This window comes from Bombina bombina, chromosome 3 (assembly GCF_027579735.1).
Source record: "Bombina bombina isolate aBomBom1 chromosome 3, aBomBom1.pri, whole genome shotgun sequence".
NCBI classification, from domain to species: Eukaryota; Metazoa; Chordata; class Amphibia; order Anura; family Bombinatoridae; genus Bombina; species Bombina bombina.
In genome coordinates, this window is record NC_069501.1 from 447,310,564 (window position 1) to 447,454,742 (window position 144,179).

Consider the following 144,179-nt stretch of genomic DNA (forward strand, 5'->3'; position numbering starts at 1 on the left):
AAATTACTCCTTTTTTTTTTTTGTTGTAAAGTAGCGTCCATAAGGAGTTTTTGAGCACAGGTTGTAAACTCTGGCTTTCTCGATAGCATCCAGCGTATTGTTTCAGGAATGAAGATATATGCAGTTACTCCTTTCTTCCCCTTTTTAAGTAGTTCTAGTAAATAGTCTTAGCAGTATTTAAACACAGGGAAATCCTCATATACTGTGGCAATGTATTACTAGGCCTCCACCCACCACAGAATAATATGCACACAAACAAAGATTCCAGCAATTAGATTGCAGCAGGCGTTTGTCACTCACGTGTATATCGCCCAGATTGTTCACTCAGTCCTCAGGGAGTACTCTGGGGCTCTCCTTATTGTTTCCAATCAGCAATCTGCTCCCCTCTTCAAGCAACACAATTTCTGGGTAGTTTAACAAGCCTGCGTGAGCTCCGAATGGAAATGATGGGTGTCGTCTGCTTCCTGGCACGCCTCCGCTTCCTATTGGGTGGGTGGAAAGGCTCGCACAATGGGCCGCTTACCGATTGGCCGAGAATCTTCAACTGTTATGTCCCTGAACACTGGACACTGATACCTTTGCTCAAGTTACTTTCAATGCTCCCAGAGAAGTTAGCGTTCTGTAGGTGTCTTTGGTGTCCTAGGGGGTATTGCTACCCCACAGCGGGCACGACTGATCCTCAGGGTTTATCCCGTACAGGTAATCTGTTTTCACTGCCAGCTATCATTCTTTCAAGAATACTGGTCTGTGGCTTGAGTAGAATAAAGTGTCTTATTATAGTAGATACATGTTGTACACACAACGATGGACAAAAAGCAGGTACAAATCACTAAGCACAATACTCAGGTTGCCAGTTCTTGACAGAGTAGCGAAGTTGCGGCTTTGACAAAGAAGCCGAAATTGAGTCTTTTGTGGGTTTCCCGTCTGGGCTTGAATAGTACTTGCCCGGCTCCCTAGGGTGCTATCCGCACCAACAACGGGAGATAAGACGCCAGAAGAGAGTAGTATGGAGCTGATCAAACTTCGGCTCTCAGCGCCGACACAGCGTGTTCACACTGCACAGCTCCTCCCACCGGAAACCCCCGATTTATTCATTTATTAGTGCAGCTTGTTGCAAAAATAGTGCAGGAAAGGGGAAAGGAGCAATATTGTTTTACTAATTAGCTACTACGGGCTCGTTTCCATTGAGCTGCAATTGGTTTTTTGTGAGGTTACAAAATGAAAAAAATGCTCTCAGAAGCTATTACGCTTATTGACAGTTTCTGATGGTGCATATTTCAGTCATTACTGGCGGTCTGGCTGCCATAAAAAATTACGCATCCCATAAAAAATAATAAAAGCCAAAAAGCACTAAATTACACCAGGTTTCCACTGAACGCGCAAACAAGTAAAACACTGTCAGAAGCTGTCGATAAAGTGTCTAAGATTTCGGCACGCTCAACTAGGTGTAAAAGAGGAAAAATAAGGTTTTTGAAGCCCCTTTTCCATTGCAATATTAAAGTTTTCAAACAATGCAAGTGTTTTACTTTTTAAATGTGTTGCTATTTGTAATATTTATTGCTGGCCCAGGTATAGGACTAATTGGAGATATGTTCCTATATACATAAAAATATATAAAAATATAATTCAGCACATATCTCCAAAATTTCATCTAGTCCTATGCCTAGGGCAACACTAAATATTACATATATAAACAAATTTAAATATTTAAAGGAACATTAAACCCAATTTTTTTTTTCAATATATAGAAAAATTATTTTAAAAGTTTCCAATTTACTTCTATTAGCAAATTTGCTTTGTTCTCATGTTATTCTTTGTTGAAGGGATACCTAGGTAGGTAGCGTGCACATGCCTGAAGCTCTACATGACAGGAAACTGCTAATGTATAACATTGTTGCAAAACTGCTGTCATATAGTGCTGCTGCAGACACTTGCACTCTTCTGAGCTTACATCCTGCTTTTCAAAAAAGGATAAAAAAACAAAGAAAATGTAATAATCAAAGCAAATCGGAATTTTTTAAAAAAAAAAATGTATTCTCGTCTGACTGATGAAATAAAAAAATGTGGGTTTAATGTCCCAAAATACTAAAGAATTTTAAGCTTTTTTTTCCTATCCCTCTATTTAAACAGTACTATATATATATTGTTTTTATTTAAGTAGACAACCCAAGGTATTGATCTAGGCCAGTTTTTGGTATATTTCATGCCACTATATAACAGCCAAATGCGATCATATTTAAAAAAAAATGTTAACTTTTTCAATAACTTTGAATTTCAAGACACAAATGATTGTGAAAGCTTCTAGGGGATCCCCTTTGTTGAGAAAAAGAAGACATACATGGCTTTGCCATTGGTTTTTGGTTATTAGAAGACTGCTAATTGTAGCTGCGCACCACACTTTAATAATTCCTGGCAGAGAAGGGGTTAATCAGGTAGCTTGTAGGGATAATTTTAGCTGTAGTTTAGAGATTACCCTCCCACCTGACACCTCCCACTCCTTGATCCCTACCTGATCTATCCCAAATAGCTCTCTTCCCTCCCTCACCCATTGGTCACCACCATCTTAGGTCACAGAAGTCAATGGGAGAGTGATGTCACCACCCACATCACTGACATCGCAGCTCATCTGCATTTTACTGCAGGGGGGGGGCTATTTGAAGTGTGACTACACGGCGCAGACACTGCGCTCACTGAAACTAAAAATAGTTTCTGTGTAGGCACACTCCAAATATTGCCGTGTGGACCTAAGTTTAATTACATCCACACTAACTAGCTCAGGCGATGTAGTCTTGGAAGCTGATAGTTGGCAAGACAAAGATGGCCGCTACCCTCCTCGCAACCTGCACTTTATAGTCCCTTCAGGTGAATATGCTAGAGGTGTTGCTTTGTTAACTGGGTCATTTCTTTGTACTGTGACATTTGATATAGATCAGCAAAAAAAGAATCCAGAGACTGCAGCTACTTTTATTGTGCAACTGCAATAGAAATGATATCCTTATTCTTTCTGTGTATGTGTAATTATATAATAGCCATGATGACCTCTCTTGTCTTACCCCATGAGAACACATTTTTAAATTACAAGTTAACTGGTCAACCCCAGTTAAGAGCCTCCCATAGATCCTCTTCTGATAATATTTGCAGAAGATAATAATTAACTGATAATCCAGTTAAATGTATACACAAACTTTATACTTAGGAAAGCTCCTAAGTTATTGGGGATTTGGGTTTAGACTTCACGAGGACTGTAGATTGTTTCTTTTCATGTCATGCTATATTTCAGCAGGTAAGCTGCATGCATTATTGACTGCTGTATTACTCTTACTGTTTTAAAAGTTTATTTTTTATGGTGTAAAAAATTAATTTAACATTTGTACAATTTTTAGCATATTTAAATATCTTTAAAACATATGCTACAATACATATATAACATTATATTTCTCATTTGTAAAGCAACATGAATAATACATTTGAAAATAGATATAATCCAGAACAATAAAAACAAAAACAAATATGTAAGTGTTAGATTAAAATAACTGATTCTTTTAACTTTAACATTTGGAATCAATTGTAATGCAATAATATTGTGATATTATTAGAATGATAAAACAGTAAGGCTTAAATGAACATGAAACCCAAATTGTTTCTTTCCTGATTCAGATAGAGCATGTGATTTTAAACAAGTTTCCAAGTTCTCTTGGTATCCATTGTTAAAAAAAGATACCTAGGTAGGCTCAAGGGCAGCTTATTGGTGGCTGCACATATGCCTCATGTTATTGTTATATGGGCAAGATTACAAATCAGTTGGAAAAACACAGCGCACATTTCGGCTTTTTCGCATTTGGAGTTGCGAAGCTATTACAAGTTGCAAAATAACTTATTTTGCGTGTGCGTTAAGCCGCATAATCTAAACAACCAAATTGCGTGCACGTTCACGTATTCCCCATAGAAGTCAATGCAGAAGACAAATAGAAAAAAAAAAACACAAAAATATGTTGCACAAAGCCCTTGACGTATTCTCCTTGAAAAGTGTACATGAAAATTCGAATATTTCACATTGTGAAAATGTTTTCGCAACGGAATGTGTTCTATTTATTTGTAAATACATTTTTCTCTATATATGTGTCCATTTTTGGACTGATATATCTATTTAAAAGAGATATGTATATGAATATATATATATATATCTATATATCTCTAGATCTATATGCGAATATCTCTTTTTTAATGTGCATAAGATTGTAATGTGAAATATTTTCTTTATCTCCATAGTTAAATATATGTCTACATATAAATCCATGTTTCTCTGTGTATGTAAGTAAAGGTAAAATCCCTGCGTCGGCTTTTTTTGTAACACCCGAGAACTCGGTGCAATATTTTTTTTTAAATAATTGTTATTAGACAGTGTTAATATGAGTGTAACTGTACTTTGTAATGTATTTTTTAAGTGGTTCGTAAAAAAATTTATGTTGCGCAAAATTGTTAACTACAGCTCTTCGAGCACGGAAAGGATTGTTGCGTAAAAGGCGAATAGCTGCGCAATGAAAATTGATTTGCGAAAAGACCACATTGTGCGCTAAAATATCATAATGCGCCACTTGTAATCTTGCCCTATGTGTTCAGCAAGCTTCCAGGAATGCATTGCTGCTTCTTCAATAAAAAAAAAAGAGAATGCAGCAAATTTTCTATATGAATCAAAAACTGTGCTTCTTGTACCAAATATATAATTGTTAAAACAAAACCAGGAAAATATTGCTCATCAGACAGTTTCTCTAGTTTCAGTCCATTAATCTATGCACAGTGAGCTGTTTTTGGAAACTCCAAGGTAAATGGTGTCTTAAATGTTTAATATCTATAATTAATAAGGTGCTTTGTTTTTAAAGATAACCTTCAGTTTCTGCTGCTGACATAATAAAATGCTTTATGAAATGAGGAAGATCCCCAAGTCCAATGCATGGAACCTACATATCTCAGCCATCTTCTGCTTATCTCTGCTTCACAGCTGCATCCCCACAGCACAAAGTAAGTAATACAACTAGCTACCTGCAAACGTAATACAAATATTAAGACCTTCAGTTAGGATGTTGAAACATACATATATATACTGTGTGTATATATATATATATATATATATATATATATATATATATATATATATATATATATATATATATATATATATATATACTGCTCTTTGCTCTCAGGGATCAACTTCAAAGACTACATAGGATTTCATTAAAGGGGCAGTCTACACTAAAATTGTTACTGTTTAAAAATATAGATAACGCCTTTACTACCCATTCTCCAGCTTTGCACAACCAACATTGTTATATTAATATACTTTATAACATTCAAACCTCTAAATTTCTGCCTGTTTCTAAGCCACTATAGACAGCATCTTATTACATGCTTTGTTATTTGCTTTTCACAACAGGAGACTGCTAGTTCATGTGGGCCATATAGATAACATTGTGCACACACCGGAGGAGTTATTTAAGTCAGCACAACACAGTTCTAAATGCAAGTCAACAGATAATAAATAAAAAGTCATGTGATCAGGGGGCTGCCAGAAGAGGCTTAGATACAAGGTGATCGTAGAGGTAAAACGTATATTAATATAACTGTGTTTGTTATGCAAAACTGGGGAATGGATAATACAGGGATTATCTATCTTTTAAAACAAAAACAATTCTATTGTAGACTGTCCCTTTAAACATTCTTAACAGCTAACAGTCACTTACTAAACCAATTAATTATTAGCTCAGAGATATCACTCGCCAATATTTATCTTGTCTCTCAAAAAACAAACAGACAAAAAAACATTATAGGTAGAAACCATTTAGAGGATCAAAATGTATTATTTTTGTTACCTCAGAATTATTCAGCATAGACAGTACATTTTTATTAGGTTTCATCTCTTATTATTATTATGATTCAGTAAAAAGAATCTAAACAAGTTTAATATCAATGTTAAGAGTTTTAAAATCAAATAATATCGGGCTCGACAATCTTCTTAGTGTTTAACATTTATTTTTTACTTAATAATGCACCTGCCCTTTGAATTTTTTTTGTTTTGTTTTTAAATTGCAATTTTATTAGAAATAATGAGGCCTATCTATCAAGCTTCGAAAGGAGCTTGACGGCCTGTGTTTCTGGCGAGTCTTCAGACTCGCCAGAAACAGCAGATATTAAGCAGCAGTCACAAAGGCCGCTGCTCCATAACCCTGTCCGCCTGCTCTGAGCAGGCGGACAGGAATCGGCAGAAATTAACCCGATCGAGTACGATTGGGTTGATTGACACCCCCTGCTGGCGGCCGATTGGCCGCGAGTCTGCAGGGGGCGGAGTTGCACCAGCAGCTCTTGTGAGCTGCTGGTGCAATGTTAAATGCGGAGAGCGTATTGCTCTCCGCATTCAGCGATGTCTTGCGGACCTGATCCGCACTGTCGGATCAGGTCCGCAAGACATTTCATAAATAGAGGCCAATGTGTATATTGTACTTTTGTTTAGATCCATATTTCTAATCTTTCCTAAAAGCTTTTCTCTCATAACAGCGGAAAAAGTAGTTGTTCTACAATTTACTTGATTAAAGGGATATAAAGGTGCACAATTAAAATGCTTAAAGGCATAGAAAAGTAAAAAATAAACGTTCTTGATTTGGATAGATCTTGTACGTTTAAAACACTTTTAAATTCACTAATCTTTTCAAATGTTGTTTTATCTCTTGGTATCCTTTGTTGAAAAGCATATCCACATATCCTCAGGTGATTGGTTGCTACACACATATGTCTCTTGTCATTGACTCACAAGATCTGCCAACAGTGCATAGATGCTTTAGAGCTAACTTCAACAGTGTGTTTAATGGTTAAACCCTCTTGCAGGACTTAAACAGATAGGCAGTGTTTATATTGTTGTCAATAATCAGGAATTCTAAAGTGCAAATAATTTTGGTTCTCAAAATCTTGGATTGTCTACAGTTTTACACCCAGTTTACATACTTTTGCATCATGTTTTACCAGCTGGTGAAAAACTTGGTAGGTGTTAAAGGGGCTTTAAACACTTTGAGATGGTTATATAAAATAATAAATTGTACATATAAAAAAACACTACAATATCTTTTAATTATTTATTTTGTCCCCTTTTTCCTGTAATTCCATTATGAAATTGTGAGCTTTTCAGTTCCTGTTAGAAGTGCAGAACACTGTTATATTCCACAAAGCCATTGGCTGCACACTCTAATGTCCTATTAATAACTGCCCCTAATTGGCCAGCAGAGAACGTAACCTAAATTACAACATGGCAGCTCCCATTGTTTTATAGACACTAAAACTTTACACTTATTTTGTAAATATTTTAACCACTAATGAAACTATAAAAAACACATCTACATGTTATTCTCTAGACTAATCTTTTCTTTGAAAGCATCATTCTATCTAACATTTATTCTTAAACTGCAAAAAAAACAGAAATTGTGTTTAGTAAACCCTATATTACAATCTTTATTTTTTTTTCATAATCGCATTTTCAGAACTGTAAAGAAGAATATTCTCATTTTTAGGAATTGTTTTTCTCTCGGCAATTGCTTTGACGTGATCTAGAGTTTTGTATCTTCTTACAGTTAAAGAAATGAGGCAAATAGAAAACCCTTCCTGCACAGGGAGAGAGAGGTTTGGAAATCACGGTCTGTACAGTGAGAGAGGGTTTTTGAAATTGTGATCCTTACAGAGGATTTTTGAAAAATGCAATCTATACACACGAGTTATACAACTTTGGACGGTTGGATTCGGTTTCACAATTTATAGTGTGATAAATATAAAAACCCCATATAAGATAGATGAGACTAGTTGCAGCCACATTCTTCTACAGGAAAATTATTTCCCAGCCTGTCTATCCTGTTTTTAGATGAAAACCTCACCAATACGGGAAAAGTAATTTTTCCAAATAATGAGGGGGAATTATTTTTTTTAAAATTACACAATATAAAAAGTGAACAATTAGAATCATTAGGCATACTTGCCCAGTATATCCAGCATGCCTATTTACATGGAATTCAGATTATTAACACTTTTCAGGATGGATTCAGATTGCAAACGTTTCTTTTAGACATGCAAATTATGGCCTAGATTTGGAGGCCTAGAATTGGAGTTTGGCGGTAGCCGTGAAAACCAGCGTTAGAGGCTCCTAACGCTGGTTTTAGGCTACCGCCGGTATTTGGAGTCACTCAAAAAAGGGTCTAACGCTCACTTTTCAGCCGCGACTTTTCCATACCGCAGATCCCCTTACGTCATTTGCGTATCCTATCTTTTCAATGGGATCTTTCTAACTCCGGTATTTAGAGTCGTGTCTGAAGTGAGCATTAGAAATCTAACGACAAAACTCCAGCCGCAGAAAAAAGTCAGTAGTTAAGAGCTTTCTGGGCTAACGCCGGTTCATAAGCTCTTAACTACTGTGCTCTAAAGTACACTAACACCCATAAACTACCTATGTACCCCTAAACCGAGGTCCCCCCACATCGCCGCCACTCGATTAAATTTTTTAACCCCTAATCTGCCGACCGCCACCTACGTTATACTTATGTACCCCTAATCTGCTGCCCCTAACACCGCCGACCCCTGTATTATATTTATTAACCCCTAACCTGCCCCCCACAACGTCGCCGCCAGCTACCTACAATAATTAACCCCTAATCTGCCGACCGCACAGCGCCGCCACCTACATTATAGCTATGTACCCCTAATCTGCTGCCCCTAATACCGCCGACCCCTATATTATATTTATTAACCCCTAATCTGCCGCCCTCAATGTTGCCTCCACCTGCCTACACTTATTAACGCCTAATCTGCCGACCGGACCGCACCGCTATTATAATAAAGTTATTAACCCCTAATCCGCCTCACTAACCCTATAATAAATAGTATTAACCCCTAATCTGCCCTCCCTAACATCGCCGACACCTAACTTCAAACATTAACCCCTAATCTGCCGACCGGAGCTCACCACTATTCTAATAAATGTATTAACCCCTAAAGCTAAGTCTAACCCTAACACTAACACCCCCCTATGTTAAATATAATTTAAATCTAACGAAATTAATTAACTCTTATTAAATAAATTATTCCTATTTAAAGCTAAATACTTACCTGTAAAATAAATCCTAATATAGCTACAATATAAATTATAATTATATTATAGCTATTTTAGGATTTATATTTATTTTACAGGTAACTTTGTATTTATTTTAACCAGGTACAATAGCTATTAAATAGTTAAGAACTATTTAATAGCTACCTAGTTAAAATAATTACAAAATTACCTGTAAAATAAATCCTAACCTAAGTTACAATTAAACCTAACACTACACTATCAATAAATATATTAAATAAAATACCTACAATTACCTACAATTAAACCTAACACTACACTATCAATAAATTAATTAAATACAATACCTACAAATAACTACAATGAAATAAACTAACTAAAGTACAAAAAATTAAAAAGAACTAAGTTACAAAAAATAAAAAAATATTTACAAACATAAGAAAAATATTACAACAATTTTAAACTAATTACACCTACTCTAAGCCCCCTAATAAAATAACAAAGCCCCCCAAAATAAAAAAATGCCCTCCCCTATTCTAAATTACTAAAGTTCAAAGCTCTTTTACCTTACCAGCCCTGAACAGGGCCTTTTGCGGGGCATGCCCCAAGAAGTTCAGCTCTTTTGCCTGTAAAAAAAAACATACAATACCCCCCCCAACATTACAACCCACCACCCACATACCCCTAATCTAACCCAAACCCCCTTTAAATAAACCTAACACTAAGCCCCTGAAGATCTTCCTACCTTATCTTCACCATACCAGGTTCACCGATCGATCCAGAAGAGCTCCTCCGATGTCCTGATCCAAGCCCAAGCGGGGGGCTGAAGAGGTCCATGATCCGGCTGAAGTCTTCATCCAAGCGGGAGCTGAAGAGGTCCATGATCCGGATGAAGTCTTCTATCAACGGCATCTTCAATCTTCTTTCTTCGGGAGCCATCATCTTCCATCCGACACGGAACATCCTCTTCTCCCGACGCCTACTAGCCAAATGACGGTTCCTTTAAATGACGTCATCCAAGATGGTGTCCCTCGAATTCCGATTGGCTGATAGGATTCTATCAGCCAATCGGAATTAAGGTAGGAATTAAGGTAGGAAAAACTTGATTCTGATTGAACTTGATTCTGATTGGCTGATTCCATCAGCCAATCAGAATATTCCTACCTTGATTCCGATTGGCTGATAGAATCCTATCAGCCAATCGGAATTCGAGGGACGCCATTTTGGATGACGTCATTTAAAGGAACCGTCATTCGGCTAGTAGGCGTCGGGAGAAGAGGATGTTCCGCGTCGGATGGAAGATGATGGCTCCCGAAGAAAGAAGATTGAAGATGCCGTTGATAGAAGACTTCATCCGGATCATGGACCTCTTCAGCTCCCGCTTGGATGAAGACTTCAGCCGGATCATGGACCTCTTCAGCTCCCGCTTGGATGATGACTTCAGCCGGATCATGGACCTCTTCAGCCCCCCGCTTGGGCTTGAATCAGGACATCGGAGGAGCTCTTCTGGATCGATCGGTGAACCTGGTATGGTGAAGATAAGGTAGGAAGATCTTCAGGGGCTTAGTGTTAGGTTTATTTAAGGGGGGTTTGGGTTAGATTAGGGGTATGTGGGTGGTGGGTTGTAATGTTGGGGGGGGGTATTGTATGTTTTTTTTTTACAGGCAAAAGAGCTGAACTTCTTGGGGCATGCCCCGCAAAGGGCCCTGTTCAGGGCTGGTAAGGTAAAAGAGCTTTGAACTTTAGTAATTTAGAATAGGGTAGGGCATTTTTTTATTTTGGGGGGCTTTGTTATTTTATTAGGGGGCTTAGAGTAGGTGTAATTAGTTTAAAATTGTTGTAATATTTTTCTTATGTTTGTAAATATTTTTTTATTTTTTGTAACTTAGTTCTTTTTTATTTTTTGTACTTTAGTTAGTTTATTTCATTGTAGTTATTTGTAGGAATTGTATTTAATTTCTTTATTGATAGTGTAGTGTTAGGTTTAATTGTAGGTAATTGTAGGTATTTTATGTAATTAATTTATTGATAGTGTAGTGTTAGGTTTAATTGTAACTTAGGTTAGGATTTATTTTACAGGTAAATTTGTAATTATTTTAACTATTTTAGCTATTAAATAGTTCTTAACTATTTAATAGCTATTGTACCTGGTTAAAAAAAATACAAAGTTACCTGTAAAATAAATATTAATCCTAAAATAGCTATAATATAATTATAATTTATATTGTAGCTATATTAGGGTTTATTTTACAGGTAAGTATTTAGCTTTAAATAGGAATAATTTATTTAATAAGAGTTAATTCATTTTGTTAGATTTAAATTATATTTAATTTAGGGGGGTGTTAGTGTTAGGGTTAGACTTAGCTTTAGGGGTTAATACATTTATTAGAATAGCGGTGAGCTCTGGTTGGCAGATTAGGGGTAAATAATTGAAGTTAGGTGTCGGCGATGTTAGGGAGGGCAGATTAGGGGTTAATACTATTTATTATAGGGTTAGTGAGGCGGATTAGGGGTTAATAACTTTATAATAATAGCGGTGCGGTCCGCTCGGCAGATTAGGGGTTAATAAGTGTAGGCAGGTGGAGGCGATGTTGTGGGAGGCAGATTAGGGGTTAATAAATATAATATAGGGGTCGGCGGTGTTAGGGGCAGCAGATTAGGGGTACATAGGGATAATGTAAGTAGCGGCGGTTTACGGAGCGGCAGATTAGGGGTTAAAAATAATATACAGGGGTCAGCGATAGCGGGGGCGGCAGAATAGGGGTTAATAAGTGTAAGGTTAGGGGTGTTTAGACTCGGGGTACATGTTAGGGTGTTAGGTGCAGATGTAGGAAGTGTTTCCCCATAGCAAACAATGGGGCTGCGTTAGGAGCTAAACGCGGCTTTTTTGCAGGTGTTAGTTTTTTTTTCAGCTCAAACAGCCCCATTGTTTTCTATGGGGGAATCATGCACGAGCACGTTTTTGAGGCTGGCCGCGTCCGTAAGCAACTCTGGTATCGAGAGTTGAAGTTGCGTTAAATATGCTCTACGCTCCTTTTTTGGAGCCTAACGCAGCCATTTTGTGGATTCTCAATACCAGAGTTATTTTAAAGGTGCGGCCAGAAAAAAGCCAGCGTTAGATACGTGGGTCCTTACCGACAAAACTCTAAATCTAGCCGGGAGTTTGGCGGTAGCCGTGAAAACCAGCGTTAGAGGCTCCTAACGCTGGTTTTAGGCTACCGCCGGTATTTGGAGTCACTCAAAAAAGGGTCTAACGCTCACTTTTCAGCCGCGACTTTTCCATACCGCAGATCCCCTTACGTCATTTGCGTATCCTATCTTTTCAATGGGATCTTTCTAACTCCGGTATTTAGAGTCGTGTCTGAAGTGAGCGTTAGAAATCTAACGACAAAACTCCAGCCGCAGAAAAATTCAGTAGTTAAGAGCTTTCTGGGCTAACGCCGGTTCATAAAGCTCTTAACTACTGTGCTCTAAAGTACACTAACACCCATAAACTACCTATGTACCCCTAAACCGAGGTCCCCCCACATCGCCGCCACTCGATTAAATTTTTTTAACCCCTAATCTGCCGACCGCCACCTACGTTATACTTATGTACCCCTAATCTGCTGCGCCTAACACCGCTGACCCCTGTATTATATTTATTAACCCCTAACCTGACCCCCACAACGTCGCCGCCAGCTACCTACAATAATTAACCCCTAATCTGCCGACCGCAAAGCGCCGCCACCTACATTATAGCTATGTACCCCTAATCTGCTGCCCCTAACACCGCCGACCCCTATATTATAAGTTTTAACCCCTAATCTGCCGCCCTCAACGTCGCCTCCACCTGCCTACACTTATTAACCCCTAATCTGCCGACCGGACCGGACCGCACCGCTATTATAATAAAGTTATTAACCCCTAATCCGCCTCACTAACCCTATAATAAATAGTATTAACCCCTAATCTGCCCTCCCTGACATCGCCGACACCTAACTTCAAACATTAACCCCTAATCTGCCAACCGGAGCTCACCGCTATTCTAATAAATGTATTAACCCCTAAAGCTAAGTCTAACCCTAACACTAACACCCCCCTAAATTAAATATAATTTAAATCTAACGAAATTAATTAACTCTTATTAAATAAATTATTCCTATTTAAAGCTAAATACTTACCTGTAAAATAAATCCTAATATAGCTACAATATAAATTATAATTATATTATAGCTATTTTAGGATTTATATTTATTTTACAGGTAACTTTGTATTTATTTTAACCAGGTACAATAGCTATTAAATAGTTAAGAACTATTTAATAGCTACCTAGTTAAAATAATTACAAAATTACCTGTAAAATAAATCCTAACCTAAGTTACAATTAAACCTAACACTACACTATCAACAAATAAATTAAATAAAATACCTACAATTACCTACAATTAAACCTAACACTACACTATCAATAAATTAATTAAATACAATACCTACAAATAACTACAATGAAATAAACTAACTAAAGTACAAAAAATTAAAAAGAACTAAGTTACAAAAAATAAAAAAATATTTACAAACATAAGAAAAATATTACAACAATTTTAAACTAATTACACCTACTCTAAGCCCCCTAATAAAATAACAAAGCCCCCCAAAAATGCCCTACCCTATTCTAAATTACTAAAGTTCAAAGCTCTTTTACCTTACCAGCCCTGAACAGGGCCCTTTGCGGGGCATGCCCCAAGGAGTTCAGCTCTTTTGCCTGTAAAAAAAAACATACAATACCCCCCCCAACATTACAACCCACCACCCACATACCCCTAATCTAACCCAAACCCCCCTTAAATAAACCTAACACTAAGCCCCTGAAGATCTTCCTACCTTATCTTCACCATACCAGGTTCACCGATCGATCCAGAAGAGCTCCTCCAATGTCCTGATCCAAGCCCAAGCGGGGGGCTAAAGAGGTCCATGATCCGGCTGAAGTCATCATCCAAGCGGGAGCTGAAGAGGTCCATGATCCGGCTGAAGTCTTCATCCAAGCGGGAGCTGAAGAGGTCCATGATCCGGATGAAGTCTTCTATCAACGGCATCTTCAATCTTCTTTCTTCGGGAGCCATCATCTTCCATCCGACGCGGAACATCCTCTTCTCCCGACGCCTACTAGCCGAATGACGGTTCCTTTAAATGACATCATCCAAGATGGCGTCCCTCGAATTCCGATTGGCTGATAGGATTCTATCAGCCAATCGGAATTAAGGTAGGAATATTCTGATTGGCTGATGGAATCAGCCAATCAGAATCAAGTTCAATCAGAATCAAGTTTTTCCTACCTTAATTCCTACCTTAATTCCGATTGCCTGATAGAATCCTATCAGCCAATCGGAATTCGAGGGACGCCATCTTGAATGACGTCATTTAAAGGAACCGTCATTTGGCTATTAGGCGTCGGGAGAAGAGGATGTTCCGCGTCGGATGGAAGATGATGGCTCCCGAAGAAAGAAGATTGAAGATGCCGTTGATAGAAGACTTCATCCGGATCATGGACCTCTTCAGCTCCCGCTTGGATGAAGACTTCAGCCGGATCATGGACCTCTTCAGCTCCCGCTTGGATGATGACTTCAGCCGGATCATGGACCTCTTCAGCCCCCCGCTTGGGCTTGGATCAGGACATCGGAGGAGCTCTTCTGGATCGATCGGTGAACCTGGTATGGTGAAGATAAGGTAGGAAGATCTTCAGGGGTTTAGTGTTAGGTTTATTTAAGGGGGGTTTGGGTTAGATTAGGGGTATGTGGGTGGTGGGTTGTAATGTTGGGGGGGGTATTGTATGGTTTTTTTTACAGGCAAAAGAGCTGAACTTCTTGGGGCATGCCCCGCAAAGGGCCCCCAAGAAGTAAGGTAAAAGAGCTTTGAACTTTAGTAATTTAGAATAGGGTAGGGCATTTTTTTATTTTGGGGGCTTTGTTATTTTATTAGGGGGCTTAGAGTAGGTGTAATTAGTTTAAAATTGTTGTAATATTTTTCTAATGTTTGTAAATATTTTTTTATTTTTTGTAACTTAGTTCTTTTTTATTTTTTGTACTTTAGTTAGTTTATTTCATTGTATTTATTTGTAGGAATTGTATTTAATTTATTTATTGATAGTGTAGTGTTAGGTTTAATTGTAGATAATTATAGGTATTTTATTTAATTTATTTATTGATAGTGTAGTGTTAGGTTTAATTGTAACTTAGGTTAGGATTTATTTTACAGGTAAATTTGTAATTATTTTAACTATTTTAGCTATTAAATAGTTCTTAACTATTTAATAGCTATTGTACCTGGTTAAAATAAATACAAAGTTACCTGTAAAATAAATATTAATCCTAAAATAGCTATAATATAATTATAATTTATATTGTAGCTATATTAGGATTTATTTTACAGGTAAGTATTTAGCTTTAAATAGGAATAATTTATTTAATAAGAGTTAATTCATTTCGTTAGATTTAAATTATATTTAACTTAGGGGGGTGTTAGTGTTAGGGTTAGACTTAGCTTTAGGGGTTAATACATTTATTAGAATAGCGGTGAGCTCCAGTCGGCAGATTAGGGGTTAATAATTGAAGTTAGGTGTCGGCGATGTTAGGGAGGGCAGATTAGGGGTTAATACTATTTATTATAGGGTTAGTGAGGCGGATTAGGGGTTAATAACTTTATAATAATAGCGGTGCGGTCCGCTTGGCAGATTAGGGGTTAATAAGTGTAGGCATTTGGAGGCGACGTTGTGGGGGGCAGATTAGGGGTTAATAAATATAATATAGGGGTCGGCGGTGTTAGGGGCAGCAGATTAGGGGTACATAGGGATAATGTAAGTAGCGGCGGTTTACGGAGCGGCAGATTAGGGGTTAAAAATAATATGCAGGGGTCAGCGATAGCGGCGGCGGCAGAATAGGGGTTAATAAGGGTAAGGTTAGGGGTGTTTAGACTCGGGTACATGTTAGAGTGTTAGGTGCAGACGTAGGAAGTGTTTCCCCATAGCAAACAATGGGGCTGCGTTAGGAGCTGAACGCGGCTTTTTTGCAGGTGTTAGGTTTTTTTTCAGCTCAAACAGCCCCATTGTTTCCTATGGGGGAATCGTGCACGAGCACGTTTTTGAGGCTGGCCGCGTCCGTAAGCAACTCTGGTATCGAGAGTTGAAGTTGCGTTAAATATGCTCTACGCTCCTTTTTTTGAGCCTAACGCAGCCATTCTGTGGACTCTCAATACAAGAGTTATTTTAAAGGTGCGGCCAGAAAAAAGCCAGCGTTAGATACGCGGGTCCTTACCGACAAAACTCTAAATCTAGCCGTATGTTTTTCTAAGACACTGTACAGTGGGATTTTGTTTTAAGTATGCTTCCACACTATGTTGCATGCTCTTAGTGCCTTAATGTCTCCTTTTGTTTGTCAGGAGTAAAACAATACTTTGTATACAATAAAAATGGTGCTAATTTAAATACCCTGCGCTCCAGCCACCCACTGCACAAGTCATTTTTTGTTTGTGAGCTTTAAGGTGTGAACTGTTCTCCAATCAGTCCTCTAGCCGTACGGCATTTTTGTTGTTAGCACACCAATAAAATTTATTTTTAGGTGGCCGGTCAGTATGCTTGATATTTGAAGTTCAGCACTAAATTAAAAAGTAAGTTAAAAAATTTCTTCATTACAACTGATGAATTAAACTCCATCTGAAATGTTACATTCTGGATCTGTTAAAACAAAGGGGAAAGTTTACCATTACTTTAAACAGGAGAAAAATTAACACTTTATGGTTGATAAAAGTTCATTAACGAAAATTATGTAAACGCAGCCATAGTTATATGTATACTATAGTGCACAAAAAAAATAACTTATTAGGGCGTTTTCTTTTCACACTTTTAAATCCCTTTAAGATTGTTTTTATTATTGTACTTGCATTGCTTGAAGAGAACTAAATGTTTAACCTCTGTAAATACAGTCACCTAGATTACGAGTCTTGCATTAGCCTTAAAAAGCAGCGTTGAGAGTTCCCAACGCTGCTTTTTAACGCCCGCTGGTATTACGAGTCTGACAGATGCAGGTGTACTGCTCACTTTTTTCCGCGACTCGAGCATACCGCAAATCCCCTTACGTCAATTGCGTATCCTATCTTTTCAATGGGATTTGCCTAACGCCGGTATTACGAGTCTTGGAGAAAGTGAGCGGTACAGCCTCTCCTGTCAAGACTCCTACCGCATTTAAAAGTCAGTAGTTAAGAGTTTTATGGGCTAACGCCGTAACATAAAACTCTTAACTAAAGTGCTACAAAGTACACTAACACCCATAAACTACCTATTAACCCCTAAACCGAGGCCCCCCCACATCGCAAACACTTAACTAAAGTTATTAACCCCTAATCTGCCGACCGGACATTGCCGCCACGTCAATAAATATATTAACCCCTAAATCGCCACACTCCCGCCTCGCGAACATTAGTTAAATTTTATTAACCCCTAATCTGCCGACACCTACCTACATTTATTAACCCCTAAACCTAAGTCTAACCCTAACCTAACTTAAATATAATTTAAATAAAATTATATAAAATTACTACAATTAAATAAATTATTCATATTTAAAACTAAATACTTACCTATAAAATAAACCCTAAGATAGCTACAATATAACTAATAGTTACATTGTAGCTATCTTAGGATTTATTTTTATTTTACAGGCAAGTTTGTATTTATTTTAACTAGGTACAATAGTTATTAAATAGTTATTAACTATTTAATAACTACCTAGCTAAAATAAAAACAAAAGTACCTGTAAAATAAAACCTAACCTAAGTTACAATTACACCTAACACTACCACTATAATTAAATTAATTCCCTAAACTAACTACAATTAACTACAATTAAATTAAATAAACTAAAGTACGGAAAAACCCCCCACTAAATTACAAAAAATAATAAAATAATTACAAGAATTTTAAACTAATTACACCTAATCTAATCCCCCTAATAAAATTAAAAGCCACCCACAATAATAAAAATCCCTACCCTATACTAAATTACAAATAGCCCTTAAAAGGGCTTTTTTGCAGGGCATTGCCCCAAAGTAATCAGCTCTTTTACCTGTAAAAAAAAAATACAATACCCCCCCAACATTAAAACCCACCACCCACACACCCAACCTTACTCTAAAACCCACCCAATCCCCCCTTAATAAAACCTAACACTACCCCCTTGAAGATCACCCTACCTTGAGACGTCTTCCCCCAGCCGGGCACAAGTGGTCCTCCAGAGGGGCAGAAGTCTTCATCCAATCTGGGCAGAAGAGGACCTCTAGACGGGCAGAAGTCTTCCTCCAGGCGGCATCTTCTATCTTCATCCATCCGGACCGGAGCGGGTCCATCTTCAAGCCAGTCGACGCGGAGCATCCTCTTCTTCTGATGACTCCCGACGAATGAAGGTTCCTTTAAATGACGTCATCCAAGATGGCGTCCCTTGAATTCCGATTGACTGATAGGATTCTATCAGCCAATCGAAATTAAGGTAGGAAAAATCCTATTGGCTGATGCAATCAGCCAATAGAATTGAGCTTGCATTCTATTGGCTGATTGGAACAGCCAATAGAATGCGAGCTCAATCCTGTTGGCTGATTGGATCAGCCAATAGTATTGAACTTCAATTCTATTGGCTGATTGGATCAGCCAATAGGATTTTTCCTACCTTAATTCCGATTGGCTGATAGAATCCTATCAGCCAATTGGAATTCAAGGGACGCCATCTTGGATGATGTCATTTAAAGGAACCTTCATTCGTCGGGAGTCATCGGAAGTAGAGGATGCTCTGCATTGGCTGGCTTGAAGATGGACCCACTCCGCTCCGGATGGATGAAGATAGAAGATGCCGCCTGGATGAAGACTTCTGCCCGCCTGGAGGTCCTCTTCTACCCGGATCGGATGAAGACTTCTGCCCCTCTGGAGGACCACTTATGCCCGGCTGGGTGAAGACGTCTCAATGTAGGGTGATCTTCAAGGGGGTAGTGTTAGGTTTTATTAAGGGGGGATTGGGTGGGTTTTAGAGTAGGGTTGGGTGTGTGGGTGGTGGTTTTTAATGTTGGGGGTATTTTTTTACAGGTAAAAGAGCTAATTACTTTGGGGCAATGCCCCGCAAAAAGCCCTTTTAAGGGCTATTTGTAATTTAGTATAGGGTAGGGATTTTTATTATTTTGGGGGGCTTTTTTATTTTATTAGGGGGATTAGATTAGGTGTAATTAGTTTAAAATTCTTGTAATTATTTTATTTTTTCTGTAATTTAGTTTATTTTATTTAATTGTAGTTAATTTAGGAAATTATTTTAATTATAGTGTAGTGTTAGGTGTAATTGTAATTTAGGTTATGTTTTATTTTACAGATAAATTTGCATTTATTTCAGCTAGGTAGTTATTAAATAGTTAATAACTATTTAATAACTATATTGTACCTAGTTAAAATAAATACAAAGTTGCCTGTAAAATAAAAATAAACACTAAGCTAGCTACAATGTAACTATTAGTTATATTGTAGCTATTTCAGGGTTTAATTTATAGGTAAGTATTTAGTCTTAAATAGGAATTATTTATTTAATTGTAGTTATTTTATTTAGATTTATTTAAATTATATTTAAGTTAGGGGGGTGTTAGGATTAGGGTTAGACTTAGGTTTAGGGGTTAATAACTTTATTATAGTGGCGGCGACATTGGCGGCGACATATTAGGGGTTAATACATTTAATATAGTTGCGGCGACGTTGGGGGCGGCAGATTAGGGGTTAATAAATATAATGTAGGTGTCGGCGATGTTGGGGGCAGCAGATTAGGGGTTAATTATATAATGCAGGTTGTGGTGATGTCGGGCGGCAGATTAGGGGTTAATAAGTGTAAGATTAGGGGTGTTTAGACTCAAGGTTCATGTTAAGGTGTTAGGTGTAGACATAAAATGTGTTTCCCCATAGGAATCAAAACTGCCCCATTGATTCCTATGGGGAAATCGTGCACAAGCACATTTTAGCAGCTCATCGCTACCGTAAGCAACGCTGGTATTGAGGTGAGATGTGGAGCTAAATTTTGCTCTACGCTCACTTGTTAGAGTCTAACGCCGGGTTTAAAAAAACCTGTAATACCAGCGTTGTCTTAAGTGAGCGGTGAGAAAAAAATGCTCGTTAACACCGCACACCATTACCGACAAAAACTCGTAATCTAGCAGAGTGTATCTATAACAATTGAACATTTATAGGTCTTTCTTCTAATCTATTAGCTGTGTTTTTGTTTTTTTATTTTTTAAATGGCATTCTAATCCATTAGCAGAGTCAATGTTTAAATAAATTAAAGGGACAGTAAAGTCAAAAATAAACATTCATGATTCAGATAGTTCATGCAATTTTAAACAATTTTTCAATGTACTTGTATTATCTAATTTATCTTGTTCTGTTGGTATCCTTTGTTAAAAATCATACCTAGGTAGGCTCAGGAGCAACTATGCATTGCTGTGAGCTATCTGCTTATTGGTGGTTGCACAAATGGATCTTGTAATTGGCTCACTTAATGTGTTTAGATAGCTCCCAGTAGTACATTGCTGCTTTTTCAACAAAGGATAGCAAAAGATTTAAAATGGTATGCACTGGGCGGCTGGACTTCAGGGAAGATAAGGCCACTTTATCTTTTCCTTTCTAGAGAGTTCCCGGATGGATATTTCAATTCTAATAACATTAAAAAGAACGAGGTAAGAATTCTCATACCAAAACATCTCCCTTTCCAGGTATTAAACAAAGTTTCACCAAGTGACCAAGGACAGAATCCTGAAAATTGTGGGCTTATTATGTCATCGTCTAATCACCCTAGTTAATGTATACGCTCCAAACAACATCAGAACCAGATTCTTCAAACAACTCTTTTCCCTAGTTATCGAATCCAAGAAAGGGACTCTGATTTTTAGTGGAGATCTTAATATCACTATAGATCCCATGTTGGACTAATCTTCGAGCAACACACAAAACTTGTCTAAGTCTCTTAACATTGTATGCAAGTGCATTGAACAATCGAGATTCATCCAACATCCATCTCAGCACAAATATACACTTTATTCTCACCCTTGGTCCCTATACACACAACTAAAATATTTAGTAATTAACCAGAATAGTCTGTCTCTCCTTAAGGAGTCAGATATTGGACCCACAATGTGGTCAGATCATTCTGTGATTACATTATTATTAGAATGGTCGGAGAAGCCTCACACGCCATTTATGCGGAGAGTGGATGGTTCTCTATTGCACAATCCCTCCACCCTAGAAGCACTCACTAAATCATTAAAATAATACTTTCAAATTAATGCTAATTCAGAAACTACTTGTACTGTCTAGGTAGCCCATAAAGTGGTCATTACGGCGGAATGTATCAAACACAAAGCCTTCCTCAAAAAATCGTATGACGCTACTGTCTGCACATTAACCAAACGCCTACACTACCTAGAAATTCAACACAAAAATTCCCCAACAGACATGAAAATCTTTGCATGGCTCACCACAGTCAGAAAGAAACTCAGTGCCACTTTGCTTAAATATGCTCAAAGAAAAGCACTTCATCTTTAAAAAAAGACATACTTTTATGAGGTAAACTGGCCCCCTCTTTGCAAGAGCCCTGAAATCGCAATCTTTTAACTCCCATATACAGTACATAAACTGACAGCACATAACGATACTGCTATTTATCATAGTATAGGAATAGCGAATCATTTAAGCGATTATTATTCCCATTGATATGATCTACGTTTAGACACATCCCCAGAGCACCTTAAACATATGAGTCAATACATCAAAGAAGCACATTTAGTCAAACTACAACCAACCAAAGTTAAGGAATTAGAAGACCCAATCTCTCTGACAGAGGTGTTGTCAGCAATTACAGATCTCCCCACTGGGAAGAGTCTTGGCCGTGACAGTCTCTCCCATGCCTATTATAAAACCTTTAAAAGCATAATAGCACCCCATCTCCTAAAATTATTTCAAACAATACATTATAACCAGGATATTTCAATTAAAATGTTTGAGGTTCATATTTCCCTTATCCTAAAATGAAATAAATCTCCCACAAATCCAGGCAGCTAAGGAAACATCTCCCTTTAAAACACTGATATAAAAAAATTGGGTAAAATTTTATCTAAGCGTATCAACACTGTCCTTAACGCGACTATCAATACAGACAAAGTTGGCTTTGTTCTGCATCTGGAAGCAAGAGCTAACACAATTAGAGCACTGACTTCAATGTACTATGAAGATTTACAAATATCCATTTGGTGTTTCTCACTTCCAATGCAGATAAAGATGTTGACCAAATTATTTGGCAATTTCTATGAGACTTTAAAAAAATTTGGACTTGGCCCCAAAATTATTTTACGCATTTTTAATCTTTATACACACCCCAGTGCCAAAGTTAAAGCAAAAGGAATGTTATCTCGCTCTTTTAATATTTTAAATGGTATCCACCAGGGCTGTCCCTTATTGCCCATTTTATTTATATTATCGATGCATGTCTTAGCATCCCACATCCGACCAAGATGTTGAAGGCATCAGCATTGGTCCACATAATTTTTCATATTTATCATCAAAATAGCAATGTATGCTGATGACATACTATTCACAATTTCTTCTCCTTTTCATTCCATTCCTACAGTTCTCAGCGAATTAAATATGTTTGGACAATTCTCCAATTTCTTAGTAAATACACAAAAATCTGAAATCCTAAACATAACATTGTCTCCAGCCATGTTCCAATCTTTAAATTCAATATGTCCTCTCAAATTAGAAACTGAAGCCATTAAATGCCTTTGTATTCACCTCTCCCCTAAGCAATCAATGCTCTTTGACGAAAATAATACTTCCTTTTGCATAACACGCAACAAGACTTACAATCCTGGACAACAAAGCCAATCTCATGGTGGGGGCGATTACAATCTATGAAAATTACCACATTACCCAGAATCTTGTACAGCCTTCAAGCACTCCCAATTCCCATACCTAACTGGTTTGTTAAGCGATTGCAAGTTCATATTAACTCATTTATTTGGGGTAAAAGTAGGCCTAGAATTTGTAGAGACAATTTGCATAGATCAACGGAAAATGGGGGATTGGGTTTCCATGTATCAAAGATTACTACAAGGCAGTTACTGTCCAAAGAGTCCTCAACTGGCATGGTGCAAGTGAATTTAAGGCCTGGGTGTCTTTCGATTCTCACATCCTCAAGGTTCATAACGTAGAGGTATTATGTTGGGTTCCCAAGGACCTAAGATCTCCTCTGTGCTCATATTTACATACTCTTAAACACAGCTTTATGTTTGGGATTCAATTTTACTTTATAATAAGAGTATCTCAACTACACATTCTCCACTATTCCAAGTCCCTTTGAAGGATGAAATGGTGTGTGGATTAGATAAAGGATACAAGAGATTGACTGAATGGGACTTTACAGTTCCTTTATCTAAATTTATAGAAAAAGGAAAACTCTTAGATAGACACAATCTAACCGAAGTAGTGGGAGTCAAATTTGCAGGCTGGCTTAAATATTCCCAATGTCACCTCTTCATTCATAATTCCACTTATAAATCAAACCTGCTTAGAAATATGACTCACTTTGAAAGTCTTTGCTCCAGAAGTGAAGGTGTCAAAAGCCCCCTTTCATTATCATGTAAACTTCTCCAATATCAACATGGTTCACAATTACTATCTTATACCTTTTCGATGGCCTGAGGATTTAGGGTTTCCATTGAAAAGGAAGGAATGGGATAGGATCTTCACACACACACCCAAGGATACTCAACATCCCCAAAAATGCATTTTTTTGCTCCGATAGTACCTTACCCCATTGTGACTAAGTACAATTTACCCAGGTGCTTCTATTGAGTGCTGGATAGAATACGGAGAATGTGGCTGTGGAGGCTCATTTCCAATCAATACTCACAAATGAAGTGCAGTAATACTAAATGATTTACCTAAATTTCCTTATAAACTTAGATTTCACTTCTTACAAATTGGGCCCAATGGAGCCAAATCACTAATAGCTTGCAGCTGGAAAACACCCATCACCCCCCCCCCCACAACAAAATGTGGATAGATAGAGTCACAGAACTATTATCACTAGAGGAATATGGTTATTTTAAGTGTAAAAAATGTGCTTAATTTCTTAAAGTTTAATTTTATCGGGAAGAATCCACACATAGGTTTGTTAGCTCCTAATTCCCATTCTGGAGTTGTCAGGCAAAATATAGTTGCTTTGATAATAAGATTGTATATTTTCTCCTCCCCACGTTTACCTCTCTTTGTTTTCTACTCTAAACTCTGTAACTTTCTTGACGACTTCTTGTCCCTCCTTTAGTGCATCAGACTCATCACCTTCATTTTGAGAACTGGTACCTTCTGAAGCCTGATGATATACCATTAATTTTATATACAGTTAAACACATTGTAGTTTTATAGTATGATATGTTGGACAAATATCCAACTGTACATATCTCGCTTTACCTTATATAACCTCTTCCTTTTATCTTTTTGCAATCCTTATTTCTAGGAAGTCAAAGACCAATATCACATAAATGAGTGAGACTCTTTGGTTTAGTTATTTTTGAGAAATTTAAACTCTCAGGTATCAAGGAGCACTGTGAATGTATGAGCCTTACATCTGTACAAATGCACCTGATAGTATACTTTTTTTCATATCATGTTTGAAGGATATTACCTTTCTTTAATACACTTTGGTGGAGTCATACAACATGAACATTACTAATTATCAGCTAGATTACGAGTTTTGCGGTACAGCTATACCGCTGAAAAATTGGCCATTGCGCGTGGAATGGTCGGAAACGCATATTACGAGTTGCGGCAGTCTAGCTATACCGCAAGCATTTTAGCCTATAACACAACGTCCATTCAGCACTCAAAAAAATGACGTTTGAGTGTGGGATTTCCACAGCGTCGGTATTACAGGTTGTGCGTTCAGGCTAAAATGCTTGCGTTATAGCCTTATGGATTTTGTGTAACAAAAATGTTTCCCAAAACTCATAGCTAAACTGTTACAAAGTACACTAACACCCATAAACTACCTATTAACCCATAAACCACCACCCACCCGCATCTCAAACACTATATTAAATGTATTAACCCCTAATCTGCCGCCCACCCATATCGCGACTATTAAAAAAAGTTATAAACCCCTAATCTGCCGCCCACCCACATCGCCAACACTATTAAAATATATTAACCCATAAACCTCCGACCCCCCACATCACCACCACTAAATAAACCTATTAACCGCTAAACTTCCGACCCCCCACACCGCTGCAACTAATAAACCTATTAACCCCTAAACCTCCGGCCCCCCACATCGCCACCACTAAATAGTCCTATTAGCCGCTAAACCGCCAGCCCCCCCACATCGTAACTACTAAACTAAACCTATTAACCCCTAAACTACTGGGCCCCCACATCGCAAAACACTAAATTAAACTAGTAACCCCTAAACCTAACACACCCCTAACTTTAAAATAAAATTACAATAAATTAACCTAACATTACAATTCTAATAAAATAAAAAAAACTTCCAATTAAAAAATCTAAATTACAAATTTAAAAAACCTAACACTACGAAAAAATTAAAAAAATCTAAAATTACAAAAAATAATAAACACTAAATTACGAAAAATAAAAAACACTAAGATTACAAAAAATAATAAACGAAATTATAAAAAATAAAAACAATTACACCTTATCTAATAGCCCTATTCAAATAAAAAAAGCCCTCCCAAAATAAAAACATCTCTAACCTACAATAAACTACCAATAGCCCTTAATAGGGCCTTTTGTAGGGCATTGCCCTAAGTTAAACAGCTTTTTTTCCTGTAAAAAAATACAAAGTCCCCCCAACAGTAAAACCCACCACCCAACCAACCCCCCAAAATAAAAAACCTAACGCCAAAAAAACTAAGCTACCCAATGCAACTAAAGGGGCATTTGTATGGGAATTGCCCTTAAAAGGGCATTCAGCTCTATTACACTTTGCCCAAAGCCCTAATTTGAAAAAAAAACCACCCCAGAAAATAAAAAAAATACCTAACACTAACCCCAGAATATCTACGGTTCCTGAATTCTGGACATCCATCTCCATCCAGGAGGCAAGAAGTCTTCATCCAGGCAGCGACATCTTCATCCATAGCGGGGGCGTCTTATATCTTCATCCCAGCAGCGCGGAGTTATCCTGGACCGGCGATGACATCCTGTGGGGAACGTCCTCTTCATACGGTCACCGCCGTATACTGAAGTTGAATGCAAGGTACCCGTTTCAAAATGGCATACCTTGCATTCCTATTGGCTGATTTGATTCTTCAAATTCAAATCAGCCAATAGAATGAGAGCTTCTGAAATCCTATTGGCTGTTCAAATCAGCCAATAGGATTTCAGTAGCTCTCATCCTATTAGCTCTTTTGAACAGCCAATAGGATTTCAGAAGCTTTCATCCTTATGGCTGATTTGAATTTGAAGAATCAAATCAGCAAATAGGAATGCACGATACGCCATTTTGAAATGGGTACCTTGCATTCAACTTCAGTGTACGGCGGTGACCGTATGAAGAGGATGCTCCGCGCAGGATGTCTTCGCAGTCCAGGGTGGCTCTGATCCACGCCACCGGGATGAAGACAAAATACGCCCCCATGATGAATGAAGATGTTGCCGCCTAGATGACGACTTCTCGCCGCCTGGATGAAGACTTCTTGCCGCCTGGATGGAGATGGATGTCCGGACTTCAGGAACCGTGAGTAGATATTCTGGGGTTAGTGTTAGGTATTTTTTTGGGGTGTTTTTTTTTCAGATTAGGGCTTTGGGCAAAGTTTAAAAGAGCTGAATGCCCTTTTAAGGGCAATGCCCATATAAATGCCCCTTTAGGGGCAATGGGTAGCTTAGGTTTTTTTTTTTGGTGGTTGGTTGGGTGGTGGGTTTTACTGTTGGGGGGATTTGTATTTTTTTTACAGGTAAAAGAACTGTTTAACTTAGGGCAATGCCCTACAAAAGGCCCTTATTGGAAGTTTATTGTAGGTTAGGGGCAATGTTCCCTCTAATTTTTTTCACAGCTGTGCAGACCTGCTCCTGCTCTGAGCAAATTTTTTTTACACGACTTGACAACTGGGCAGCACTTTTATATTATAAAATATTTGAGGACACAATTTACATATATATTAATAACATATTATGAAACAGCAGCATACTTATACATTCCTGCAACTTTGCATATTGTATACACGTGTGAGATTGTGTGTTTGTGTGTGTCACACACACACGTAAACACAGATATTAGACATGTAAACACTGTTCTCTTCAATAAATAAAATAAAGCAGCATTTTTACATAAATCTTATACTCTGTAGGCAGCTGGTATAACAAATCATTGTAAACACATTAAGGGAAAAAAAGTACACTGTCCTTTTAAACAGCAAGCAACTTTCGTTAAATAACTGATATGCAGCTAGTGAAACAACAACTTTAAATATCAAATAGTGTATAGTTGCATAAAATGAATCTCAGCCTGAAATACATTAGTAGGGATTGGAACATAAAGATAAATCACATCATCAGACAGTCATTAATCCAGTACTCAGATCATGTTAAACCCCTTAAATGGAGCAGTATAATAAACTAGACAGCTTTAAAAAAATATATCTTTCTTTGATTGAAATGAAAATAACCAAACACAAACTTTATTAATACATATAATTTTCAGCCTGCAACTACAAGTATAAAAAAAAAAAAAAAAAAAAGCACATTAACTTTAAAATTACTTCTCAGAAGCAAATATCCCATTTAAGATCAAACTGTTGAAAATAAAATGGGATATTTGCCTCAGAGAAGTTTAAAATCATATCTTTTAACAATCCTTATTCCTCCAGGCTTAAACAGTCTATTTAAATTAATATAAATTTGGTAGGAATTGTCATCTGGATTATTTAAATAGATAGGTAAGGTAACTTACTTTGAAAGAAAATTTTATAATTGATGATAGTCAAATGAGTTGTAGCTGCTATTATTATATATTAGTATATTACTATTAATAATTATTAATAAAATATTACATAAAAAAATTATTTACTTAAAAAAAAATCTGTTGGCAAATTTGGTGCCATAATTGTCAGTAGTCCTGCTGTCACTCACAGTACTAGTATGAATTGAATATGTCTGGGCACTGCTCACTAAACTTAATAAAGTGCAATTCACACAGGGTAGATATGTTCACCTAACAAACACTACAGCCTGTACAGCCTAATGTGTGGGGCTATTCCACAATATCTTATTTTCATTTTAAGTCTTATTATGATTTATAATTATGTATACTAGACTAGCAATGAGTAAATATTACTCGTTGTCAACGTCTTATATCTGCAAGCAAAGCATAATCCAAGAATAGAGAGGGGGGAGTGTTTCTGTATGACTCTGGGGCCGGCTGTTTCAGTAATTTACAAAGGGATGAAAGAGAGCAAGGGCAAGGCAGCTGCAGCATTGAAGTCAGACAGCAATGTATATTCTCCCCCAGTACACGCCTCTGCTTTAGTGGAGCACAGCGATTAAGTTTGTGTGTGGTGTCTAAGTTACAGAGTTAGCAAGATGTTGAAACGTATTTGTCTTGGGCTGCAGTCTCATTTTATTACTTTAAGTTATAATAAAATGAGAGTGTCTGCAGCCCAAGACATATACGTTTAAACATCTTGTTAACTCCCTGTCCGGTCCGGTGCTGTGCTAGCCCGCAGCAGCAGGGCTAAAAGTAGGGGAACTATTTATTTCTTAGATTCAATATAGAAGTTAGACTTACATTACAATGCTTCTTCCACCTCAGTTTCTCCTGGTCAAACCAGACTCCAGATCTCAACTGCGAGTGCGCACTGAAATTTTTGGCGCGGCTAAGGGCTCTAATGCATCTTGGTGCGCGGGGATAATAAAGAAGTGCGTGGTGTCACTCAAATTAATGCGCGGCCGTGCTGCCACGCTCATTAGAGGGAACAGTGGTTAGGGGGTGTTTTTATTTTGGGGGGCTTTTTTTATTTTTTATAGGGCTATTAGATTAGGTGTAATTGTTTTTATTTTTCATCATTTCGTTTATTATTTTTGTAATCTTAGTGTTTTTTATTTTTCGTAATTTAGTGTTTATTATATTTTGTAATTTTAGATTTTTTTAAATTTTTTAGTAGTGTTAGTTTTTTTTATAATTTGTAATTTAGATTTGGGGGGCAGCGGTTTAGGGGTTAATAGGTTTATTTAGGTGTCAGCGATGTCGGGGAGCGGCGGAATATGGGTTAATATCTTTATTTAGTGGCAGCGATGTCGGGGAGCGGCGAAATAGGGGTTAATATTTTTTAGTAGTGTCGGCGATGTCGGGGAGTGGAGGATTAGGGGTTATTAGCTTTTATTAGTGTCGGCGATGTCGAGAAGCGGCGGATTAGGGGTGATTAGACTAGGGGTTTATGTTAGGGTGTTAGGTTTAAATGTAACTTTCTTTTCCCCATAGACATCAATGGGGTTGCGTTACGGCAATCTCCATTCCGCACTTCAGGTGTTAGGTTTTTTTTTCTAACACTTTCTCCCATTGATGTCAATGGGGGAAAGCGTGCACAAGCACGTCAAATCAGCCCTTGGCTTTTGTGTGGTATGGAGCTTAACGCACCATAACGCACAGCACAAGGAGGCTTTTCAGTAACTCGCAATGGCAGCGCTATAGAGAGTGAAATAACGCAATTTTTTTGGTGTTATTTTCACACATTGTTTAGCGCAAAACTCGTTATCTAGGTGTATGTGTTTTGTTTTGTGTGTGTGAATGGTGAGTAATGAGTTAAAGGTTTGTCTGTCTTAATGTACAGCAGGGCCCCCTTAGCTTTTAAGATAATTATCTCAGCAAATTCAGTTAACACTTCTCTTATCCTGTGTAAATGGGAGACACAGACATCCTGAGTTTAGCTAACCACTACATGCTAGTTACAGAAGGTACAAATATGGTATGGTCCGGTCACTCTAAGAATGTTTTTCATGAATACCTTACAGCCTCCTGGTTCTTTCCAAGGTGAACTAAAAGACCCACAGTAATTTGGTGGATTGGCTGGGAATCCAACATCTCTGGAACAGCTGGAGACAGACAAACAGACCCAACTTCTACTCAACCAGGACCGATCCTCATCTGAAAGGTAAGGCACCTTTAAAAATGCCTAATTGCTTGAGTAGTTGTTGGAGAAGGGAGTCTTAATCTCATAGCCCAGAGTGACGGATTCCTTAAGTAAGTCTGAATAATATAATTATCTGATTTTATGCATGTTGTAAAAACTTATGCTATTGTTTGTATAAAACAAAAACTCATATGCCAGAAGGTGATTGGTCAACAGGCAAAGCAAGAGTAGGTATAGGTAACCTGTATCAGCCACATTACAGGTTCTGCTAGCCGAAAGGCAGTGACCTTGTTCCTGGCTGAAAGCAAGGGATACTTGAGAATAAGCCTATACTGAAATAATGACCTGACCAATCACCTAAGGGGATATTGAGTTGATTAATTAGTGTACACGTGGGATGACTGAGGGGTCTGTGTGACACATAGACTTAATTACAAGAGTTTTGGCGCCAGGAGTTTCGGAATAAGTGTTTAGGCAGGTTAAGGAGTTTGACCTGCTAGGTGGTGACTAGTGTTTCAGCAGGTTAAGGAGTTCGGCTTGCTAGGTGATGTGTTTGGGCAAGTCAGGAACTTCTGTTAACCAAGAAGACAGTCTAGGTGACAAAGTCCTTATAATAAGGGTTTCAGCTAGCTAGGAGATAAGTATGGGAACAGCACAGTTGACTGTAATGTAAGGGGCCCCTAAAGTAAATGCAACGTACTATACACCCATGGGTAAATGAATATTGTACTAAATGGAAAAAGATAACTGACGGACCCTATAAATGCCCAAATGAGGGTACTTTTGACGTGACTATAATAGACAATCAATGCTAAAATGGACATAATATATGCTATAATAGACAATCTATGCTATAATGGACATAATATATGCTATAATAGACAATCTTGCTTAGTGTGTGCAACATATAAACCAATACTAACTGACATTGACCAGGTACTGAGGGCTACTGCTAATTCATCACAGATTCACAAGTTAAAACAGACATTTGATGACATAAGGAGAGCAAAACCATCTGCATCTGCTACTTGAGTATTATCTATATACAGATTTTAGGTATGCTATTGTGAGAGCTTTCCCCTCCCATATTGATTAAGGTAAAATTAATGTAATGAAACAGTGTGAGAATGAGGGGCCTGCAGAGTTTCTGGACAGGCTGTTAAAAGCCTTGAAGGCTTTGGTGGGATAACAGACATAGAGCAAAATGCAGTTCCACTAGTAGTGTCTGCCTTTGTAAAAGAATTAAAGCCTAACATATATAGCATGTTGCAGAGTGTGCGCTTAGGTTGGCAGGCAAGAGAGCGGAATGGAATCTTGCTGATAGTGGAGCAGTGTGAAAGATGTGTGACTTAGAAGGCAAATAAGAGAAAGGAGGAAATTGAGCTTGTTCAATTGAATTATTATACTCAGACCAGAGATGGGGAAAGGGGAAGGGGATAGAATCAGTTTAAGGGGAACAGGAAGTTAGGTGATGAGAAAGAACGTATGGAGGGGGGAGAGGAGATTAGAAAATGCTTTGTGTGTGGGAGACCAGGACACCTGGCCAGGAATTGCAGATCTAGGAGAAATGAGGAAGAGGGACAACAGTACATATTTCCTTTTAAGAGTAATACACATACAGACTGACTAGATGACACTACGCTATTAACCCCTGCCATCCCAGTTGATAGTGATGGTCCTTATGTGACAATGCAAATTGATGGACGTAACACTGAGTTTCTGATTGACATTGGCACCACACGGTCCATTATATCTGTTACTGACTCTTACAACATAGCGGCAGCCCCTAACCAAACAGTATTAGTAAAAGGGGTGGGTAATCAGGCCATTAGACATAAGGTGTCACAACCTATGACTGTCGCCCTGGGTCCTATTACTGACAAACATGCCTTTTTGCTAAGCCCCACCTGTCCGGTTAATTTATTAGGGACAGATCTTCTTTGTAAACTGGATGGTGTGTACTTAGATGTCCCAGCTGACCAAGCAGAGCAAGTCCAAACCATGCTCTCACTACCCTTTGAGGACACCGATGAGGAAGTAAACACAGGTTGCTTTAACACTTCAATTGAAAAGGTACTTGACACATTACCACATTCACTCTGGGCCACAGATGACGCCACAGTAGGCCTCATGAACACACCTCCTAGTGCACCTTAAACCACAAGCATATCTATGTCATATACCCCAGTATAAATTACCTGCTGAGGTAAAGGAGGGTATCAAACCTGTAATTGAACAATTGTTACTTGAAGGTGTTCTGGTACCTACTACCAGCCCGTGTTACACTCTCAATAAAAAAGCCTGGGTCTAAACCACCACAGTATAGGCTTTTACAGGATCTGCGTGCAATTAATGCTAATGTAGAACCTAAGTAACCCATCGTCCCCAACCCTGCCACAATTCTGTCATTCTTACCCATTGATGCAACACACTTTACCGTCATTGATCTTAGCTCTGCATTTTTAGCATTCCCCTGCACCCTGGCAGTCAATACCTATTCGCATACGTAGAAAGCAGTGCCATTTTTTCTATGTTTTTACAAAATAATTTAAAAGATATTAACTTTTCCCCAGGCACCACCTTAATTCAATATGTTGATTATTTTCTGCTTGCTGCCCCTAGTGAACAGCAGTGCAAAAATTATAACTTACACCTTCTCCAGGAGTTAGCTGACAAGGGAAATAAGGTGAACAGAAAAAAACTCCAGTTTTGTCCGGAGGAGGTTACCTACCTAGGACATCTCTTGTCCCATGGGCAACATTCCCTCACTACTACACATATGCACCCTATCCTTTTCTATCCTTTACCATGCACAGTCAAGGAGGATAAAACCTTTTTGGGGATGGCAGGATTCTGCCATCAGTGGATACCAAACTTTTCACAAAAGGCTGCAACTCTGCAGGAACTAGTGAACAGTAACAGTAATTCTTTAGTTACACACACTGAGGCCACTGTAGCAGCCTTCAAGGAATTGAAGGCAGCTCTAGGAACAGCCCCTGCCCTAGGCCTCCCTAACTACCAAGTCCCTTTCACACTATACTGTCATGAACACATGGGCCATGCTGCTAGCGCGCTCATGCAAAAACATGTAGACGGGCTGTGTCCTGACTCGAATTATAGTCATATCCCCCATGTATCAGAGCCATTGTTGCTGCTGCACTTGCTGTACAGTCAGCTCAGAACATTGTCTTAGGCTACCCATTAACTGTACTAGTTCCCCATGCTGTACAGACACTGATCACTTAACACCATACTTACATGACTGACTCCTGTACTACCAAGTATGAATACATACTCATGGCCTCAGAGAATATCCGTATACAGAGATGTCCTCCTCTCAATCCTGTGTCACCACTACCAGACTTGCATGATGCTGACATTGAACCACACAACTGTTAAATAGTTGTAGAATAGCCATCTAAAATTAGAATAGATTTGCAGGAGACTCAACTTTAAAACCCCAACCATGTATTCTATGCAGATGGCTCATGCTACTGTCAGCCAGATGGCACTAGAGTTTCAGGCTATGCGATTGTCTCTGACAATCGGGTCATAGAAGCAGGACCATTGTCTCCAGAGTCAGCACAGGTTGCTAAACTGGTGGCACCCAATCAAGCCTGCATTATTGCCAAAGATCGCTCTGCCACAATATACACTGACTCACAATATGCTTTTGGAGTTGACCATGATGTTGGTGCTATTTGGCAGGCTTTAGGTTTCCTGACCTCCAATGGCACCCCAATCAAAAATGCTAGTTATGTACTTATTTTCATGCAGTCCCTACAATTGCCCACTCAACTGGCCATTGTAAAGGTTCCTGCACACATTAGGGGTACAGACACTCTCTCCAAAGGCAATGCCTTTGCTGATTACACCTCCAAACAGGCTGCTTCACAAGCCTTCTCTTACACATGCCCTACTCCCAGACACCTGTAGTGACAATGCCCACATACCTATAGACTTACTTTCCTTCCACAGAAACATTTACCCACAGGAAGCTGACTGATGGACATCACAGGGAGCCGCCCAGAGCTTACAGACAGGCACTTTGACAGGTCCTAATGGCAGACCTTGTTTGCACTCTACCTTACTACCTTATTTTGTTCACGTGGCACATGGGTTGTCCCACATAAATGAAAGGGGGGTATATAATGACATCTCTAAAGACTGGTGGGCCCCAGGACTGCGTTTAGCGGTAGAACATTATAGTACAAGCTGCCATATTTCCATGCAACACAATCAAGGGAATGCTATGAAACCAACAGACACCAGGTCACCACCCTGCCCATCAGGCCCCTTTGTAAATGTACAAATTGATTTTATTGAACTACCTCAGAGCCAAACACTACAAATACGTACTAGTCATATTAGATACATTCTCAGGCTGGGTGGAGGTTTACACTGCAACACATGCAGACACTTTCACAGTAGCAAAGGAAATTACTGTATGAATTAATTCCACTATATGGCTTACCACATCACATATACTCTGACAGAGGTACACATTTCACAGGACAAATAACACAATTAGTTTCAAATACATTGGGAATGCAATACCACTTAGACTGTGCACACCATTTTCAAAGTGCAGGTGCAGTGGAAAGAGTAAATGGTACTATAAGCTACTAAGTACTCCTGCCAGAAAACATAGACTGTCCCATCATGAAATTCTCATGGGAAGGCCCATGACTACGGCAAGAACTAAAGCCTTACTTATTAAAGATCATGCAATTAGTGATGATACCATACAGGATTACTCAACCAATTGTTTAAGTCTCTCCACTCACAGGTAAAAGCTGTACAGCCAAAGCCTAAAGATGAAAGAGCTCACTTCTTGGAACCCATTGATTGGGTACTGGTAAAGAACTACTCTAGAAAGAACTATTTACAGCCAAGGTGGAAAGGACCTTATCAAATCCTGCTGGAAACAAATACCAGTGCAAATTCACAGTGCAAATTAACAGGAGGGATAAAGGATCCATTTAAACACATACACTGAGCCAAACATCACTGACCATTAAAATATTTATGTACAACATCTTGGCTTACAGAGACAGTGTGTGGGAACAGTTAAGAGACATTGGGATTATCCAGCTCACTAATATCCAAATATGTATTCACTTTTTCTTGTATGCTTTGCTTTACTTGTATTAGAAGTACAAACTTAAGCTATACGTGATCAGAGTCACATAGAATAAACCTGGGAAACCAATAAAACTATATTAGATTACACACAATGGCATTTAAGTAAAAACACTTTCCTTTAGGAACTTGCTTTAAAAACTAGGTATAAAGAACACCCTGAGAATTGTTGGATTTGTGGGCACACTGCCCATAGTACCAATGGGTTTCCATGGATGGGGATTGCTCTCACAAATACTACTTTTTTTAATCTTAGCCAAATAGATGGAGATAAATGGGTGCTCAAACTTATTGATCACCAAACTAAACATGGAAGGGAAGGACCTAGATTGGTATTATCATACGTACAAACTGAAGGGGGCATATGTATAAATAGGACACGTTATGTGTCTGAAACAGCAATAATAGTGCATGGGAACCCAGTGCATGTAGGGGGAAATGAGGATTGTAATGATTATTCTGTATGAGTAACTGTGGACTGTAGAGGGGATGAATGGTCCAGCACCTGCCTTATGCACAACACTTTAAATCCCAAGTGGAATGACACAAACACGCTTATATGGTATAAAGGGTTAAACAACACAAGTGAACTTTCTCTAATACAGGAGGGTTTATATGATATCTTCTTTGCCCTAATTTCCAGGCCTGTGAGTTAAAAATATAATAATTGCAAGAGATACACGTTAACTAGAGGGATCTACTGGATATGTGGCCAATATGCACATAGAAGCCTTCCCTGTTAATGGTATGGTACTTGTTATCTAGGAAATGTTATGCCAGCAATCAGACGAACAAATCAATTAGGGGAAGAGAGAATTATAAATCAGAGGGATGCTCCACCTGTAGTCTACAGATATACTTATCACAGATAATGAGAAGGCAGGTGCATTTGTCTTACACTTTTATGGGTTAATGAGACTAGCTCAAAAACATAATGACCTTGCAAAATTGTTAGATTTTGTTCTGAATCATACTACTGATAGTATTGAAAAGCTAAACCAGGAACAAATCCAAATGGTTGCTTTACAAAGTCGTATGGCTTTAAATTTTATTTTAGCTGCAAAGGGGGGTATATGCGCATTAATAGGTAATCAATGCTGTGTACATATTAATGACACCTCAGGTAAAGTTACTGCTAACATTGGTGCTATACGAGAAGTGCAAGAAAAAATCAGGTATCACCCCAGAGATAAATGGGATACAGCTTGGTTTACCACCCTATTTGGTGAGGTGCTCCTGCATTGGTTGTTTGTGATTGTTCTCGTGGTGGTTGCCATCATAATCCTTGTATGTCTGTGTTTCTTTAACCAATTGTCCGGTATCTCCAGCACCCCTCTTCTATTGCAACAGGAAATTGCATACACTTGTTCCAATACAGACCCTGAGCTTGCTGATTTTGTCATCCAGACCTAACATTACAGAAAATAATAAAAACATAAAACTTCACAAAATAAAAAAAATCTAACGTTACAGAAAAAAACAACCTAACATTACATTAAAAAAAAAAATTACATTACAAAAACATTCGGCTAGATTACGAGTTTCACGCTAAGAGCGGCTCGGTGCTAAATTGCAAGATATTTCCAGCGCTCACCTCCCTATAGCGCCGCTATTACAGGTTTTCATAACCCCTAATCTGCTGCCCCCGACATCGCCGACACCTACATTACACTTATTAACCCCTAATCTGCCGCCCCGACACCGCCGCAACCTACCTACACTTATTAACCCCTAATCTGCCGCCCCTAACATCCCCGCCACCTATATTACACTTATTAACCCCTAATCTGCCACCCCCAACGTCGCCGCCACTATACTAAAGTTATTCACCCCTAAACCTAACCCTAAGTCTAACCCTAACACCCACTAACTTTAATATAATTAAAATAAATCTAAATAAAAAATTACTATCATTAACTAAATAATTCCTATTTAAAACTAAATACTTACCTGTAAAATAAACCCTAAGCTAGCTACAATATAACTAATAGTTACATTGTAGCTATTTATTTTTATTTTACAGGTAAGTTTGTATTTATTTTTACTAGGTAGACTAGTTAGTAAATAGTTATTAACTATTTACTAGCTACCTAGTTAAAATAAATACAAATTTACCTGTAAAATAAATCCTAACCTCAGTTACACTAACACTTAACCTTACACTACAATTAAATAAATTACATTAATTAAATACAATTAACTAAATGACAAAACAAAACACTAAATTACACAAAATAAAAAATAAATGATCAAATATTTAAAATAATTACACCTAATCTAATAGCCCTATCAAAATAAAAATGCCCCCCCAAAATAAAGAAAAACATAGCCTACAATAAACTACCAATGGCCCTTAAAAGGGCCTTTTGCGGGACATTGCAAACAACACCCAACAGTAAAAACCACCACCCACACAACCAAACCCCCCCCCCCAAATAAAATTCTATCTAAAAAAAACTAAGCTTCCCATTGCCCTGAAAGGGGCATTTGTATGGGCATTGCCCTTAAAAGGGCATTTAGCTCTTTTTCTGCCCAAACCCTAAGCTAAAAATAAAACCCACCCAATAAACCCTTAAAAAAACCTAACACTAACCCCCGAACATCCACTTAGTTTTTGAAGACCGGACATCCATCCTCAACGAAGCAGGGAGAAGTCTTCATCTAAGCGGCAAGAAGTCCAATCAGCCAATAGGATTGAAGCTCAATCCTTTTAGCTGATTGCATCAGTCAATAGGATTTTTTCACCTTTAATTCCGTTTGGCTGATAGAATTCTATCAGCCAATCGGAATTCAAGGGACACCATCTTGGATGATGTCATTTAAAGGAGAATTCATTCTTGAAGAGCTGTGGAAAGAAGAGGATGCTCCTTGCCGGATGTCTTGAAGATGGAGGGCCGCTCCGCATCTAAAGGATGAAGATAGAAGATGCCGTCTGGATTAAGACTTTTGCCGGTCTGGAGGACCACTTCTTGCCACTTGGATGAAGACTTCTCCCGGCTTCACTGAGGATGGATGTCCGGTCTTCAAAAACTGTAAGTGGATCTTTGGGGCAAAAAGAGCTGATTTCTTTGGGGCAATGCCGCGCAAAAGGCCCATTTCAAGGTGTAAGGTTAGGTGTTAGTGTAACTCAGGTTAGGTTTTATTTTACAGGTAAATTTGTATTTATTTTAACTAGGTAGCTAGTAAATAGTTAATAACTATTTACTAACTAATCTACCTAGTTAAAATAAATACAAACTTGCCTGTGAAATAAAAATAAAACCTAAGTTAGCTATAATGTAACTATTAGTTATGTTGTAGCTAGCTTAGGTTTTATTTTACAGGTAAGTATTTAGTTTTAAATAGGAATTATTTAGTTAATGATAGTAATTTTTATTTAGATTTATTTTAATTATATTAAAGTTTGTGGGTGTTAGGGTTAGACTTAGGGTTAGGTTTAGGGGTGAATAACTTTAGTATAGTGGCAGCGATGTTAGGGACAGCAGATTAGGGGTTAATAACAGTAATGTATGCTGTGACGATGTTAGGGACAGCAGATTAGGGGTTAATAATATTTAACTAGTGTTTACGATGTGGGAGTGCTGTGGTTTAGGGGTTAATATGTTTATTATAGTGGCGGCAATGTCCGGAGCGGCAGATTAGGGGTTAATCATTTTATTTTAGTGTTTGCGATGTGGGAGGGCCTTGGTTTAGGAGTTAATAGTTAGTTTATGGGTGTTAGTGTACTTTTTAGCACTTTAGTTATGAGTTTTATGTTACGGCTTTGTACCATAAAAGCCATAACTACTGACTTTCAGTTTACGGTACGGATCTTGACGGTATAGGCTGTACCGCTTACTTTTTGGCCGGACAGGCAAACTCATAATACCAGCGCTGTGGAAGTCCCATTGGAAAAAAAATGGAAAACAAAAACCTAACATTGCAGAAAATAACAAACGTAATTATCCAAAATAAAAAAATAAAAACTCAGTAGTTAACTAATGAGGTTGTGTAAGTTCTTCTCCTTATTAGCCAGTTAATAGCTTTTGAAGATGTTTTTCTTTTATTATTGGTTTGTTGGTGGGGATTGAAGAAAAATAGTTCTATACAGGTTTTGAAAATTATTCTATATGTTTAAGAACATGTAACATCCTGTCCTGTTTTTCCCTAATGAACAGCATTTATTATTTTGCTTGTGATAATGATAAGCTTTACTATAGATTATAATATCATACTTTTAGGCTTTTTATAGCAGCCTATTAGTGAACATTTGTTGTTTTGACTTTACTGGTTTTTCTGTTTTTTTTTTATACTTATATGATATGGTTTTGCTATTTATCACGCTTTGACCTTGTTTATCAAGTGAATTAAATTTTTGTATTGTTTATGTTGCACCTCTAACTTGTCCCTCCTTGTATCTTGCAATGTGTACACCTAAATAGCAGACAATATCACTCTATTGAATCAGGACTTCTAAATGCTATTAGAGCGATATGTTCAGTGTTTCCATTGGGAGAAAGAGGACTTAAGATTGTGATAGTGCAGTGGTTATCTGCTTGATATGCATAAAGAGGGACTAACGATTTCTTCATTGGTTGACGTAATGACATTTGACTAATAAACAGCTTGGTTCCCTGGAGGTTACACAGCGCTGCCACTTTCAACACTTTCTAGTTCATATTATGCAGTTTTTCTAAAAAATTGGCAGTATCCATCAAATATGAGGTAGTTTGAATGACAGAAGGTTGTAAAATTTTGTCCAAAAAGATGGCTATTTTTGAGAATATTTATCCCATACCTGCCACTATTGGTCTACCTGATGGTCTAGTGACATTTTTGCATGTCTTCAGTAGGGTATATATAACATGTTTTATTAGATGTTTCACCAATAAACTATTTCTGAAGTTTTCTGTAATAACACCTCTTTTTACAACCTTCATAGTTATATATTCAATTCCCTTTTTTATCTCTATGATCTGTATCCAGCTTCTGGTAAACTTGAGTGTTATACAACTGATTGAGTATTTCTTGTGTATAGTCAGATTTATTCATAACAACGATGGCCCCGCCCTTGTCGGCTTCCTTGATGACAATGTTATTGTTATTATTTAAGGAATCTAGTACCTGTTTGCCTGCTTAGATGAGTGTCTGTGTGCAACTATGCCATGATTTTTATTTTTTTATAATGCCCTGTCTACATATTTTTCCACCAAAGCTTTATAAGTGAATATACTGTGTGAAATATTTTGTGGAGTAAATTGGCTTTTTTTCTGTATGCCATATTTGTTAGGATTGCTAAATGTACTATGTCCAGTGTTGGACGTTAGTGTGCTCATTTCATTCATACAAAATATGCTTTAAGTTTAATCTTTCTAAAAATAAATTGTAAATCTTTTTACAAATCAAACAAATCAATATTAGTGAAAATAGAAAAAGTAAAACCTTTGTTTAATAGTGTTAATTCATCAGAACTCAATTGATGACTGGAAATATTGTGTACTAAATTATCATTAATCAAAGAAAGTTCCACATCCCCATGTTTTGCAATGCATTTGGTGCAAGTGTCCACAATCTCATATTCAGTGTCAGTGTTATTAAATGCAGATAGGGTAGGTATAGTTATATCCATAGTTGATGGGGTGTGTGTTATTGTGCTGCATACTTTTTGGACTGTCCGCTCTTGATAGCAGTCACCCAAACGCCAATGTATTGCACTCTCCGGTACCTTTATTAGTTGTAGTGCCCCATCTGGGATCAGAAGGCATTTACACTGAAGACCAAATTAGCTTTCTTCTAGAACTACTTGAGATCATCCTTTATCAAAATTAGTTTCTTTTTTCAGACACTTTTTTCTACAGAAACAAGGAACTGCTATGGGCTCCAATGTCGCCCCTACATACGCCAATATCTTTATGAACAGTTGTGAGCAGCATTTTGTGTATACTCACAAATTGTTCATTCTCTATGGTGCCTCCTGGTGGAGATACATAGATGATATTTTTGGCTTGTGGTGGGGGCGACATTGAGAGCCATTTAGCTTTTGTGGATGATCTTAATACTTCTATTTTGGGATTAAAATTCACCTTGACGGCCAGTAAAACATCAGGTAATTTTTTGGATACATTAGTTTACAAAGAGAATATATTTTTAAAAACTGATTTATACATCAAGCCAAAAGATAGAAAAAGCCTCTTAAGATACGACAGCTATCACTCTCCGAAAGTGTACAAAGCATTACCTAAAAGCTAGTTTACACAAATAAAAAGAATAGTTTGTGATCCCCAACAGTGTAATAAAAGTTTAGAAGAAATGGCAACTCAATTTAAAAAGAGAGGTTATCCCAACCACTTAGTAGAAAAACAAAAAGAATATGCCATCACCACACAGACAGAGGAAAGAAAAAAAGAGAAGAAAACAGATAGCAAAACTAAGAGGTTAATCTTTGTACCTAAACATGAGCAATAAAATTAATAGAATCCTTAAAAAAACACTGGCACATTTTGAAAGATCTCAATCCGTCTGTTAGTGCTTTTGCAACCCAACCATGTCAGTATATAGGAGAAATAAAAACATAAAGGACTATTTAGTTTGAGCTGATATAGGGGGTAAAAAAGGTAGTATACAGAAAACTATTGGTCCAGGCAAAACTGGCTGCTATCCATGTTTGAGTTGCAGTAACTGCAACTCTATGATTAAGGGAGAATTTTTTTATCACCCTACACAAGGTACAAAGTATAAAATAAAACAATACTTAACAAGCAGGTCTAAGTATATCATAAATCTTATCAAATGCCCATGTGGCCTAAATTACATCAGCGAGTCCTGCAGAGAAGCCAGAGAGCGAATTACAGAGCACAAATTCAACATAAGATGTAATAACAAGGATGCCCTTGTCTCCTCACACTTTTTGGAAGCAGGCCACAACATCAACCAATTGTGCTTTCAAATTATTGAAAGAATAGATACTACAAGAAGAGGGGGTGATAGGGAACATTTGCTCAAGGTTAAATAAATGTACTGGATTAATAAATTACAAACATTAAAACCAAGGGGATTAAATAAGGACTTTGACTTCTCATTGTTTAGATAATTGCTTGCCTAGTGTATATGTTGATAGTACTCCTAAAGTAGATGTTAACATTCTATGCATAGTCCATCCTAGGGAATACTCTGCACCACTGAATAATACTAAAGTACTATATATTAAAGTGCACTCATTTTTACCATATTTGTTGTTGGCAGTTTTCTGTATCCAATATTGTGTTTATGTGTGTTCAGTTATGCAACTTCTTATTTTTAATTTTATATATTGTGGCAATATGTATTTTAGTTGATGTGTTTTAAATTCTGACTGTACAACCCATTTAGCACTGTCACTTTAAAACAAGAAACATCTTTATGAAAAGAAATCTGAATAAAACTCACTAGGTGGCGATGTTGCTTAATTAATGGGTGTTGACTTACACCTGTGTACAGGTATAAAGGTAGCCTCTGTATGTACACTTGCAGACTTGACTAAGGACCTTGCATAGGTCTGAAACGTTGTTGCTTTTATGTGGACCATGGTATAATAAAGGTCTTTCTTTTCTTAAACTTGCCAAGGCTTGCATGCAGGGATGCATACAACCTACACTAACCTTTCCTAATACCAGTTCCTCTCCTCCATTGCTATCTGCCATGAACCCACTTAGAATGTCAGCCTAAGAGCCCTGCTGCTTGCAGATCACCTTCACAAGAGCTGACTACAACAGTGCGACTCTAGGCAGGGCCCTCTACCATTTGATCTCAATAATTGCTATCTTGTATTCCACCTATGTTTATAGCACTGCATAATCTGTTGTCGCTCTACAAATAACCAATAATAATAATAATAATAATAATAATAAAAAAAAACTATATTATTCATCTTACAGCCTCCTGGTTCTTTCCAAGGTCAACTGAAAGACACACATGTTCAATACAAATAATACATACATTTTAATAGTTTGCTCAATATGAATCATGAAAGTAAAAAAAGATTGGGTTTCATGACCTTTTAAACTACCTGAAATACTAACACTATAACTTAAAAATCTGCCATTTCAAAGTTTCTTCAAGTTGGTTTTGCAAGGGTTCTCACAAGACACCACAAAATCTATTCATCAGTATTTATGATTTCTGTAGCAGTGTTTATAAAACAGTATTTTCTTTTTATCCTATTGACAGCTGTTAACTGTCCAGAACCAAATGTTTCCAATCTGAGAACATTATCAGGATTTCATGGTCCATACACCCCCAATTATGTTGTAATGCTTGAGTGTGAACAAGGCTACTCACTTGAAGGATCCAGCACATTAGCGTGCAATTCTAATGGTCAGTGGGAACCACCCTTACCTCAATGTTTGCGTAAGTATTAGTTCTATGTCTCTTGAGTTCTGTTGGAAAGTACGTTTTGAATTTTTGTTTTATTTGTTTTTTAATTGTTTTCTTAATCACTGATGTTTTTATAGTCCTCAATACAGCTTCTTTTAGTATGATACCAGTTAAATTAGCATGTCACAGGTGATAGAGTACCTTAAACTGCATTTCACATAAAGGAATCAGTTTCAAGACTATACTCAAAATTTAATTGTGTCTACAATAGTTATAAGAGGGGCACTTCATGGAGGTCCACAATTGTTGTGGGTGGGGCTGTAATTGATAAGGGGAGTGTCAGGGTGGTCAGAGGGCCAGAGTCAGGGTGGACTGTGGATGAGGTCAGAATGTGACATGGGTGCGGCCAGCGTTGGGCTGGAGGAGCCTGGGCAGAGTAGGGGAAAATGAGGTCTAATCAAAGTTGGTGGTGCACATGGGGGGCAGCCATTATGCTGGGGGGCTAGTGCCCCCCTGACAACCCCACTAGAAAGATTAAAAAAGACATGCTGCACAAATTTAACAGCAATATACATTCACACAGTTAAAGATATAAATGTATTTTGTTGCTAATTCAAAATAAAATACAACTATTCAATGTGACCCATAATGAATGCATAAATAAAAGCTACACATTAACCTTGTTCACCTGGCATGATGGAAGACATTCATTTACCTTTAGCATTATTTCAGCATATGAAATAGCTTATTTGGCCTGTGGTATCCCCACCTATAAAAGAAAAGAAGCGAAACCCTATAAGTACAGCATAGCTTTATTTTATCTTGTTGTATCCCCACCTATAATGACCTACGTCCAGGCTATTGTAGAAACACTGCCAGCAGAAGAAATAACTAATAAAATTACAATTTTCCATTTTTCTCTCTAAGGGGTCAATTTCTCAAACCTTCAACTGTGAATACGATGTAATTCGGAGTCAAATAAAGCACAAAATTGATAAGCCGAAGTTAACAATGCATCAAAATAGTAAAATGTAGGCAAGTTCGCTGTAACATTTGCTCCAGGGAGATTATTTTGATGCAAATCATTGCTCGTGTTATTTGAGCGTACTATTGGTAACTCGCCTTTTTATATGACTCTATTTGACCAAATTAAAATTAATGAAACATCAACTGGTACGCTTGCGTCTTGATTGACGCAGTGAACCTATTTTTCAATCCGCTACCTTCGAGCATACGAATGCCATAGGAATCAAAGGGATGTTGCTAGACAATAAAAGGGCATGTCTACTGAACACAGAAAGGATTAGTTCTATGCTGTTTGTCCTCTGATACATTAACAAACGTCATATTTATCAAAAGTACGATTCTCTTCTCATCCAGCTGTCAGGCAGGACGACAGCTTACAAGGTATGAAAGGACACATACTCCTCACAGAGAACTGTAGAAAAAAAGAAAAATCAGACAGCCAGATAACGAGTTTTGCGTTATGGCTGGGTCGCTAAGAATTATTAGGTAATAATAATAGGGTTTATTTAGATTTAGATTTATTTTAATTATATTTAAGTTAGGGGGTGTTAGGGTAAGGTTTAGGGGTTAATAGGTTTATTATAGCGGCGGAGTGGGCGGACGGCAGATTAGGGGTTAGTTATTTTAAATAGTGTGTTTTATGTGGGAGGGCGGCAGCTTAGGGGTTAATCATTTTATTATAGTGTCAACGATGTTGGGGAGCGGCGGAATAGGGGTTAATATTTTTTTTAAGTGGCGCCGATGTCCGGAGCGGCAGATTAGGGGTTAATAAACTTGTTTTAGTGTGTGTGATGTGGGAGGGCCTCAGTTTAGGGGTTAATAGGTAGTTTATGGGTGTTAGTGTACTTTTTAACACTTTAGTTATGAGCTTTATGCTACAGCTTTGTAACATAAAACTCATAACTACTGACTTTAGATGGCGTTACGAATCTTGTCGGTATAGGCTGTACTGCTAACTTTTTGGCCTCCCAGGCAAACTCGTAATACGGGCGCTATGGGAGTCCCATTGAAAAAGGACTTTTTTAAAAGTGCGGTACTGACGTTGCGTGACGGCCAAAAAAGTGTGCGGTACAGCTATACCTGCAAGACTTGTAATAGCAGCGGTAAGGAAAAAGCAGTGTTATGAAGCATAACGCTGCTTTTTCATTCATAACACAAAACTTGTAATCTAGCTGAGAGTAATAAACTCTGGCTTTCCATAATTAGGGCAGCAATATGTTAGGAAACAAACGCCTAGATTTGGAGTTTTGTCGGTAAAGACTTGCTTTGCTAACGAGCCTTTTTTTTCCAGCACACCCTTAAGCCAACGCTGGTATTACGAGTTTTCTGAATGGCTGCGTTAGCCTCAGAAAATTGAGCGTTGAGCCAAATTTAACTCTACTTCAACCCTCAATACCAGCGTTGCTTACGGTAGTGGTAAACTGGAAAAACGTGCTCGTGCACGATTTCGCCATAGGATACAATGGGGCTGAGCTGGCTGAAAAAAAACCTAACACCTGCAAAAAAGCAGCGTTCAGCTCCTAACGCAGCCCCATTGTTTTCATGGGGAAACACTTTCTAAGTCTACACCCTAACATGAACCCCGAGTCTAAATACCCCTAACCTTACACTTATTAACCCCTAATCTGCGGCTCCGGACACCGCCGCAACCTACATTATAACTATGAACCCCTAATCTGCTGCCCTAACATCGCCGACACCTATATTATATTTATTAACCCCTAATCTGTCCCCCCCCCAACGTCGCCGCCACCTATCTAAATTTATTAACCCCTAATCTGCCGACCGGACATCGCCGCCACTATAATAAATGTATTAACCCCTAAACCGCTGCACTCCCGCCTCGCAAACACTATAATAAATTTTATTAACCCCTAATCTGCCCTCCCTAACATCGCCGCCACCTACCTACAATTATTAACCTCTAATCTCCCGCCCCCAACGTCGTCACTACTATAATAAAGTTATTAACCCCTAAACCTAAGTCTAACCCTAACACCCCCCTAAATTAAATATAATTTAAATAAAACGAACTAAAATTACTATAATTAAATAAATTAATCCTATTTAAAACAAAATACTTATCTATAAAATAAACCCTAATATAGCTACAATATAACTAATAGTTACATTGTAGCTATTTTAGGATTTATATTTATTTTACAGGCAACTTTGTATTTATTTTAACTAGGTACAATAGCTATTAAATAGTTATTAACTATTTAATAGCTACCTAGTTTAAATAATTACAAAATTACCTGTAAAATAAATCCTAACCTAAGTTACAAATACACCTAACACTACACTATCAATAAATTAATTAAATAAATTAACTAAAATTATCTAAACTAAAATACAATTAAATAAAACTAAACTATAATACAAAAAACCCCCCCACTAAATTACAAAAAATAAAAAATATTACAAGAATTTTAATCTAATTAAACCTAATCTAAGCCCCCTAATAAAATAAAAAAGCACCCCAAAATAATAAAATTCCCTACCCTAAACTAAATTACAAAGTAATCAGCTCTTTTACCAGCCCTTAAAAGGGCTTTTTGCGGGGCATTGCCCCAAAGTAATCAGCTCTTTTACCTGTAAAAAAAAATACAATCCCCCCCCAACATTACAACCCACCACCCACACACCCCTACTCTAAAACCCACCCGATCCCCCCTTAAAAAAACCTAACACTACCCCCCCGAAGATCACCCTACCTTGAGCCGTCTTCAGCCAGCCGGCCACCGATAGGACAGAAGAGGACATCCGGACCGGCAGAAGTCTTCATCCTATCTGGGCAGAAGAGGACATCCGGACCGGCAGACATCTTCATCCAGGAGGCATTTTCTATCTTCATCCTTCCGGAGCGGAGCCATCTTCTATCCAGCCGACGCGGAGCCATCCTCTTCTTCCGATGTCCTAACGCCGAATGAAGGTTCCTTTAAATGATGTCATCCAAGATGGCATCCCTCATATTCCGATTGGCTGATAGGATTCTATCAGCCAATCGGAATTAAGGTAGGAAAAATCCGATTGGTTGATTTAATCAGCCAATCGGATTGAAGAACCCCCCAAAATAAAAACACCCCCTAAGCTAAACTAATCTACCAATAGCCCTTAAAAGGGCATTTTGTAGGGCATTGCCCTAAGTTAAACAGCATTTTAACATCTAAAAAATACTAAGCCCCCCTAACAGTAAAGGAGGCTCCTCTTCATCCGATCTCTGTCGTACACTAAAAATTGAATGCAAGATACCCCAATTTGAATGCGGTACCTTCCAATTATTTTTTGGAACCGCTCCGCACCTCCGCTCTGCGCCGCCTTTGCTCCGGATGAAGATAGAAGATGATGGAGCCGCCTGGAAGAAGACATTCACTGCCGGACTTTAGGAACAGTGAGTACCAATTTGGGGCTTAGTCTTAGGGCTCCATGTACTAAGCTGTCTGTGAGGTCTTCGTGACTATTTCCGTCTAAATTTCTGCGTGCGGATCAATAACCGTATGTACTATGCCATGAATCCATTGAAAACCTTACATTAACATATGTCGAGCGAACTTGTCTGCAACTCTTGAATTCCAGTCTTTTTTGTAGCTCGAAAATACTCGCTCGACATAAATCTTGCACAAAACAGTAATTACTAAACTATCTATTTATACGCTCGTGAATTTCTCTGCACCTACCTTGTGAAAAATCCCTCGCCAGCTAATAGGTGGCGAGCACCATAATAAACAATAGGGTCTATAAGATAAACGCCTACAACTGATTTAAAAGAGGGATACAATTGAATCGTTACTCACTTTTGATCCTGCTAGCCATGGAGACACTTCTTCAACTTTATATTATTCGTCTGATGCAAATCAGGGGTAGAAGGCAAATTCATCAACCTGATGCCCCAAATCCGGTTAGAAGAAGGAGATTACGAGTACAGCGGGTATTCCTTCCTCGGGTTCCTTTAGATGCCCTTTCCTATCGAGAGGTTATTCAAAGGTTCCGTCTGGATCGACATTCAATATTGACTTTATATGCTCAAATAGCACATTTTCTAGAGCCTGTGACGGCTCGTTCAAGGGTCATTCCCGGAATCCTCAAGTTTCTTGCTGCCTTGCACTTTTTTGCCACCGGATCATTTCATGCAGTGTCCAGCGTCATCATTGGTTTCAGTCAGTCTGCCTTTTCTCGTCATCTATCCAAAGTTATCGATGCACTCATGCATATATTCCCCGAATATGTTTGTCTACCATCTACCACAGAAGAGTGGCAATCGATAAAGTCGCAATTCTACAGTGTGGCTGGAATGCCAAATGTTCTTGGGGCTCATAAGAGTCTAGAACCATATCGACAAGAACCAGGTTCTGCTGATGTGAAAAGTGTGGATTCTTCGTTTTCCACTGTGAATCAGATCGAGAAGTAGCCATACTTAATTTATCAATAACAATAAAAGTCAGTAAAGCTTCAAGTTCGGGAACTATGCAGTCTGACAAAATTGATAAAATCTACTTGATATAGTGCTGCAATATGTTCCCGCGACAAATCTGACGTTTCTGACACCTTACATTCACGTGGGACAAACATGACTGACACGTTGTAAGCGAATAATAGTACATTCGCAAATAGCGAGGCGTCATATGTATGAATTATTCGCCAGTGCTCGATGCGGATTAGACGGGTGATTTTTTGGGATACTTTTTTTAGTACATATGGCAGGCGGGCAACATCTCGCTAGCTGCAAGTTCAAGCGAGTCGAGCAGACACGTTGTCGGCGAGAAAATTGATGCTTTAGTACATGGAGCCCTTAGGCTTTTTTTTTAAATTAGGAATTTTTGGGCTGTAAAAGAGCTGATTGCCCTTTTAAGGGCAGTTAAAGAGCTGAATGTCCTTTTAAGGGCAATGCCCATACAAATGCTCCTTTAGGGGAAATGGGTAGCTTATTTTTTTAGACTTAGTTTTTTTGTGGGGTTACTGTAATTACTGTATGTAAAAGAGCTTATTTCTTTAGGGCAACGTCCTACAAAAGGCCCTATTAAGGGCTATTGGTAGTTTATTGATAGATTAGGGCGTGTTTTTATTTTGGGGGGAATTTTTATTTTTATAGGGGTAATAGTTTAGGTTTAATTTTTTTATTTTGGATAGCTTTGTTTATTTTTTTCTGTAATTTTACATTTTTATTTTTTGTAATATTAGCTTTGGGGTTTGTAGTTTTTAAAAAATAGACTGCCCTCTGGGCAGGCTTATCGCCTATTGTGTATATATATCTGCCTGTCTCCTAAACCCCCATCATGATTTTTACGACACCCCATCCCCCCCTGCATTCAGACCTCTGTAACACTTTGTCTTTTTAGCCTGTGTTTTAAAATATAATCTGTAAATTCCATCAAATTGGTCAGTATTGCTTCATACTTGAAAAAGGAAGACTCTCTTCCGAAAGCTTGTCATCTTATAAATGTATAGTTAGTCCAATAAAAAAGTATCATCGCTCAATGCAATACTCTTGTTATTTTGAGATCTCTCTCTCTCTCACTTTAGAGTCCTTTCCCAGTCAAACAACTAAACCATATACCTTTTAAAACAGATTAAATAGTTATATATATGAGTAATACTTTATTTTAATATGTTTTACATGTGTTTCTCAGGTAATACTAATTCTTATACCGCTATTTTGGCTTTTGTTCGAGTGCAACCGAAAACTTTCAACTTGTAACATGAGCGATGTTTAGCTTTGTCAAACTATCCATTGAAATTATAGGATGTGCTTAAAGTGAAGGTAAACTTTGGTGAATGAAAGCCCGTTTTTTAAAAATACTATTAAAAGCAGGGGCACTTTCATTCATTAAAGTTTACAAAGCAGCCGTTTTGTTAAAAAAAATTACCCTTTTTTCTTTTCCCAGCTAGAGCAGCTTCCCCCACGTAGAGATCCTCTATTCACACGTCAGGAATGACTAATCCGGCTTCCTCCAATCACGGCATGGCCTCAGGCAATGACTACCCTGGGGGGAAAGCTGTGATTGGAGGAAGCAGGATTAGTCATTGCTGACGTGTGAATAGAGGATCTCTAGGTGGGGGAAGCTGCTCTAGCTTTGAAAAGAAAAAATATTTTTTTTTTTAACAAAACGGCTGCTTTGTAAACTTTGATAAATAAAAGTGCCCATGTTTTTATAGTATTTTTAAAAAACAGACTTTCATTCACCAAAGTTTACCTTCACTTTAAAGGGATAGTGTTATCAAAATTAAACTTTCATGATTCGGATAGAGCGTGCAATTTTAAACAACTTTCTAATTTACTCCTATTATTAATTTTTCTTAATTCTCTTGGTATCTTTATTTGAATTTAAGCTTAGGAGCCGGCCCATTTTTGGTTTAACACCTGGGTAGCACTTGCTGATTGGTGTCTAAATGTAGCCACCAATCAGCAAGGTGCTGAACCAAAAATGGGACAGCTTCTATGCTTAAAATCTTGCTTTTTCAGATAAAGCTACCAAGAGAACGAAGAAAAATTGATAATGGGAGTAAATTAGAAAGTTGCTTAAAATGTTATGCTCTATCTGAATCATGAAAGTTTAACTTTGACTAGACTATCCCTTTAAGGGATGCCGGTCACGTTAAACCTTCTCTGGTAATTCAGTTTTACCATGGACTTGTAATACCAATTTTCATGCTAATTTTATAGAGGTCCAACAATACTAGTATCGCACTTTGCTCAATCATTAGCGCTCTACTTGTAATCTGGGACTCTTAATTTGCAGGTTTGTTGTCAAGAAGCTCTTCTTACTTTTCATTTGTTTCACATATTTATGTCTTTTCAGAAATACTTTGCCCAAAGCCAGAGATAACAAATGGGAGCGCTAAACTTGAGCATGGGATATATATTGACACCCCCAAGAAATCTGGCTATCTATCCAATGCAAGCTTAGCCATTGTGTGTAACCCAGGATATGTTGTTAATGGAAGCAAATGGATAACATGCTTATCTAACAGTGAATGGTCTTCTTCGTTACCCACATGTGTGCCACGTAAGTGTTCAAAAATCCATGCTCACTGACTTTTTATTTAATGAAATCAGTAATTATATCATTAATACTCATATTTAAAGGGACACTAAACCCAAAAATTTTCTTTCATGATTTAAGTAGAGAATACAATTTTAAATAACATTCCAATTTACTTCTATTATCTAATTTGCTTCATTCTTTAGATAATCTTTATGAAGAAATAGCAATGCACATGGGTGAGCCAATCACACTAGGCATCTATGTGCAGCAACCAAACAGTGGCTATTGAGCCTATCTAGATATGCTTTTCAACAAAGTATATCTCGAGAGTGATGCAAATTAGATAATAGAAGTAAATTAGAAAGTTGTTTAAAATTGCATACTCTTTCTAAATCATGAAAGAAAAAAAAAATATGTTTCATGTCCCTTTAATTCTCAGCAACTGGAACAAAATTCTATTTCCAAATGAAAAACACAAGGGATTTCTCTCAAGGGATAGAAATGAATCGTTATACCATTGTGATAATTATAAACAGAGTGTGCAGTAAATAAAAAATAAGCAATTGCCCAATTATTTGATTTTTTGTTTATTGTAGCATAGGCACAAAAAGAGAGTCGATCTGATAATGCACTACTTCAGTAATTAATTTATACCTACATTTAAAACAGTGACCATGTAACTGGGTTAAACTTATAGGTAAAGGCCTACTCTGAAGCTGTAAACCAATCAGAAGCCTCATGCAAATATACCCACAATTCATCAGTGCTTGTAGTTCCTGAGCATGACTGTACTTATGTGTTTAACTAATTTGGCTAAAACACACAGTTAAAGTGGCAGTAAAAGTTAGATTTCCACCCCCATAATTGTGTAGTAAGGGAATTAATTAATACAAAAGGACTCTCACCTTGTAAGAATATTGTTTTCTGTACATTTATTTATTCCTTCTTCCTGCTTCCTGACGCTGCTACACAGGAGCACGCTATAGTTATCTGAACAGTGCGGGGGGAATTTCATATTTAGTGCCCCTTTAACTATGGTCAGTGATACAAACAAATTAGTGCATGTCATTTTTTTACATAGCAACGTATCTCTATTTCCCCACCCTATTGAGAATTTGTAACAAGCTTCCACTTTTGTTTAAATCCCTCATGGTTATAGGGTCTTCTGAGCAAATAAACCTGCATCACTGACTTTGAAGTTCAGTATTTATTAACATTAAGTGAAAACTCAGATGCCTGAGTTACCATATACATATATTTCTTTGAGGATGCTGGGAGTTCACCCACAATTCATTAATGTTGTAACAAAAACCTCAAAGGAACCAGCAGCCCTGAACTTGCAGAGAAGTCCCTTGTTTATATTGTAACATTGCTAGAGCTCTATAAATAAATACATAAATAAGGTAGATTCTTATGTCCCTTACCACCCCACCCCCACTTGCATTCTTGATTGTAGTTAACTTGTGCATCTTTAAATGGACATTGTACATTTTTTTCCACAAGGTCCATTTTACCTGCTGGAATGTATTTAATTGTTTGTAAACAACTACTTTATCTGTGTTTGTTATTTGAAATAGCTACTTTGGCCTGTAGTATCCCCACCTACAATGAAAATATAAATAACAAATGTTTTCTCTGTAGAAAAGCTATGTAAGTAAGAGACAATAGAACTGATTAATTTCCCAGTGGGGGTATGTGAAATAACTGTTTGTGTTTATTCAATCCTCCCACACATTTATTTGCAGGCTCAGCCCATTGTAATGGGCATGCCCTAAGTGGTGGTTTTAATGAGAAAAACATATATTTCAAATACAGAAATAAACTATTTGCCATACATTTAATAAACTGCAGTAGGTATAACAAGTCATTGGGGAAACAAATTTTATAGTACAGTGCCCGTTTAAATTTGATAAATAACCATGTTTTTCATCTTTAAGTTTTGCCTGCACAATAATGATCCTTGCGAAAATCAGTATTAAAAACATAAAATAAAAAGTTGATACCTTTTTTTGTTGTTATGTTTTTAGGTGTTAGTTGTCCTGAACCTAATGTGTTTAATGGAGAAATCAAAGAAAGAACACCATTATACTTCCAGGATGGAATAGAAAGAGGGTACAGAGTGATGGAAGCTGTGAAAGTGAAGTGCAGTTTTTTGTACAGTATAAAAGGAGAAAGTACTATAGTTTGTGGCCCTGACTTGAAATGGCATCCCCGAGTTCCCATCTGCCAGAGTCGTAAGTTATTAATCTATTCCACTTGCCTCCCTCTTGTTGAGATGCAGATCTTGTGTTTTTTTTAAAAACTAAACACTGGTTATAGTCATTGTTGTCAGTGATGGGCCAATACTTAGCCTTCTTCATTGATATCTTTCTAATAATAAGGTTAAAGTTATAAATGAAAATATTCTCATATACCCATACCTGTAGGACAGGAATTGATACATTTGTATGTATTATATAAACTGTATATATATATATATATATATATATATATATATATATATATATATATATATATATATATATGTGTGTGTGTGTGTGTGTGTGTGTGTGTGTGTGTGTGTGTGTTTGTGTGTGTGTGTATAGGGGGTATATGTATATGATTATACATTTATATAATAATCCAATAAAAGTTGGATTTGTATTTTACAGCTGCAAGGCCTAGAAAGTTGAATGTTAGGTGTGGCTGGTGCCGGCCAGTGATGCGAAGTTGGGGGCACCAATAGGTGTCTTGGGGACTCTGTATCAGGGCACCAGTGCCTATTTTTGAGGTGGCAGTGACTCCCTGGCATCTTAGTTTGTCTCTTGTAAAATATTTTTTTACTGTAGTGTCTGTACTAAATAAGACATGGAAATCAATATTAAAAATGTATTATATGAGGGAAAGAATGCACCTCAGCTACCCAACATGAATATTGTAGCACTCATACTACCACACACAGACAAAATATATACAGCGAGCGTTCATCTGCTGATTATCACCAGACATTGATAACCACGTCCCTAAACCATTTGCTAAGTCTTTTATACCTTCACACACTTTTCTCACATCAATAGCTATAAAGTTCCCTAAAGTTAGACAGTTTATGCAGTATTGCGACAGATCATAAAGGTCACAATATATTTTTAATCTTATCTATCAAATGGTTCCACACTATACTCTTTTACTTCCCATTGTACTATAGCCATAGAGTATGTAGCTGTTGCTCGTGATATCTGTCTAGCAAAAGCACTTCCATAGCCACATATTATTTAAAGGGACATGAAACACAAACAAAATCTTCCATGATTCAGAGAGAGCATACAATTTTAAATAACTTTCCAATTTACTTCTATTATCAAATTTGTTTTGTTCTATTGGTATCCTTTTGTTGGGTAGGCTCAGGAGCTGCTGATTGGTGGCTGCACATATATGCTTCGTATTATTGGCTCACCTAGTGCATTACTGTTTCTTCAACAAAGAATACCAAGAGAATGAAGCAAATTAGGTAACAGAAGTAAATTGGAACATTGTTTAAACTTGTATTCTCTTTTTGAATCATGAAAGAAATAATTTGGGTTTCAGGTCCCTTTACCACTTCATAATACTACAATGCTAAAAGCTATAAATGAAACAATAAATGCTAAGTAATATCTGAACAATGATCACATAGATCGATTAGGTATATAGATTGATTGATAATACCATCTACATTACATTGACAGAGAAAGAAGTAAATTTGCAGATAGAGGTAAATAGGCAAGTTCTTTTATTTTATTGCACGCTCTATCTGAATCATGGAATTTTCATTTTCGCTTTGATATCCCTTTAAGGATATATCAGTTGCTTAAGTCTGATATTGGTGCTGCGTTAAAGAGAAATAAAACTAAAAGAATGGATTTGCATATGAAAATGCAATATTTAAGGATGTTAAACATTTTTGCATGAACAAAGGTTAAAAAAATAGCTGATAAAACTGATTTTGGAAATAATAGGATATGTACGTATGTTGGGACAAAATGCTCACTGACAAATAAGAATTCCTGTGACCTGCCCCACAAACAGGGCCGGATTTACAGCCAGGTGTCTGTAGGCAACAAAATCTGAAGTGCCTTACACGCCCTCCCCCCCCCCCCAAAAAAACACTGTTCATCGTTGGGCCAGTACCCTTAACTACTTAACTAAAAGTGCTGCCAGCAGTGACATAACAGCACTGTGAGTGTGCATGGCCATCTTTGTTAAGGCCGCCACAAGCATGACTTCCCCCGCACATGCGTACTGCTTCTTAGTTAAAGGGATAGTCTACACTAAAAAGATAGATAATCCCTTTATTACCCATTCCCCAGTTTTGCATAACCAACACGGTTATATTAATATAGGTTTTACCTCTGTGATTACCTTGTATCTAAGCCTCTGCAGACTTCCCCTTGTCGCAGTGCTTTTGACAGACATGCAGTTTAGCCAATCAGTGCAGACTCCTAAATAACTCCACAGGAGTGAGCACAATGTTATCTATGTGACACACATGAACTAGTACTGTCTAACTGTGAAAAACTTTCAAAATCCTCTGAGCTAAGAGGCGGTTTTCAACGGTTTCGAAATCAGTTTGAGCCTACCTAGGTTTAGCTTTTGAAAAATACCACCAAGGAAACAAAGCAAATTTAATGATGAAAGTCAATTGGAAAGTTGTTTAAAATGGCATGCCCTATCTGAATCATGAAAGTTTAATTTTAACTAGACTGTCCCTTTAAGGTCGCCCGGTGAACGGTATTTATAATAGGCAGAGACAGACACTCCTCTTTGGATGGCACCTGTAGGCACATGCCTATTCTGCACCTACTCTGCCTTATTATAAATCTGGCTCTGCCCACAAAGCAAAATATAAACAAACAAAAAAAATACTGCAACATTGCAGCTCGAAAATTGTACAATTAATAAAGATTTGTACCCACCCCTAGTTATAGTTATGAGTTACAAGTTAAGCTTTATTAAAATCTATGAAGCCACATCCATCTCAAAAGTGTCAACCTCTTTACACATATAAGTTCCACTGCGAATGACACCGACATTACAAAAAGGCTCTCAAAACCTTACAGCACAAACAGATTAAAAGAAGAAGAAAAAAATGTGCTCTATAAAGCAGTCTACCATGACATATGCAAAAAAAGAGAACTTTAAAATCGAAAAGTTAAAAACAAATAAAAGTAAAAACAAAAAACTCACATCAGCAAAGGCCTGCTCACATCCAATTGGATGCGCAAGACCAGAAGTTGTGACTGCACATGCAATTCCTGGATGGGAACCTTGTCCATCTGGTGTTTGATAAATGGGGCCCATTGAGTCTTTATGAATTCCACATGCTAGAACAAGGTGTAGCTGAAAAATGCCAACCACGTCTCTAGAACATCACAGAATTCCATGGCCAGCTCTTGGAAACAACTTCTATTCTAGAATATTTTACTATTTTTCCTTCTGTCTTTGTGGTTATGTTCCAGCTGCCTGCTTATATTGAGAACCTTCCCTTTTTCCAGTTTCTGACCTGCTGCACATTACTGGTTCAAGTCATCAACTAAGATAACTACCAACTAACCTTAAAGCCATGTGAAATAGGCAAAAACTGGTTGTCAAGAGGGAATGGCTGTTGAATTAGATAGATCCAAAAATACTATGTTACACTTATTACAAGCAAATTATTTTTTTGTAATGGATTGGAATGACATTAATCACATTATGCTCTGCCCAGGGCAGGCAATGCACTACTGGTCCGTACCAAGCAGCAAGCAAGCTGTCCTTGGAGATAAGTAGAACATACAAATCCACTTCCTGCTTCTTTTAAAGTAAATTTACGTAGTTTTAACTTAAAGGGACTTTAAACTGCTGGGCTCAACTACAATTGTATGGTTACTAATCGCCATGCTATTGTTTTTTTCTCTACCAAGCCCTTATCTTATTTTAAAACCTTACTGATGCCTGTTGGTCTAGCTACACATCTTCATACTGGGCATCTTAGAGTTAAGGCACTCTTGCATCCTGCGGCATATTCACAGATCAGTGAAATTATCCAAGAATGTAAAGCTCCGTATTGTGTCTGCTGGAAGCAACCTGTATGAAAATGCAGAGCCTTATTATTTTCCATAGAATGTACACAATATTTTTCCTCAAGGGGATTACTGGGAAATTCCTTCCCTCGATATCTGTCTCACAGTGTGACTTAACTAGACACTAGAAACCAATGAATGGAGATACTTGGTCTAAAACAAAATGTATAAGGAAATACTTTGTGATCTTAATACACAGAAAGCTCAGAGGAGAAAAAGAAGATAGGTGATAAAGCTGCATCACCTCACCATCAGCCCCACCCCCTTAAATTGTAGCTGACCAGTCCCAGCTACTGCAGCCCACAGGGAAATCTCCTGGTGTCCTGGTAGGCCAATCCAACAAGCACTTCTAAAGGGTTAATATAAGAGAGAGGTTCTAAAGAGAGCTGCAGACACAGAAGTAAAAACACCACCATGTAGTAGCCATTCAGTGTCCTGAAGTTTAATGTCCTTTTAACCTTTGTTCTTGCAAATATTTCAGTAGTGCTCGTTCATATGCCTGACAGAAAATATGGTCTTTCAATATTGATTTACCACTGCTCCGACATCAAACCTAAGAGACTAAACGCTTTTTCATTGTATCTATTACAAACACTTCTATAAAACGATATCTTAAAAACAAGGCACCTCCTCTTTAACAAGCACCAAAAGCTGCTGTAGCACCACTGAATCAAAGTAAATTTATAATAAACATCTTTTATGAAGTGAAATTAGAGCCATACTTTGGTCTATTCCAAATAAGCCTGTGCCTAAGGCAGCAAAAGTAGGGTGACAAAACATCTTGAGAAGTAGTTCTATGCAGGGTGAATAGAAATCAATATTTTTTTTTATTTAAAGGGATAGTTTAGTTGAAATTAAACTTTCATGATTCAGATAGAGCATGCAATTTTAAGCATCTTTCTAATTTACTCCTATTATCAATTGTTCTTCGTTCTCTTGGTATCTTTATTTAAATGTAAGCTTAGGAGCTGGCCCATTTTTGGTTAAGCATAGCGCTTGCTGATTGGTGGCTACATTTAGACACTATTCAGTGCTACCCAGGTGCTTTTTTAAATAAAGATACCAAGAGAACAAAGAAAAATTAATAATAGGAGTACATTTTAAAGTTGCTTAAAATTGCCTGTTCTATTTGATTCCCGAAAGTTTAATTTTGACTAGACTATTCCTCTAAATAAGATATTTAAGTTACAATATAATCCAAAGGTTAATCATTCTAAAAAAATAATTATTAGTTTTTTATTATTAAATAGTTTTTATTGAGGTTGTGAAAAAATGTTACAAACAAGAATCATCTTTAAACAATAATAACATGGTGATACTGAGACATACATTATTAAAGCCTTAGTATAGTTGAGTAGTTGAGAGGTAAGAACTCCGGTCAAAGAGTCTGAGCATTTCTGGAAGGTTATAAATACTGTGTCCATGGAATATATATAGCTATGTCCAAAATTCCAACTATCTATGTGGGAATAAAGGAATCTACAATGTGAAGTTGGGAGTGATATTCCGAACATGGTTGGTTTGTATGTCAATAGAAACTTGATGAGTTTTGTAATGGAACCTCAGTTTTATGTTATATAAATAGGGTAAATGATCCCTTCCTTGCTAGAGATAGGTTTCATAAAGTTATCTATGCAAATAGGATTGAGGCAAGTGGGGGGTTAGCTTTTTGGTTTGGTCACTCTTGGACCATAGTATATAAGAAGAGAGGAAAAGAGTGCAGCGGGCAAGAGCCTCTCTAATTAATAAAAAGAAGGGGAAGGGGAAGGGAAATGGGATGGGGGGAAGCGGAGCTATTTGAGATTTTAGAGTAGTTAAGTGGAGGGAATAAATATAGGTCGTATTACATGGCATAGAAAGTGGATCCCAGAAGGGGTACTTTACTGTGTATGTGATTAAAAGGAAAGGGCAGGGTTATCTTGAGTAATATAATAGGACTTATCTGTTCTCTATTTAACCTGGTGAGTACTTCAGATGTCTGTTTGTGTTGGAACAAATAAGGTGCTAGTGGTGGGTGATGTCCCTCCGGGGGGCTTAATAGAGATGTGATAAATAAACACTATAACTGGAAGGGATAAATAAAATGGAGCCCAGTTAGAACCAGGAGGCTGGTAAGTTTACAAGGATAAATTGATAGACCCCTGTGGGACCCTCATATAGGCTGGGTAAGGAATCTCTAATGAAAGCTAAGCTAAGACCGAAAATATGACCTATTGTGTAATAAGATGTGTAGGGCAATATATAGGAAAAAGAGAAAAGGAGTATAATGGAGCTATTAGAATGTGAATATGTATGTATAGCTTCGTCATTTTGGTAGGACATAGAATCTGAGCTAGTAGACCATAAGGCTAGTGTATCAGATAAATAGACAGACATGTGCCGTAATCCATTAACCCACCAAACAGTTGTGAATGTCTTAAGGTATGTAGTTTAGGTGAGGATAATTTTGAGGAGCCTGAATATGATGGAGGAGTAGTAGCATAGAAAGCTGGATCTATAAATTCTAATAGGCATGAGCTGAGTGACTTAGTAGTGCAAGTTATTCTACATTCACTGATAAAGCTGTACCATACTGTCCCGGCCGCAGACAGCACGATTGTGGAAGCGAGGGGATTCATGTAGGTCGGCTACTGCCCTGAAGTTGTCTTAGCATATCTATACTATTTTCCAGCAAAGGTATTGCTATCCTCACATAGATTTTAAGTGAACAGGCCTCACTATGTGAAAGAGCTTAGGTATTATGGACTCCTTCTATAGCCTGAACTTCAGTAGTAGTGGGAAATATGCCCATCCAACTAGATAAGTCTTCTAAACACCGACAGGGTTAATATTTTAAATAGAACAAGTTATCATCTAATATGTTACAGAGCTCCTCTTACCAATTGCATTGAAACATAAAGGGATGTGTAGGGAGATCAGGTCGTATCACTAATAGTTAAATGAGTGTGTCATAGGTAGAGCTGGATGTTACATGCCGTGCTACTGTATGGATGAATAATGTACACATATGTATATATGGGTATAACCGGTGTAAACATAAGAGATGTCAGCAGCATAAGACCAATATAAGCACAGCCTAAAGCTAAATAACATACAGTTAAATAAAGCTAGGTAACATCGAGTATGATAAAGAAACTGTAAGAAGGATCATACCCAGCTTATATAATTACACGCAGATATGAACACATATATAGACAGAGCCAGGGCCGCCACTAGAAATTTTGGGGCCCCTGACTTAACCATTGATCAGGGCCCCCCCCCCCCCCTCCTTTGACATGTGCAATTTTTGACCAAGTGACTAAAACGTATATGCACTTTATTCTTAAGTGTCTATTTAAACTTGGAAATGTTGTAAAGGTAGTAACATACACTGAAACACACACTCACACATAAGGATTCACATATAGACACTCTAGCAAACACGCAAAGAAACTCAGACACATTCACCCAAACAGACACTTAGCAATTGTTTACATTGACCTGACAAGTAATGAGGTAGACTACAGTTTTGTAAAAAAGGAGATTTAGAAAACAAAATATGGAGTTCTGATTATCTTTTTGTAAAGGAAGATGCCAACTAAATAATGACAACAGCATGCAGTGGCTGAAAGGAAGGGCCCTGAACTGCCTAATAATTTAAAGGTTAAATGGTAGATTGGTGACTTCCGGAAAGGTCTCATTAGTCTCAAAGTCTGTAGAAAGATGTGAATAATCAGTAGTAAGGTCAAAATGTCCTAAAAAGGAACAGACAATGGACACACACACACACACACAAACTCAAACTTGCACATACACCCAAGGAAACACCAACAGAGACAGCCTCAGAAAACACACAAAGACATACACACACAGAGATACACCCACAGAAGACACAGAAAGACATGCACACACCCTCACAGAGACACCCACAGAAAATACACACCCTCCCAGAGACCTACACAGAAAACACAGAAATACATACACAAACACCCTCACAGAGACATCCACAAAAAACACAGACATACACACCCACCCTCACAGAGGCATCCAGAGAAAATACACAAAGACAAACACACGCCCACCCTCACAGAGACAACCATAGAAAAAGCTCAAAGACATATGCACACACCCTCACAGACATCCACAGAAAATGCACAAATACATACACACCCACACTCACAGAGATACCAACAGAAAAAAAAATACATACACACTCATAGAGACACAAACCAAAGCACAAAGACATAAACACAGACACCCACAGAAACACTCACAGGAGGAAACATTTATGCACCTTGCATCCCCTAAATCAACAGTGTGTGACATGCATGATAAAAAAAATGCAGAAATTAAGAGATCACTTTTTAAAGAATCATATTTGTAAATGTGCAATCAAAAATAATTCTGTGAATTCAAAATTGTACAATAATGATCTGGGTAGATGGCTAGATGAAGAAAATTACTTTTAAAAGGTTGACATATGTTTGTTTCATATTTTCCCCATTTTCCCCAACCAAGAGCACCACTTCAAATATAGCGTACAAATGTTCCCATATGTCAGCTGTACTTGTGGATTTTGAAAATGCTGTACTCTATATGGTCTTGGTGGAACCATAAGCTGTGGTACTCATACCATTAGATCTGGTTAAATGCAGGTTTTAAGCTTGTTGGTATGCATTTCAAAATTAAGTCAGCTGTAGAGTAAACTGAACAGTTTTAAGTTAACCTGTCTCATTTCCAACACTGAGCAATCTAAGTCTGAGAGTATAACATGTTATGCAGATGTAAAAATCTTAGATAAAATGCCTCCTTGTATCTGGAAAGTCCTTGCATAAAGGGGCAGTAAACTGGAATGTAATATATATCATTTGTGTATTGAGGAGGAAACATTTCTGCATGGTTTTAAATATAGAATTTCTACAGCATTGTCAAATAATCATAAATACACTGCTGCTAAAAAAAAATGTGTTTTTATGGACCCCTGGCCCCACCATACAACTACTACCACACTAAAGTTACAATCTTAAATTGCACAAAGAAATAAAAAACATTTGCTAAGTAATTCCTTCCTCCTCTGCAAATGAAAGTGATCAGCCGTTCTGACTCAGGCACACACTCTACAAACAAAGTGCCAAGTCTGTCTCACACTGTGCATAGCGGTTTAGTGCACACTCAGAAATCCTCTCAAATGCTAATACTTTACTCCTTGTAATAACATTTCCCATGCTCAATTAGTACTCTGCTGTAGTACCCACTGGTGGCTGCCAAAATTAAAAAAAAAAAAAAATTTTTTTTTTTTTTTTAGTTCTTGCCTCATCGGGCCCCCCTAGCCCATTGGGCCCCTGACAGGAGTCACCCCTGTCACCCCCTGATGGCGGCCCTGGACAGAGCTGACCATCCAATTTCTAACATCAGTAGAGTCATCTAACATTACAGTCAGAAATGAAACATTTGGCGAGAGTTGGGCTGAGAGAAATCAAGATCTGTTATATATAGTAACCTCTATCCTCACCATTGTCTCAACATCTTACTTTAATTGTTACTCACTGCTATTCTGACCAACCTTTTGCTATATTAATTTCCAGTAGACCTAAAGCTATGAAATAAACATTTACATCGGAAGCTGTATGGATATTATATAAATAAACAAACATGTGAGAGCTAATATCTTAGGTGAAGCATATGAGTAGTTGCTATAACTGGGTGCAGGGAGATTGCAAGGCTAACCAAACATATAATAAACAGGACCCTTGAACATTACAATATGCAGATGTGGGATATATAACCTGCTGTATTTAGGCAGAATATGTAACAGAGATTCTAGTAGGGGAAAGTAACTAGCAGAGAAAAAGCCGAGATTAAAATAGAAGTCCCAAACTGACTGGGGAGATAGCTGCATCCGACATGAAAGTCATCATAAATATCTCCTAAAGCCATTAACCATCTGTTGGAACCATGTCTGCTGTTATCTGCCTTGGCGATAAGGACCTGTGCTTTAATATAGGTCAGTTAGTGTATGTATACATATGTTGTATTCAGTGTGCAGGGTGTCATAAAATGGCTTGTGGCATAAGCAAAGGAATCTCCTCTCATGAACCCCACAAGACAATCAAAGCTGCCGTGAAGATCTACAATAGCTGTTCTTTAGCCAACGCCTGTGGCCAAAATTGCTCCAGACCCTAACAGCTGCCCTGGAACAAGGGGACCATGTGACCGGGCAAAAAGGCTCCGCACAGCGTCTCCGCGGTATAAGGCTAATGGGTTGCATATATCTACCCAGCTGGGAGGCGAAAAATCCAAGTCAGCTCCGTAAGTCAGCTTATGTGGTATCACTCTCACGGGATCTTCCAGGTAGGCTCGCAGTTCCATGTCCTCAACTGACCTAGGATTCGGTCTAGTAAATCCCGAACCCAGCACTCTCAGGCTATGCTGTAGCTTCTCACTGCTCGAATCGTAAGGATGCCTGTATACTTCTGTTGGAACAGCATCTGCTTTCAGAGGGACAGTGAGTTCAAGGATATGTAGGAAGTGCATACCAGTAGCCGTAGTGGCTCCTGATTTGTCGCCGCCATCTTGCCTGTCGTATGTAGTGGGGAACTGATCAAGGAGTTGCGTAAGTAATAAGTTAATTTCTGAAAAATGATCTTTCAGGCTCTCACATACATGGTCCTCGAACCTGTGCAGCGCAGCTTCCAGCTCCATTTAGTGGGTATTAAGGACAGGATTCTTCATAAAATGTTAGGGGGAGTCATATCCACACCGCTTCGTTAGATAATTTAGGCCTCAAACTGTAATGCCTCTAAGATAGCTCCAAAGGTCGACAGATTATAGGTTTGTTCTTTGCATAGTCAGCAAACTTGATTACTCTCAGTCTCTGGGGGGGTTAAAGGTGTAAGCTGTCTGTGAATTGTATATTTGCCCATGTTTAGCTAGTTAGAGCAGAGGAGCTCCATGAAAACACGTCTGCTCTGTCTGCCAGTGAGCTCCGCCCCCCATAATTATTAGTTTTTAATTATGTAGCATGAGGCTGTTTATTCATGAATGTAATATTTAATTTTTGGTAAATTAATTCCATTAATTTATTCACAACACCATGCTCTCTTAGAGGTTTCTGTCAGATTATTTTTGGCATTTTCTCTGTCTAGAAGATATTATTACATATGATAAGTTTTGTAGTTCTTAAAACTGTAAATTTGTGTCTGCAGAAATAACAGGCCTCTTCTTCACAGCAAAAATGTCATAAAATAAATATGAGAAATAGACATAACCCTAATTTATTTCATGATTCAGATAGAGCATACAATTTTCTTATATCAGATTTACTTCTTTCTCTTGATATCCTTTGTTGGAGGAGAGCAATGTTCTCTATGGAGCTAGGTGAAAACATTAGGTGAGCCAATGACAAACAGGTGGGGGGTTTTACTGTTAGAGGGGGGACTTAGTATTTTTTAAGATAAAAGCTGTTTAACTTAGGGCAATGCGATACAAAAGGACCTTTTAAGGGCTATTGGTAGTTTAGCATTAGATTAGGGGGTGTTTTTACTTTGGGGAGGCTTTTTTTTTTATTTTCATAGGGATTAGGTTTATTTTTTTTATTTTTGATCATTTGGTTTATTATTTTATGTAATGTTAGACTTTTTTATTTTTAGATTAATTTATATTGAAATATTTTTTATTGAAGTTTTTCCCAGTAAAACAGATAATGTAGCAATAACAAATGGACCTTAACAAGGTGTAAAATACGTTTACAATTTACTGAAGACAGTGGACATAGCAAATATAGCAGTATGTAAAAAAAATGCACACTATCGTCAGATCAATTCTATGAAGATTATCAGGTGTGGTCCAATAATTTGAGACAGTGGCAAACTTCAGGAATTTTCAAGGTAACAATAACAGTAGAAATAGTGGGGGGGGGGGGGATAAGAGAAGAGGTCAGAGAGTAAGGAGAGAAGAAAAGAAGAGAGAGAAGAAGAAGAAGGGTCTGTGGTGAACACTCGCGAGGCCTGTCTATAATTTTATCTATTCCCTAACAGTCCTGGTTTCCAACACTCCTTCTCGTCTGCATTCTAACAGTACCCTCCCAAACTATCCATTCCTCCCAAACCTTTAAGAACTCATTTCTGTTGTCTAATAAAGAGGATGCAATGCTGGCCATTTGATGGTAGAATTTAATTTTGTTGAGTAAAACATTATAGTGAGGGATCGAAGTCTTCCAATATTTTGCTATAATTGTTCTTACAGCAGTACATGTGATACCTACTAGTTTTAAGGAGTGTCTCAAAAGGCCCATAATGGGAAAGTGTAGGAGTACCATGTTTAGTACAATCTGCTTATTAAATATTTCACTCAGTAGCTCAGAAGTGGCTACCCACACCATCGCACTTTTCGGGCACTCCCACCACATGTGGATGTACCTACATCCACATGTGGGAGTGCCCGAAAAGTGCGGGGTGGACAGGTGATGTTTGTGTCTGCGTGACGGTGTTTGAATCTGCCCGGGTGGATCTACCATCTATATATAACCTTTATATAGTTTTCTTTCAAGTTTGCACTGATGGAGCAAGCCAAGCCTTTTTGAATTATGTCTGCCCATTCCTTAATATCTTTAGAGAGGTTGGCTTCTTCTTCCCATTTTTTAATGAAGTTTAAAAAATGGGAAGAAGTCTCTGGTAAATGCCCTGAACCTAGGAACTTATATAGACTAATAATTGAGCCTCTAACTCTAGTTACGGAACTACATAATTTTTCAAATAGTGTGGGAATGTATGGATTCCCAGGTCTATGGACTTCGTCTATTCTGGACTTTAGCTGAAAGTAGTGAAACCAGGAGTGTGGTGTGGAGGGTGTGAGGTCATTGTATTGTTCAAATGAGAGGACGTCTGTACCTCGCAGTGTGTCAGCTATTCTATATAAGCTTTTATTGGCCCAGATTTCGCTAGTCTGATTTCTATAGCTATCCAAGAATACAAACAAAGATGTCAGGGGTGATCCCTTAGGAATCAGATTATATATTTTTTTGGGAGGTTATCCCATAAGCCCAAGGTATGTGCCAGCGATACGTATTTTGTCCAGGAACCCAGTCTGTCTTTTTTATGTGTCCAGAACATCCGATAGATTGGATTGAGGTTTAACATTTCACTTTGTAATTGGACCCATGCTAAATCGCTTTTAGAGTTATATAATTGTGCTGCTTGTGCTAGTCTAGCTGCATTAAAATAAATCTGAAGGGGGGCGGAGCCTACAGCTGTAGCGGCAAGACGTGTCTTGAGGGAGCTCCTGGCTCTTCTTTGGAGTTTTACACGATAATTATCTTGCTTTTCTCTAAAACTGAGCTTACTTCATAGCTAAAACCCAGCTAACTACTTTTAGATTGAAGATTCTGTCAACACTGGGAGGATCTTTCGGGATTAATCTCTGCCTATGCTCTACAGGCTGCTGCACTCACACAGTGTTTGTCGGTCTGTGGAACCGGGGCTGCCGCATATTCCCCCCCCTAGGAGACTGGGGTTACGAGTAGTACTACTTACTACTACAGCAGAATACTTCCACTGTCTGAGGAGTTAAAAAATAAAGAAAATGAGAGAAAAGATTCTATTATGGATGACTTGGAAGCAGTGGGCCCATGGGAGCGCGCAGTGGAGACCGCGATCAAACAATCCTATGAGCTGCTGCTGAAGGATCTCAGCAGGCTGCTTTTCACTGATGAAACTCACCATACTACTTTACTCACGGAGCCTGCAGATTGCTGTCAGCCGAGGGACATGGACGTTCCTCCTTTGCAACCGCACGCTCAAATGTACAGGGCCCATACTGCCGATGTGCCACAGGGTCTCACTGCAAGCCCGTGCGATCTGGAGTGGGAGACAGCAGACTCAGCGCACTTGCTGATGGAGACGAGCTCTGATGTGAAGTCATCAGAGTCCCACATCCTAAAGAATACCCGGCAGGCCGTGGCTCCATCGCCGACCTGGACGCAGAGTGCCGTGTCCCCAAAGTTGACTGCGCTAGATGGCCTCTTTTTCCAAGCCGCAGGGTGGCCTGATCTACTGAGGACCCCACTGTTCTCCTGCTGGGATCCTAGCGGTATGTGCCGGCGGCTTCCCTCTGGGTCGCAGCTTACCTTTTTTGAGTATCTCCGGTGCGGCCATTTCTAGGGGGACCATGGATCATGCATAAATCAGACCCGGATTGCCAGCAAAACTAACCTTTGGGTTAACCGGTGTGGAGGGGGTGAGTGAAGTCTATGACGCCATATTTGTTGCGCTGCCGGGCGGCAGTTTGCCTTGTTGTAAAGCTGGCGTGAGCTGGCTAGACTTCAAATAGAATAGATATATGAGGGACATGCAGAGACTCTCTGTCACTGAGCTGACTAAAACTGATCAACCATGCCGCTCCTACAGAACTGTGGTCAAGCTCACCTTGTTACATGGAGACTGTGGGGATTGCTTGTGCTTCTAAGCGGGGTATATCTTATAATAGTTGTGAGTTGCAGCCCTTGAACTGATGTGCCCCGATTTCATGCATTAGGGTTTTCTACATAGTAACTGGAACTATATATGTCCTGTTAAACTTCAAATACATGGCTGCCATATCTAGCTTAATCACTGTATATAGTTATGTACTGTACAATCACCCCCACGATGTGCGTCCCAGCACTGGCCCTGATATTTAATGCTGTAGACATGAGTGCTTAGCCTGTACAGGGTATTATCAATTTCACATCTTAGTTTGTTAAGGTAGACTTTGAGGCAGATGCCAGATATCTCAGACTGAGTCAGATAGTTGTATAACCATATTAGGTCTTATTCTAGCCTTCTACATAGACATACCTACATACTGTGATTTCTACATGTTTAAGTTACAGACCTAGGGGACATCTGGTTAGAATATACATTTTAACACCTATGTATGTTATTACTAAATTACCTGCATAATATATTTCTATTAGGAGGATGCAACTTAAAGGTATAAATCTGACCACGGATACCAAGCCTCTCCACTAGAGGGGAGTAAAGCTCTACCTATCTACTTACAAAAGTGTCAATGCTTTCCCAGTTTTATTCACTAAGGGCAATACTGGTTGTGGTTGACAATAGCACTATTAGTACTTCCCTGCATGTTGCTTCCAATAGCAGTGAGATTTATATATACTTCAGCTCTAGAAGCTTAGTTAAAATACCTGCATAACCCACTTATTTAACTCCTGCACTGTGGTTCACCTTGCTGCCCAATATATAGTACAGCTAGACAATATGGAGCTAAATATCCCAGTCTATAGGTACTAGTGTTCTCGGAATTGTCTTCATAGTTATATGTACCAGGAGGTAAAACTCGGCACAATTGCCCCTTAATTGAGTGTTAGCTGGTGACCCTAGGATAGTATGCTCATCACCCTAGTACAATAATCTCTGAGGTCTGGAACTTATTACAACCCTTTATACATATATACCTAGCCATGTAATAATGTATGCGGTCTTCCAACTAGATGTAGGGGTGTGCCCCCCCCTCTACCTAACAGCACAAACTTACTCTGGGCCTGTTTGTCTCCTACTGTCAGTGTTATTACTTGAACTAAAAGTTTTTTATGTTTATAGAGTTCCTGTAAGAGTTTAAAGTATTGACTCCTTTTTCTTATTAAGCATTCACATCTCTATATGATCCACATCCGCATCAAATGCATTTAAAATATACTCTTTTATATACCGGCTGCTTGCATTTGGGGTCCAAAAGTGGCCCACTTTGTTCTTTTCTTTGTTAATTCCCCTCAAAATTCCCTGTAATGTCTAACACTCTTCTTTTCAGGGGGTCCAAGAGAGGCCTCAATTCTTCATAGAGGGAAATCACTGTTTGTGACTTTATGCTGTATTACAGGGGGACTTTCTCTATGAAAATCTAAGGTTATTATATACTTATATAAGTGAGTGATTACCTGTCTCCATGTTGTGACGATTAATATGTATATCGCATGATGTCTGCTATTTACCATCTGCGAATGGTACTTTGTAATTTTTCAACATACCTCAATAAAAAAATTATAAAAAAAAAAAAAAAAAAAAAAAAAAAAATCTGAAGATCAGGTACTCCCAAATCTCCTTGCCCTTTGTGTTTTAAGAGGGTATTCCTATTGATCCTAGCCTTTTTATTAGACCAAATAAATTTCAGGACATGTTTTTGAAATTCTTTGATATCTCTTGAGTGAATATTAATAGGAAGTGATCTAAACAGATATAAAAGTTTTGGGAGTATTACGATCTTGCTAACCATCATTTTCCCATAGAATGATATCTTGTATGTGCCCAAAGTTTTCATTTCTTTAATAAGATATTTATAAAGGGGGGAATAGTTAAGTTTATACAAATCTCTTAAATTATATGGAATTAAGACTCCAAGATATTTGATTGCTTGAGTGGCCCATTTGAAGTTAAAGTTTATTTCTAACAGTTTTTTTGTATGATTAGGGAGATGCATCTCAATCGCCTCGCATTTGTCTTTGTTTACCTTATAACCAGATAAGGTTCCAAAATTTAGTAGAAGGTCATATAAAATTGGTAGCGACAGTAGGGGTTTGCTGATTGTTAATATAATGTCATCTGCGAATAAAGACAATTTGTGTACAGTTTTACCTACCATTATGCCAGCAATGTCTTCATATTTTCTAATGCTAACGACTAGAGGCTCAATGCATATGGCAAATAACAAGGGCGATAATGGGCACCCCTGCCTGGTGCCGTTGTGGATGTTTATTCTCTTGGATTGATAACCTGCAATTCTGAGGAATGCATACGGGCTAGTATAAATGGCTTGTATATCTTAGATTAATTTAAATATAGATTTTTTTATTTTTAAGTAAATTTAGCTTTTTTATTTTAATTATAACTAGGGGGTGTTAGGTTAGGGGATTTAGTAATTTAATTTGTTATTTGAGTTGTGTGGGTTTTGTGGATTAGGGGTTAATAGATTTATCAGGATTATTGCATTTTGTGGGTTTGGCAGATTAGGGGTTAATACTTTTATCAGGTTTGTTGTGATGTGGGTTAATGGTGGATTAGGGGTTAATATACTTTATAAGGTTTATTGCGATGTGGGTTAATGGCGGATTAGGGGTTAATATACTTTATTAGTTATTACGGTGGGGGATTGCGGTTGACAGGTAGATATATATTGTGCATGCATTAGGTGTTAGTTATTTTCAGGAGGTAGATAGATATTGCACATGCGTTAGTTGTTAGTCATTTTCAGGCAGTTACGGGAGTCACGGTGCTCGCATTTTTAGCACAAGGATTGCTGCACCTGCCTATGTATGGCGAGGTGAAAATGGAGTAAAATTTCTCCATTTTGCCGCGTAAGTCCTTGCGCTGAATATGTGATACCTATTTGCAATGTGGTCCTATGCTAGCTTATGGGAGTAAAAATTGCAGAAGACGGGTGAAATATACGTGCTGCATTTATATGTGATACCAAAACCGTGTAAAAACCGACGTCGCCTCATATGTAATCATGCCCCAAATGTTTTTTAATTATATAACAAATCAATGAACCCTTGTATTGCGGTGGTGTAAAAATTTTCCTTGACCTCCCACAGTGAGGCAAAAACAAGAAAAAAATTGTTTAGTGTGGGTTTTCGGGACAGCAAAATCGTTTGATAAACTCAAATGTTCTCTCTTTTTATTTTTTTTTGTATTCATGTTTGACACAAATATTTGGTGTACAGTATATTAGTTTGACCTTTTCATGTTTTTTTTTTTTTAACTAGTGAAGGACTGTCCTTATCCAGATATTGAAAATGGAAGAATAGTTCTTAAAAATCGAAAGGAGTATATTCCTGAAATAGTCGGTCACTCCTTCACCTGGAAGGATACTGTCAAAGTACAGTGTGATCCTGGTTTTGCTATGCATGGAAGTGACAGAAGCATCTGTAAATTTTCTTGGAAATTGCATTGGTCACCAAAGCTTCCTGTGTGTGTACCTGGTAAGTTTATATAACTGAAACATCTTAATTTCATATTTTACTCATGTAATAAATCGGTAAAGCCATTATTACTGTGCCCTATACTTTTAATGGAAAGCTCCCATATTAACAGGCTCATTGCAATCATATTACAAGAGGTGCCTTAAAGGGATATGAAACAAAAAAAAAATCTTTCATGATTTAGATAAAGCATGCCATTTTAAGCAACTTTCTTATTTACTCCTATTATCAATTTTTCTTCGTTCTCCTATTATCTCAGGAATGTAAGCAGGAGTGTAGTAAGCTTAGGGGCCGGCCCATTCTTGGTTTAGCACCTGGGTAGCGCTTGCTGATTGGTGGCTAAATGTAGCCCAGGTTGTTGCTCTTAAGCACAATCCATAACACCCCTGTAAAATGTTGTTCTTTTTAAGACATATAAGAATAGCACAGAAATACATGGAGAACTTCACTACTTATGAGCCATCGTCTTGAGTGATATCTGACATAATTTGTACTGCACGCCCCCATAGAAGTCTATTATCTGAGAATTTAGTGCACCCCCAGCTATCCAACATACAGATGTAGATGTTAGACTATCGCTCGAGAGATAAAAAAAAATTGGACTTGTTATATGAGCTCAAAAATTGAAGCAAATGCATTGCAAATATAGCAAATAGATTGCGCTCGAGCGATGTTTACACACAATAGCACTAATATTTTTCCTCTCCATTTACGGTTGATAGATTAAATGCTGAGTTTAGTGTTGCTTTAAATAGATATGTACAGTATAAAACAAACAAATTCACTTGTATTTCTTGCAATACACAAGTTATTTCAAATAGTAACAGTTAGTATTACAATTAAGATGAGTAAAATAAACAATAATTTCTGTATTTGTCTATATTTGATTGTTTTTTTGCATCTTTTGTAAAATATATAAGAAGAAGAAAACTGAATTTAGAGTGTGTTAATGTAAGTTCATGTTAATTGGTACAATAACGTTTATGGTAAACATAGCTAAAACAAATGTCTTTGGAGACACTTTATTTTAAAAGGACATTTTTATTTCATGACTCATACAGAGCATACAATTTTAAATAACTTTCTAGGTTACTTCTATTATCTAATTTGTTTAATTCTGTTGGTACCATTTGTTGAAACGCATACCCAGGTATGCTCAAGAGCAGCACTGCACTATGAGGAGCTTGCTGCTGATTGGTGGGTGTAGATGTATGCCTCTTATTATTGGTTCACCCAAGTTAGTTCAGCTAGCTCCCAGCAGTGCATTTTCAACAAAGGATACATAGAGAAGAAAGCAAATTTGATATAATAGAAGTAAATTGGAAAGTTTCTCTATCTGAATCATGGGTATCATGTCCCTTTTATATGAGCCTATATAATCTATAGATACAATTATAACTCTATAAAAAAAAACATACAGAATTTATCACTCCATACAGAGTATAACTTATATATGCAATTTGTATGTGGCAAAATTTAACTTAATTTTAATTTCCTTTCAGATGAGAAATTATTATCAGAATGACTGAACAACATCCATATTAAATAAAACATCTAAAAGAAGAAAATCATTTTTTTTTTATTTTTTTTTTGGGGGGGGGGGGGTTGGTGGAGATCAGTCTAATCAGAATAATATATATGGGGGAAAAAGTGAAAAAAATGTTTGTCAGGGGTTATAATTGTTTTACTGGGCCTTTCCAAATGTTATCCATGTTAATTTCTTTCAGCAACACCAGGGCCAACCCAAGAGATCTCTCAAAATTACTGTCACTTTTTGCAATACACCAGATGTGACAATATCTGCAATACAAAAGAACATTTAGGTGGACACATGGGACAACATTCCTGTCCAACATGTTTTCCCCCTACAAAATATCTGAAAACAATAGTTAAAGTGAATGTAAATTTTGATGCTAAAGTGCCCGGTTTTTAAAAATTTGATTAAAAACAGGGGCACTTTAATTCATCAAAATTTACATTTCACTCCTGTTGTGAAAAAAAAAACTTACCTTTTAATCTTGACAGCAGCTCCAGCTTCCCCAGGTCGTCGCAAGCCATTTCTGACAGTCATGGGGGGGGAAGCCTATCAGGGCTTTCCCCCCCCCCCCCCCTCGGGGGGAATCAGTGTCTGATTCAACGCCTTGATTGGAGGAAGCCGGATGCCTCATTTTAGACCCAGGAAGAGACTTGGGACGGGCGGAGGAAGCTGGAGCGGCTGTCAAGATTCAAAGGTAAGTTTTTTTTTTCACAACAGGAGTGAAATGTAAATTTTGATGAATTAAAGTGCCCCTGTTTTTAATCAAATTTTTAAAAACCGGGCACTTTAGCATCAAAATTTACATTCACTTTAAAGGCAATGTGCAAGTTGCAGGCCCAACTACACCTGCCTAGTTTCTATGTTCCATCTTAAACAGAATGTTTTAAAATGTATATTAGGTTTGTTTTGTTTTTTATAACAATGTATGTTCTTGTGGTAAATAAAGCAACGTATCGCTTCATGAGTTACCAGCCAGTGAGCACTTCTTGTTAGCTTTTTTCATAAAACTTTTTTTTGGAAAGGGACATGAAACCCAAATGTTTTCTTTCATGATTCAGATCGAGAAAACAATTTAAAAAAAACAAACAGTTTTCAATTTACTTTTACTATTATCAAATTTTCATCATTCTCATGTTATCCTTTGTTAAACAGATATCCAGATAGGTAGCATGGACATGTCTGCTGCACTACATGACAGGAAATAGTGCTGCCATCTAGTGTTCTTGGTAATGTATAACATTGTTCCAAAACTGCTACCATATAGTGCTGCAGACACGTGCACACTCCTGAGCTTACCTTCCTCCTTTTCAATAAAGGATAACAAGAAAACAAAGAAAAATTGATAATAAAAGTACTTTGGAAAGCTGTTTAAAATTGTATGCTCTATCAGAATCATGAAAGAAAATGTTTGAGTTTTATGTCCCTTTAATATGTTTAACTAATGCTCTTTCCTATATATGATAGAAAAACTGAGTATCCCTTTAATAAAAATTTGTATACAAAACCTTGTATCAATTTACAAAGGATATATAACAATTTGTTCTCAATGCCCCATTTCCAATTGAAATGCAATGGTTTTACTTTTTCAGTTCTTAAACACCACAGAAGAAAAAGATGAAACAATATAGTGCAGTTTTATTACTGAGCCCCTTTGTGTATCCTGTGCCCTCTGCATCTCATATGATACTGTATTTTAGAAGTTATTGTGGTGCAAGAATATGATGGCCAATAAGTCTAATCTAACATAAGGTTAGCATAAGGAATTGGAGTATAGGGCTAGTTTTAGAGCTCATTATATGTTTCAGACAAACCCAGTCCAACAATTGTAGGAATTCATTATGTTTCTGTGCAAGTCTGATAAAGCTATAACAATCTCACAAGAAAAAAACTGCTTTTTCATCATCTGTGATAAGAAAATCAACTGAATCTTTAAGTGGGGTTAATCTTCTATTTTTAAGTTTCTCTTTAGCTAGTTTAAATGTCCACATGATTGCAGTCATTGCTTTTCCTAAATAATAGGTACCATAATAGCTATATTATAGGCTTTTATAAGCCACTAAAGTGCAACGTATGCAGTTATCTACCTTTTCTTCAAGGGTCTTGATACTTATGCATGATACAGTTTAAAACAGATTAGGGAGTATTTACTTATATTATTTTGAGCAAAACATAGAATTAGTGTACACCATGCATATGTGAAAGAATAAATTATATATTCAGGTTTCACACACTGTGGCTTCAGGCTACGACCAGCTCCGCAATCACGGAAGTGTCTGTAACTCCAAACTGAGGGTGCATATTACAGTGATGGATCTTTCCACTAAACCCAGCACTCAGCACACAAAGTAATTTGCACTTGAGGTGAGCAAAAATAAAAACAATAAGTTGTATGACATTTGAGACATTTTGCGCCCCCTAGTAGCAGTTGCTTTAAGGTCCCTGAAAAAGTTAATTTTGGTTTTACTTTAAATAGGAGTAGTTACAATGCACTAACAGTCTATTAATAATCTCCAATAGGGGGCACGAAATGTGTAAAACGTCATACATTTGGATGCTATGCCATGCAATATTATTGTATTTTTATTAAAGCATATTAAAGTTAAAGTGAAGGTAAACTTTGATGACTGAAAGCCCGGTTTTTAAAAATACTATTAAAAACAGGGGCACTTTCATTCCTCAAAGTTTACAAAGCAGCCGTTTTGTTTAAAAACTTACCTTTCTTCTCTTCACAGCCGGAGCAGCTTCCCCCTGCCCTGGGATCCTCTCTTTACACGTCAGTTATGACAAATCCAGCTTCCTCCAATCACGGCTTTCCCCCCCATAGCAAACATTGTCTGAGGCCATGCCGTGATTGGAGTAAGCCGGATTAGTCATTGCTGACGTGTGAAGAGAGGATCTCTGGGCAGGAGAAGCTGCTCCGGTTGTGAAGAGAGGTAAATTTGTAAACAAAATGGCTGCTTTGTAAACTTTGATGAATGAAAGTGCCCCTGTTTTTGATAGTATTTTTAAAAAACGGGCTTTTATTCAGCAAAGTTTATCTTCACTTTAATTGTTTTTATTTTTGCACAGCTCAAGTGTGAATTACTTTGTGTGCTGAATAAAGTATATATTGTTTGAGGATGATCTCGAAAGTCTCTGAATCACTCCCTTATGGAGGCTTAAACCATTTATAGATCAAAAGGACATAAAAAAGAAAAAGAATATGATAAATAGAGATGTGCATTAGTTTTCTGGACAAATGCACATTCATCACAAACATTTAATTTACGTTTTGTTTTAACAAAACAAAAATCCAAATGAATGCACCAACGAAAATAAAGAAAATTTAAAAACTACCGAAGAAAATCGTCAGTATTTATTTGTATCCTTTATTTTATTTTTTAAGCACTTAATACTTACCTTAACACGCTCTTCATGGTCTGGAGAGCACATTAAGGTAGGTATTGTAGTGAACTTTTCACCTGTAGCTTTGAAACATTCATATTAGTTTTTTTTTTTAAATTCTCTTTATTAAAGGGACATAATACTCATATGCTAAATCACTTGAAACTGATGCAGTATAACTATAAAAAGCTGACAGGAAAATATCACCTGAGCATCTCTATGTAAAAAAGGAAGATATTTTACCTCACAATCTCCTCAGCTCACCAGAGTAAGTGCTGTATAAAAAGTTATACTCAGCTGCTCCCAGCTGCAGGTAAAAAAAATTAAAAAATGAAGAAATGAACAGCAGCCAATCAGCATCAGCAGTGCTGAGGTAATGAACTCTTACTGTGATCTCATGAGATTTGACTTAACTCTCATGAGATTTCATAGTAAGCTTCCTTTACCTGATTGGTGAAATAATATGAGAGTGCACGATGCTCATCCCTTCAGATGTCCCAGGACAGACACACTAAAATGCTGCTTAGAAATCCTTTACAATGGGAGGTGGCTACTGAGGAACTTTTGAGGTAAAATATCTTTCTTTTTTACATAGAGATGTTCAGGTGATATTTTCTAGTCAGCTTTTTACAGCTATGCTGCATCACTTTCAAGTGTTTAAACATTTGGGTATTATGGCCCTTTAAGTAGAAGAAACACATGGAAATATACAGATGTACAGAGACTTTTGTTCTCCAATTTAACAAGAGGAGATATGACATAAAATACATATGAAACACATTTTAATACATCAGTCAGCCATACAGTCTCTTAATAACTTCAATATTAAATATGCAGGTTCATGACTAGTGAGAAAAGTAAAGGCAGGTATTGTCTACTAGTCCATGTATTTCCTCATATCATTTTCCATTTTTATCCTATTATTTTCAGCTATCAAACATTTACACTAACAATAACAAAACAAGGTCAGATAGAAGTATTCCCAGCTAGGCCCATACCATGTCACTGGCCCATCTCTCCTCTCCGGAGGTACATGAGGTAAATTAAAGTATATTACTCCATTCGCCTCTGAGCGTCGCCTCAACAAATATCTCATGATGCAAGAAAGGTTGCAACACCTGTTTTTGTTGGCTAAGGGGGAGGCTCTGCCATTTGTGTAAAAAGTGTCTCAGCCTGCATTTGGTGTCTAAAGTAGCATCAAGTTGTTCTATAAACAATTGCCTAAGCATCCTATGTTTAAACTGGGTCAATGTGGGTGGGTTTTTGGAAGTCCACTGTGCCAAAATACATTGTCGGGCCAGTAGGGTACTAAGAGTAAGCATGGAATATAGTGGCTTGTGTTGCACTTCCCATAAGAGTAGGAAAATTGATTTAGAGTCAAAAAGGAGGTCAATCTTAAAAAGTTTTCCTAACCCAATATTGTAAGCGTCTCCAGAATTGATTTACATATGGACACCCAAAGAAATAGTGTTTGAGTGTAGGCTCTGGTAGTGAACATATAATACATTTGTTTGGCAGGTCTTGGTTCCAGTGAAATCTGCACGCGGGGGTAATGTAGTCCCTGCTTAGCATCCTAATCTGCATTTTCCTGATATGTACCGCTAGGTTAGCTGTCTTTGTTCTTTCTAGGCTGTTAAGTATGTCTCTAAGGGATATGTCCCCCAAATTTTCTCTCTGTAGCTTAGTCAGCATATTTCCTATGACATTTTTGGAAGCATGCGTGATTAAAAGGCAGTAGATGGGTGATATGGAAAAATTGCCCAATTTGTATGCAACATGGATATGGCCCAAGGAGAGAGTTGCCAAAAATCTTTATGGCGTGACATCAGTGTGTTAGTATAGTGTCGGGCCTGAAGGTAAGCATAGAAGTGCGAATTTGGTAGATAGTACTGGTTTTTAAGGTCCTGATAATACCTAACTGTGTGTGAGAAACGATCCAACAGATCACCCACCGATCTGAACCCCTATAACTTCCAGACTCTAAAGGGGGTTGTTTCATCCCCCGCAGGGAAATCCATGTTTCCCATCAGTGGAATGTATTTAGGAGTGGGGGATCTGTTTCCCAGGTATTTGAATGCTAGTCTCCATGCTCTCAAAGCATCTCTGTACATAAAGTTATTCTTAATGTCAGCGGGAAAGTTCGTAAAGGACATATATGGTAGGTAAGCCAAAGAATGTGGGGAAACAATTGTTGCCTCTAGGGACGCTCTTGGAAATGTGTGGTGTCAAGCTGCCAATCTATCACTAGCCTGAGTAGTGCTGCCCAGTTGTAGAGTTTGAGATTGGGGAGCGCTAGACCCCCATTAAGGTATGGTTGCTGCAATGTCACAGCCGCTATGCACGTTCTCCTACCTCCACAAATGAAGGATTGAATTGCTTTGTTTAAATTGGTCATGGCAGCTTTAGTAAGCAAAAAGGGCAACATTAAAAGTGGGTAAAGGATCTTAGGCAAGATTGTCATTTTAAGTAGGTTAATCCTTCCCGTAAGACCCAAAGGGAGTTTGGCCCAAGGCTTCAGCTGAAGTAGCAACTGTATACACTGTCTGGCAATATTAAGCTCATATAGCTTGTGTGGGTTTCTGTGTATGGTGATACCTAGGTAGGTGAGAGTGTTAGGTTGTGTGACTAAGGCGTAGCTACCTCTATCCATGTTGTTAACAGTGAGCTACAGTATCTCAGACTTGGTCATGTTTATTTTGTACCCTGAGAAATCTCCGAAGGTTTGTAAGGTGTCAATAAGTCTAGGAACATATCGGGAGGGGTTACTCACAAAGAGCAGCATATCGTCCACATATAGGGCCATGTGGAGGATGGTGTTCCCAATAGCAATTCTCGGGAAGATTGGTTTTAACTTTAGGGCAAGCGGCTCTAAAGCTAGGTCAAATAATAAGGGAGAGAATGTGCAGCCCTAGCGCTTACCCCTTTCAAGAGTAAAGTTTGGAGAGTTAAGGCCATTGACCAGGATACTTGCAGTGGGGAAGGAGTAAAGTTTACGGATAAAATCAAGGAAAGGGCCCTCAAAATGAAATTGCTGAAGAGTATTAAAAAGATGGGACCACTCGACTCTATCGAAGGCCTTCTCTGCGTCCAGGGACAGCAGGAAGGCCTCCTGTGTCCCATTTCTGTGTTTGACAGAGGGTCTGGTCCAGAAGTGGTTGAGGGAGTGAAGTACCCTTCTCAAGTTGACTACAGAAGATCTACCCTGGACAAAGCCCGATTGATCGGGATGAACCATTAAAAATTGAATCGATTGGCCAGGATTTTCATCAGTATTTTATAGTCTGTGTTTATTAAGGATATGGGACGATATGCTTCAGGGAGTGTGTGGTCCTTTCTTGGTTTTGGGATCAGGGTAATATGGGCCATTGTGAAATATCCAGACGGCTGCCCCTCTCGGGTAAACATGTCATTAAATAGGTTGAATAGGGTTGGTGAGACCTGGGGTAGCAGTAAGCAATAAAACTTGGTAGGGAGTCCATCCGGGCCCGTGGCTTTCCCTAGGGACAAAGACTTAATAGTGCATTGAATTTCTTCCAAGGTGATTGGGGCGTTCAGTTTGTCTATCTGGTCCTGAGTAAGGTGGGGAAGTATGAGTGATTGCCAGAAGGTATGAAAAGTTTTTTATAAAGGTTAGAGAAATAATCTGCCAAACAGTCGGCTATATCTAAGGGAGTCCAGAAAACCTTCCCCTCACGTTTCAAAGCGGCAATATCTTTCTTAGCTTATCTCCCTTTCACTAGTGTGGCTAAAAGTCGACTAGACTTTCTTCCGAAGCAGTAAAATCGGCCTGCTGATATAAGAAGGCTGGTAGCGGCCTGCTGTTGGATAAAATGTGTCCATTTCCATTTTAGCAACAATGTAGCTGTCATATGCTGGTGGTGATTTTAGATTTCAGTATATCAAGTACGTCTGTCCTAAATTAACTTGTAGTGTATTATATCTATGTTGGATTCTATGTTTTAAATTGGCCAAGTATGACATAATATGTCCTGTTAGTACCGTTTTAGCAGTCTCCCAGAATAATTGTGGATCAGAAGAATGTGAGGAATTATAAGTACAAAAGTAATTCCAGGCGTGGATCAGGTGTTTTTGAAAAGAAGGTAGGAAGGGAAACGCAATATGTTCCTATTGGGTTTAGTGGGGAAAATGCCCACTGTGAGTTCCATGGGTGCATGGTCAGAAATTACAATGTTGTGAATTTTGTCAGACTTATCCTGGGAGACTAGGGAGTCTGAAATAAGGAAACGGCCCAATCTAGAAAGGGATGAATTTGATTTAGAGAGACATGTAAAATCCCTATCATCGGGTGTCATCTGCGCCAAATATCACACACAGCCAGGGTGTCAGAAAGCAGGCTAAACACCTTAAGTTTAAACTTTCCCTTATAGCGGAGGATACGTTTATTAGTCAGGTCCTCTGTAGGCCAGGCTCTGTCCAAGGTTGGGTGCAGAGTTAAATTGAAATCTCCCCCCAGAAGAAACTTGGTGCCTATGAAGGGGGATAAGGCCTGAACCAGCGATTTCCAAAAGAGCAGGGAGTTAGTGTTAGGGGCATAGATGTTGCAGAAGGTGTATTTAACATTGTCTACAGATGCTTGTAGGATGAGGAAACTACCGTCGGGGTCCGTAACTGTACTCAGAATTTCTACCTGCAGTCTTTGACCAAATAAGATAGCCATTCCCCTACTGCTACTCTGGTATGACAAATAGGCTATATGACCCACCCAGTCACTAGGCAGTTTCTCATGCTCCCTATCGGTAAGGTGGGTCTCTTGTAAAAATGCGATGTCCATGTAAATAATTTAAGGGCCATTATGTTACATTACCGAGGCTCAGGCACGTCAGGAGCTGAGTGAGCATTCTGGGATAAGGGGTAAGAGGGCAGAGAAAGGAGAACTCATATGTTTTCCATGTATATATGAGGTAAGGTGTTTGTAGAAGGCATACAGGCATGTCGTTCGTGGGGAGGAGAGTAACAGGGAAGTTTAGTAATGCAAGACCTGGTGGAGAGAGGTGCCAATTAAAGATTATGGTTGTCATCAGGTAGGTTCCCTCAGACACCATGTTGCAATGGTATATGACTCTGTACACATCGGATGGGCCAGTGGTACAGCCGGGTATAAGATATTCAGAAAACATCAATAACAACAAAAATATTTTAAACATTAATACTAGACTGACATAGATATATGTGGAGCATGTAAGGCCTGTATAACCTAGGGCACATGTCAGCAACAAGAGCACCTGCTGGGATAAAAATAGCACATCATTCCATACATACAGTGATTTATAACCAAATAGTGTGAGTGTATGCAAGTATCCCAACAATGTGTAGGCCATCAGTAGGCCTGGCATGAGAGAAAAGGGCCAATCAGTGCCCACTTTTGTTACCCGATGAGCAGTCCTCAGTAGTACAGTATAATAGGCTATAATGCCACCAAATTTTTGTGTGTCAGTGTCATAATTAAATGGAAGGCATCCAATAAACAATAACAACAGCAACAATAACATTTTAAACATTAATACAGGAAGAACTGAATTATATACAGTGTAAAGAGTGCCAGTGTAGTACGGGGCGTGCTCCACTGCATAATGGAGCTTAATGTGGAAGCAGATCCCTATCTACATATGGGTCAGAGATATAGCAGGTGTGTTTAAAGTTGGTGGGTGATAATCACCCATAACAAGTGTGAGAGTGTAAGATAGCAAGGATGGACTATGTGTTGTTCGTGCAAGGTAATTAGGCACAAGTGACACCTAGACAGTAGTATATAAATCAAACTTAAAAAACACAACAAAAATAAACACATATAGCATGTATACATTACATATCTCCTTCTGGGATGGGGCACAACAATTGTGCAAGGATACAGTCAACTAGAGCTGTGAAATTAGGCCCTCAGGGAGCATCAGCGCACTTTTCCGTGGCCAGGTACAAGTCCAAGGCTTGGGGGGAATGAAAGATCTTGGGGCCAGAGGAGGTCATCAGCCGCAGTTTTACAGGGTATAATAGGGCCACTTGTCTACCCTGTTCATGGAGCTTAGAGCAGTGTGGAGCAAAGTCCCTTCTTTGTTTGGTGACCTCAGCGGAGTAGTCCTGGAACATTAGTAGCCGATGATCTTCAAAAAGAACTTCCTTCTGCGATCTATAAGCCCTGAGGAGGGCCACCTTCTCCTGGAAGTGGAGACATTTAAAGATCACTTGTCGCGGTCTATTGCGTAGGTCTGGTGGGTTGTCAGGGCCCACTATGTGGGCTCTTTCTATGTCAATAGGAAGATGATCAGCTTGTATGCCTAGTAACTTGGGGAAGGTAGAGGCGACAAATTCCATCAAGGCTTTACCTTTGATTGACTCGGGCACCCCCACGATTCAGAGGTTATTGCGGCGACTCCTGTTCTCAAGGTCCTCGACCCTATCCAGGAGATATTGGTTTTGCTTCAATATTTTTTTGAGTGAGACAGCCATATTAGCTTGTCTGTCCTCTGTATCAGAGATACGTGTTTCTGCAGCATTTAAGCGCGTGGAAAATTGCCGTACCTCACTTGTTAAATTATCCATTCCTGCTGGAAGCGAGTCAATCTTTGGTAGAAAAAAATAGTTTAAATCCTGCATCAGGGCAGAGTGGTTCCCAGAGTGTGACATTGATTGTGACAGTGATTGATCAGCCCTAGTGGAACTATTTGCATGTACCTCCGCCACATGGCGGTTTTTCTTATCAGCCGTTTTTGATCTGCCACTCATATCTTCAGGAAAGCTGGTTGAGATCATGGAGAAGTACTTGACTTTCAGGAGAGTGATATGAGAAGGGGGACTAATGCAGTTAAGCTGTTTAATAGTCCTGATCTATCCTTCCCCCTCAAGATAAGTAGCCAGGAGTATACTCTTGCCAGAAAGTATGTGTGTAGCAAAGCACAGGGAATCTTGTAGTTTTGTTTTTTTTCCCCAGAGGTTACAGGCACCACAGTGTCAGTCTCTAGGGCGCTAAGGCTTCCAGAAATATAGTGTTTCCAAAATGGCCGGGTGGGTCTGTGTGTAAGATCCGATATGTTGAAGAGAAAGTGGGGTCAGGGCCGTGTAAAGGAAAGAGAAGCGCTTACTGTCACCTATTTCCAAGAGGTGAGGAGTTTGCCAAGCCTACAACAGCCGTTGTGTCTTCCGATGACTGGGCTCCTAGTCTGCTCCCCACTCAATGATGTCTGTGCCCCTTCTGCGTGGTCAGAGAGGTAACTGCCAGGGCCTCAACAGGATTCAGCCGCCCTCAGGTGTGCCCAGTCACTCGCAATAAGACAAATGAGTAGAGGATGGGTCTGAAGTGCCCCCAGGTCTGTAGCTCAAGTCTGGAGCACCTAAGATAGTCCATTCATATTAGTTTTAATGAAAACAAATGTACATTTTTTACAAAAATTCAATTTTCATTTTGTTTTAAATGAAATTAAAACCGAATAGTGCACCCAATGAATAATTCATAACATTCATAACGAAAATATCGTATGAAATGAAATTTTCTTCCCTGCACATCTCTAATAGTTAATAATAACAAACTTTTCTCCTATATTAAACAGATTTAACTTACACTCTTCAAAGTTGTTAAACCCAGCTCTTCTGGCGAGCCTGAAACAGCATAGTTGACTCCTATTTTTGACAATTCACCTATTTCCACTATGTGTTTCCTGCTGGAATTGATATATATTTTAACCATTTTTTGAATAAAGCAGATTGCATATTTTACACAGCCGGTGCTCCGATTCTTCTTTGCTGTGTTTCACATTTTGAAGTACCAGTCATAAAGGGTATTTTAACACTTTACATCTATGAGAGATAGGGTTGCTGCCAGTATTTATTTTTTAGTATTTAGTATTAATTAGCTCTTTGGAAACTGTGGTCAAATATCACTTGTAGGCTCACAATGTGAAAGTTGAAAACAGCTTCAATTTGGTGAGCTCAAAAAATATGTGACAGCTTTGTAAACTGCTTTATGGTTTAATTTTATTGACACACATTAAGGGTTAGATTACAAGTGGAGCGCAAAATATTGCTTTAGCAAAAGTGCTATTTGCGCTCCACTTAGTAATTAACAACACACGCAAATGTGCGCTGGAATTACAAGTAAAGCGCAATGCGAACGCGACCTCACGTTCACATTGCAGGGAAGCTTTGCGCTCATGAGAGCACGCTTCCATAGGCTCCAATGGGTGCCTTGTTCTTATGTCGTGAGACATGGCTGAGAACCTAGTGCAGCGATGGGCAGCAAAGTGTAAATATGTATGTATATGAATATATACATTTATGTTACTATGTGTATATACACATATTAACACATAAATATATACATATATAAACATATATATTTACAGGGAACACACAGTTCCCCACAGACCGCAATGTAAAGGCACTTTTCAGTGTCGTTTTTTTTCTAACACCCCACACCTGCCAACTTTAACCCCTAATAACTGCTTTGCGCAGTTTTTTGTTTATTAAAAAAAAAAGGCTACAATTTTTTTTAAAAAATGTTTATTTCATTTTTATTGAGGACAAAAGAGAATATGTACAAAGCATAGGAAGTACAAGTGTTACATCAAATATTCACATTAACTTGATAACCATAGAAAGGTTTGATTACATTTGTCCTCATTTTTTACCCTCTTGCTTACATTTCAGTCCAGTCCACTCTTGGACCTGCACTGCAATTATAACAAGGTTGTTTTAAATAAGAGGGAAATTAAAGATAATTAAACATATGGAAAACAAAGAAAAAAGGAAAGGAAAAACTGCATCCTGTTTGCTTGCTAGTGAGTAAGAAGAATTACTGTACTCTCTCTTCTCTTTGAGAAAATGGATGCAGTAGGCAGAATCAAATACACAGCCATCTTACCAAAATAACTCTATGCCAACTTGCTAACATTTCTAAATAAACTGTTTTAAACTTATATGTAGTAACAACCAATTCTTTTAAACAATGCTATGTGGAGCTTGATGCTCAACAACCCACAAATTAAGACATTTTATAAATCTGTCCCTAGATTATAATGAGGTGTTATAGGTGTTTGGATATAATGGCTCACTATTCTTATAAAATTTGCAAGGGTTCAGACAGCTTTTTATGCCCTTAGGGGTGTGTTGGTGTGTAGTAATCATGGTGTTGTGGTCTATCCTCAATGCGGCTTCGGCCGCCATTCGAAGGACAGGGAGAAAGGTGCATATATAACATCTGATTTATATCAAAGAGACTTTAGCTGTCAAAGCCGTATATGTGAGCCTGGATTATTAGTAGTTACTATTAAGATATCTAAACCTATACTAGGGATTTATTAATTGGACTTAAACTATTTTCAAACAGATTACGCAGCATATATAATCACAATGAGTTAATTAATATGCTTTGAACTAAGGTTTGAGGTTTATGGTTCATTATATGCACATCTTACATTCACTCTGTTTGCTCGAGTATAGAACCGAGCCCCGGTGTCTGCAAAAAGAGAGGCTCTCCCTTCTGGATCTGATGGTATATTAAGAGTCCTTGTCCTTGGAGTGGGATCTAATTTACTGTCAAGTTCAGTGCTGCTTATTAGGAGGCATGGTGTGTCCAAGTCTGCAGCCTTCCAGGAGTCCCACCCGAGCTCCCAAAGCAGCCACGCCGACTCAGTATTTTGCTCTGTCCACCGGGACCAGAATGTCAATCCATCAGGCTCTGAGGGCAGTGCTGTGGAAGAAGATGTTCTTCGCTTGCCGTTATGAGTAGGTGCTGAGGTTTCATGCAAGGTGTTATTCAGAGGGTTGAATGACACTTTCTTTGGCACCATCTTAGGGTATCTGGAAAAGCTTCCCCTCGCCGTTGCTTTTGAAGTATAAGAGAAGCAGATTACATGATATTTGCACTGGTCTGGATCTTCCTTGGTATTGCGCTTGTTTTCTATTGATGTTGGTGTGATTATTGATTTTGTGGTGGTGTTTGATGTCTTACTCTTTCCATCCTGCATAGTATTAGATAGGGAGTTCTTTGTATTCTGTGATGCCACATCTGGTTGTCCCTCCTTCTGATGTTGCGTGAGCAGTTCAGTAAATCTTGCAGGAGTGAGTTTGTCAATCAGGATTTGTATATCTTGCTCTGAAGGCAGTTTGTCTATCAGTACTTGAAACATGGCTTCTATTTTTGTAAAATGAAGGTCCAGGTTATCAGAGAGATTGTCGATCCACATGGCTGTAGGTAGGTTCTGTGTCGCCACTTTTGTATGTCGTGCTGATCGGCAGTTTATGACTGAATTTATCGGTAGTATAAGCCTGAGAGAGTCTATTATGCTATCTTATCTATTGGATGTGCTCCATTCTGGCTAGATACCCCGGTGGCCTGGGGGGGGGTGCGCTACCTGTATAGATGCCGCTGCTACAGACCTTAGTTGTCCAGGTCCGTCCCCTGGATCATAAATACAGCTGTTTAGGCTGATAGAAGAAGCTATGTACTTTGTCAATTACAATGCCAGTCGTAATTTTGTTAGATGCTGTAGAGTTATAATGATCATTGGCGGATTAACGTTAATTCCCATGGAGCTCAAGAAAGTTGAGAATGGTTAGAGTTGCTGCCTGGACACCTGGCTACAATTTTTTTAATAACAAAATACAACATACTTTATTTTGGGGGAATTGGGGGATATTTAGAAAATTAACAGGAGATCTGATCCACTTGTAATGGCTGGTTATATATTGCGAGCCAGGAAAATGTGTCCATTTACAGGCACACAATAAATTAGTGCTACACTTGTATTTTAGCCCTTAACGACCGAGGACGTACGTCCTCAAAAAAATATAGTTAACGTCCGAGGACGTACGTCGTACGTTGTCGTCTAAACTGATCACTGGAAGCCTGGGGGGGGGGTGCGCTAACATTATTGCACTGTTCCTATTGCACTGTTCCTGAGTGCCGGGACCGGATTGATCACTCCCCCACGAGTGATCACTTCCGGTGTCGCTCCACGTGGAGCCCGGCAGTGTAGCAGAGCATCGGAAGCGATCAGAAAGGCTTCTGATGCTCTGCTTGTGTGCTAAGTGCCTCGGTGGGTCAAGGCACTTAGTTAGTAATAAAATAAAACAAAAAAAATGTAAAAAAATGTTTTTTTATATAAAATAAAAAACCCATATAGGCTCCCCCACCCCCATGAGGCTTCCAAGATGGCGATGCCCAGTGCATCATGGGGCCTCTGGGGGTGTCCCTAGCCTGCCTCATCATAGGGGCAAGCTAGGGTCACCCAATATGAGCCTCCCACACAAAAAAATATATATAATAAAATATCCCATTTGTCTGATTTGTCAATATTTGTAAATATTGACTCTGATCAGTGTGGATCTCCCTCCCTCTCCTCACTTGCGATTTTAGCAAAGTAGCAAAGAATTCCAGCACCTGGGAACAGGGAGGTGTGCAAGCTTCCAGAATACTGCACCATATCCCAAAATACAAGAGTCACAAGAAAGAAGCAGCACCACCTGGTTATTTCAACAGATTTATTTGTGCATTTTGCACAATATCCAAGCCAGACCAAAAAAATAACGTTTCGGACTCAGTCCTTAATCATGCATAGTTACACCTGGAGATCATACAGCTTAAATACACCTGTAAACCACACCCATCCAACATCATACCTGTAGCACACTGAATGTGAGACCCCTCTAGTGGTCACTTACAAAATTACAACAATAGATCATAAATCTCAGGTTAAACACATATTGCTCCCAGAAAATCAGAACAAATAAAACACAATTTTTTACTTCTATTACCTTATAATACAATGACACAAAACCCATAAATATCTTAGAGGCACAGAGACCAATCAAGTTCCCTGTTCATACCTTTTGGGTACATGGTATCCAATCTATTAATACAATAGACTTCTCTTATCTTTAGCCTCTTAGTCCTATCTCCCCCCGTCTAAGATGTCCTACCTGCTCTAATATTTGAAATCTTAATTGGGTAAGATTATGGCCTGCAGATAAAAAATGATTGGCCACTGGGGCATCCAATTTCTTTGTTCTAATACTACTTTTATATTGGGTTATTCTTTCACGGACTGTACGGGTGGTCTCACCAACATAACCCAGACCACATGGGCATTTGATATAATACACAGCGAAATCAGTGTTACAGGTACAGTGTCCCCTGATTTCAAATTTTTTGCCTGTACCAGAATGACTAAAGGAAGAGCCCTTAGTCATATTATTGCAATTAGAGCAACCTAGGAATGGAAAACAGCCAAAATTCTTACTGCCAATGTGTCTTTGTACAAGTGTCTTGGACGGACCAATATCTGCATGTACCAATAAATCTTCCAAATGTTTCCCCCTCTTAAAAGCAGGCATAGGTAGTTCCTTAAACTCAGGCACATCTGGGTTATATGTCTGTAAAATGTGCCAATGTTTAAAAATAATTTTACTTATTCTGTTACTTAATCTGGAGTACTGACTGACAAAAATCAATCTATACATTGTTTTCTTTTTAACCTCTTTCTGTTGTAATAAATCTTGTCTGGGGATCTGTTTTATATTCTCAATCTCTTTTTGTATTAAGGCCAAAGGGTAACCTCTAACCCTGAACCGGTCACCCATCTCTTCCAATCTCTGTTCTACAGGACTTGTCTCAGAGACAATTCTTTTCACTCTTAAGAGTTGACTCCTCGGGAGAGACCTAAGCAGGGAAGGGGGATGCATACTATTATAGTGGAGCAGAGTGTTGCAATCCGTTACTTTCTTATGTAGATCAACTACCAGACCCTGGTTACTCTTAAGCACCCTAGTGTCCAGGAAGACAACACTCTCCTCACTACAATTCAACTTAAATTTAATATGACAGGTAGCAGAGTTTAGATTATTAACAAACTCCTCCAGGGTTCCAATGTTGCCCAGCCACACCCCAAAGATGTCATCTATATACCGCCACCAGGTGGCGCCATACTGTAAAAACAGTGGGTGACTATAGACAAAGTATTCCTCATACATATTCATAAATATGTTGGCGTAGGTAGGGGTGACATTGGAACCCATGGCCGTGCCCTGGAGCTGCAAGTAATAGTGATCTTCAAAAAGAAAATAATTACATCTCAAGATGATACTTAGTAATTGTACAATAAATTCCCTATGAAGGGTACTATATCTCTCATCCTGACTCATCACCTTACTCACTGCACCTATGCCTGCTTCATGTGTAATAGACGTGTACAATGAAGTCACATCCAAACTAAACAAAATTCCTTTAGTATTCTCAGATGGTAGATTTTGTAATTTCACTAAAAAATCCCCAGTGTCCTTAATATAAGAGCTAGAATTTACATAGGGTCTTAATGCTTTATCTAAAAAAAATAGACACTTTAGACAATAGGGACCCCATCCCTTGCACAATAGGGCGGCCAGGGGGGGCAGTAGTTCTCTTATGGACCTTAGGGAGGGTGTATAGGACAGGGGTAATGTCATCTGTGTTTAAAAGGAACTGTGCAGTATCATTATCAATAATGCCCAACTTAGCAGCTGTCTGAACACAAAACATAACTTCCTTTTTGATTTTAAAGAATGGATTGTAATCTAACTTCTAATAGACCTCACTATCAGATAATTGGGTGTAAATTTCATTTACATAATACTGTTTATCTAGAAGCACCGTAGCGCCACCCTTATCAGCTCCCTTAATGATCAATTGTTTATTCTGCTTAAGATCATTAAGAGCCCTTCTCTCCTTTACAGATAAAACACCCCTATTGTCATTGTTATGTTTGTGAACATGATGATATTTACACAATTCCAATACATCCCTCTCTACCAATCTGATAAACTTTTGTACCCCTGCATTAACATGTACTGGTGTGAAAGTACTCTTTTTTATCAATCCCAAAGCCTTCAAATTCAGCCTCTGCTCTTGCATACATCCAGTTGAGGTTTGACTTTTAACATCACATTCAGAAATGCTAGCAAAGAAACTTTTTAATTTAACAGATCTAAAGAATCGATACAGATCTTTGTGCATTTCAAACACATCACAGTCCTACTGCGTGCAAAAAGATAGCCCCTTATCAAGTACCGACAGTTCATCATCAGAGAGTTGTACCTTGCTGAGTTTTATCAGGGTTTGCTGACACTGCGGGTTACCACCCGCTCTCTCCTCGACAGATGACATTTTCTTCTTGGGGTCTATTCCTCTTCCTCCAGTGGTGCCGCCCACCGCCCCTGCGACAGCTTGTATCTCCATGTCGGATTCTCCCGATGCCGAGCCAGACGAAGACCCCTGAGTGCTAGAGCGACCGCTCATCCTGCGCGCACGTCTGCACCTGTAGCCGGAAGTGCCACCGGAAGTGCCACCAGAGCGTCCCGCAGAGTCTCCTGCCCAGCGATAAACCGTTCCGAACACATAGTCCTCCTCATCACGGGCAAACTTGGTCTTCTTACACTCCTGGATGACTCCTCTCAACTCTGCCAGTTGTGTCTCCAAAGCAGAGGTAAGCTTATCCAATTCTTCCATTGGCAGATTGTCAGCAAGCTCTTTTCTCATGGCCTCAATCTGGTTATTTTGATTCTCAATTTCCATCTGAAGATACTCGACTGTAAGCACCATCAAATCAAAAGAACACTTATTAAGCACCCTCCCAAACTTTTGACAGTATTCTGTATTATATTTCATGAGAGTGGGGCGAGTGTTCATACGAAGCCCCCTTGGGATATGCTTCACTCTGTGGTACTCAGCAAGAGTCACAGCGTGTAATTCAAAAGCAACATGTTTTTTTTTTTTTCAGATATTCCAGCTTTTTACCAATTGATTTGGTGGGTGTAGACTTTAAAAACTCTCTAGAGCCACGGATTAAAGTAGTAATCCGTGCAGCCTCCATATCTGTGTATCCAAAAGTCTTAGGCTCCTTATCTTCATTCTGTTCCATAGGTACCCAGTGCAAGGAAAAGTGCAAAAAACTTATAGCAAAGTAACAAAGAATTCCAGCACCTGGGAGCAGGGAGGTGTGCAAACTTCCAGGATACTGCACCGTATCCCAAAATACAAGAGTCACAAGAAAGAAGCAGCACCACCTGGTTATTTCAACAGATTTATTTGTGCATGTTGCACAATATCCAAGCCAGACAAAAAAAACAGCAACATTTCGGACTCAGTCCTTAATCATGCATAGTTACACCTGGAGATCATACAGCTTAAATACACCTGTAAACCACACCCATCCAACATCATACCTGTAGCACACTGAATGTGAGATCCCTCTAGTGGTCACTTACAAAATTACAACAATAGATCATAAATGTCAGGTTAAACACATATTGCTCTCTGATGATGAACTGTCGGTACTTGATAAGGGGCTATCTTTTTGCCCGCAGTAGGACTGTGATGTGTTTGAAATGCACAAAGATCTGTATCGATTCTTTAGATCTGTTAAATTAAAAAGTTTCTTTGCTAGCATTTCTGAATGTGATGTTAAAAGTCAAACCTCAGCTGTATGTATGCAAGAGCAGGGGCTGAATTTGAAGGCTTTGGGATTGATAAAAAAGAGTACTTTCACACCAGTACAGGTTAATGCCAGGGTACAAACGTTTATCAGATTGGTAGAGAGGGATGTATTGGAATTGTGTAAATATCATCATGTTCACAAATATAACAATGACAATAGGAGTGTTTTATCTGTAAAGGAGAGAAGGGCTCTTAATGATCTTAAGCAGAATAAACAATTGATCATTAAGGGAGCTGATAAGGGTGGCGCTACGGTGCTTCTAGATAAACAGTATTATGTAAATGAAATTTACACCCAATTATCTGATAGTGAGGTCTATTAGAAGTTAGATTACAATCCATTCTTTAAAATCAAAAAGGAAGTTATGTTTTGTGTTCAGACAGCTGCTAAGTTGGGCATTATTGATAATGATACTGCACAGTTCCTTTTAAACACAGAGAACATTACCCCTGTCCTATACACCCTCCCTAAGGTCCATAAGAGCACTACTGCCCCCCCCCCCTGGCCACCCTATTGTGGCAGGGATGGGGTCCCTATTGTCTAAAGTGTCTATTTTTTTAGATAAAGCATTAAGACCCTATGTAAATTCTAGCTCTTATATTAAGGGCACTGGGGATTTTTTAGTGAAATTACAAAATCTACCATCTTAGAGTACTAAAGGAATTTTGTTTAGTTTGGATGTGACTTCATTGTACACGTCTATTACACATGAAGCAGGCATAGGTGCAGTGAGTAAGGTGATGAGTCAGGATGAGAGATATAGTACCCTTTATAGGGAATTTATTGTACAATTACTAAGTATCATCTTGAGATTTAATTATTTTCTTTTTGAAGATCACTTTTACTTGCAGCTCCAGGGCACGGCCATGGGTTCCAATGTCGCCCCTACATACGCCAACATATTTATGAATATGTATGAGGAATACTTTGTCTATAGTCACCCACTGTTTTTACAGTATGGCGCCACCTGGTGGCGGTATATAGATGACATCTTTGGCGTGTGGCTGGGCGACATTGGAACCCTGGAGGAATTTGTTAATGATCTAAACTCTGCTACCTGTCATATTAAATTTAAGTTGGATTGTAGTGAGGAGAGTGTTGTCTTCCTGGACACTAGGGTGCTTAAGAGTAACCAGGGTCTGGTAGTTGATCTACATAAGAAAGTAACGGATTGCAACACTCTGCTCCACTATAATAGTATGCATCCCCCTTCCCTGCTTAGGTCTCTCCCGAGGAGTCAACTCTTAAGAGTGATAAGAATTGTCTCTGAGACAGGTCCTGTAGAACAGAGATTGGAAGAGATGGGTGACCGGTTCAGGGTTAGGGGTTACCCTTTGGCCTTAATACAAAAAGAGATTGAGAATATTAAACAGATCCCCAGACAAGATTTATTACAACAGAAAGAGGTTAAAAGAAAACAATGTCTAATAGATTGATTTTTGTCAGTCAGTACTCCAGATTAAGTAACAGAATAAGTAAAATTATTTCTAAACATTGGCACATTTTACAGACATATAACCCAGATGTGCCTGAGTTTAAGGAACTACCTATGCCTGCTTTTAAGAGGGGGAAACATTTGAAAGATTTATTGGTACATGCAGATATTGGTCCATCCAAGACTCTTGTACAAAGACACATTGGCAGTAAGAATTTTGGCTGTTTTCCATGCCTAGGTTGCTCTAATTGCAATAATATGACTAAGGGCTCTTCCTTTAGTCATTCTGGTACAGGCAAAAAATTTGAAATCAGGGGACACTTTACCTGTAATACTGATTTTGCTGTGTATTATCAAATGCCCATGTGGTCTGGGGTATGTTGGTGAGACCACCCGTACAGTCCGTGAAAGAATAACCCAACATAAAAGTAGTATTAGAACAAAGAAATTGGATGCCCCAGTGGCCAATCATTTTTTATCTGCAGGCCATAATCTTACCCAATTAAGATTTCAAATATTAGAGCAAGTAGGACATCTTAGACTGGGGGGAGATAGGACTAAGAGGCTAAAGATAAGTGAAGTCTATTGGATTAATAGATTGGATACCATGTACCCAAAAGATATTTATGGGTTTTATGTCATTGTATTATAAGGTAATAGAAGTAAAAAAAATGTTTTCTTTGTTCTGATTTTCTGGGAGCAATATGTGTTTAACCTGACATTTATGATCTATTGTTGTAATTTTGTAAGTGACCACTAGAGGAGTCTCACATTCAGTGTGCTACAGGTATGATGTTGGATGGGTGTGGTTTACAGGTGTATTTAAGTTGTATGATCTCCAGGTGTAACTATGCATGATTAAGGACTGAGTCCGAAACGTTGCTGTTTTTTTGGTCTGGCTTGGATATTGTGCAACATGCACAAATAAATCTGTTGAAATAACCAGGTGGTGCTGCTTCTTTCTTGTGACTCACTTGCAATTTTGCTGGAGAGAGAGACCTGTGTTTAGGAGAGATAAATTAATTAATTTATTTGTTAAAAATTGAGAGACCCAAAGGCTCTTTTCAGAGGCATTAACCCCTAGCTTGCCAGTGATCACTATAAATCACTGGCAGTAGCATAGCTGTACTTTTTTGCTGTCTGTGCATTTTTTTAGGGGTTAATTTTTTGTTGTAATTTTTTAAAAACCCAAAGGCTCTTTTCAGAGTCATTTAGCTCATTTAATTTTCAGAGCCATTAACCCCTAGCTTGCTACTGATCGCTATAAATCACTGGCAGTAGCATAGCTGTACTTTTTTTGCTGTCTGTGCATTTTTTTAGGGGTTAATTTTTGTTGTTGTAATTTTTTAAAAACCCAAAGGCTCTTTTCAGAGCTATTTAGTTAATTAATTTAATTTTTAAACATTTTTTGTGACAGATACAATAATGTCACAGAAAACATATAGTGCTGAGGAGGCGTATGCCATCCTTGCGTCAGAGTCAGATGCCTCTATGTCTGACTCAGATCCCAATTTTGACCCTGCCATATGCTCAGAAACATCATTAGATGCAGTCTCAACTGATAGTGATGTATCTGTGGCTGCTAGCCCCCCTGCTAGCCCCCCTGCCAGCCCCTCTGCCAGAAGGAGGCGTGTTGCTGCCATTGCCGCTGAAGAGTGGGTAACGCCTCATCTCCAGAGGCCAGATATCCCACCCTTCACAACAAATCCTGGCATAAACAGTTTATGGAGGTGTTTCTGGGCGATGAGGTATTGGGGAACATTGTCGCTCAAACTAATTTATATGCCCATCAGTTCCATGCTGCAAAGCCTGGAACATATTTGGCAAAGCAGCAATGGGCCCCCATCAATGTACCAGAATTTAAAAAATTCTGGGCATTGACTATGCTGATGGGCATCATAAAGAAACCCTCCATTCGCTCCTACTGGAGCAGTAGCCCCATCTGCTCTACCTCCATTTTCTCCCAGAGTATGTCGAGGAAGAGGTATGAAATGATTCTGCATTTCATGCACTTCAGCAACAACAGCCTGTGCCCCCCTAGGGAGCATCCCCAATTTGACAGGCTGTATAAAATCCGCCCCCTGATAACCCACTTTTCTGCCAGGTTTGCAGAGGCTTATACACCTGGAAGGAATATATGCGTTGATGAATCCCTGATGAAGTATAAGGGAAGGCTGGGATTCAAGCAGTATATTCCTTCCAAGCACTCCAGGTATGGTAAAAGGTGTATAAGCTCTGTGACAGCGAGAATGGGTATACTCAGGCCTTTCCGGGTGTATGAGGGAAAGGATAGCCACCTTGACCCTCCAGGTTGCCAAGAACATATGGGAACCACTGGCAAGATTGTCTGGGACCTGATATTACCCCTAATAAACAAAGGGTATCACTTGTACTTAGACAATTTTTATACAAGTGTCCTTTTGTTCAAGCTACTGTATTGCTTTGCTACAGTAGCTTGCGGTACAATTAAAAAGAACCACGGTCTCTGTACGTGGCAGAGCTGAGATCATAAGGAAGCCAGTGTGCATCAAGTCTTATAACCGGCATATGGGTGGGGTTGATCTGGCAGATCAGCTGCTGCAGCCCTACCTAATTATGTGGAAGACAAGGGCCTGGTACAAAAAGGTTGCAATTTACCTAATGCAGATTGCAACCCACAACGCTTTTTTGTTGTTCAAAAAATCAAACCCCGGAATGAAACATACTTTTTTACAGTTTCAGCTCCAGATAATTTCCGGGACTTTGCACCAAGATGCACCTGCTCCCCGGGTGGTGATGGGAGAGAGCAGAGTTGGGGCTACCCATTTTATTTTAAAATCCCCCCTACTGCCGCAAAGCAGAAACCACAAAACCCAGAGTCTGTACCAAGAGGGGGCAGAAAAGGGACACCATATATCACTGTCCTGATTGCCCTGGACAGCCTGAACTCTGCATTGGGGACTGCTTCAAGCGGTACCATACAATGGTCCATTTTTAAAAAATAAATAAATTTGCTGTTATTTTTTTTTTTGGTTATGTTTACTGTTAGATATTTTTTTTTTTTTTTTTTTTTTACTTTTACTGTGCCAGATTTTTACATTTCACTACTCTATTTTTTTCTAAAATTGGGGCTTTTTTTTACCAAAACCCCTGTCAAACCTATGCATGGGTAGGCTTACCAGAAGTCCCAGTTTGACTGGGATTGTCCCTGTTTGGAGGTGCTGTCCCAGTGTCCGACCCGGTTGTTCATTCTGTCCCAGTAGGATTGCCACCTCCGGGTTTCGAATCATGTGTCCGGGTTTCAGAGCGTCTGAAACCCGGACACATTGTTCAAAATAACCGGACTGTGAGTCTGTGGCTGTGGCTCTCCAGCATAGTTGGATGCTGATACTTTGTTACATACAGCCCTGCTTAGCTTAACGTTCGTGCCCTTCAAAGTTCACATTTAGTAATACAGGCTGAGTAAGCAGCATAGGGTTTTTTTAATTTTGCAGTACTTCTTTGTTTATTTTTCTAGTAATTTAACACCCCCCCGACCCCTGGTGACATCACCGATGATACACGTTTAGGGGAATCATGTGGGTATGACCAGGAAGTGCAGACAGGCAGGATTTTTGGCATGGATCTTGCTTTACTTAAAGTGAATCTAAATTTTGATGCTAAAGTGCCCCGTTTTTAAAAATTCGATTAAAAACAGGGGCACTTTAATTCATCAAAATTTACATTTCACTCGTGTTGTGAAAAAATACTTACCTTTTAAACTTGACAGCCGCTCCAGCTTACTCTGCCCAGCGCAAAGCCTCTTCCTGGGTCTAAAATGACGGATCAGTCATCCTCCAATCACGGCGTTGAATCAGACACTGATTCCCCCGGGGGGAAGCTGTGATTGGAGGATGACCGATCCATCATTTCTGATGTCAGAAATGGCTTGCGACGACCGGGGGAAGCTGGAGCGGCTGTCAACAAGTGAAATATAAATTTTGATAAATTAAAGCGCCCCTGTTTTTAATCTAATTTTAAAAAATCGGGCACTTTAGCATCAAAATTTACATTCACTTTAATGCAGGATAGCATTTCTTTTTTACTTTTTTCATTCAATGTTGTATTTATGCCTTATCAGTATCCAGTTCTGTTCCTTAATTTGACACATAAAACAAATATTACACTATAGATATTACATTGTGTGATGTATATGCTTTTCACTATTTTATTAAATTACTTATGCTTGATGTTTTGCATTATTTAGAATCTGAGATTTAGATTAATTATTTATTTGCTCATTTTGTGTTTGGGTTGCCATGACAAAATAATGGTGCCTTTTTCACTAGGGGGTGGTGTTTTGGTCTATTTAAACTGTGTGATTCACTTGTTGTTTGACTTAGGAAGGGTAGAGTATCCACGAAACAATAGGCACATAAAGCTACTACTCTAAAACGAATGGCAATCGCCACGCCCCCTTGACCATGCCCCTGATCACACCCCCACTGGCACCACACCAGGTGGTCCCAGTTTCACCTCTAAAAATTATGGTAAGCCTATGCATGGGGGGCATAGGTGTTCTCAGGGGGCCTTGCAGAAATCAAACCGGAGTGTTTTTTGCAATAACTTACAACAGTCTCTCCTAAATCTTAGTCAAAAAGCAATGTGTGTGTAAAAATGAAAGTTGAAAAATTACCACCATACACTTTCTCCAATTTTGTTGGCTAAAACGGTTGCTTCAAAGGCATCAAAGCACACCATATACAATACCTTGGGGTGTCAACATTTTAAAAATATACACTTTCATGGCAATAAATAAAACTGGGGTATGCGATAGGCCCCAAACTTAAAGGAACACTGAACCCAAAAATTTTATTTCGTGATTCAGATAGAGCATGAAATTTTAAGCAACTTTCTAATTTGCTCCTATTATCAAATTTTCTTCATTCTCTTGGTATCTTTATTTGAAATGCAAGAATGTAAATTTAGATGCCGGCCCATTTTTGGTGTACAACCTGGGTTGTCCTTGCTGATTGGTGGATAAATTCATCCACCAATAAAAAGGTGCTATCCAGAGCCTGAACCAAAAAAAAAAGCTTAGATGCCTTCTTTTTCAAATAAAGATAGCAAGAGAAGAAGAAAAATTGTAATAGGAGTAAATTAGAAAGTTGCTTAAAATTGCATGCTCTATCTGAATCAAGGAAGAAAAAATTTGGGTTCAGTGTCCCTTTAAGGTAGGCCTATCAGAAGAAATACTCTCACTTTTAATAACTAAAATCACAAGTCATAAAATTGTAACATAACCTTCCCAAAATCCTGGCAAACCTATGCATGGGGGCCGGGCATAGGTCATGTACTCAGGGTGCCTTGCAGAAAACAACCTGAAGTATTTTTTTCCAATAACTTACAACAGTCTCTCCTAAATCCAAGTCAAAAAGCAATGTGTGTGTAAAAATGAAAATTTTAAAATTACCACCATACACTTTCTCCAATTTTTTTGGCTAAAACGGTTGCATCAAAGGCATCAAAGCACACCATATACAATACCTTGGGGTGTCAATATTTAAAAAAATATACACTTTCATGGCAATAAATAAAAATGGGGTATGCGATAAGCTCAAAACTAATGATAGGCCTATCAGAAGAAATATTCTCACTTTTAATAACTAAAATTACAAGTCATAAAATTGTAACAGAACCTTCCCAAAATCCTGGCAAACCTATGCATAGGGGGCATAGGTGTAATCAGGAGGTCTTGCCGAAAACAACCTGGAGTGATTTTTGCAATAACTTACAACAGTCTCTCCTAAATCATAGTCAAAAAGCAGAGTGTGTGTAAAAATGAAAATTGAAAAATTACCACCATACACTTTCTCCAATTTTTTTGGCTAAAACAGTTGCATCAAAGGCATCAAAGCACACCATATACAATACCTTGGGGTATCAACATTTCAAAAATATACACTTTCATGGCAATAAATAAAAATGGGGTATGTGATAGGCCCCACACTAAATATAGGCCTATCAGAAGAAATACTCTCACTTTTAACTAAAGTCATACAATTGGAACAGAACCTTCACAAAATCCTGGCAAACCTATGCATGGGGGGCATAGGTGTACTCAGGAGGTCTTGCAGAAAACAACCTGGAGTGTTTTTTTGCAATAACTTACAACAGGTTCTCCTAAATAATAGCCAAAAAGCAATGTGTATGTAAAAATGAAAAAATACCACCACACACTTTCTCCAATTTTTTTGGCTAAAACAGTTGCATCAAAGGCATCAAAACACCCCATATACAATACCTTGGGGTCTCAACTTCTGAAATATATGCACATTCATGGCAAATAAATGGGGGTATGTAAAAAAGCCCCCCCAAAAGAAGATAGCAAGCAACCCAACAAACCTATGCATCAGTGGTATCAATGTATTCAGGAGATCTTGCTGAACAAATATCGGGGTGTTCTTTGGCAGTAACACATAACAGGAACTGATAATCCATGCCTAAAGTACAATTTGTGTGAAAAATAACACCAAAAAATGACTACCCAAAAGTTTGACAAAGACTGGTGGTTGAATTAGTGGATGGAAAGTGTTAAAATACCAGCATTTGAAATACCCTAGGGTGTCTACTTTTCAAAAATATATGGTTTGATGGGGTAAATTACATTGGCCGGCTTCAGAAATGTCCCAAATAGGACATGGGTGCATGATGACCGATGTGAAAATTCCAAGTTGGCTAACTGGAATGCGCCCCCTAAAAATAAGGCCTTTTAGCCCCCTGTGAACCCAACAAACCTATTCATGGGTGGTATCACTGTACTCAGGAGATGTTGTTGAACATATATTGAGGTGTTTTTTTGCAGTAACACATAACAGGAACTAAGAATTCATGCCTAAAGTATAATGTGGGTGAAAAATAACACACAAAAATGACTACACAAAGGTTTGACAAAGACTGGTGGTATAATTAGTGCATGGAAAGTGTTAAAATACCAGCATTTGAAATACCATAGGGTGTCTACTTTTCAAAAATATATGGTTTGATGGGGGTAATTTACATTGGCCGGCTTCAGAAATGTCCCAAATAGGACATGGGTGCATGATGACAAATGTGAAAATTCCAAGTTGGCTAACTGGAATGCGCCCCCTAAAAATAAGGCCTTTTAACCCCCTGAGAACCCAACAAACCTATTCATGGGTGGTATCACTGTACTCAGAAGATGTTGTTAAACACATATTGAGGTGTTTTTTTGTAGTAACACATAACAGGAACTAAGAATTCATGCCTAAAGTACAATGTTTGTGAAAAATAACACAAAAAATGACTACCCAAAAGCTTGACAAAAGTTTTTGGAAAGCAGGGGCCCAGCTTAAATTTTTGTTTTTTTGTTTTTACAAAAAGAAAACGTTGATCTGCCACTGCCTGCACTGATATCATGTGAGTGTGGCATGATGCTTCACTAGTGTCTCTGACTGCAGGGGTTAGTCTTTCTGTTTTACCCATTGGTGTTACTGTGTGTGTGTGTGTGTATGTGTGTGTGTGTGTATTTATGTGACTGTGTGTGTATTTATGCATGTATGTATGTATGTTTGTGGAACCAGCAAATTACAGACCTTGTTACTACAGCATGGGGGGGCAGGGGTTAAACAGTGTCAGTCTATACCGTACCACTATACAGTACGGAGGGGCTGGACCATGTCACAGACTACTGTGGTCACTTTATAAAGTACTGGGGTGGGTAGGGTCAGGCCAGCCATCTCACTGGCTGATTACAGTCTGTGTCACTATATACAGTAATAGGGGGTCAGACCATCTCACAGACTGTGGGCATAGGGTACCTCCTTTTGTAGACATGTAATCTGATTCCCATTTTTTTCTGTGTTAAATGAAAAAAAAAAGATATATATCAAATTCACTTTTTTTGGGGGGGGGGGGGGTCCTTCTTAGATTCTTGCACCTGGGCCCTGTGGTTTCTATTTACGCCTCTGATGGAAAGTGTTAAAATACCAGCATTTGAAATACCCTAGGGTGTCTACTTTTCAAAAATATTTGGTTTGATGGGGGTAAAATACATTGGCCGGCTTCAGAAATGACCTAAATAGGACAGGGGTGCATGATGACAAATGTGAAAATTCTAAGTTGGAAAACTGGAATGCACCCCCTAGAAAATAAGGCCTTTTAGCCCCCTGAGAACCCAACAAACCTGTGGTATCACTGTACCCAGGAGATGTTGTTGAACATATATTGAGGTGTTTTTTTGCAGTAACACATAACAGGAACTAAGAATCGATGCCTAAAGTACAACGTGTGTGAAAAATAACACAAAAAAAATTGCTACCCAAAAGTTTGACAAAGACTGGTGGTATAATTAGTGCATGGAAAGTTAAAATACCAGCATTTGAAATACCCTAGGGTGTCTACTTTTCAAAAATATATGGTTTGATGGGGTAACTTACATTTGCCGGCTTCAGAAATGATCCAAATAGGACATGGGTGCATGATGACAGTTGTGAAAATTCCAAGTTGAAAAACTGGAATGTACCCCCTAAAAATAAAGCCTTTTAGCCCCCAGAGAACCCAACACACCTATACATGGGTGGTATCACTGTACTCAGAAGATGTTGCTGAACACATATTGGGGTGTTATTTGGCAGTAACCCTTAACATTTTCAGTAAATGTATTTTTAAATTGCTATTTTGTAAAAAAAAGTCACAATTTTTTTTTCTTTCAAACTTTGGCATAGATTGGTGGTAAAATGGTTGCATGAAAAGTCAAAATACCCCAAGTTTGCGACGCTCATACCTTACACCACAGAGACTGGCTAAGCTGCGATGTAGAAGTTAACGGCTGTCCTGCTACAAACCTGGTTTCAAGGTTTGCTATTGCTTCAGCATGTTCCATGAAGGATCAGCTCTTACCATTAAACCCGCTTGTGAGTACAGTGTTGGCGACTTCTGTGGGCGGCAGCCAAGTTTGGGAAGTTCCCCCTCTGCTTCGTGGTGCTGGCCTGGTTGTGAAAGCGGCATATGCGTGTGCTGAAGATAGTCTGTGCTGGGGATTCTGCGTTTTGTCTTTCGCTGGTTCTGGAGATCAGCTGTTCCAGGGAGAGAGACAATCTCTGAGTTCTACGATGTCTCTGACCTATTTTGAAGCAGGCTAATTTGGACAATCAGAATGGAACTATATCAGGTCTCTTCACAACTGACTTTTATATAGAGGCTTGGATGATATATTATTATTTAGACTTTTATTCTCCTTTTGCTTTAGAGTTTAGCTTCCTTTTGCCTACTACCTACACTATTGCCCACATAAACAGAAAGCTGGAGTGAGACAATGTAGACTGTATTATTTAGAAACCTCTTAGTCCTTTGCGGGCTTGCGGATATGGATTAACCCTATATTCTTAGCATTTCACCAACAGTGGGAACACTTGCTTCAGTAATATATTGGGTTCATTTTCTATGATTGGGTTAGTTGTTAACAATCGTTACTTGTTTTTTTTTTTATATAGCCAAATATTACTTTAGATTAGTAGGCTACAATGGTGACCCTTTATTCAATTTGTATACTATGCCATGTTAAAGGGGAACTTGAGGGATATAGGGCTTAGATGCTTTCATATCTGTTAGACCTATATTAGTTGAGCTATTTGCATAACTACAAGCCACGCATAATGGAGCTTTAAATTTAATATCTCTTTATGTGAGATACAATTGCCCTATTCTGCACACTGGAGGGGAGTCTTGGTTTGTTTACAACTCATATACAACTAAATTATGCGCTTTTACAGTTTACTCTACTATATTACTTTGTCTCTTCCAAGATTCTCAGTCCTGTAAAGTAATTCTATAGGCAGCTGAAAGTGGAATCTGCACAAAGTCTATTTATGCTTACCTACCTACATTATTGAGCTATAGATAAATGCATGGTTGCCTTTCTTATAGTTTTACATGAGATTGTGGCTTTGGGTTCTTGATATTCCTATTTTAAAGATGTAAGTTTGTCTGCTATAACATAGTTTGTTGGATAGTTGACCTGATATAACTCATATACTCATTTATATTGTTGGAGCTTTACTGCCAGATTTTACTATAGCAGTCCTGGTATTTATTTAATTTGTTTGATAAGCATCCCTATTCGTGTAAAGCTTTATTGGTTAAAAATATGCTGTTGATATGATATCTCCTGCTACATTATATAGCTCTACTAGGTCAGCAGCCACATGTACTTCCACATAACTATAGATAACCCTATCATGTGTCCATAAGATTGGATATGCTAGGGACAAAGAATAGCTTATGGTTAGGACCTATCTAATCTTTAATTTGATGGATTCTTTCACTGCCGTTGGGTATAGGGCCCATGCCCAATTGCTGGATCACAGTATAATCTCCCTTTATTAGGGTGTTAGTATAGTTAGAGTTAGGTTCTTAACTAAAAATGGAATTGGCCTGACTTTATTTGTAACAGGACTGCAGATTTTATATTTTAACAGTTAGAGCTCTATAGTACTTTAGTTAACAGCACATATATAACGTTTTTCTTATCCATAATTGGTAGCTACCTCAACAGCTTTCAACTGTTACACAATAACAAAATCATAGCTATTTATTTGGGACAATAGATTATGGGTAACTTTAGGTTGGCAGCTTCACAATTTGCTGGCATTGTGCAGTGTATAGCAAGACAAAACATCTATTTTAGTTTATATCAGGAGCCATATAGGGAACCTTGGTCGAATCTTACTACGCCATAGGACTGATCTCCGCCCCCCCATTCCCTTTTTCCTTCCCCACTTTCTTTTTGGGGTGCCCTGACACTGTGGAACGGTGTTAGGTGTCCCCTTGAGTGGTTTTCCTTGTAGTATACCGCAATCTGGAATTACCCTTCCCTTCTATGTTTTATTTCATACCCTTTTCTAGGAAGCCCTGCTATGTTTAGGTCCACATTTGATAGTCCCTTTGTACTGTGGGCTTTAGTTGGATGTTTATGTTATATATCATTCTGGGCTAATAATATGTTAATTATCTCTTAGATATCTTTTTCTGGGAGGTCCTGATGTGTTTACATTTATATTTGACATTTTTTTGTTTTGTTTTTTGCTACGGGCCTCAATTTGAGATTTGATATTTGATATTTATGCTTTCTATCATACTGGGTTAATTTATGTTATAAAGCAAGAAAAAATGTAAAATTGAGAGGTTAAGACTCCTTAGTATGTATTCCAATTGTTTTGTGATGTTGCAGGTATATTTAACAATATGTATAATTTGTTTGTTGTACTCTGTATTCATGCATTTTGACATATCATTCATATGTTGTATTATGCACTTGACCTCAATAAAAATTATTTAAAAAAAAAAAAAATACCCCAAGTTGAATACATAAGGTTGTCTTCTTTTTAGAAATATATAAATGTGAAGGGTTATTCAGGGATTCCTGACAGATATCAGTGTTCCAATGTAACTATCGCTAATTTTGAAAAAAATGGTTTTGAAATAGCAAAAAGCTACTTGTACTTATTGCCCTATAACTTGCAAAAAAAAAACAAAGAACATGTAAACATTGGGTATTTCTAAACTCAGGACAAAATTTAGAAACTATTTAGCAAGGGAGTTTTTTGTTGTTTTTTTTCATCATATTTTATGGGGGGGGGGGTTTTATAGCAAATTATAAGATATTAGAAAGTCCATTTAATGGCGAGAAAAACTGTATATAATATGTGTGGGTACAGTAAATGAGTAAGAACAAAATTACAGCTAAACACAAACACCGCAGAAATGTAAAAATAGCCTTGGTCCCAAACGGTCAGAAAATGGAAAAGTGCTCTGGTCACTAAGGGGTTAAACAGCAAACAGTATAGTGGTGGTTATTAAAGCAGAAATAAAACCAGTTGAAAGTGAGTTATCATGGAGTTGTTTCATTGATTGGAAGTGCTTAGAATTTTAAAAGATGTGCATAGTACTTTGCAAAGCTATTTATACAGTTTGAAATGGGAGGGGGGGTCATTGACTAGTAATTCAAAAGTACACAATAGACTAATAATGTAAAACAAACATAAATGACTTATGGTAATAATATGCATGTCTAGCCCTCCTAATAAAATATATATTAATTGCCCTGTTAGACTAAAACAAGAAGAAAACTGAAAAGCAATTTTTGCTGTTTGCAAGCAGAGTTAAAAACACTTACAATTCTCTTTTTAAGCCACAAGAGGGAGTATTAGTTTCAGTATACTGTAGAAACTGAAACTGATGTTGCTTATTGTGGCCTAGTTAATTGTTAGATCAGGTGGTAACAATTATCTCCATTAAAGTCTATGGAGATGTTTCTATGTTACCACCAGAAAACAACAACAATAGAAACTAGGTCTAGAAGCACCTTTTGAAGTGATACTAAACACCTTGTAATTATTTTTGTTAAGTGCTAAATGTGAAAAGAATGCAAACATAAATAATGAAATATGATTGTTAAATTATGTTATTATGCCTAGCTTAATATTTAATATAACCTCAAGGTATAATATAATCTCAAGGTGTTTACTGTCCGAATGGTTATAAGAAAAAAGAGGAAATAGAAAAAAAAAAACAACTTAAGAAAGGTTCTAGAACAAAATTGTCAACGTATTATTTTTTACAGGCATTATGTAAAATCTATCACATTATCATATTACAGGTAGAAAACTCCTTTTAAAAACTGCTTGGGACCGGAAAAAGGTTTGGATTTTGGAATAGTTTGGATTCTGGAATATTTGTATCTTTAACCTTTTAACGCCGTTATGCCGTTCTATTCCGTCATAATTATACTGGGCTTTACAGCCGTTATGATGGAATAGAACGTCATAGCCAACGGCTGTCCTGAAGCCTACTGTGCTTCTCAGATTTGATTGCGGTCTGGAGGGCGTTCTTAGGGTTATAAGGATGCCCCCCAGACCCGATCCAATAATTGAAATCTCGCGATCGTGTGCACGATCGCGTGATTTCAATTTGTCTACATCGGAACAGTTGTTCCGATGTAGACAATTTAACCCCGGCAGGAAAGGGTTAAAATGGGACAGTTTAGAGATGGGATGGAACCAAATGTAAACAATAATATCTTATGTCATTTAGGTAATATTTACTATATGTCATAATACAGCTTATACATGCAACCTAAAGGTAGTTTATATGTTTTAATAAAATTTTGAATACAGAGTACCCTTAGATTTCAGAGACCGCTGCTTCTTAACTCCTATTTCTGGCGAGCCTGAAGGCTCGCACGGAAACAAATACATTCGGCTGAATACGGGGCATGATAAATCGTCTCTTATGGGAGAATAAGATAACGTGGTCGCGATATTCAAAGTTCAACTTTTTTGCGAGAGTCAGGTTTTCGCTCTCACACTAACACTAACGGGCAAAAAGCCTCCATCTAGCGAACTTAACACGCAAGCACTTGAAATCTAGATTTTTATTAGGTTTCAAAGGTTGAGTCTGCAACTGATAAGTGAATAACTTTGTCTGGAACAAAATATCAATAAAACATACAAGATAAGCATTGTAATATTACACTTCCTGGTAATTTTTTTTTTTGCTGAAATAATTTTTTATTTTTTTAAGAAAAAAAAGAACAAATACAAACATAAAACATAGCATTGCACATTTATACATGATATGTTGCATAATTTTGAAAAATTCTATTAATCCAGACATATAATAATAGAGTAAACAGAGACACCATAATACATATAGGAAATAATTAGACTAATCATTCAATTCTATTTATTCTGAAGCGCAAATGTAATAGATCAACAAGAGTGTATGGTACTAATCGCTTGCATTTTCTTATTAAAGAGACATATAAACAGTTTGAGATTGTAATACACAATATAAATACTGTATGTATAGTATAAAAACAAAACTAATATGTTGTCAAAACATTTTTGTCTTCTTTTTCTATAATTGTTTTGGTTTTCTCAATTTCACTGAGTGTCTATAAATTAATGGGCGCTTTCATGTTGGAACCTAGGTTTTTTAACTGTGTAGTATGTATCTGTTCACTAACTGAACTGCAGGGAGTTGTTTTTATCAGCCAGTGAACTGGTATCCGTTGGACCATATGTGCATAACACACAACATAACACACAAATCCAGATTTGTGAGTGCCAAAAATATCCGAATGTTGCTACCTGCAGCCATAATCGAGATATGTTTATATAACGAATCGCCAAAATTTGTCTATTCCTTAAGTTGTATCTAACGCTTGCCTGAAAATAAATAATGTCCTTTTAAAGGAACATCAAAATAAAATATATCATTAATATATATTATCATCCAGGAGGGCAAATCTTTCAGTTTCCAGGGGATGCCCTGGCCACATCCACGTCACACAATGACTCCACCCATCACAAACACAAAGAGCCCAGCCCATTCACAGCACACCTGTATCCCGCACCTTCTCTTATAGCTCCTCCCACCTAATACGGTAAATTCAAATATAAATAGGGACATTAAACACTTGGATTGGAGGATGTATTGTGATGAAATAAAGGTGGGGCTCCATGTGATTGGTCAGGAGAGTTTTATCTACAGGAAGGTTTAAAGGGACAGGAAACCCAACATTTTTCTTTTATGATTCAGACAGAGCATAACATTTTAAACAACTTTCCACTTTACTTCTATTATCCATTTTGCTTCATTCTCTTGGTATCCTTTATTAGAAGGTGCAGCAATGCACTACTGGGAGTTAGCTGAACACATTGGTAAACCAATGATAAGAGGCATTTATGTTCAGCCACCAATCAACAGCTAGCTCCCTTCTCCTGAGCCTACCAAATAGTATTCTTTTCATCAAAAGATGCCAAGAGAACAAAGCCATTTAGATAAAAGCAAAGCAAATTGGACATTTGTTTCAAATCGTATGCTGTATCTGAATCAGGAAAGAAAGTGTTTGGGTTTCATGAACCTTTAAACATGGTTTTAAGCCTGATGAAACAGTGTGTAGCTGAGAAACATGTGGCTTTTAAGATTTTATTAAAGAGTTTTTTTTAACTTTTTATGATACACTCCTGTGGTTTTGTTGTTACTATCTACAGTGAACAAAAAAAGAGAAAGAGAGAATTAGTGGTGTTTATCAGCTCAATGCGTTATTTCAAAAATTGCTGGATCTAGCTATTAGGACCAGTGCTTGCAAGCACTGTTTCGACAAAGTCCTGGATAGCTCTATTATAGATCAAAGCAGCCTTTGCTAAAGTGTAAGTAAATTCCGGGAAAAAACATATAATCCCTCTGACTTGTAACTGAAAAGTCAATTGAACACTTAGCACAGCGTAACAGCAACCGTTTGCATTTAACAAACTTCAGCAGGTATGCACTCACCAATTCAATCCTCTAGTGTAAATCAGCTGGTCTGGTGTAGCCGGTATCCCTGTTCCTCTGTCTCACGATCGCAGCGTCTTTGCATAGGCGGTAGTCCGTTTCCTCATGCAAGCTGCTGGTGGCATGCCACGTGACGAGGGATCAGCCAATCCTGTAGCAGACCAGGTCTTTCCTCGATGACAATACAAGTGGGCGTATCAGTCACGCCAAAACAGTGAGCGTATGTGGGGCTTCTTAGCAGAAAAAGAAATACACCAGTTGAATGCCGGATCCGGTAATCAGTGTACAAAACACAGTATTGATGAAGTGGTCATCCAGTATAGTATTGGCAAATGTTAGAAGTCCCAGGTCTGTTGGTGGGAGTGCATACCGCGTAAAGAGCATTAGAATAAGGCAAATTAGGAGAAATAGTCCAAATAAGGCAAATAGTGTGCTTCGTGAATATAGGAGTGGAATCCCCACATTCCACTATAAATGTAAAAAAATATTTCCAAGTCGAAGCAGCAGATAAAAAAACAACATATCCTTTATTCCTTTAAAAACATGTGCAAAGGACATACAGCAACATGGATAGGGTTCAAGCAAAAAAACTCTGACCGGTTTCGGTCATATTGACCGTAATCATAGAATAGCACCTGTTAGGGGGTGCTCGCTTTTATGCTGAACAATCCATATTCATTGGTTAAAAACATTTTGTGTATTGCTGATCACCTTAACCCCTTACATACCAAATTTCCCTTTAAACACAGATTGGGAAATGAGCAATGTAATGTGTACATAGGTACATAAATACAAAAGTTGCAGACAATAAAAAAATGAAGAAACAAATATAGAGAGTACAATCTAGAGAATTAGTACAATTACACAGAGAACAATATAAGGCCTAGATTTGGAGTTTGGCGGTAGCCGTGAAAACCAGCGTTAGAGGCTCCTAACGCTGGTTTTAGGCTAACTCCGGTATTTGGAGTCACTCAAAAAAGGGTCTAACGCTCACTTTTCAGCCGCGACTTTTCCATACCGCAGATCCCCTTACGTCAATTGCATATCCTATCTTTTCAATGGGATCTTTCTAACTCCGGTATTTAGAGTCGTGTCTGAAGTGAGCGTTAGAAATCTAACGACAAAACTCCAGCCGCAGAAAAAAGTCAGTAGTTAAGAGCTTTTTGGGCTAACGCCGGTTCATAAAGCTCTTAACTACTGTACTCTAAAGTACACTAACACCCATAAACTACCTATGTACCCCTAAACCGAGGTCCCCCCACATCGCCGCCACTCGATTAAATTTTTTTAACCCCTAATCTGCCGACCGCCACCTACGTTATACTTATGTACCCCTAATCTGCTGCCCCTAACACCGCCGACCCCTGTATTATATTTATTAACCCCTAATCTGCCCCCCACAACGTCGCCGCCAGCTACCTACAATAATTAACCCCTAATCTGCCGACCGCAAAGCGTCGCCACCTACATTATAGCTATGTACCCCTAATCTGCTGCCCCTAACACCGCCGACCCCTATATTATATTTATTAACCCCTAATCTGCCCCCCTCAACGTCGCCTCCACCTGCCTACACTTATTAACCCCTAATCTGCCGAGCGGACCGCACCGCTACTATAATAAAGTTATTAACCCCTAATCCGCCTCACTAACCCTATAATAAATAGTATTAACCCCTAATCTGCCCTCCCTAACATCACCGACACCTAACTTCAATTATTAACCCCTAATCTGCCGACCGGAGCTCACCGCTATTCTAATAAATGTATTAACCCCTAAAGCTAAGTCTAACCCTAACACTAACACCCCCCTAAATTAAATATAATTTTAATCTAACGAAATTAATTAACTCTTATTAAATAAATTATTCCTATTTAAAGCTAAATACTTACCTGTAAAATAAATCCTAATATAGCTACAATATAAATTATAATTACATTGAAGCTATTTTAGGATTAATATTTATTTTACAGGCAACTTTGTAATTATTTTAACCAGGTACAATAGCTATTAAATAGTTAAGAACTATTTAATAGCTACCTAGTTAAAATAATTACAAAATTACCTGTAAAATAAATCCTAACCTAAGTTACAATTAAACCTAACACTATACTATCATTAAATTAATTAAATAAAATACCTATAATTACCTACAATTAAACCTAACACTACACTATCAATACATTAATTAAATACAATATCTACAAATAACTACAATGAAATAAACTAACTAAAGTACAAATAATAAAAAAGAACTAAGTTACAAAAAATAAAAAAATATTTACAAACATAAGAAAAATATTACAACAATTTTAAACTAATTACACCTACTCTAAGCCCCCTAATAAAATAACAAAGACCCCCAAAATAAAAAATGCCCTACCCTATTCTAAATTACTAAAGTTCAAAGCTCTTTTACCTTACCAGCCCTGAACAGGGCCCTTTGCGGGGCATGCCCCAAGAAGTTCAGCTCTTTTGCCTGTTAAAAAAAACATACAATACCCCCCCCCAACATTACAACCCACCACCAACATACCCCTAATCTAACCCAAACCCCCCTTAAATAAACCTAACACTAAGCCCCTGAAGATCATCCTACCTTGTCTTCACCTCACCAGGTATCACCGATCCGTCCTGGCTCCAAAATCTTCATCCAACCCAAGCGGGGGCTGGCGATCCATCATCCGGTGGCTGAAGAGGTCCAGAAGAGGCTCCAAAGTCTTCATCCTATCCGGGAAGAAGAGGCGATCCGGACCGGCAACCATCTTGATCCAAGCGGCATGTTCTATCTTCATCCGATGACGACCGGCTCCATCCTGAAGACCTCCACCGCGGACCCATCTTCTTCCGGTGACGTCCAACTAAAGAATGACGGTTCCTTTAAGGGACGTCATCCAAGATGGCGTCCCTCGAATTCTGATTGGCTGATAGGATTCTATCAGCCAATCAGAATTAAGGTAGGAATATTCTGATTGGCTGATGGAATCAGCCAATCAGAATCAAGTTCAATCCGATTGGCTGATCCAATCAGCCAATCAGATTGAGCTCGCATTCTATTGGCTGTTACGATCAGCCAATCGGATTGGATCAGCCAATCGGATTGAACTTGATTCTGATTGGCTGATTCCATCAGCCAATCAGAATATTCCTACCTTAATTCCGATTGGCTGATAGAATCCTATCAGCCAATCGGAATTCGAGGGACGCCATCTTGGATGACGTCCCTTAAAGGAACCGTCATTCTTCAGTTGGACGTCGCCGGAAGAAGATGGGTCCGCGGTGGAGGTCTTCAGGATGGAGCCGGTCGTCATCGGATGAAGATAGAAGATCCCGCTTGGATCAAGATGGTTGCCGGTCCGGATCGCCTCTTCTTCCCGGATAGGATGAAGACTTTGGAGCCTCTTCTGGACCTCTTCAGGCACCGGATGATGGATCGCCAGCCCCCGCTTGGGTTGGATGAAGATTTTGGAGCCAGGACGGATTGGTGATACCTGGTGAGGTGAAGACAAGGTAGGATGATCTTCAGGGGCTTAGTGTTAGGTTTATTTAAGGGGGGTTTGGGTTAGATTAGGGGTATGTGGGTGGTGGGTTGTAATGTTGGGGGGGGGTATTGTATGTTTTTTTTAACAGGCAAAAGAGCTGAACTTCTTGGGGCATGCCCCGCAAAGGGCCCTGTTCAGGGCTGGTAAGGTAAAAGAGCTTTGACCTTTAGTAATTTAGAATAGGGTAGGGCATTTTTTATTTTGGGGGTCTTTGTTATTTTATTAGGGGGCTTAGAGTAGGTGTAATTAGTTTAAAATTGTTGTAATATTTTTCTTATGTTTGTAAATATTTTTTTATTTTTTGTAACTTAGTTCTTTTTTATTTTTTGTACTTTAGTTAGTTTATTTCATTGTAGTTATTTGTAGATATTGTATTTAATTAATGTATTGATAGTGTAGTGTTAGGTTTAATTGTAGGTAATTGTAGGTATTTTATTTAATTAATTTAATGATAGTATAGTGTTAGGTTTAATTGTAACTTAGGTTAGGATTTATTTTACAGGTAATTTTGTAATTATTTTAACTAGGTAACTATTAAATAGTTCTTAACTATTTAATAGCTATTGTACCTGGTTAAAATAATTACAAAGTTGCCTGTAAAATAAATATTAATCCTAAAATAGCTTCAATGTAATTATAATTTATATTGTAGCTATATTAGGATTTATTTTACAGGTAAGTATTTAGCTTTAAATAGGAATAATTTATTTAATAAGAGTTAATTAATTTTGTTAGATTAAAATTATATTTAACTTAGGGGGGTGTTAGTGTTAGGGTTAGACTTAGCTTTAGGGGTTAATACATTTATTAGAATAGCGGTGAGCTCCGGTCGGCAGATTAGGGGTTAATAATTGAAGTTAGGTGTCGGCGATGTTAGGGAGGGCAGATTAGGGGTTAATACTGTTTATTATAGGGTTAGTGAGGCGGATTAGGGGTTAATAACTTTATTATAGTAGCGGTGCAGTCCGCTCGGCAGATTAGGGGTTAATAAGTGTAGGCAGGTGGGGGCGACGTTGTGAGCGGCAGATTAGGGGTTAATAAATATAATATAGGGGTCGGCGGTGTTAGGGGCAGCAGATTAGGGGTACATAAGGATAATGTAAGTAGCGGCGGTTTACGGAGCGGCAGATTAGGGGTTAATAAGTGTAAGGTTAGGGGTGTTTAGACTCGGGGTACATGTTAGGGTGTTAGGTGCAGACGTAGGAAGTGTTTCCCCATAGCAAACAATGGGGCTGCGTTAGGAGCTGAACGCGGCTTTTTTGCAGGTGTTAGGTTTTTTTTCAGCTCAAACAGCCCCATTGTTTCCTATGGGGGAATCGTGCACGAGCACGTTTTTGAGGCTGGTCGCTTGCGTAAGCAACTCTGGTATCGAGAGTTGAAGTTGCGTTAAATATGCTCTACGCTCCTTTTTTGGAGCCTAACGCTAACATTATATGGACTCTCAATACCAGAGTTATTTTTATGGTGCGGCCAGAAAAAAGCCGGCGTTAGCTACGCGGGTCCTTACCGACAAAACTCTAAATCTAGCCGTAAGTTAGAATATTTGAAGCAATAAGGCTTTTGAATTAGATGAGTTGTTTAAATCAATACTCAAAAGGAGATATACAAACATGTTGTTTACAACACAAGCATTCATGTTTTGGTCTTTTTCAGACCATATTAGATTTGAACAAACTGACAAGAGATCTAACTCTGAGAAAATTCTATAGAGACAAAGCACAACTAACTCCAGAAGTCATGACTCTCCCTATACAAAATACCAATGTTAGTCAACACACTTCCTTTGAAGACACATGTGCTTTAGTAACACTTGAAGACCTAAGTAGAGAAAACTATGAAATAATTTCCTCACAGGTCCAAAAGGTTGCACCAAGACTCAAAAGCAAATCACAACTCTATCCCACTCAGGCTAGAGGAAAAATTCTGGAGGTGTTTCATGAGAGGGTGGTTGAGGATCTTACCAAACTTAGTGATTCCTCACACTCCAGTTCCTCTAACCTGACTAACAGGGAAAGAGAAGCAATACTCAATCTACAAAAGAATGAAGAGATTGTGATTAGGCAGTCTGACAAAGGTGGGAGTGTGGTAGTCATGGACAAGCTTGATTATGTAAATGAAGCGTTAAGACAACTTGGAGATTTGGAAACCTATACCGTTCTATCCAGAAATCCTACTGCTATGTACTCTAGAGAGTTATCACACCTTTTGGATGAGGTGGTGGAGGAGGGTCTCATGGATCAAGAAACAGCTAACCATTGCATGGTCACAGATCCAGTGACACCCATCTTCCACCACCTCCCAAAAGTTCATAAAAGCATATGCAAGGTCAAAGGGAGGCCTATAGTGGCTGGTATAGGTTCCTTAATGGAACCCCTATCCAAGTGGGTAGATGATTTTCTACAGCCCATGGTTCTGTTGTTACCCAGCTACATACGAGATACTTCCCATGCATTGCAGGTTCTGGAGACTGTGACTTGGAGGGAGGAGTACAGCTGGCTTACCATTGACGCCGTGTCTCTGTACTCCTCCATCCCTCACACCCAGGGTCTGCAAGCTGTGAGTTTTTTCTTGGACTTACTCACTGATCTTTCAGCCAATTCTAAAAATCTGATTGTAAGAATTGTGAAGTTTCTATTAGAACACAATTTCTTTATGTTTCAGGGGTGCTACTACCTCCAGAGATGTGGCACTGCTATGGGGGCTAAATTTGCCCCCTCCTATGCCAACCTATATATGGGTTGGTGGGAGCGGGGCCACGTCTATGGAGGTAGTACCACCCCATCTGAGCACATAGTGAAATATGTCAGGTTCATTGATGACCTACTGATAGTGTGGTCATCTGACTCTGAAACTGCTAAGGAGTTTGTTACCACCCTAAATAACAATAGGGTAGGATTACAATTCACCTATGATTGGCAAAAAAAGAACATTAACTTTCTTGACATCTCACTTATAGGAAATCCAGAAGGAGGAACCATTATCTCTGCTCTCTACCGTAAGCCTATTTCGGGCAACAGTCTCCTACATGCCCGCAGTTGCCATCCGAAACATGTGTTCAAAGGAATTGCGAAAAGTCAGTTCCTGCGGGCAAAGAGAAATTGCACACATGAGGATGCCTTTCGGATGGAGAGCAGAGATCTAAAAATGAGAATGCAAAAAAGGGGTTATCCCACTAGAGTCATAGACAAAGCATTTTTCGAAGTTAAGGACATTAATAGGGCAAGTGCATTAGAAAAATCAACACGAAACTCTACAAATTCAAAACAGAGTCTTAAATTTATCACTTCATACTCCTCTCAATACGATGAAGTCTGCAAAATCATTAAAAAGAATTTACCAATACTAAGGGGGGACAAGGATCTAAGGGACATAATTGAACAGGGCTGTATGTTTGTCCCAAAAAGAAATGTGACCCTAGGTAACATCTTAGCCCCAAGTATGTTAAAGAGTGATAAACATTCAGGGTCATCATGGTTGAGACATAATGGCACATTTAAATGTGGCAAAAAAGTTTGTACCTCTTGTGACCACATAAATATTTCACAAACATTCAAGTCCCATGTAACGGGAGAAGAATTTAACACCAAAGGCTGTGTCAACTGCAAAAGTACATTTGTAATTTACATAATTGAATGCACTATCTGTAAAAAAACAATATACAGGTAGAACTACCAGAAAAGTAGGTAAACGCATAAGAGAACATCTTTCTTACATTTCCAATAAACGTACTTGTTCAGCACTTTCTACCCACTTTATTGATTTTCACCATCAGGACGTCAGGTCCTTTAAATGGCAAGCCATAGAACAGATAACTACACCACCTAGGGGCTGTGATAAGCTATCTATAATATGTAAACAAGAAACATACTGGATTTTTAAAACTAAATGTTTAATACCATATGGTTACAACTCTGAATATGACATCATAAATTACTGGCAGAAATAATCGTATTAGGAGTATAGACATATATGAGATCCCCTTTTTTAGGCAAGTGAATATATGGGCCTTTTTTTAATAGGTCTATGTGTTCAGACTTCACTGATCCATAAGTTTATATTGGTTAAACACATAGATAAAACAATATATACCGCGTAGTTTAGTAATACACACTTTATCCTAATGTACGTTTCGATAGTGTTTTTGGTTATCTATCTACAAGGTTATTGTTAATCTGTTTAATTACTATAGGCCCGTTTAAATGTACACTTGCTCTTCCTTGCTTCCTTGTTCATGTTTATCTTTACTGTGCTTGCCACTTCTCTACACATTAAGAGGCAGTTAGAAATTATCTCTTCCTCTATTAACAATGAGAGTGGTTAAACAATATTAAAGAGATTTTGTTTTTTGGTTTTACCATATATATTGATCAAAACATGAATGCTTGTGTTGTAAACATCATGTTTGTATATCTCCTTTTGAGTATTGATTTAAACAACTCATCTAATTCAAAAGCCTTATTGCTTCAAATATTCTAACTTATATTGTTCTCTGTGTAATTGTACTAATTCTCTAGATTGTACTCTCTATATTTGTTTCTTCATTTTTTATTGTCTGCAACTTTTGTATTTATGTACCTATGTACACATTACATTGCTCATTTCCCAATCTGTGTTTAAAGGGAAATTTGGTATGTAAGGGGTTAAGGTGATCAGCAATACACAAAATGTTTTTAACCAATGAATATGGATTGTTCAGCATAAAAAGGGAGCACCCCCTAACAGGTGCTATTCTATGATTACGGTCAATATGACCGAAACCGGTCAGAGTTTTTTTGCTTGAACCCTATCCATGTTGCTGTATGTCCTTTGCACATGTTTTTAAAGGAATAAAGGATATGTTGTTTTTTTATCTGCTGCTTCGACTTGGAAATATTTTTTTACTATCTACAGTGCTTTATAATATTTTACCACTCTTGAGTAGTGGCAGTTTGGACATTGGTATCCGGTGATGGTGTACAGTTAAGTCTTCTTGCGGTGATGTTCCTGTGGCTGGTGGTGAGCTTGCCGGACAGCACTGAGGTCCTGGACTGCGTTATTAAAGGGACACTGAACCCAAATTTTTTCTTCCGTGATTCAGCTAGAGCATGCAATTTTAAGCAACTTTCTAATTTACTTCTATCATCAATTTTTCTTCATTCTCTTGCTATCTTTATTTGAAAAAGAAGGCATCTAAGCTAAAGAGCCAGCAAATGTTTGGTTCAGAACCATGGACAGCATGGACAACCAAGGTTGTTCACCAAAAATGGACCGGCATCTAAACTTACATTCTTGCTTTTCAAATAAACATACCAAGAGAATGAAGAAAATTTGATAATAGGAGTAAATTAGAAAGTTGCTTAAAATTGCATGCTCTAGCTGAATCATGAAAGAAAAAATGTGGGTTCAGTGTCTCTTTAACACTGATCTAAATGCTTTCTCACAAAAAAATAATATATATATATATATATATATATATATACACACAGTATATACTGTATATATATATATATATATATATATATATATATATATATATACCTGTATATATATATATATATATATATATATATATATATATATATATATATATATATATATATATATACATAATGCATATAAAACACTCTTTAACTGTCTTATAAATATGTTTTTGCATAAAAAAGTTGTTTATTTTGATTTACAATCTGACAGGGAATGAAGAAGTGACCTGTGGCTCCCACAGCTCTGTTAGGGGATAATGACACAATCATAAGAACAAAAAGATTTTCAAAAATACAAAACATTTTTTTGACAATCTAGTCAAAATTAAGCTTTCATGATTCAGATATTTGCTTTGTTTTCTTAGTATTCTTTGTTGAAAGCCACATCTAGGTAGGTTTATATGCTAATTTCTGAGCCGTGAAGGCTGCCTCTTATCCCAGTGCATTTTGAAAGTTTTTCACAGATAGACAGTGCTAGTTCATGTGTGTCATATGGATAACATTGTGCTCACTCCTTTGGAGTTATTTATGAATCAGTACTGACTGGCTTCAATGCAAATCTGTCAAAAGAAATGAAATAAGGGGGCAGTCTCCAGAGGCTTAGATACAAGGTAATGACAAATATAACCGTGTTTATATTCCAAAACTGGAGAATGGGTAATAAAGGGATTACCTATATTTTTAAAAGATAAAAAATCTTGAGTAGACTGTCCCTTTAATGTCCCTTTAAAGGGACAGTATACACTCATTTTCATATAACTGCATGTAATAGACACTACTATAAAGAATAAGATGCACAGATACTGATATAAAAATCCAGAATAAAATGGTTTAAAAACGTACTTAGAAGCTTTTAGTTTAGCTCTGTTGAAAAGGCAGTTGGAAAGCCCACTGCAAGTGGCAAATAAGACACTCCCCCCCTTCTTTTGCATATGAAAAGACCCTTTACACAAACAGGAGCAAGCTGGAGAAGGTATCTGACAGTTTTCAAATAAAACTTTGGGGCTTGGTTAGGAGTCTGAAAATCAGAGCAATGTTATTTAAAAATAAGCAAAATTATACATTTAAAAAAAAAAAAAACTTTATGGGCTTTATAAATAGATCATCTACAAACTATTTATGCAAAGAAAAAATTAGTGTATAATGTCCCTTTAAAGCAGACCTCCATGATGAAGCATATCTTGATGAAAGAAGAGTTCACGTGATTCTGGAATTGTCAGGACGGTATATGGTAAAGGAACCCAGTGTAATGCTTCTGTAATATTTATTTGTATTCTTTAACTTATTGCAGTTACGCCACAGCATCTAGATGAAACCAACATTCAGCTCCACAACACATAAAGAAATCCATTGGTGATAACTGGTGGAAGGTTCTTGTTATTATTGTTTGATTCTGGAATGACATGAGACCATTGGATACAGAGGTGATGTTTCTTGGGCCTCATTACAGCGTCTCAAGGATAAAGCCTTGATATTCTAGATGATCATGAGGCCCACACAACCCCTTATAATGGAATTATTTTCTGTATTTCAGTATTATTTATTTATAACAACCAAAGCAGGGACACAGCATAAATCTGCTCTTGTACATCTTTTTTACTTTGTTATTTTCATCTCCCTTGGTACAAATCTACTGTTTCACAGCGCGTTTCACATCTTTTTCTAATTTTCCTGAAAAGTTTTAAAGGTGTATATGAAGTGCAAAAAAAATATTTTGTGATTCAGACAGAGCATACTATTTTGAAAAGGTTTCCAATTTACTTCTATTGTCAAATTTGCTTTGTTCCCCTGGTATTCTTTGTTAAAGAGATACCTAGGTAGGTGTCTGGAGTACTACAAGGCAGGAAGTAGTGCTGCCATCTAGTGATATTGCAAATGGATAACATTCTTGCAAAACTTCTGCCATATAGTGCTCCAGACACGTGCACACTCCTGAGCTTACTTCCCTGCTTTTCAACAAAAGATACCAAGAGATTTAAGACAATTTGGTAATAGAAGTAAATTAGAAAGTTGTTTTAAATTGCATGATAGATAGATGATAGATAGATAGATGATAGATAGATGATAGATAGATAATAGATAGATAGAAACCAAGGGCCAGATTACAAGTGGAGAGCTAAATATCGCTTTAGTTAAAGAGATATTTGCACTCCACTATGTAATACCAGCTCACGCTAATGTGCGCTGATATTACAAGTTGTCTGCAATGCTTACGAGAGCGCGCTTTCATAGGCTATTATGGGAGCCTCCTTCTCATGCTGTGAGACACGGTACGAGAACCTTGCGCAGCAAAGGGGGTAAGTAGTGCAGCAATGGCAGGAAAGTGTAAATATATATGAACATCAATAATACAAAAAAGTGCACAGATACAGTATATCTATAAACAGGAACGGGGTCCTGAAATTAAATTAAAGTTCCTTTAAAGTCACTTGATTCACAGTCCCAATCTGAGTGAATGCAGGTAAAATGCTATCTGCTTACCAGATGAGACCTCAATCCTATGAGGTAAGTAATCAGCTCAGTGGGGGTGAGGGGAAGTTCTCCTCTATCCTCCGGTATTAGAGTGATGCCTCCACCTAGAGTCCCTTTTCTTAATCCCGTTTCAATGTATAGTAAAGTAGGGATCAACGTTAAACGAATGCTTATGCTCCGTCAGGCCCTTGAGCTGTTAGAATTCTTTCATGTGGTAGTGAGAATCCTGGTGACCTCAGGAGTATAGGTATTGGGGCTTTTCTCTAATTGCTGAATGGTGCTGGTTAGGTGGCAACTGATCTCTGCGCTTGGAATCTTTCTTCAAGATCCTTATCCTTTCCAGCTTAATGTGTTTGTAATCCACCTCTCTCCAGATCTATCCCTCTAGAGGTTGCTGTTTCCCCACGCTCCCTCTCTCTCTTTTTTTATTTATTTATGAAATAATATACTGTTAACTTTAGTAAAGTGCAAATTATTAAAGTTAACAGTATATTATTTCAAATTTTGGAATTTATATCAATTGTCTGCAACCCTTGTTTTAAGTATTTGTTTATTGTTTTAATTAAGTTTCCTTTTTTTGAGGGAGTTGCTCCTATACGACCGGTCATTCGTTTTTTTACCATAGTTTTATGTTACTAAGTTAGCTTGTATATTGTGAACAAATAAATTGTATTACTAATAATTTATATATTTCTAATTTGTTTTTAATAAAAAAACATTATTTTATCCTTATTCAATTCTAAACCCCTTAGCTGTTAGAGCACATATACTTCCTTTACCAATCTAAATACATACAAATACATACATACACATAAACATGTCACACAAATGTCGAATGTGTAATAGTAAAAGATTGGTAGTTATTCATCTAAAAGGTCTAATTGTTTTTTTTATTGAGGAAAATCTCATCATTCTTCGTCTTTAAGCATATCGTTGGTGATTGGATAACACAAAATTATTGAATTTGATTGGCAGATGATCCGTGAAAGATATAAAATGTAAAATATAGTATTTCCAATCCCTCATTTTGTTAAATTAAGAGGCCATATGAGGGGTCTATAAAGAGTAAAAGCTGGAATTTGTAAAAGAATCCTAAAAGTTATAAAGAATCTCCTCTGTGTGGTCACGTTATTGCCATATGGGGATCGTGGGAACCATAGACTGTTAATAATTAAATGGTCTTTCTCAGAAAAAAGTATATTCCATTGTCTTAAAAAGGAATAGTGTCTGGAAGTCAAATAAGGACATATAATAATATCTTGATAATTTGTAACTAAAACGGCATAGTGATAAATAAATTTTGGGGTATATAACTATACTTCTTTAGTTACTGAATATAGGATGCATTCTATGAAGCAAGATTTGATGATTTGATGAGTGGTGACTATAAATAGATATAATAATATCTTAATTTAGTGAATCAGCTGGGTAATATATAAAGAATAAATATAAGAGATAAGTATGAGATGGGGTGGTTTGTGATGTAAGGATTTGTGATAGGAAAATGTTAGATAGAATAGTTGTGGTGTTTAAGTGGGTGAATGCCACTGTGGTAGTATAGAGAGGATGTCAGTTAGGGGGTAATGAGTGTGTGTGAACAGGGAAAATAGGTATGTGTGTCACTGTGTGTATATGTATAGGTATCGGTGTATCCCTGTGAATATGTGTATAGGTGGTTGATGTTGGGAGCAGGATTAATGGGATATTTGTGTTAAGCTGTGATGGGGTGGGAGTAGTGAATGCAATGGGATGGGATGAAAAAGGAAAGGGAAGGGAGGGGGGAGAAAAAGGGGGGTGGGTTTTAAAATGGTAAGGTATGTGACAAAGTGGAGGTGGAAAAAATCAAAGTGGGAATAATTATCTTGAGTTAGTTCTGGAAAGATGCTAGATCTATATTGTCATTGAGCCCTAAAGGTGACAAACTTTTGAGTTTATAGATCCAGTAGGTTTCTCGTTGTCTAAGACGTGTCATACGATTATAGGAGAAGTGAGTGGGGATTTATTCTATAGGTATTATTTTCATTGATGTTGGATTAGAATTGCGATGTTAAGTACAGTGTCGTGACACACTTTGTTTTAGAGAACCTTTTTTGATATTCCTATAATGCTCACCCCATCTAATATGTAGTTTCCGGCTAGTGCGGCCGATGTATTAAAGGCCACAGATGGACTCTATCAAATAGATAACATAGGAACACCTTACAGGTAAGAAAATCAGTGATTGTGATTTCCTCTCCTGTAATATGTGACTTAAATTTTGTCTTATATTTTGTGTTAAGTGCCCTGCAGGTGCTGCACCATGTTTTGTTACACTTGTAAGCTCCTACAAGGCCAAATGGATGTTTAAGTGATAATGTATTGTCTTAAGTCTTTTGATTTGGGAGAATTTTACAACTTGCCACTTTTGTCCTAATAGTGGGTGCTCTTCTGAAGGTGACTATTTGACTGTCACCGACGATGTCTCTCAGAATAGAGTCTTGTTTGATAATGTGCCAGTATTTGTGTATGATGTTTTTAATTGCATGATAGTTATTATTGTATCGTGTGATAAAATTCAAAGTATTTGATATTTTCGTCTCTTTTTTACTGGATTGTTTAGTAATGATTTGGACTCTATTTAGGTTTCTTGCTCTATCCCTGCTAGAAATGAGTAAAGTATATGGGTATTCCTTTTCTTTGAAGCGTTTATCTAAGATGTCTGATTCTTGAAAAAAGTCTTAGATTGAACACTTCCTGTGTCTGACCAGCTCAAAAGGAGGACTAGATATTCAATAGAGAATTTGTCAATCTTATGTGTAAAACTTAGACCAAGATCACTTTGGTTGAGATGTTGAATAAATAGCTCTATTGTTGTGATGTCACCTTCCCATATGAATAGGAGGTTGTCTATGTAATGGTAGAACACCAGATTTTCCTACCAGGGGGAAGAGTATATATATAACTCTTCAAATAAACCCATATAGATGTTGGCATAGCTGGGGGCAAATCTGGTGCACATGGCCGTACCTTTCATTTGAATATAGAATTTGTCTAAAAATAGGAAATAGTTGTGTTCAAGGGTGAACCTTACCAAATTAGTTATAAAATATTTCTGTTTGTATGGCATGTATATGTCTGATTTAAGTGCCCTATCTACTGCCTTAATTCCTAATTCGTGGGAGATATTTGAATATAGGGAATTTACATTGCAAGTGAACCATGTATATTGTTGTTCTGTATTGAAAATGGAGACTAGTTTTTGTAAAAGGTGTGTTGTGTCTTTAATGAAGGAAGGAAAGACTGAAAACATGTCTCTGGAGATGTGTATCTACTTAATGGGAGATGCAACTGGTGAGGCAGTAAACCCCTGCAATTATCGACCTCCCTGGGGGGCATTCCAAATTTTTGTGGATTTTAGGGAGGCAATAGTAATGTGCGGTGTCTGGATGTTCAAATAGCATAAAGTTTTTTTTTTCTTCAGATTTTGAGATGATCTCATTGTCGTAACCCTCCTGAAGTAAATTTTTCAAAAAAGAATTGAAATCGGAAGTTGGATCTTTATCATGAATAACATAATAATCTATATCAGTGATTTTCAACCTTTTTTTTGCCGTGGCACACTTTTTTACATTAAAAAATCCTGCGGCACACCACCATCCCAAAATTTTACAAAATCACACATTGTAGCCTAATACAGCATATATATATATATATATATATATATATATATATATATATATATATATATATATATACACACACACACACACGTACTGTACTGTGCTGTCATGCCATGCCTCCTACAAACTATACGTGACATATTGACATTCATTCACAAACAATCATAATGATTGTCTGTGAATGAATGTCAATATGTCATGGCTGTAAATGATGCCTGCCTGTCTGCCTGATGAGCCTGTCACATCAAAACAAGCAAAATTTAAGAAATATGTCACACTGTTGTCAGTCTGCCGCGGCACACCTGAGGATCTCTCACGGCACACTTGTGTGCCACGGCACACTGGTTGAAAAACACTGCCCTAACGAGTCCAAAGCTCTCAAAAATGTATAATCTAATAATAATATGGGGATCCATGATGCGGACAAGGGTGGTGGAGTGGTCATTCAGAATTATAAAGACTACATACTAGAAGCTTCTAAAATACTTAGCAAGGTCCTAATCTATATAGGACGCACCTCTAGACTATTTAAAACCAGACTTAATGAACATATATATAATATTGAGAAAGGTTTCCTCAATCACTCAGTCTCTGCTCATTTTAATTATAAGCACAATAGAAAGGTTGCAGAGTTACAGTTTTTAGGTATTAGAAAGGTTGGAGAGGGGGCGACATTCAGAACACCTTGGGCCGTATGGAGATGAAATGGATCCATGTTATGGATAGTTTCATACCCAACGGTCTCAACATAGATTTTGAAGTCCATCACTTTTTGTGAGAGCTTATTTATAATAGATATCTTTTGTATAGAGGCATACAATATATATTTGCATTTATTTTTCACAAGGTCTTCACATCAATTGAATTGTATTATGCTTATGAACCGATAAGCTACAATATACACTTATATAATGTCTAGCTAGATATGTAATAATGTATAGATATATCATAATTTCTTAATTTGGTACATTTATTGTATGCAATTGTTCCGATTAACCCTTAATGAATGTTTCCATATATCATCAATTATGTATGAAGTTGTCAATGGTTTGTTCAGATTGCCAGTTTTGGATCTATATAAACCTTAACAATTATGGTGGACAAGTCTTCACAAACTTCCGGTTTGATTAAAATATGCTGTATAAAGGATGAATTGGACATGTGCACTTTATTCCTTGACAAAGCTGCAAGTTGGTCAGCGAAACGTACGTTGGAACTTCTCCCCACTACGTCAAAACGTTCCATTTACGCTCTGGGCAGAGAAATACCTAACCGATCGAGGATTGTGCTTGGTAAGCGGTTAAGCTTCTGATCTCCATCTGAATCCATCCGGTGTACAGGTTAATTCTATACAGTGACAATTGACTGTTTTCCTGTTGGATCCCTTTGCACAATTGTGTATATTAAGCATTTGTGAAGTTTTTTAATATTTTAACAAATATTCCTTTTTAATCAATTTCGTTGTGGGATACTGTTTGCCTACCAGTATAAAGTAAGTGTGTGCATCATATAGAGCTTGCATTAGCTCCAACAAATGTGAGTAATCATTCGTCCTATTACCATATCGTATACAGTGGGTTTACAGAGTTACACTATTTTTATGTTTTCTTTTATTTCATTTGAAGATTCAAGTTCCAAGGAAATTTCTTTCAGGAATGAACATATCCTTCCATTTTCTTATTGAAATTTCTAGTGAATTTATTTTTCACATTTATTTTATCTTTGTTTCACTTTGTGGATTTTTTTGTACACTTATTCTTTTAGTGGAATTGAATTAAAATGAGAATAAAAATAAAATATGAACGAAAATAAAAAGGAAATAAGAATGGATATATACAGTTGTAAAAAAATCTCTTGGGTGAAAATTTTAGGGGGTATATCGTAGATTATGTAGGATACACGAGTCAGCTCTTCTTTTTTGAAGAAAAAGTTTAGTTTTTCTATTTTCTCATAGCCCCATGCACAGTGTGTAACCTGATCTCAGAGTGCAGCTGAATCCCAAGGGAAGGAAGTTGCCGAAGCGGTCATGGCAGCCCAACCATGAAATTTTAAAGGGACATGAAACCGAAAATGTTTATTTTGTGATTCAGATAGAGCATACAATTTTAAACAACTATATAATGTACTTTTATATTTAAATGTTCTTTGTTCTCTTTGAATCCTTTGTTGAAAAGCAGGAAAGAAAGTTAAAGGGTCATAATAGTAGAAAAATATTAAATGTCTAATTCGTTAGAACATGTAATTTTATGACTATGGACCCGGCTCTACTGTGGACTTAGCCCCTGCAAATAAGTTAAAACACACAGTAGAAGTGCCGCTCGGGACCCATGGTGCACTGCTGGTGCCCAGTGGACACGGTACTCATCCAATCAGCAGCGCTAGTTGCACGACTTAGTGGTGCAACTAGTGCTGCCAATTGGATGAGCGGTATGATCAGCTCAAGACCAGCAGTGCACCCCAGGTCCCAAGTAGCACTTTGACTGTTTGACTAACCCCTTTGCAGGGGTTAAGCATACAGTAGAGCTACTTGTATTGCCCTTTAAGTAAGTAAGCGTGCACGTGTTTGCAGCACTATATGACAGAAGTTTTGCAAGAATGTTTACATTTGCAAGAGCACTAGATGGCAGTACTTTTTCTCAGATATGTGCATACTATCTATTTATGTATCTCTTCAAAAAAAGAATACCACGAGGACGAAAGAAATTTGATAATAGCTGTCAATTGGAAACTTTTTTTAAAATGGCATGATGTCTGAATCCCGAGAAAAAAATGTGGGGTTTCATGTCCCTTTAAGTAAATTTAATTAGGGGCCATTCCTTATGTGGTAGCTAGCTGTGAGACTGTAGGTGCCTATACTGCAATTAAACTTCTGTCTCTCTCTACTGCAGATTAACACAGTACCACACAAGGGGAAGTGGAAGGCAATGAGGGGGGAGGGGCTGGGTGCCAAGGTTACACTTGCTGTTTAAAGTGCCAGTGACAGCTGTGGAACCTCTGCAGAAAAGAACAAAATATTCCCCATTTTATATTCAGAAGGGGAGGATGGGGAATTTTTCACTGATTATTCACTTTCAAAAATGTATTGAATTCCAAACCCACCGTTATAACATGTAGTTTGAATACCGAATCATTCACGATAACCTGAGTTATCAATATGGCCGATTCTCCCCGTACTGCGCATGCGCGAGCGATCCAGCACATCATCATATACTTCACCGTACTCTGAACAATCTGTATTCATGTGTATGTGTATGGTTATGTGTATTCAAAGCGGCAATCTGCACATGCGTGAAACACGGGATTCTATTGCGCATGCGCCGGGTGATGCAACAATGCCTTAATGATATGCACGAACATGCTTTGTGATTGGAGACACGAATTTGCATTGCAGGCACCGTTAAAGGGGGCTTGGCTTCTATGACGTTTATTGCCAAATAAAATATATGATTTAATTACGCTTATAACGCTCGTTTTCAAGTCCAAGTGGGTAAGTTATGATTGTTAAGTTATGTAGATTTGATTTGGATAATTTAATTACATGAAAAAATTCAAACTTTTGGAATCCTTTAAATAAATGTTAGAATGTTGTGCAAACATTTGAAAATTAAAACTAACGAATGAATGTGTTAAAAAAAATAATTTCTAAATGTTGCAAAACATTCGCCCATCCCTAATCCAGACACACCGGGCTAAATTTTAGGTGCAGCAGGTTAGCGGGGGGGGGGGGGGGGGGCACCCATGGGTGTCTTGGAGCAGCTCCAAACAAGGGTACCAGGGACTAAATTTAAGGCACTAGTGCCTTGCTTTATGGACCATATGGTCAAGTTACATTATTTACATTATTTTGTCCATCATACCATTGTTATTTAATGATGTGAGGCTCAACTACATCATGCAGAGGCGGCTCTACCATTAGGCCAAATAGGCGATTGCCTAAGGCCTCACTCATGATAGGGCCTTGCACAGGGGCATAGGATAATATGCCCTTTTTTCTCAGCTCAAACAGGTGTTGATGCCATTGTAGTCCAGCCCATTTGCTTCCTTCAAGCACAGTCATATAGTCTAATATTCATAGGCATGAGCAGGGGGTGGAGCAGTAGTGTCCAGCACATTATAATGTAGGGATTCCTTCTACAATTTCGCCCTGTGTACAAAGAATGTCTAGGGGCCCATTTATCAAGCTCCGGATGGAGCTTGAGGGCACCTGTTTTCGAGTACGATTGGGTTGATGCTGGTGCAATGCTGAATACGGAGAGCGTATTACTCTCCGCATTCAGCGAGGTCTGTTAAATAGGCCCCCTAGTATCAATGCTTAGTGTTCTGCCTCTGTTCAGCTCAAGTGTGGGGTGAAGGAATTGCAGACAGCAGTGGAGCAATATGGGCTCCCACTTCAGCTTGCATTTACAGTCACTCACTAGTCTGCTTGGCTGATACTTTGGTAGTAAAGCTCAGTACTTTTTTGCCACACTTCTGTCCCCTGCAGCAAGAGAGCACCGGACTAGAGGGCACTGTGACAGTTGCTCCTTCCTCAGTCACTCACTTTAGCTGAGCTGCTAGCAGTCCTGTGAGAGGGTGTGAGCCCTTCCCCTGCTCAGGCAACTTGTTATTAACAGCCACTTTGTGAGCAGTTTCAGGCTGTGTTTGTATAATTAACCCCTAGATACCAGAACATACTGTGAAGCAATTGCATCTGTTGCTTGTAATAGGTGGCAAATACTAGCAGTGCACGTGTGTATATCAGATTATAACATTTTATAGCTATACTGTACATTGAAATGCTCTTTTAAACAACATTGCTTTATAACTTTCCCTGTAGTTTTATATACATTTTTAAAGGGGGCAAATTTATTTCACGTTTAGGAGCCAGTTATTGAGCTAAGTTTTGCATTTTTTTATTTTGTGTGTTAAAGAGATATAAACCCAAAATGTATCTTTCATGATTTAGATATTAGGATATATTTATTATAGTGTGAGCGGACATGATACAATGTAGTGTATCATGTCCGCTGCACATCGATAAATGCCAACAACATACGCTGTCGGCATTTATCATTGCACCAGCAGTTCTTGTGAACTGCTGGTGCAATGCAGCCCCCTGCAGATTTGCGGCCAATCGGCCGCTAGCAGGGGGTGTCAATCAACCTGATCGTATTCGATTGGCTTGATTTCTGTCTGCAGCCTCAGAGCAGGAGGACAGGTTATGGAGCAGCGGTCTTTAGAGCCTGAAGGCTCGCCGAAAATAAGGGGCATCAATCTCCATACGGAGCTTGATAAATCGGCCCCATAGCATGCAATTTTAAAGAACTTTCTAATTTACTTATATTGTTTAGTTTGCTTTGTTCTTTTGGTATAATTTGTTGAAAAACATAGCTAGGTCGGCTCAGGAGCAGCACTGCACTACTAGGAGCTAGCTGCTGATTGGTGGTTGTACATAAACAACACTTGTTATTGCCTCACCAGATGTGTTAAGCTAGCTCCCAGTAGTGCATTGCTGCTTTTTCAAATTAAGATGCCAAGAGCATGAAGCAAATTTTACAATAGAAGTAAATTCAAAAGTTGTTTAACATTGTATTCTTTATCTGAATCATGACAGGAACATTTTAAGTTTCATGTCCCTTTAAGAGGGGCCTCATAATTTAGTTTTGCCTAAGGCATCTTAGTCTAGAGCTGCCACATGGGCTGGACATAGTAAACTAAACCTAATGTAAAGTGCTTTCTCTTCTCACGGCACTGAGACAAATGGATACCACACAAACAAGCACAATAATACACCAGACACCATTTAAAGAAACAGTTATGGCTTTTACACATAGGAAAACAAACTGTAGTCATTTAAGAAACTGTAAATAGGGCAATCTAAGACAAATAATAGTAAACGTAAATGTGCCTGGCTCTCTAAAGAACTGCTAGCCTGAAGCGGAACTTGACCCTGATCCAATGGGAAGAGCTAGATACACTGCTGGTTTGTTACGACTAGTGCAGTTTCTGCTTAGGACCAGCAGTTCTCTGCAGCTCCTGAACTTTGGGTTGCCAGCTTTTCTCCACAGAAAATACTGGGCAACCTGTAGGTGTCAGTACAATTTACTTCTATTATGAAATATACCTCTTTCTTTTGGTATTCTTTGTCAAAACGTAGCTCCTCTTCATGACTCATGCAGAGATGGGCTCAGATTTGTGCATGTGTCCTGAGAACTATATGGCATTGCTATAAAACTAGAGGAGTTTACATTGCTGGTGGAAAAATGTGACTAACTTGGCTTCCCATGTTCATTTGCTTTTTTCTGCTTTCTCATTCCAGTTTACAAGTGCACAAAAGTTCCCTGGGATATTATGCATAACCTTATCTCCGTTTTAATTTTCAAAGGAAAATAAATGTCACTGTGTCTGTTGCTTAGTAACCCCAAACACTTGTTTTTCACATCCATCAGTCAAACCAGTTTTTAAGGCTTTTACCTGGGGGTAAACACAGTTATACAATTTAGAGATCCAAGTATCATCTTGATAAGATCAGGAAATGGCCCAATAAAAAAACCACTAATGACTCATGCTACCTATTGTGTACAAACAGCAAATGACTTTAAAATACAGAATTTAAAGGGACTTAAAGGGAAATGAAACCCCAAATTGTTCTTTCATGATTCAAATAGAGCATGCAATTTTAAACAAATTTCTAATTTACTTCTGTTATCAATTTTGTATTTGTTCTTTTAGTATCTTTTGTTGAAAAGCAGGGACGTAAGCTTAGGAGTCTGCCCCTTTCTGGAGCACTATATGGCAACAGTTTTGCAAGAATGTTATCCGTTTGCAAGAGCACTAGAGGGCAGCACTATTTCCTGCCATGTAGTGCCCCAGATACCTACCTAGGTAGCTCTTCAACAAAGAATATCATGAAAACAAAGCAAATTTAATAATAGAAGTAAACTGTAAACTTTTTTTTAAAATTGTATGTTCTGTCTGAATCACAAAAAAAAAGTTTTGGGTTTTATATCCCTTTAAATCTCAAAATAAATATAACCCATAAAGGCCAAGATTACAAATGAAGCTTAAAAATATTAAGGGCTTTATTTCGAGAGGAGCTGTTGTTTGCGCTCCTGCTTGCGCATTAAAGGGCCAGTAAACCCACCAAATAATGTTATATAATTCTGCACATAGTGTAACATTAGGTTAGCGCCATGTTTCGAAATCAAAATATGTCACAGATAATTTCCAACAAAAATGTATTTTACAGATCGCCGCTCCTGGCTCTAGTAAGCGCATCGGGCACGCTGTCTAGTCACAGCCGGCCCGATCGCGCCACATAAATGAATGCAGCTCGCTCCCGCTACCAGACCAGTGCGGGAGCGAGCTACATTCATTTTAATTGCTCGATCGGGCCGGTTGTGACTAGACAGCGTGCCTGATGCACTTAGTAGAGCTTAGTAGAGCCAGGAGCGGCGGTCTGTAAAATACATTTTTGTAGGAAAATATCTGTGACATACTTTGATTTAGAAAAATGGTGCTAACCTAATGTTATATAATTCTGCACTAGAATTATATAACATTATTTGGTGGGTATACTGGCCCTTTAACTTTGCTAGACGGAGGCTAACGCACATTTACAAGTTGAAAGTAAAACGTTTTTGCACAAGCGCTAACCCGACGTAAGCAAAAAGCCTGAAAATCGTGACTGCGTATATTCAGTGGAAAAAAATCTAGCATACCCGATCGCATTTTCTCAAGTGATCTAACCCAATATGAAATATTAATATTTCACATTACAATGTTCTTCACATAGAAGAATATATTCTATTTATTCATAAATACATATTTATATATATATATATATATATATATATATATATATATATATATATATATATATATATATATATATATATATCTATATATATATATATATATATATATATATATATATATATATATATATATATCTGATAAAGGACAGCACTCACTGGTCTTTCCAAAGTGTACTTTTAATATAAAAAAAGTGACGTTTCGGGGAAGGGGAGTGTGTCCCAGAAACGTCACTTTTTTTTTAATTAAAAGTACACTTTGGAAAGACCAGTGAGTGCCGTCCTTTATCAGCTATATTTAACCGTTGGTCCCCTGGCAGCTGTTAATGTGATGAGAGTGCTCCTTTTTGAACTTTAGATATATATATATATATATATATATATATATATATATATATTATACAAATTAAATAAAGTAAAGAAAGAATAAATGACTAGGGATTTCAGCACTCTAAACCTTTGCTCTTCTGGGCCCCAGATGAAAACATGCACCAACCACACAATGTTCAAGAGAAAACAGACAGGCTTGTCGTCAAACACAGAGACATTTATTCACAACAAAATTTCAGTATATCACAAAGTGATGCATCACTCTAATACACGATAGCATTATATTCCAAATTTATATACAAGACAGGGTAATCAACCCTTACTTGGAGCAAAGATAGAAACAAGAAATGGATGATGATTAAATAGTGTCATATGCATGTATAGTCATAGCTATTTCACGAGGTAAAAGCGTCCTCTTTAGATTAATGCCATAATAAGTATAACATCACACAGCATAAAACAATTACAGTAGCAACTGCAATATTAGTATACAAAGACTTGCAACATTTTCTGAGGTAAAAGCGTCCTCTAACATATTTGCTGCAACATTGTACCATTGCTTACAAACTGTGCACAAACCTCAAACATTTTATCATTCATGCTGTGGTAAATTTGCATCAACTGAGATAAAAAGCGTCCTCCTTTCATTTTCACCACTTTAGATTTAAATAGGCTTGGTTTGTGAGCTTAAATCACCATCTTTAACGTGCTTTATCGTGAAAGAGATTTAAATAGCATCAAAACAAAGTGTCCTGATATTTGAGGCAAAGACCTGTTCAGCACAACGTGTTCCATCCTATTATGTGCACATATCCCCAGAAATGAAATCAGCATTTAAATGACAGTACCTTAGTTGAGCCGTGTCTTCCAGCGTATTACCTGTACACTTAGGTGAACAACCGCTACGGCTTTAGAAAATGCTTTATCCAAAACGAATTTGTTTGTAAGCAATGGTACAATGTTGCAGCAAAAATGTTAGAGGACGCTTTTACCTCGGAAAATGTTGCAAGTCTTTGTATACTAATATTGCAGTTGCTACTGTAATTGTTTTATGCTGTGTGATGTTATACTCATTATGGCATTAATCTAAAGAGGACGCTTTTACCTCGTGAAATAGCTATGACTATACATGCATGTGCATAGCAGAATGCCATAATAATATGACACTATTTATAATCATCATCCATTTCTTGTTTCTATCTTTGCTCCAAGTAAGGGTTGATTACCCTGTCTTGTATATAAATTTGGAATATAATGCTATCGTGTATTAGAGTGATGCATCACTTTGTGATATACTGAAATGTTGTTGTGAATAAATGTCTCTGTGTTTGACGACAAGCCTGTCTGTTTTCTCTTGATCATTGTGTGGTTGGTGCATGTTTTCATCTGGGGCCCAGAAGAGCAAAGGTTTAGAGTGCTGAAATCCCTAGTCATTTATTCTTTCTTTACTTTATTTAATTTGTATAATATCTAATAATAGGATCTGCACCACTATTTTGGTATTTAAAGGTATACCTAATAGTCCTTTGGTAGTGGTAACTGTATAGCTTGAAATTGCTAAGTTACATAATATATTAACACTCTCCCTACATTTCTTATCGTTCATATATATATATATATATATATATATATATATATATACGTATATATATATATATATATATATATATATATATGCGTGTGTGTTTTATATATATATATATATATATATATATTTGATCCAGTAATATATAGATAAAGAAAAATGGTAGAGCTATATGAGATACCATAGTTAAAGTAGGGGATTTCAGCACTCAAAATTTTAACCCATTTAATCCAATTTCTTAGAAATGTATGGCTGCAGAACAGCACAAAACCCAATAAATGAACTACACATGCACAGACCTAAACGTATGCAGATAGTTCATTGCAAGAAGTTACCAAACATAAAAATAAACAGCTAAAAAAAGCTTGTCATCTCTAAAATACACCACTGCAGTGGATTTTTAGTAAGGCATATCAAACACAATGATTGGTCATAACAGGTATTTAAGAAAACATATGCAGCAAGCAAGAGTTGAAAACATGTGATCTACAAATTACTAACTGATATTGTATATAGACACATATTATGCCGGTTTCTCTATGATGATACCAGAACAAAGTCCTTTTATAGACCATATAAGTCCTTTATAGAGGAAATCAGATGTTATATTTAGTAGTAGTAGTAATAGTACGGAGGTTATGTCAAACTTTTTTGACAGGTGGACACGCCCCTTTCTCCTCCCCTAAACCCGCCCCTTTCCACTCCCACTTTTACGCCCCTTTTTGATATCAATTTGATATAAAATTCACTTTTTGATATCAATTTGATATAAAATTGATATAAAAAGGGGATTTTGATACAAATTTGATATAAAATCGATATTAAAAAAAGTGTTTTTAATACGTATTTGATATAAAATTGATATTAAATAGTTTTTTTTTATTAGGATTTGGATTAAAAGGTTATAAGAGGTTATTAAGCTTATTTTGATATGGTTGATTAGGAGCTTTATAAAAGACTATAAAGTTTATTTAATTTAAAAAAGGTATAAAGTATACTTTGATATTGTATTCTATTAAAAGGGAGATATAAAATCTTAATATATATATCCTCTATAATGTTCAATAGGTTTAATAAGGCATGTCAGGACTTGCTATGAAAAAAAAAAGATATAAAATGTAATAGGATTTAAAGGAGGAGGTATAAGAGTATAAAATTCAATTGTTTTGATATTTTCTTTTATTAGGGGATTATAAAAAAATAAAAAATAAAAAGTTTGTTAACATTTCTTATAAGATTTCTGTGAATGAAATAATTTAATTCAGTATTGTACATATTATCTTTTCTGTCTTCATGCCAGCACATTGTATGAACTGAATGCACAGGCTACTTATACTGTACGCTCTGACACTTATGTTATTAAAATGCTGACATATCTAATACGTCATTTGTTAAATGACTAATATTTTTTCATCACATATCTTTGTCAGCAAATATCATCATATTACTTTCAGATGTCATTGAGTTCACAAGTTCTTAAAAAAAAACTGACATACAGCAATTTTGTAGAGTAAAGATATTTATCTATACAAAAAACAAACTCACTTATCTTTTTAAAACACACACAGTTTGTTTTTCACCTAATATTCACAAAAACATCATCATATTACTTTTTTCTCATCACATATCTTGTCAGCAAATATCATCATAATACTTTTTTTCTCATCATATATGTTTGTCAGTAGATATCATCATATTACTTTCAGATGTCATTGAGTTTACACATTTTTTTTTAAAAACACTGACATACATCATTTTTGTAAACATCTTATCTATCCAAAACCAAATCTCACTTATATATTGTTTAAAAAACACACATAGGACTTTATTCCCCTTATAACCCCAAAGCAAAAATAAACATTTATACATCACAAATACAAATAAGCATAATGCAAACATCTTAATAAAATGATTTCATCTATACATATTGCTGTGTTAAGTAAAACGGTGGGGGTGGGTGAGGGTGGTTGTGGGCGTGAAACTTAAAAATCGCTGTCCCTGATCTTTTGGTGTAAGTATATAAGGTATGATATTTACTCTAAACTGTCTTTTATAATAATTAATTCTAAACTTTTAAACTAAGTAATGTTATCTTAGCTGAATAAAAAATAAAGAAAAATAAAGATTTATCTATCTTTTTTTAAAAACCTCTCCTTTTACCAACCCTGCTTGGATGACAATATGTGTACCAACAACCTCTTTTATACTTTTTATTGTAAAGTGTTACACTAAGTAATTAAGCTTAACTTATATTAATGAAACTAATGTCACCATCAGTTTACACAGTTTACAACAGCAATGTCTTTTCATTGTGACCACTTAATATAGCTAGTGATTTTTAACCTCTCATATTAATAATATATCACTTAATGCACTTGTTGGCTATATCAGATGAGTCTATTTTCATCTTGTTTACTAAGGACAAACTGCATTTGTATATTAGGTATGGTGTATATGAGCATATTTATATTAGGTATGGTGTATATGAACATATTTATATTTTTCCACAGGGATGCCAGTTTTATAGCAATTCAATGCAATCTCTAGGATTTTATTTGTATCTTGCACTATTCACAAATAAAATTTAGTATCTGAAGATGCTGGTATGGAGGTTATGTCAAACTTTTTTGACAGGTGGACACGCCCCTTTCTCCTCCCCTAAACCCGCCCCTTTCCACTCCCACTTTTACGCCCCTTATTGATATCAATTTGATATAAAATTGATATAAAAAGGGGATTTTGATACGAATTTGATATAAAATTGATATTAAAAAAGTGTTTTTAATACGTATTTGATATAAAATTGATATTAAATTGTTTTTTTATTAGGATTTGGATTAAAAGGTTATAAGAGGTTATTAAGCTTATTTTGATATGGTTGATTAGGAGCTTTATAAAAGACTATAAAGTTTATTTAATTTAAAAAAGGTATAAAGTATACTTTGATATTGTATTCTATTAAAAGGGAGATATAAAATCTTAATATATATATACTCTATAATGTTCAATAGGTTTAATAAGGCATGTCAGGACTTGCTATGAAAAAAAAAAGATATAAAATGTAATAGGATTTAAAGGAGGAGGTATAAGAGTATAAAATTCAATTGTTTTGATATTTTCTTTTATTAGGGGATTATAAAAAAAATAAAAAATAAAAAGTTTGTTAACATTTCTTATAAGATTTCTGTGAATGAAATAATTTAATTCAGTATTGTACATATTATCTTTTCTGTCTTCATGCCAGCACATTGTATGAACTGAATGCACAGACTTCTTTATATGCTCTGACACTTATGTTATTAAAATGCTGACATATCTAATACGTCATTTGTTAAATGACTAATATTTTTTCATCACATATCTTTGTCAGCAAATATCATCATATTACTTTCAGATGTCATTGAGTTCACAAGTTCTTAAAAAAAACTGACATACAGCAATTTTGTAGAGTAAAGATATTTATCTATACAAAAAACAAACTCACTTATCTTTTTAAAACACACACAGTTTGTTTTTCACCTAATATTCACAAAAACATCATCATATTACTTTTTTCTCATCACATATCTTGTCAGCAAATATCATCATAATACTTTTTTTCTCATCATATATGTTTGTCAGCAGATATCATCATATTACTTTCAGATGTCATTGAGTTTACACATTTTTTTTTTAAAACACTGACATACATCATTTTTGTAAACATCTTATCTATCCAAAACCAAATCTCACTTATATATTGTTTAAAAAACACACATAGGACTTTATCCCCCTTATAACCCCAAAGCAAAAATAAACATTTATACATCACAAATACAAATAAGCATAATGCAAACATCTTAATAAAATGATTTCATCTATACATATTGCTGTGTTAAGTAAAACGGTGGGGGTGGGTGAGGGTGGTTGTGGGCGTGAAACTTAAAAATCGCTGTCCCTGATCTTTTGGTGTAAGTATATAAGTTATGATATTTACTCTAAACTGTCTTTTATAATACTTAATTCTAAACTTTTAAACTAAGTAATGTTATCTTAGCTGAATAAAAAAAACATCTCTTATAGAAATATTTTTTTTCTATCTTATTTTAAAAACCTCTCTTTTTACCACCCCTGCTTGGATGACAATATGTGTACCAACAAACTCTTTTATACTTTTTATTGTAAAGTGTTACACTAAGTAATTAAGCTTAACTTATATTAAAGAAACTAATGTTACCATCAGTTTACAACAGCTTTTCACTTTTATCACCCTTATAACCACACAGCAGAAATAAACATTTATACAGCACAAATACAAATAAGCATAATACAAACATCTAAATAAAATGATTAACTCACCATATTATTTTATTTTAAACTCACATATCTGTACACAGCTGATGAAGAAATTAAAAACAAATACAAACGCTCAAATACAATATTTTATAAACATTGCATTTACTACCTCTGCCCCACATTTCTGTAACAACAAGATAATTTCATCTATACATATTGCTGTGTTAAGTAAAACGGTGGGGGTAGGGTGGTTGTGGGTGTGAAACTTAAAAAGCGCTGTCCCTGATCTTTGGATCTTTTGGTGTGGGTATATAAGTTATGATATTTACTCTAAACTGTCTTTTATAATAATTAATTCTAAACTTTTAAACTAAGTAATGTTATCTTAGCTGAATAAAAAATAAAGAAAAATAAAGATTTATCTATCTTTTTTTAAAAACCTCTCCTTTTACCAACCCTGCTTGGATGACAATATGTGTACCAACAACCTCTTTTATACTTTTTATTGTAAAGTGTTACACTAAGTAATTAAGCTTAACTTATATTAATGAAACTAATGTCACCATCAGTTTACACAGTTTACAGCAGCAATGTCTTTTCATTGTGACCACTTAATATAGCTAGTGATTTTTAACCTCTCATACTAATAATATATCACTTAATGCACTTGTTGGCTATATCAGATGAGTCTATTTTCATCTTGTTTACTAAGGACAAACTGCATTTGTATATTAGGTATGGTGTATATGAGCATATTTATATTAGGTATGGTGTATATGAACATATTTATATTTTTCCACAGGGATGCCAGTTTTATAGCAATTCAATGCAATCTCTAGGATTTTATTTGTATCTTGCACTATTCACAAATAAAATTTAGTATCTGAAGATGCTGGTGTGACTTATTTGCTATAACAATGAGTGAATTTATTGTGCAAGAGTAGTGTAGGGCAAGATCCACTTATTTCTTTTCTCTCTCCCTTTTTTTTGTTGTGGGTATATATTTTGCTTTTTACCTCCATGCACTTTCCCTGGATATTGTTTTGGGACCATGTGCCTTAGTAACTGTCAAACTCACACACATTCATTTGGCTATCTTCTCTCTCAGAACACGTCCACTCCCTATTTCCCATTCATCAACCACATAAATAGTAGATGTAAACAGTATGGGCTGTTTTATGAAGCTGGGGATGCAGCTTTGGACCTTTGTGACCCTGCAACATCTAGTTAAGAAGCAAAAGTCTTAAGAAGCTGCACATGAACAAAGTTACCAGGCAGAGAAAGCTGACCACCCCATGCTAGCAACCAGTAAACTCTCTTAATAATAACTAGACTTAACCCCAGCTCTACAGAATTCTGCAATACTATACAAACTATAATAATAATCCTGCTCAGGAGCCACCATTCATGGTTAAAACAATAGATTAGGTCTCTGTATGTTAAAAGTGTAGGACATTTTACCTAATGTATAAAGGAAAATATAAACAACTTACTTATTTAGTAAAATCTGCATAGGCGTTTCCCCCAAATGATTTGAGTTATCTAGGATTTGTTATGTTTTGTTAAGTTTTCAAAAAGACAGACTTGTTTAAACTTCAGAGTTGCAAACACATTTATTAACAAATTATAATATTGAGTGCAAATCATACGATACACATAAGTAGATGTACGTATAGTGTTGGTAATGAATATATATATATATATATATATATATATATATATATATATATATACATATAGCTATATACAGAGCAACATACGTTAGATTTCCTTCCAATTTTTATTAACATAATGTTAGAACAAACATATTATTTTAAACAGAGAGATAGATATATATAGAGTCTTATTTAAATCTATAAGTCAACTGTACATTAATGTTGTGGTATGGGTGTTTGATGGTAGTTTGTGTTTAAATGCATTTGTACACAAGGTAAATAGTGAACTGTGTTTTTGTGTGCTTTTATATTTGTGATTGATATGTAAATTTAAAATGATGTATGTATGTAAGTGTATTGTTCAGATATAATGTCTATAAAAGTATTTATATGGGATGGTACTTAAGTTAATGTATGACCCAATTGTGCAAGTTTATGACAGTTTTAACTGTATTTGTAAGTACTTATGTTGATACAAGTCTCTATGTATTTTTAGTATATTATATACATATTTATGTCCATACATTTATTTCAGTGACATACTTAATATACTTAAAATAATTAGTTTTATTTGTAGCAGTTGTACATTTGTGTGTAACTGTATGTTAATAAAAATTGGAAGGAAATCTAACGTATGTTGCTCTGTATATAGCTATATGTATATATATATATATATATATATATATATATATATATATATATATATATATATATATATATTCATTACCAACACTATACGTACATCTACTTATGTGTATCGTATGATTTGCACTCAATATTATAATTTGTTAATAAATGTGTTTGCAACTCTGAAGTTTAAACAAGTCTGTCTTTTTGAAAACTTAACAAAACATAACAAATCCTAGATAACTCAAATCATTTGGGGGAAACGCCTATGCAGATTTTACTAAATAAGTAAGTTGTTTATATTTTCCTTTATACATTAGGTAAAATGTCCTACACTTTTAACATACAGAGACCTAATCTATTGTTTTAACCATGAATGGTGGCTCCTGAGCAGGATTATTATTATAGTTTGTATAGTATTGCAGAATTCTGTAGAGCTGGGGTTAAGTCTAGTTATTATTAAGAGAGTTTACTGGTTGCTAGCATGGGGTGGTCAGCTTTCTCTGCCTGGTAACTTTGTTCATGTGCAGCTTCTTAAGACTTTTGCTTCTTAACTAGATGTTGCAGGGTCACAAAGGTCCAAAGCTGCATCCCCAGCTTCATAAAACAGCCCATACTGTTTACATCTACTATTTATGTGGTTGATGAATGGGAAATAGGGAGTGGACGTGTTCTGAGAGAGAAGATAGCCAAATGAATGTGTGTGAGTTTGACAGTTACTAAGGCACATGGTCCCAAAACAATATCCAGGGAAAGTGCATGGAGGTAAAAAGCAAAATATATACCCACAACAAAAAAAAGGGAGAGAGAAAAGAAATAAGTGGATCTTGCCCTACACTACTCTTGCACAATAAATTCACTCATTGTTATAGCAAATAAGTCACACCAGCATCTTCAGATACTAAATTTTATTTGTGAATAGTGCAAGATACAAATAAAATCCTAGAGATTGCATTGAATTGCTATAAAACTGGCATCCCTGTGGAAAAATATAAATATGTTCATATACACCATACCTAATATAAATATGCTCATATACACCATACCTAATATACAAATGCAGTTTGTCCTTAGTAAACAAGATGAAAATAGACTCATCTGATATAGCCAACAAGTGCATTAAGTGATATATTATTAGTATGAGAGGTTAAAAATCACTAGCTATATTAAGTGGTCACAATGAAAAGACATTGCTGCTGTAAACTGTGTAAACTGATGGTGACATTAGTTTCATTAATATAAGTTAAGCTTAATTACTTAGTGTAACACTTTACAATAAAAAGTATAAAAGAGGTTGTTGGTACACATATTGTCATCCAAGCAGGGTTGGTAAAAGGAGAGGTTTTTAAAAAAAGATAGATAAATCTTTATTTTTCTTTATTTTTTATTCAGCTAAGATAACATTACTTAGTTTAAAAGTTTAGAATTAATTATTATAAAAGACAGTTTAGAGTAAATATCATAACTTATATACCCACACCAAAAGATCCAAAGATCAGGGACAGCGCTTTTTAAGTTTCACACCCACAACCACCCTACCCCCACCGTTTTACTTAACACAGCAATATGTATAGATGAAATTATCTTGTTGTTACAGAAATGTGGGGCAGAGGTAGTAAATGCAATGTTTATAAAATATTGTATTTGAGCGTTTGTATTTGTTTTTAATTTCTTCATCAGCTGTGTACAGATATGTGAGTTTAAAATAAAATAATATGGTGAGTTAATCATTTTATTTAGATGTTTGTATTATGCTTATTTGTATTTGTGCTGTATAAATGTTTATTTCTGCTGTGTGGTTATAAGGGTGATAAAAGTGAAAAGCTGTTGTAAACTGATGGTAACATTAGTTTCATTAATATAAGTTAAGCTTAATTACTTAGTGTAACACTTTACAATAAAAAGTATAAAAGAGTTTGTTGGTACACATATTGTCATCCAAGCAGGGGTGGTAAAAAGAGAGGTTTTTAAAATAAGATAGAAAAAAAATATTTCTATAAGAGATGTTTTTTTTATTCAGCTAAGATAACATTACTTAGTTTAAAAGTTTAGAATTAAGTATTATAAAAGACAGTTTAGAGTAAATATCATAACTTATATACTTACACCAAAAGATCAGGGACAGCGATTTTTAAGTTTCACGCCCACAACCACCCTCACCCACCCCCACCGTTTTACTTAACACAGCAATATGTATAGATGAAATCATTTTATTAAGATGTTTGCATTATGCTTATTTGTATTTGTGATGTATAAATGTTTATTTTTGCTTTGGGGTTATAAGGGGGATAAAGTCCTATGTGTGTTTTTTAAACAATATATAAGTGAGATTTGGTTTTGGATAGATAAGATGTTTACAAAAATGATGTATGTCAGTGTTTTAAAAAAAAATGTGTAAACTCAATGACATCTGAAAGTAATATGATGATATCTGCTGACAAACATATATGATGAGAAAAAAAGTATTATGATGATATTTGCTGACAAGATATGTGATGAGAAAAAAGTAATATGATGATGTTTTTGTGAATATTAGGTGAAAAACAAACTGTGTGTGTTTTAAAAAGATAAGTGAGTTTGTTTTTTGTATAGATAAATATCTTTACTCTACAAAATTGCTGTATGTCAGTTTTTTTTAAGAACTTGTGAACTCAATGACATCTGAAAGTAATATGATGATATTTGCTGACAAAGATATGTGATGAAAAAATATTAGTCATTTAACAAATGACGTATTAGATATGTCAGCATTTTAATAACATAAGTGTCAGAGCATATAAAGAAGTCTGTGCATTCAGTTCATACAATGTGCTGGCATGAAGACAGAAAAGATAATATGTACAATACTGAATTAAATTATTTCATTCACAGAAATCTTATAAGAAATGTTAACAAACTTTTTATTTTTTATTTTTTTTATAATCCCCTAATAAAAGAAAATATCAAAACAATTGAATTTTATACTCTTATACCTCCTCCTTTAAATCCTATTACATTTTATATCTTTTTTTTTTCATAGCAAGTCCTGACATGCCTTATTAAACCTATTGAACATTATAGAGTATATATATATTAAGATTTTATATCTCCCTTTTAATAGAATACAATATCAAAGTATACTTTATACCTTTTTTAAATTAAATAAACTTTATAGTCTTTTATAAAGCTCCTAATCAACCATATCAAAATAAGCTTAATAACCTCTTATAACCTTTTAATCCAAATCCTAATAAAAAAACAATTTAATATCAATTTTATATCAAATACGTATTAAAAACACTTTTTTAATATCAATTTTATATCAAATTCGTATCAAAATCCCCTTTTTATATCAATTTTATATCAAATTGATATCAATAAGGGGCGTAAAAGTGGGAGTGGAAAGGGGCGGGTTTAGGGGAGGAGAAAGGGGCGTGTCCACCTGTCAAAAAAGTTTGACATAACCTCCATACCAGCATCTTCAGATACTAAATTTTATTTGTGAATAGTGCAAGATACAAATAAAATCCTAGAGATTGCATTGAATTGCTATAAAACTGGCATCCCTGTGGAAAAATATAAATATGTTCATATACACCATACCTAATATAAATATGCTCATATACACCATACCTAATATACAAATGCAGTTTGTCCTTAGTAAACAAGATGAAAATAGACTCATCTGATATAGCCAACAAGTGCATTAAGTGATATATTATTAATATGAGAGGTTAAAAATCACTAGCTATATTAAGTGGTCACAATGAAAAGACATTGCTGTTGTAAACTGTGTAAACTGATGGTGACATTAGTTTCATTAATATAAGTTAAGCTTAATTACTTAGTGTAAC

At 37.3% G+C, this 144,179-nt stretch overlaps 1 protein-coding gene across 3 annotated transcripts; it reads left to right on the plus strand.

The window, feature by feature from the left end:
* Positions 1-2,719: 2,719 nt before the first annotated feature.
* LOC128653410 (complement receptor type 2) lies at positions 2,720-104,891 on the plus strand. Of its 3 annotated transcripts, none has more exons than XM_053706674.1 (7): positions 2,720-2,862; positions 4,881-5,019; positions 43,610-43,789; positions 51,583-51,789; positions 53,796-54,002; positions 71,581-71,796; positions 73,299-73,721. In XM_053706674.1, exons 2-7 carry the CDS (start codon positions 4,914-4,916, stop codon positions 73,319-73,321), a joined length of 939 nt encoding a protein of 312 aa, XP_053562649.1. In that variant the 5' UTR covers positions 2,720-2,862; positions 4,881-4,913; the 3' UTR covers positions 73,322-73,721. The 3 variants fall into 3 exon arrangements, with proteins under 3 accessions (XP_053562649.1, XP_053562650.1, XP_053562648.1); XM_053706675.1 differs by lacking the exons at positions 2,720-2,862; positions 73,299-73,721 and adding exons at positions 3,194-3,283; positions 102,337-104,891; XM_053706673.1 differs by lacking the exon at positions 2,720-2,862 and adding an exon at positions 3,194-3,283.
* Positions 104,892-144,179: the final 39,288 nt, after the last annotated feature.

Excerpts from the sequence above, each read along its gene's own strand:
- LOC128653410 (XM_053706674.1), top strand. The coding sequence starts at position 4,914 with ATGCTTTATGAAATGAGGAAGATCCCCAAGTCCAATGCATGGAACCTA. Across the intron at positions 43,790-51,582 it reads ACCCTTACCTCAATGTTTGC|AAATACTTTGCCCAAAGCCA; the intron begins GTAAGTATTAGT and ends ATGTCTTTTCAG. Across the intron at positions 54,003-71,580 it reads AGTTCCCATCTGCCAGAGTC|TGAAGGACTGTCCTTATCCA; the intron begins GTAAGTTATTAA and ends TTTTTTAACTAG.